Source organism: Chiloscyllium plagiosum, unplaced genomic scaffold, assembly GCF_037043375.1.
Source record: "Chiloscyllium plagiosum isolate Xiang-an unplaced genomic scaffold, Cpla_swu_hap1 HiC_scaffold_8, whole genome shotgun sequence".
Lineage (NCBI taxonomy): Eukaryota > Metazoa > Chordata > Chondrichthyes > Orectolobiformes > Hemiscylliidae > Chiloscyllium > Chiloscyllium plagiosum.
Genome location: NW_028270146.1, coordinates 40,973,923 through 41,118,101, shown reverse-complemented (window position 1 = coordinate 41,118,101; position 144,179 = coordinate 40,973,923).

Sequence of the window (144,179 nt, the reverse complement as noted above, 5' to 3'; positions counted from 1 at the left end):
GAAAACATTAATAGAACAGAAACTACTACTGACCTCGCCTTATTTCCCATTACGATCACCACCAGATCATGAGCAAAGATTTATGCCCATTGCTCCCACTTGCTTTGCTTCATGCCCCCCTCCCCCATTCTCCCATTCTCTAACTCTTGGCTTGCCTTGTTGCACTAAACTGTATTCTTCTAGTTGACTTAGGATTAACCCATATGTGTGAGCATTTTCAGCTCAATATTTAGGCTGGCAACTTTGGTGCTTTGTTGAACAGGGGTTTTGAAAATTATAATTTTAACATCAATACTTTCTTTTTGGTTAATTACTTTTCTCCTTTAAGAATACTAAGAGGAAATTTAATAGAGGATTTCAATATCACAAAGGGCCTGGACATGGTAGATGGGGAGATACTGTTCCCACTCATAAGAGGATGGAGAATGAGAGAACAGATTTGCTGTCCTTTGTAAATGAAGCACATGTGATGTGTGAGTGAAGCTTTTGAGCACACCATGGTGTTCAAGTCTGGAATACACCGACTGGTAGTGAACGAAGGCAGGTTCAATTGAGCTCTTGGAGAGGGTGTTAGGTGATTACTCAAATAGAAACAATCCTGAAGGGCACAGGGAAAGGGCAGGAGATCAGGTCCAATTCATAATGGTAATTCCGAGACCCAGTGCAGACATGATGGGCAGAATGTCCCCCTTCTGCACCTTAATCTTTGTGTGATTGTGTGAGTTTCTTTGCATTCTTTCTTAATTCCTTTCATTGCTCATCGCTTCCTCTTACTTGTCATCAGCTGTTTAATTCCTTTTGCTCTGAGAATGTCCGGGCATTCGACTGACCAGGATGAGGGAACAGGATTCTGAACTGGAGACAGAACAGGCAGTTTCTGTTTCTGTAATATTCTAGTTATGGTGGAATATTTAGTTTGAAGAGATGCTCCTTCCAGTTGTTATTGAAAAGCTAACTGCGTAATAATGACAATCAGTTCTGATTTTGTTCACTGAATGTAAAGGTGAAATCATAATGCTGAGGTTTTCTCAAACAAATGTTCAGGATGAATTATTTATACATGATGTTCCAATGTAAAATGGGAGCTTTTGGTTCAACATGTCTTTGACACAATTGCCCACATTTTGGCCCTGATTTGAATGCATTGATACCAATCCTAAATGGTGGCAATCTCGCCAAAATGGTCATATGCTAATCAGCTTCAAATCTTGTGAGGCAGGTCATTTGTATAGATTTGACCACTGGCAGTACAGTGATTGATGGGATAAGAAAATTCCACTCTGGAGAAATTGAAAGAGACGGTCCAAGGGAAGAAGCAGGGTAAGGCACCAACATTCCTACAGACTGTAAAGACACAAAAGGCATTTTAAGTCACGAACAAAAGGTATGGGGAAATGTATTCAAAACACGGAGAGAGGAGCAGCAGCAATTTTAAACAGAGTATGGAGAAGAGAGAGTGCCTCATTCTAAACACAGCACAGAGAATAGAAGAGCAGTAAGTCTAAAAAGGGTTTAGATGTTCATTTAAAATGCAACACCAAGAAGGCTTAGGAAAGGAAAAAGTTTACAGTCATGAGGGAGCAAGCTGATTTGGAATAGCATGAGGAATTTCTGCTCTCTACTAATCTCCAGTTTACAGTAAAAGTATAAATGTAGGGATTAAGTTTAAATTACAGTGAGCAAAGTTAAATTAAGCAAAAATTAAGCTACAGTAAGGTTCAAATTAAGTTAAAGTTAGCAACGTTAAATGAAGACATTTGGCCTATTCCTGCAATGTTTGGTGAGTCACGGATGCATCATGTGACCGCATTCAGAAAGTTGACAAGGTGGAGCTACAGATTTAAGAGCTTTGAGTGGTGGCTGGAATCATTGAGATGCATCCACGAGGCAGAGAACAATGTTGCTAACACACTCATAGAGGTGTCACACCACAATTTGGGGAAAGCAAGTAGGTAGGCAATGCGTGATCCACCAGTCAGTTCAAGAAAAAAAGGTAGGAAGAGCCAGAATCGCTAGATAGAACATAGAACATAGAACAGTACAGCACAGAACAGGCCCTTCAGCCCATGATGTTGTGCTGACCATTGATCCTCACGTGAGGTACGAACCCTCAAATTTCTGTGATCATATGCATGTCCAGCAGTCTCCTAAATATCCCCAAATGACCTCGCTTCCACAACTGCTGCTGGCAACGCATTCCATGCTCTCACAACTCTCTGCGTAAAGAACCCGCCTCTGACATCCCCTCTATACTTTCCGCCAAACAGCTTAAACTATGACCCCTCCTGTTAACAATTTCTGCCCTGGGAAAAAGTCCCTGGCTATCAACTCTATCTATGCCTCTCATTATCTTGTACACCTCAATTAGGTCCCCTCTCTTCCTTCTTTTTTCCAATGAAAAACATCTGAGCTCAGTCAACCTCTCTTCGTAAGATAAGCCCTCCATTCCAGGCAGCATCCTGGTAAACCTCCTCTGAACCCTCTCCAAAGCATCCGCATCTTTCCTATAATAGGGTGACCAGAACTGGACGCAGTATTCCAAGTGCAATCTAACCAAAGTTTTATAGAGCTGCAACAAGATCTCACGGCTCTTAAACCCAATCCCCCTGTTAATGAAAGCCAAAACACCATATGCTTTCTTAACAACCCTGTCCACTTGGGTGGCAATTTTAAGGGATCTATGTACCTTTACATCAAGATTCCGCTGTTCCTCCACACTGCCAAGAATCCTGTCTTTAATCCTGTACTCAGCTTTCAAGTTTGACCTTCCAAAATGCATCACCTCGCATTTATCCAGGTTGAACTCCATCTGCCACCTCTCAGCCCATCTCTGCATCCTGTCAATGTCACACTGCAGCCTACAACAGTCCTCTTTACTGTCAACACCTCCAACCTTTGTGTCATCTGCAAACTTGCTAACCCATCCTTCAATCTCCTCGTCCAAGTCATTAATAAAAATTAGAAAGAGTAGAGGCCTAAGAACAGAGCCCTGTGGAACACCACTCACCACTGACTTCAGGCAGAATACTTTCCTTCCACTACCACTCGCTGTCTTCTGTCGACCAGCCAATTCTGTATCCAGACAGCTAAATTTTCCTGTATCCCATTCCTCCTGACCTTCTGTACGAGCCTACCATGTTTCTCAACTCGCTAGTTGGTTCTCAATACTCTTTACTGACAAGGATGATGGTTCATTGAAAGAGTCCAGCAAGAGTCAAGTCTGTGGCCCCACAGCTGTCCCAGCTGTACATCAGGAAAGGAAGTTGAGTGGGAGTACAATAGAAATTGAGAATAGTTCAGTTAGCAGAGCTGACAGGCTTTTCTGGGACTATTGACATGACTCCAGGTTGATGTGTCCCCTTCTTGGTGTTAGGGTCATTGAAATGGCTGCAGGGAAATATTGTGGGTGTTATTCAACAGCCAAGAGTCATGGTCCACAGATGCTAACAATTAGCATAGGAAGAAGGCGGTGGTCCTGCAATCAGAGTTTAGGTCACTAGACAGAAAATTAGCAAGTAGGACTTCAAAAGTAGGATCTCCAGATCAGACCTGACGCGAATACAAATGTAGTAATATATGACGGATGATTAGAGCTGGGCGTGTGTTCCTAAGAGTGCAGTGCATGACTGCCAACAGCTCGTCAAAAATGACCTGAGCTGTTGGCACAATGTCCAATATGAGTTCCCTTCAGAGCAAGTGGTGAGCTGAATTTGGCAGATACCTACTTTGATTTCCACATTGGGATTTCTTAATATCCAGCTGTTTGGCGAATTCAATACGATGGGTGCTTAAAAATGTGTTGCTGGAAAAGCGCAGCAGGTCAGGCAGCATCAAAGGAGCAGGAGAATCAACGTTTCAGGCTCCTGCTCCTTTGATGCTGCCTGACCTGCTGCGCTTTTCCAGCAACACATTTTTAAGCTCTGATCTCCAGCATCTGCAGTCCTCACTTTCTCCTAGTTCAATACGATGGGTGTCTGGATATTAACGATTTGGTACTAAAAAAGCAATAATTCATCTTAATTGGCTCCTTGCTGCTGCCAAGCAAGAAACCTCTCATGCCACTTGTGAAAAGCAGAAAAGATGCAGCAAGATGCTCCTGATGTTAAGATTTTGCCACAAATCTCATCCGAGCCAACATCACTCAAGCTCTGTAAGGTTCCTCTCTATGATCATGACTAGTAAAACAATGCCAACCTTCAAACTGTGTTCTTGACTTTATTAAAAAAAAGTATAAAGTGTGTAGGGACCAGGTGAAACCCTCTCAAAACTTCTTAAGAAGGTAGCCCAGACCGTAACTTTTCCAGTCATTTTAAACAGCTGTAAAGTGGATATGGTAAAAACAATGACTGCAGATGCTGGAAACTAGATTCTGGATCAGTAGTGCTGGAAGAGCACAGCAGTTCAGGCAGCATCCGAGGAACAGCGAAATCGACGTTTCGGGCAAAAGCCCTTCATCAGGAATAAAGGCAGAGAGCCTGAAGCGTGGAGAGATAAGCTAGAGGAGGGTGGGGGTGGGGAGAAAGTAGCATAGAGCACAATAGGTGAGTGGGGGAGGGGATGAAGGTGATAGGTCAGGGAGGAGAGGGTGGAGTGGATAGGTCGAAAAGGAGATAGGCAGGTAGGACAAGTCTGGACAAGTCATGGGGACAGTGCTGAGCTGGAAGTTTGGAACTAGGGTGAGGTGGGGGAAGAGGAAATGAGGAAACTGTTGAAGTCCACATTGATGCCCTGGGGTGGAAGCGTTCCGAGGCGGAAGATGAGGCATTCTTCCTCCAGGCGTCTGGTGGTGAGGGAGCGGTGGCGAAGGAGGCCCAGGACTTCCATGTCTTAAAGTAGATATGCCAGGAGTGATGCAACTGGTCAAATCACTCAGTTTTAAATAAAGCAGAATTTATTTACAGACTACTGAATAAAACACAAGCAAAAGAAACCAGAATATAAAATAACTTAACCTATCTGAAAACCCCAGCAACTCTATCGCAACTTGATGATGCTGTTCCGATTTCTTGCAACATCCCCATAAACATCCCCTTGGCAAAGAAATCAAACACAGCTTCTTAAAGAAGAGATGTCAGAGCGAGTATCAGCATGAAACCTCTTTCCACTCTCGCTCTTTCTTTGGGTTCCCAGCAAAAACTATACCAAACCAGAAAACCCTGAACTGGGAGAACTGGCTACTCCCTTTTCACTGTATAGTGTTTTTTTAACAAATAAACTCTGAAAGCCTTTTCTAACTGTTGACTTACACAGCATCTGTTAGCCATTATTAAAGTAACCATTGTAGGCATTTCAGCACCTCTGCATTTATGACCTCTTGAAAACAAACCTAGGACAAAATAATCTTGTTAGAGGAGCAGCATCGTCACAAGTGAAACTTCAGCTTAGGATGTTTATAGAACTGGGAAACATTTATGTTTGGTAAGGAATGTACAAGGCTGGCAATGCGTATTGTTGCCTCTTAGCAAATTCTTGAAACCACTTCTAATTGATACAGACTGATGAATATATTTTAAGAAATCAGAAGGAACTCTGCACTTGTGAGGCTTTGTGTCTTCAATTTTGACATTTTGAAAGCAGAATGAATTGGTTGTAAACTGCATTGGAGAAAATGAAATATGTTTATTCAAAGAATGTGGTGTTAGAGAACTACTAAATGTAAACTTTTAAATTAATTTGTGCACTGTAGTCACTTAGCCATCCAATACCAAGAGTTAAAACAAAATTGGAGTGGGAGGGAGGAAACAAATATGAAGGATCACAGTCAAAAAATAGGCTCAAGCTTTGTTTATTTTCAAGTCTTTAAAACCAAACAAACAAAATCACAAACATGAACACTAGCAATTAATTTTGACAAAGTTTAACTTGCCTAATATTTTCAGGAATCGGAATCTTATAAAGTTGATTAAAAGGGATGTTAATGGGCTAGCCACACCATATTTGAGAAATAAGCTCGCAGGTCACAGATCTGAGATAGGCAGCAGCTACAACGTTCCAAATACTTTCTAATTAATCTAGTCAGAGATGTTATGATACACCTCTGGAACAGATGGGAACTGAAGCTAGCTCCTCACTCAGAGGTAGGGACATTACCAATATGCCACAATATCCTCACTATAATGTTCTATTTATTTTGTTTTTATGTCTGGAAGCACGCTTACATATAACTGAATGTTTTCTTTCCCATCACCAAATCAGCCATGATTTTTTTTATGTAACCTATTAACCACCAATTGTAAATCAGCCATGTTTTCCAACTGGTTAATTTACATGCCCATAAAACAACACAGTATTCTATCATTCAGTGTTTGATTATGTAAGTCTGATGACAATTGATGTCAACAGTGCTTGTTTGTTTGAGCCTGGGTGTAGACTCATGGAAATAAGACAGACAGAAACGAGACTCATCCCTTCATTATTGTGAGATGTAGTATTTGCAATAGTGCTGTAGTAATGGTTTTGATATGTCTTTGTGGAAATTTAACTACTGTAAATAGGAAGCCTGAAACAGGACAACCTGACAACTACATAGCAGGAATGATCAACGAGACCAAGGAAATTTCTCAAATGGCTATCTTGAAGGACTTCTTATGGGCCTGAAGAGCAAGAATGAAAGATGTCGAAGGTTACTTCCTTCTTAAAATCAAGTATCCAAGTAGTTACCTCCACCCACACAGAGGGAAAAGCTGTTAAAATGAATATACTAATCATACGGGAGCTCCATTTTGAAATATAAAAGGTGAATCAGACCAGTATATGTCATTTGGAAGTTTGTTTTTTATTCTGGGAAGCATGATCTTTATCACAAAGATTGTTTTCTGAGGTTTCTGACATTCTTTGGCTCTCAAGATAATTTGTGCTCTTGTCGGTTTTCAAACCTTGACTTTCCCTTAGCAGTTTCAGGTAAAGTAATGCTAATAGATATAACAAGCCAGGTATTTTACTGAGCAGTGCTCAGTGCTCTTCTCCAAACCTGCACCCTCACACTCCTAGCAGCAATGCAGAATGTGCTAAAAGTTTGGAAGAAGGGTCACTGGACTTGAGATGTTAACTCTGTTTCTTTCTCTACAAGTGCTGCCAGACATGCTGAGTTTCTCTCACAATTTCTGTTTCTATGCTAAAAGCAATCCTTGATTCTGTTAAAATAAAAAGTTTGTTGCAGATTATAAGATTGTTATGTTTCAGCACTGCTTGTCTGTAATTTGAGGTGAATTGAAGGGATCATGTAACTTGTAAAGTTTGCTTAACAACAGGCCTTACTAGAAATAATGTGAATATGGGAGGTAATGGGCAGCAGCATCTATGTTTATAGTGGTTAGACTGTGTCACAGACAGGTTTATGTTTCCGTTTTACTGTCTGTGATGTGAATATTTGTATGTCAGAGGTAAGTGTTTTCTTCTTACTCTCAGAGTGTGTTGCAATTTGATAAACAAACCAGCAGCAAGCTATTTTTGATTTTTATAATAAATAAGTTATTTATTATCACACAATTTCCCTGGATTTTAAGACACAACATTTCACTAACTTACCTGACACATACAAAGACTAGATAAAGGTTGAGGTTAGAAAAATGTCAGCATTTAAACTATATCAGTCTCTTTCATGTCAAGCTTTTTAGATAAGAGTGATGCTTTAAAGTTGAAGTGAAAGTCTCTGAGAAAGAAGGACTCTCGATAAGTTGTAAGGTTTCTTGCAGTCAAATTTTCAGAAGGCTACTTCTCCAAGTTGGGACACGTTAGGGAGACACCACTTTGCTTCGGGTCTCTCCTATCAACTAATAATTGCTGTTTATTATCTTGACTACTTGAATGACTTGCAGCAGGTTTGATGGCATTTGGTGAAATTCTCTCTGTCTACAAGCAGTTTCTGCTGGTTTCAAAAGTTTACAGGCTAAATTGTCCCCTCCTCATATTCTCTTTTCCACACAAAGGTTAGTGTGTACAGTATATTGGCTCTAATAATGCTGGTTCTAACCATATCATCTTGTCACTTTACAATTTGAGATTCACACAGCTTAGTTTGAATGAGGGAAACCATCATAATACCACAGAAAGTTAATGGAATTCATTCACATTCATCTTGCATGCATTAAGTTTGAATGGTTCCATTTGTCTTTGGTGAAACAGAGAGATGGGCTAGCTGGAGTTCTTTAGTTATTTTATTGATGGTCTATCCTTAAACAAAGTGATGCATGAATTATTCAGAAAGCTGTGAATGCCTATATTTAGATAGCTATTTACTACAGAATCAAAACTGTCTGGACTTCAATGTGCTAAAGGTTACATGATTTACAGCAGCCTTTTCTTAGTCTGTTTGTGTCCAAATTTAAATATATTGACCGCAAATGTGAAAGAAACTGGAACATCATAACATTTAGTTTCCAAAGTTCAAGGAAAATGTTGAGTTGAAAATTATTATATTTTAACTTGTCTGTTTCCTCATAACAGAGTTGGTACATAAAGGACATCTAATGGTCATCCCTAACTGGATACAAGGCCCAAGTGATTCATATTGCCATAGAGATAGAGAGAGAGCCACTAGAGGCTAGAAGTCTCTATGGTTCACCATGCAAGTGAGAGATGCTGCTCAGATTGAAAGGATTATGAGAAGTTGTAAGAAAAATTCCTCAAACTTGCACGAGAGGGAGAATTTTCAAAAAAGCCCATGACTGATAGTTCTGGGGCTTAAAATTACCAGGCTGGGAAAGGAAAAGAATGGATGCAAAGCCTCAGAAGCTAAGAATCATCTTGATCTGTTTCTGGGAAAATTAAGTACCTACCTAAAGACAGTGTAAAGTATAATCGTGGAATATGATTTTCAGTTGTGTTAAAAGTAAATAGGGAAAGTTCTGTTCATGAGCTAAAGTATAAAATACCTGCATACAAAATGTTTAGTCAATGTTGCTTCTAATTTGCTTGTTTATTTTGAGGTCTTAAATTATGAAACCTTGTTAAGTCATCCTTTCAGCTATTAACTGGAACTTCCAATTTTTTTAAAAGTTAATTTTTTCTACTGGGATTGTGACATGTTTAAAAACCGCTGGCATGGAAACAGCTGGTTTTTGTTCAACAACATAGAGTTCTAACCATACAATATTCCAATACATTCTTTCTGGGAGAGAGTAAAAAGGGCTTGAAAGTGAAATCATATTGTTTAGGGAACATAGCAACTAGTTTTGAATGGCATGTTCCCATAAGCAATGAGGTAATGGTCAGATTATCTAATTTTAAGGATGATGGCTGAGAGATTATTTTTCACAAAGAGAGAATATGCCAGGTCTTTTTGGAATAGTGCTATGGGATCTTTTGTTTCCACCTGCGAGTGTGGATCAGGTCATGGTTTAATACCTCATGCACCAGTACCCTTAGTGCTACACTGCAATTCCACTTTAGGCGTTGGGCAGAATTTTCCCATTGCCAGGTAAAGTGATTTTTCAAGTGCGATTCATGGCAACTGCTCAGCCATGGGTCAGAATGATATTTCTCACATAATCTCCTGCTCTTCACCTTGCAAATGACACAACCATGCTTTTAGGTATCTTTCTCAGGGAATTGCACAGTCAGTGAGGCAGAAGTGTTTACCACCGTCAGCACATTCTGGCTTTCATGCCTCGGGTGTCATACTGAAAGTCCACTTGTGTACCACTTCAGATGCTGCAAGCCAGGAACTGGCCCCACGGTCTGTAATGCTGGGCCACTATTTCCAAGGGAAATGAAAGCTCACTACCTATTTGGCAGACATGGACTTTAGATTAGAGATTAGAGATTCCTTACAGTGTGGAAACAGGCCCTTCAACCCAACCAGTCCACACGACCCTCCAAAGAGTAACCCACCCAGTCCCATTTCCCTCTGACTAATGCACCTAACACTACGGGCAATTCAGCATGGCCAATTCACCTGACCTGCACATCTTTGAACTGTGGGAGGAAACGGGAGCACCCGGAGGAAACCCATGCAGAAACGGGGAGAATGTGCAAACTCCACACAGACAGTCGCCCAAGGCTGGAATCAAACCTGGGACCCTGGTGCTGTGAGGCAGCAGTGCTAACCACTGAGCCACGAGCCGTTAATGGATCAGGAGATGAGAGGAGAGCAGTCAGTCCTCTTTGCAGCTGACCACTACAGGGGTCCACACCACCAGACCAAGCCAGCTTGGAGACAGATTGTAGGCCAGTTAAGTGCTTTATCCTGGATGATGCAGAAGATCATTGACCTTCTTCCTGCACTGCACAACGGTAAATGCCACTATCTTCTTTTTGCTAATTCATTCTCACCTTCCATCTCTCACTCTAACACTGATACTGCATATGCCTCTGACAAGACTTATGGAATACAACTCTCACTGTTGCCAATATCATGTTCACTCACTGGCTCTTACCCATCTCATCCTTGCAAAATATCAAGTCTTGCTGATCTCTATGCCTCCTACTCACTTAGTAGGGAACTTCACCATCTCTTCCGCTTGTGTTTCACCACTATCTGCTCTTCCATTCACTTCCAGAGAAGAACATGAATGATCATGTGGGGACACCTCAATGGCTAACTAATCCATTAGATTTCATTGTGCTTTGCTGTGCTGCACTGCTCTCCCATTACCACCAGTTCTAATTCATTCTTCTGAAAGAGTAAATTCCATCTCCTCCACCTTCCCCCATGTCATTGATGCCAATTCCTACAGCAGTTCAAGCAGACCTGGGGGCGGGGGGTGTTAATCTGGATCTGGGGAGAGGACGCTTAACAGATCAGAGTCCTCTCAACCCAAAAGTACCAGGTTACTCATGTCCAACTCCTCTTAGACAGCTGGACCAAGAATAGGCTCCCTCCATTCAAATTCAGGACTGCACTTAAACACAGTGCAAGACAGACAATGGAATAAACTTACTGAGGATACATAGATGACACAGGTGAAACATCTTCATAATACCTTCATGAACAACCTCTCACTTTTGAATGTTTATTCATTTGCACTGTTAAAATGGCAGCTCTAGTCTATGTTTTGCCATTGCACCTGGTTAATTTGCACCCATGTTAGAAATTAGCAGCTTTCTCAGACATCCCAAGGAAGAAAAAAATTATAATGGCCAAGCATCACTCTCACAACCAACCGATTCCTTGAGAGCAGAAAACCTACAGGTCAGGGATCTTTGAACACTGATCTTGATAACTATGTGTTGCACTTTTATGTGGACAACATTGAATCTGAAACTAATATGAGGAGAATATGCTTAGTTCTATCGTGCACATTTCTTGTCACATGTATGACTGAAGATGCAGAATCAATGTAGATATAGATTCCACATATCTCTAGAAGGAATTGCTCATTCACACAACACCTGTTGGACTATATCCTGGTGTTGTGTGATTTTTAACTTTGTACACCCCAGTCCAACACCAGCATCTCCAAATCATTCTACATATCAGGGAGTCCACTGCCATGCAAACTGAGAGATGAACAATGGGCGGCTCATATGTTCAATTCCCTTCACATCCCAATGAACACTGATAAAAGCTGTACCTTTTCTTCATGATCACTGCTGTCCTCCAAGGTGCTCATGCGGTACAGGAAAAAGTGAGGACATCCTGATGAAGGACTTATGCCGGAAACGTCGATTCTCCTGCTCCTCGGATGCTGCCTGACCTGCTGTGCTTTTCCAGCACCACACTGTTGACTCTGCTCATGCAGTACAGCCAACATAGCAGTTAATGCACATTCTAAAATATTCAAGAGTTACCGCTGATGGAAGGATCAAAAGGAGATTGCTTAGGATTCCTCTCAACCTGCTGGCTATCATGAGAAACTTAATGACCAAACACTAAATATTGTCTCTTTATGAAAACCTAAAGAGTTTCCTGACCTTAGTGCTGTGCAATGTTAGTAATGTCTTACTGCCTGCTGTTTTTTTCCCCATCATTCAGAAAGAAAAATAATGTATAGGTACTTGTAAGTGGGATCAGCCAAAAATATCAATCATGTAATCGGATGGATAATGAGACATTTGTTCAGCATATATAACAAGATTCTCTTTAGCCTTTTAGGCTCATTGGTGTATTGTTCTATCTAATCCTCTTTGACATCCAACCAGTTCAATGTTCTGATGTTCATCCTCATCTTTACCCTGAGAACATTGTTATCATTGCCCCATTTTTTTGATTCCAAATGTAAAGGGCACAGAATGCCAGAATGGTGCAGGACCCCCTTTCTGGGCTGTACTGCAAAGATTCCCTTGAGCAGTGCAAGCCTTGAAACCCATGAAACACAGAAGGGGAAAATTCTGCTCTATGTGGTTTAATTTGTAAGTAGCATATAGCATTTAAGGCTATTCGACTATACTTGAGTAAATTGTGTTTCAGTACCAGTAATCCTGGCTGTACCATGGTATAAGGTCAGAAGTCACATAGAGCTATAGAGTCATAGAGATGTACAGCATGGAAACAGATCCTTTGGTCCAACCTGTCCATGCCGACCAGATATGCCAACCCAAACTAGTCCTACCTGCCAGCACCCGGCCCATATCCCTCCAAACCCTTCCTATTCATGTACCCATCCAAATGCCTCTTAAATGTTGCAATTGTACCAGCTTCCACTACTTCATCTGGCAGCTCATTCCATACACGTACCACCCTCTGCATGAAAAAGTTGCCCCTTAGGTCTCTTTTATATCTTTCCCCTCTCACCCTAAACCAATGACCTCCAGTTCTGGACTCCCCAACCCCAGGGAAAAGACTTTGTCTATTTATCCTATCCATGCCCCTCATAATTTTGTAAACCTCTATAAGGTTACCCCTCAGTCTCCGACACTCCAGGAAAAACAGCCCCAGCCTGTTCAGCCTCTCCCTGTAGCTCAGATCCTCCAACCCTGGCAACATCCTTGTAAATCTTTTCTGAACTCTTTCAAGTTTCACAACATCTTTCCAATAGGAAGGAGACCATAATTGCACGCAATATTCCAACAGTGGCCTAACCAATGTCCTGTACAGCCGCAATATGACCTTCCAACTCCTGTACTCAATATTCTGAACAATAAAGGAAAGCATACCAAACGCCTTCTTCACTATCCTATCTACCTGCGACTCCACTTTCAAGGAGCTATAAACCTGCACTCCAAGGTCTCTTTGTTCAGCAACACTACCTAAGACCTTACCATTAACAGTATAAGTCCTGCTAAGATTTGCTTTCCCAAAATGCAGCACCTCGCATTTATCTGAAATAAACTCCATCTGCCACTTCTCAGCCCATTGGCCCATCTGATCAAGATCCTGTTGTAATCTGAGGTAGCCTTCTTCGCTGTCCACTACACCTCCAATTTTGGTGTCATCTGCAAACTTACTAACTGTACCTCTTATGCTCACATCCAAATTATTTATGTAAATGACAAAAAGTAGAGGACCCAGCACCGATCCTTGTGACACTCCACTGGTCATAGGCCTCCAGTTTGAAAAACAACCCTCCATCACCACCCTCTGTCTGCTACCTTTGAGCCAGTTCTGTATCCAAATGACTAGTTCTCCCTGTATTCCATGAGATCTAACCTTGCTAATCAGTCTCCCATGGGGAACCTTGTCGAACGCCTTACTGAAGTCCATATAGATCACATCTACTGCTCTGCCCTCATCAATCTTCTTTGTTACTTCTTCAAAAAACTCAATCAAGTTTGTGAGACATGATTTCCCACGCACAAAGCCATGTTGACTATCCCTAATCAGTCCTTGCCTTTCCAAATACATGTACATCCTGTCCCTCAGGATTCCTTCCAACAACTTGCCCACCATTGAGGTCAGGCTCACCGGTCTATACTTCCCTGGCTTGTCTTTACCGCCCTTCTTAAACAGTGGCACCACGTTTGCTGACCTCCAGTCTTCTGGCACCTCACCTGTGACTATCGATGATACAAATATCTCAGCAAGAGGCCCAGCAATTACTTGCCTAGTTTTCCACACTTCTAGGGTATACCTGATCAGGTCCTGGGGATTTATCCACCTTTATTCGTTTCAAGACATCCAGCACTTCCTTCTCTGTAATATGGACATTTTGCAAGATGTCACCATCTATTTCCATACAGTCTATATCTTCCATATCCTTTTCCACAGTAAATACTGATGCAAAATATTCATTTAGTATCTCCCCCGTTTTCTGAGGTTCCACACAAAGGTCGCCTTGCTGATCTTTGAGGGGCCCTATTCTCTCCCTAGTTATTCTTTTGTCCTTAATATATTTGTAAGAACCCTTTGGATTCTCCTTAATTCTATTTGCCAAAGCTATCTCATGTCCCCTTTTTGCCATCCTGATTTCCCTCTTAAGTATACACCTACTGCCTTTATACTCTTCTAAGAATTCACTCGAACTATCCTATCTACAGCTGACATATGCTTCCTTCTTTTTCTTAACCAAACCCTCAATTTCTTTAGTCATCTAGCATTCCCTATACCTACCAGCCTTCCCTTTCACCCTGACTGGAATATACTTTCTCTGGATTCTTGTTATCTCATTTCAGAAGGCTTCCCATTTTCCAGCCGTCCCTTTACCTGCGAACATCTGCCTCCAATCAGCTTTCAAAAGTTCTTGCCTAATACCATCAAAATTGGCCTTTCTCCAATTTTTCCTTCTTCAGGGCTTATGCCCGAAAAGTCGATTCTCCTGCTCCTTGGATGCTGCCTGACCTGCTGCGCTTTTCCAGTAACACATTTTTCAGCTCTGATCTCCAGCAATTGCAGTCCTCACTTTCTCCTGCCCATCCCGGAGCCATGTTTCTGTAATAGCTATGATATCTCAGTCCCGTGTTCTTAACCATGCCCTGAATTCATCTGCCTTCCTTGTTAGGCCTCTTGCATTGAAATAAATGCAGTTTAATTTATTAGTCCTACCTTGTCCCTGCCTGCCCTGACTGTTTGACTCGCTTCTGTTCTCAACTGTACCAGTCTCAGATTGATCTCTTTTCTCACTATCTCCCTGGGTCCCACGCCCCCCACCTTACGAGTTTAAATCTTCCCAAACAGTTCTAGCAAATTTCCCTCACAGTATACTAGTCCCCTTCCAATTTAGATGCAATCCGTCCTTCTTGTACAGGTCACTTCTACCCCAAAAGAGATTCCAATGATCCAAAAATGTGAATCCCTCTCCCATACACCAGCTCCTCAGCTATGCATTCATTTGTTCTGTCCTCCTATTCCTGCCCTCACTAGCTCGTAGCACTGGGAGTAATCCAGATATTACTACCCTTGAGGACTTCCTTTTTAAATTTCTGCCTAACTCTCTGTAATCTCCTTTCAGAATCTCAACCTTTTCACTTCCAATGTCGTTGGTTCCAATGTGGACAATGACCTCCTGCTGGCCCCTTTCCCCCGTGAGAACATTCTGCACCCTCTCTGAGACATCCTTGATCCTGGCACCAGGGAAGCAACACACCATTCTGCTTTTTCACTGCTGGCCACAGGAACGTCTGTCTGTACCTCGGACTACAGAATCCCGCAACACAATTGACCTCTTGGAAGCCAACGTACCCCTCGTTGCATTAGAGCCAGTCTCAATGCAAGAAACTTGGCTGTTCGTGCTACGTTTCCCTGAGAATCCATCACCCTCTACATTTTCCAAAACAGCATACCTGTTTGAATATGGGTATATCCACAAAAGACTCCTGCACTAGCTGCCTACCTCTCTTAGCCTTCCTGGAGTTAACCCATCTATGTGACTGTATCTGAGACATTCCCCCTTTCCTATAACTGCCATCCATCACATGCTGTAGCTGTTGCAAATTTCTCATCGCTTCTATCTGTCTCTCCAACTGATCCATTTGATCTGATAAGATTCGCATCCAACAGCATTTATGGCAGATATAATCCGCAGTAACCCTTAAACTTTCTTTAAACTCCCATCTCTGACAAGAAATACATATCACTGCAAAGGCCATTTTTGCTCCTTCACAATCTACAGACCCAGAAAATATCACCGTCTTATTCCTCTACAAAACACTGCATCAGGTTAAATTGATAGTTATGGCTTATATTTTAAGTTTAATCAATCTCCAAAAACATATAATCAAGAAAGAACCCACTGTACTCACTAATGCAGCCTTTCTCTTGGACAGACTTAAAACAACAATTAACTTATCTGATTCTGTGTTGTGAACTTCACCCAAACCATTTCCTCCAAGATTAGTTGTAAAAGTCACTGTTTGTTAATTTTTCCAGATGCACTCTGATGTCCAGCAATACATGTATTCAAACAGCAAAGGCAGTAACTGTGCAGGCTCTTTCTCTCTCTCTCTCCTGCATTGTCCTCACCATATGCTTCCTTTGTCAGTTCTTCTCCCTTTTAAACTATTGTTGTTTTGACTTTTTTTCCCCAAAGTTCCAAAACAATGCAACAGCATATAAAACAGTAATTGCTGCTCCTGGAATTTGAGGAAATCACCTCCAGCACCTAAAATACCTCAAAAAAAAGGAGCAGCTGTTCCAGCCAGAAATTTTTCCCGTCTTCTATCATGTAGTCCAACAGGTTTATTTGAAATCAGAAGCTTTTGGAATGCTGCCTCTTAGTCAGCTGAAGTGAGGAAAAGCATACAGGCACAGAATTTATAGGCAGAGAGATCAAAATATCATAGGAATGGTGTGAGTGGAGTGTCGACAGGTTGATTAATAATATCTGCAGGTGATCAAAATTGTCAAACAGTGTGAGTAAAGTGTCAATAGTATAGTAAGTGAAGTGGATGACCTATAATCCAATTAATTGAGGCAGAGAGATAATTACAAGAAATTAAAAATAGAGTGGCGCTAGAGACAAACCAAATAACATAGTAGGTATATGAGTCACATGCCGAGGGTTTAACTAAAGTACCAAGTAATCCAAAACTGTACAAATTAATTAAAGTAGGGAAATTGTAACAAGTTATCAAGGTGATGGTGTCAAAACCGAACAGTAAGGAAGATTTTACAAATACAGAACAGTATGGTGGGGTTCCTTCGCCTCTGCCGCATCTGCTCCCAGGAGGACCAATTCCAATACCGAACAACTCAGATGGCGTCCTTCTTCATAAACCGCAATTTCCCCTCAGACGTGATCGACAATGCCCTCCACCGCATCTTCTCCACTTCCCGCTCCTCCTCCTTGAACCCCGCCCCTCCAATCACCACCAGGACAGAACCCCACTGATCCTCACCTACCACCCCGCCAACCTCTAGATACATCGCATCATCCTTCGTCATTTCCGCCACCTCCAAACAGACCCCACCACCAAGGATATATTTCCCTCCCCTCCCCTATCAGCATTCCGGAAAGACCATTCCCTCCGCGACTCCCTCGTCAGGTCCACACCCCCCACCAACCCAACCTCCACTCCCGGCACATTCCCCTGCAACCGCAAGAAATGCAAAACTTGCGCCCACACCTCCCCTCTCACTTCCCTCCAAGGCCCCATCACAAATTCACCTGCACCTCCACACACATCATTTACTGCATCCGCTGCACCCAATGTGGCCTCCTCTATATTGGGGAGACAGGCCGCTTACGTGCGGAATGTTTCAGAGAACACTTCTGGGACACCCGAACCAACCAACCCAACCGCCCCACTGCTGAACACTTTAACTCCCCCTCCCACTCCGCCAAGGACATGCAGGTCCTTGGCCTCCTCTATCACCAAACCATGGCAACATGACGCCTGGAGGAAGAGCGCCTCATCTTCCGCTTAGGAACCCTCCAACCACAAGGGATGAATGCAGATTTCTCCACCTTCCTCACTTCCCCTCCCCCCACCTTTTCTCAGTCCCAACCCTCAGACTCAGCACCGCCTTCCTAACCTGCAATCTTCTTCCCGACCTCTCCGCCCCCAACCCCTATCTGGCCTATCACCCTCACCCTAACCTCCTTCCACCTATTGCATTCCCAAGCCCCTCCCCCAAGTCCCTCCTCCCTATCTTTTATCTTAGCCTGCTTGGCACACCTTCCTCGTTCCTGAAGAAGAGATTAAGCCCAAAATGTCGATTCTCCTGCTCCTTTGATGCTGCCTGACCTGCTGCGCTTTTCCAGCAACACATTTTTCAGTTCTGATCTCCAACATCTGCAGTCCTCACTTTTTCTAACATGTAGTGTGACTTGAACCCAAGATCACGGTTGAGACTATCTTCATGGGTATGGAACTTGGCTGTCAGTTTCTGCTCTGCGATTCTGCATTGTTTTATATCTTGAAGGCCACCTTGGAGGATGCTTACCTGAAGATAGGCAGTTGAAAGTCCCTGACCGCTGAAGTGTTCCTCGACTCAGAGGGAACATTCCTGTCTGGTGGTTGTAGCGCTATATCCATTCATCTGTTGTCATAGCATCTGCATGGTCTTGCCAATGTACCATGCCTCAGGGCATCTTTGCCTGTAGCGTATGAGGTCAACAACATTGGCCAAGTCACATGAGTATCTGCACTGTATGTGTTCCATCGTATTACATACAGTATTTATTTGGTTATATTATCCAACAAGTGACCAGCCTAATCCACTATGCAGTAACAGTAGTGAGTGCAATTTTCATTTCAAAATTTGAATTGGAAGAGCGGCAGAGAATACAATGAGATCAGTAGTTGTCAATAGCATCTGACGATATTTTTATTAAATAGGTCCTTGAGAGTTTGTTGTGAATGTGCCAATGACCATACTCTTACATTGGTGGAAAGAATGCCAGCAAAACCTTATCCTCTGTTCCTCAAGGAAGTCGATCAACCTAACTGAAGAGAACTCCCCTGAGGTTTTACATGATAGAATTTGTGAACTCTTCCACACAGTTCCTGCTCAGTCAAATCTGCTTTAAGTGTACCCTGCTATAAGAATTTTAGATACTAATCCTTCGTATTATCGCTGGGCTGTGGCTGTCTATACATATCTTCTTCCAACTGCTCCAACATTTCTTGATGCCTTGCATTCCTAGTTTGCCCTTATTCTCGTGGAAATCTTTCTCATTCTCTTCAGTACTGTAATACTTTTTATTTTGATTTATTCAGTACAGGTTACTGAATACATCTCTTTACCTTGATCATTTCTATTGATGTCAGAGTAACATTATCAATTATGTCATCATCATTTGCATCTTCCAATTTACTACAAAATCCCAACAAGAATTTAGAGGATTATTTGAACATACAACAGTTACAACACAAATCCAATTCCTGGTTCCGTCTCCGACAGCTGTATCCTGATCACTCAGAGCCCAGCAATTTCAGGATGTTCAAGGGCAGAAATCTCCACTCTCTAGGAAAGACGTTTATTGATCAAGGTGACTTCTAACACTTCTTTCTTGTGTTTTGGAAAACAAACAATTGATTTGACTGAAGAACTTACCTGTGCTGTGAGTCCAGTAATGTTCTGGTAAAAGACTGGCAGTTTAGCCACATTTCTTATATGTTGAAGATCAACAAGGGCAGCATGGAAACTAAGTAGATCAGTAGGCTGTATAAGAATGTATTTTTTTTTAATTGTCTTTGAAATATTTGATTGTTTCAATAGTTTCCTTCATGTATTTTGCAGATAATGTGCAAAGTCAGGGTGAGGGATTTTCTCCCTGTTGCTGATTTGTTCAAACAATCCATTACCAAGTTAAGGATTCCAGTATGTTTCCTGTCACTGACATTAATCAGAAAATGCTGTAATTCTCAGACTGTGTTGTTTGATGAGACATCAAGACAGAGATGGCTTAGTTTCAAGTTCAAACTTCATGACCCGATTTCTTTTGATCTGGGTGAATAGATATAGGCAAAACAGAATTGTCTGATGAGATTTTTTTGGGCCAATGCTTCACCTAATACTTTAACAGCAAGATAGATGGTAGATGGGTCTGCTAAAACTGTTAAGCCTTTACATTTACTTTCTTAATTTTTGGAAATACAATGAAGATTATTGTAAACTATAATGATAGGTGATAATCAGTTCTTGACCCAATTCAACCTCTGTTTCAAATAAATATTAGTGTTTATAATTAAGTTGAGCTGCTAACTAACTTACTCTTTCCTGATGATTATATTCACAAAGTGTTGAAACTACAATTGGAAATTGCTGGACTAAATGTTATTCATAACGTACATAAATGACTGGATCAATATCTCAATGTCAAAATTTGCCAATAATACCAAAATAAGGTGGGGAAATAATGGAATAACTGTAGGGAATATAGTCAAAGTTTAGAAAGAATTCAACATAATAAATGAAAACATTAGAAAATCTGCTGATTGGACAGTTAAGTGGCAAACTTTAACGTAGATGAATTTGAGGTAACATATTTTAGTCGGATAAACAGAAGCATCACCTTCCCCTTTGAAACTGAGAGAGTGAATGGAATAGTATAGCAAAGAGATCAAGGATTGAAGGTGAACAAAGTAATAAGAGTAGCATTTCAGGTCAACAAAGTAATTTTATATGCTTAAAAAGCACTTAGATTTATTTTGAATTCTTTGAAACTTACATCACAGATAGACAAGGTGGTTAAGAAGACAGTTAGCACACTTTCCTTCATGGTTCAGACCTTTAGAAGAGGAGTTGAGAAGTCATTTTAAGGTTATACAGGGCATTGGTGAGGCCTCTTCTGGGATATTGGGTGCAGTTCTGGCAACCCTGTTATCCAAAGGACATTATTAAACTGGAGAGGGTTCAGAAAAGATTTACCAGGATGTTGCTGGGAACAGAGTGTTTGAGGTATAAAAATAGAGTGAAAAGGCTGTGATTTTTTTTACTGGAACATAGGAGTTTGAGGGGTGACGTTATTGAGGTTAATAAAAAAATGAGGAACATAGATAAGGTGAATGACAAGGGTTTTTTTCCCCCCAAGGGTGGCCAAGTTCAAAATTTAGAGAGCATATTTTTAAGGTGAGAGGAGAAAGATTGAAAAAGGACATGAGGGGCAACTTTTTTTTTTACAGAGAGAATGGTTCATGTGTGGAATGAACTGACTGAGAAAGTGATGGATGCAGGTACAGTTTACAATATTTAAAAGACATTGGGATAAGTTCATGAATAGGAAAGGTTTGGAAGGATATAAGGGCATCCGAGGAGCAGGAAAATTGACATTTCGGGCAAAAGCCCTTCATCAGGAATAGAGCTCTTGCCCGAAACATAGATTTTCCTGCTCCTCAGATGCTGCCTGACCTGCTGTGCTTTTCCAGCACCACTCTGATCTAAACTCTGGTTTCCAGCATCTGCAGTCCTCACTTTTGCCATGGAAGGATATGGGCCAAACACTGGCAGTGGGACTGATTTAGTAAGAGAACATGGTCGGTGGGGGCTGGTCAAACTGAAGGGTCTAACTCCATGCTGCATGACTCTGACTCTAAAAGTATTGAATTCAAACGTAGTTCATAGTGTATTTAGTTTATCACAACCAAATGTGGAGGGTAACTGCTTTTTGCCATTTTCAACTCCTTATTTGACTGCCACAAGATTTTGAAGTGGAATGTTGGATTTGCAATTCAGTATGTACTTAACTGGGTGAAGTTTGTAAGAATTAAGCCAGACAAGTTTCATGAGTTAATCAAGCAAGGAGTTATTTTTATTGCTAATATCCACAAAGATAAAAAAAGGAAATGACTAGAATTTAAAAAGAAAATCAAATTTCTGAGCAACTTACACAGGCCACTTGCGCAGCACTTTCTAAACCCTTGACCTCTACTACCCAGGGCAAGGTGAACAAAACAACAAAGAAAGTTTACAGCCCAGGAACAGGCCCTTCGGCCCGCCAAGCCTGAGCCAATCCAAATCTACTGTCTAAATCTGTCGGTCAATTTCTAAGCATTTGTATCCCTCTGCTCCCCACCTACTCATACATCTGTCCAGACGCATCTTAAATGAATCTATTGTGCCTGCCTCTACCACCTCTGCTGGCAACACAATCCAAATGCCCACCACCCTCTGTGTGAAGCACTTACCGTGTTTATCCCCCTTTAAACTTTCCACCTCTCACCTTGAAAGTGGTTATTGAATCCTTCACCCTGGGAAAAAGCTTGTCTCTGTCCACCCTGTCTATACCCTTCATGATTTTGTAAACCTCAATCAGTTCCCCCCTCAATCTCCTTTTTTCTAGTGAAAATAAACCTAACCTACTCAACCTCTCTTCATAGCCAGCACCTTCCATACCAGGCAACATCCTTGTAAACCTTCTCTGTACCCTCTCCAAAGTGTTCACATCCTTTTGGTAATGTGGTGACCAGAACTGTACACAGTATTCTAAATGCGGCCGAACCCATATCTTGTACAATGTTGCCAGCTCTTATACTCAATACCCCGTCCAATGAAGGCAAGCATACTATATGCCTTCTTGACCACTCTATCCACCTGTGCAGCAATCTTCAGGGTACAATGGACCTGCACTCCCAGATCTCTGCCCATTAACTTTTCTCAAGGCTCTTTCATTCATTGTATAATTCGCTCTATAATTAGACTTGCCTAAATACATCACCTCGCATTTGTCTGGATTGAAAGCCATCTGCTACTTTTCCGCCCAACTCTCCAGTCTATCTATATCCTCCTGTATTCGTTGACAGTCCTTTATGCTTTCTGCTATTCCACCAATCTCTGTGTCATCTGCAAACTTGCTGATCATACCAACAGTGATCATTTATTTCTAGATCATTTATGTATATCACAAACAACAGTGGCCCCAATACTGACCCCTGTGGAACACCACTGGTCACCTTTTTCCATTTCGAGAAACTCCCTTCAACTACTACTCTCTGTCTCCTGTTGCTCAACCAGTTCTTTATCCACCCAACTAGAACACCCTGCACACTATGTGACTTCACTTTCTCCATTAGTCTACAATGAGGAACCTTATCAAATGCCTTACTAAAGTCCACGTATATGGACAGCAGATGTATGAGGGCAGCAGATGTCTGAAAACTCCAGCACCTGCCTGTTCCTTCCTAAGCCTCTCAACATCTCAACTTGAAACCATATCACTGCTCTTTTTCTGTGACAATGCTGCCCCTTTAACAAGGTTATGCAGTCTTCTTTTTTTTTTCTCAGAGAAGTTGTAAATGACACAGACTCTGAAAAGTCTGGAGATTGAAGGGTTTTAGGACCAATTTGATAATATCTAACAGATACTGCTTCAGGCAGAAGTCTTTCAAGTTTAACAAAATCACATGTACAATGAAAGAGGTGTGGCCAGTTCTCCCAGCTTGGCTTTTCTCTGGTTTGGATTTTTTTTTAGCCATAGTGGTAAAGCTACTGGATCCAGAAGCAAGTCAGGCTGGTACTCTCTCTCTCTCTCTCTGACTTCTACCCTGTGAGACCCTGTGTTTGATTTTATCTTTTGTGCCAAGAAAGTGTTTATGGGGATTGTTGTAAGTATTGGAACATTAAGTTGGGATGATCTGTTGGATTTTCAGAGAGGTTAAGTTATTCGGTTTTCTGTTATCTGTTGTCTATGTTTCATTCTATGATCTTGTAAATAAATTCTGTTTTGTTTAAGACTAAGTGGTTTAACCAGCTGATTCTCTCCTGGAATATCCACTTTACAGCTGCTTAAAACAACTAGCAAAGTTAGGATCTAGCCTACCTTCGAGATGTTTTGAGGCGGTCTGGCCTAACCCATAACAGCCCAAATCCTAGGACTCCATTCCTAACAGCACTACATTTTAATGAACCTCTCCTAACCCTTTTTCACCCTAAAAACTATTGGCATATTTTTTCTATTCCTTTCTCATTTTTGTGCTCACCTAGTTTGTCCTATAAATACAACTGTTCCTTGGTAGCACATTTCATATTCTTGCCACCCTTTGGATACAGAATTTAAAGCATGTAGGAAGTCATTGCTGCTACAAAATTCTTTAGTCCCATTAGGATGTATCAGAGGAGTTAAAACCATTTTTACAGTCACTATTGCCACTTTACCAATGGTGGTCATAGTGTAAGCACAAGCAACAGAAGTCGAAATGGTGACCTTGATTGATGTTGTAATTTAGTGGATGTTCTTTGCACGTAATTAAATAAAAACAGTGGCTCGAATATTGTTTCTCTATTGGTAAACACCTTATATAACTCTATTAGATGACAATATTTACAATATATACATTGTATATTCATTCAATATGCTGAATTGCATATAGAATGAAAATGAAGTGCAAATGAATAATTACTTATATGTTGTAAATATATGCATGTTACAAATCAACTTTGGGATTCTTGAAATATTTTCTTCAAATCCCGAGGAAGAATGCTTCTCTTCAGTGCGAAATTCTGCTTTCAATTTGAAAATTTAAATCAATAGTATGGGAATTCTATATAAAGAGTAAAAAGCATATTTTATTTTATTGTATTTTCAAACAAATACTAGTTTTGAAGAAGATGGTTATCTCAGGAATTGAATTTAACATGTGCACTTGACATTTTCCAAGGTACAATTCACAAAACCAAAATAAAGTTCAGTTTCTGTACCTAAAAGTTTTTAGATGCTATTAGTAATTGCTGCTGCAATATATCTTTGCAGTTTCCTGAGGTTTAAGCACAGTACTGTTAAACCTGGAGTCTACCTTGAAACAACTGAGCGTAACTTTGCCAGATTACATGTGACAATCGCTGCAAATTCAACATGAACCATAATCATTCTTGTAACACCAAAGCAATGCCTCTTGTTCCTGAAAGAATGGGAACTCATCACCACGATATTTAGCCAGCATGGGAAATCACAAATGTAGATGGTATATAAATTGAAGTAAAATGCATTAGTTGTAAACAAAAATCTGATAATAAAAATCCCATTTATCATTTTGAAACCTTTTTCCTCAATGACAGAGCTTCAGATTCTAAGGATTAATATATTAGATGCATTTCTGATGAATAATCAACTCTCACATCTGCCCTTATACATTTTCTGATGTCAAGTTTAACTTTTTTCTTATATTCACCTTTTAAATGTGTAAGGAGCTGAAATGTCTGTGTGCTATTTTTAACTCATCTCAAATTGTTTCAATCATTTTCAAACATATTTTACTATTTCACTTTGCCAGTAGGAAATGGTGTTCTCACCTCATCTTGGGTGAGAACTGTGTTAAATTAACTCACACAAGAACCGTTATAAATGCATTGACCAGTGCAATAATAAAAGGCTTGGAGGGGTTTCAGACGCTGTGATGTTACCCATGACCCATGACCTCCAGGATGTTACAGGAATATTAATTTTTTTTCATCAGCATGTCTTAAAAACTCAAGACGTAGAAGCCAAGTTTAAACCTTGACAATTTGTAAACAGCTGAGCTGGAACAGACAGTATTCATGCAGCCAAGCCATGGACAATCAACTTCCCATTGAAACCAGACAGAAGATAGCGAGTGTAGATTTGATATTAGATTCTTGTGATTGAGTTTAATTAAAGTACAATAGTAGAATCTGATTAACGTCATTTTTCCTTGATAAAGTGTTCAATAAAGTTGTTTTGGGGCCTTCCCCTGACTCTTGTCGCTTTGTCTATCTCTCCACATAATACAGCAGAATTAAAAAGGATTACTCAAACTGGTCAAGGTAGTCAGTGTACATTTAGCGACCTTTCACTTTACAATACTAGTGTCACCACTGAAACTCTTCCAAGCATTCTCTCGTCAGCTATGGTACAAGCTACAACTCAGATAAGTTTATCATTCCACATGTAACAAAAAAAATGTAGTGTCGCTTTTCATTTTGAATGATCATAACTTGCTTGTTTTAAGAACTCCCTTCAATAATATAAAATTAAATGATCTTGGGTTTCTACAAATCCAGAAGAACTTCTGATGCTAAGTAAGCACGAAGGGCAAAACTTTATCGGTCAATTGGTCTAATCAGGGCTCGCACCAAATTCATGAAATAAATTTTCTTTACATAATGAAACGCATTGCTGTTGTCCATAGATGTTAGAAGAAGTTACCAATGTAATGGCATGATACTTAAAAAGATAAATTGCTCATTTAGAATAATTAATTGTGGGGACAAAGTAATCTTGTCATAAAATTGTATTGAATTAATAATTCTGTCAAATAACAGTAATGAATGGACCTGGAACACAATACCATTCTATTAAAGTGGAGGTTCTGGTTGTCAGTTTTAAGGACGACGTAATTGTTAGTGGGGTTATGTATCTGAATCTATTCAGTCATATTTTACTATTTGGTATCTTAGAAGTTTGTGATAATCTGAAAAGGATAACGATGCAGCGGAGAGTTCGAATTCCAGTTTCTTTGGGATTATCAGGCAGCACCTTTCATTTTCAAATCATCGATATATCAAAGCATCATTATTAGCAACTTCTTTTCTGACAGAATCTGTCACCCACAAAGCAATTAATATTAACATCAGGATCGTATCGGCTATATGAGTTGCAATAATAAGCAAGATGCATCATATGGTAATATCTTTCTTCAATGCTTTCTCATTCGTGAATACAATGGTCACATTCAAACATTTAATGGGGGGGGGGTGGTCAGGAATTATCAAAACAGTCAGATAGCGATAAATTGGGATGAATTGACAAATATCTTATTGATAACTGTGGAATTTTTTCCATTTAAAGAGAAAAATTAGAATAACAAAGTGTATAAACTACATAATAAATACATCAAACGGTATTTGCAAAGTTAGGTTAATGATTGAGAGGGTCAGAGAGCTTGACAGTTGTCCAGAATGAATCATAGTAAATCAGCAACCCATTTTATACCTGCTTAATTTTCTTTGGGAGAGAGAAAATAGTTGAGATGTTAAAGCAGCAGTTGATTTGCTATGTTGTATAGCATCCAAAAAAAGGTTTCACCCTTATTGAATCCAATAATTACAATTTATAAATAGAAATAATAAATATCCACTTTTCTGAATGAGTAAGACTATAAGACACAAAAGCAAAAGTAGTCCTTTCAGTCCATCAAGTCTGCTCTATCCTTCAATTTGATAATCCTCAACTTCATTTCCTTACCTTTTTCCCATAATCCTCGATTCCCTTTCTGATTAAAAATTGGTCTATCTCAGCCTTAAATATATGTAATGAGCCAAATACAGCAAGACCTGAACAAAATCCAGGATTAGGCTGACCAATGGCAAGTAACATTCATGTGACACAAGTGCCCAGCAACGATAATCTCTAACAAGAGAGAATCTTACAATTAATTGCTTCTTTACATTCATTGGCATTACCAGTGCTGAAGGATCCTTAGACAGCACCTTAAAAATCCACAACCCCTTCCATTTGAAGGACAAAGGCAGATTATGTACAGGAGTATCACCACCACCTGCAAGTTCCCTTCCAAAACATTCCCACCTGATTTGGAAATATATAACCATTCCTTCGGTGTCAGTCTGTCTGAATCTTGGAATTGTGGAGTTACCTCCAGGTTATAGACTATAGCTGTTGAAGAACCACTACTTCTGAACAGCAACTCGGGATGAGCAAGGAAAGCTGATCCAACCATGTGTAAATAAAGCAAAAACTATTCACATCTTGGGAGTTATCTTTGGTCACAAATAAAACTGGACTAGCCATGTCAATACTGCGGTTACAAGTGGAATTTCAGAGACGAGGAATCTTGCAGTGAGTAACTCAGCTCCTGACTCCCTAAAGCTTATCTATCATCTATAAATCATAAATCAGGAGTGTGATGGAATATTCCCCACCTGCCTAAATGAGTGCAGGGCAACAACAGCATCCAGGACAAAGCAGCCCACCTGATCAACGTGCAGAACTTTCACTCCTTCCATCATCGACCATCAGCAGCAGGAGTGTATACTGTCTATAAAATACACTTGAGAAAATCACCAAGGCATCTTGCACAAAACTTCCAAACCCATGTTCCCTACTATCCAGAAGGACATAGGCAGTAGATATACTGGAATACCATCACCTGCAAATTCCCCTTAAAGCCCCATGAAGGAATTTTTAAAAGGCCATGTTTGATAACATTAAAAATCATACAACACCAGGTTATAGTCCAACAGGTTTATTTGGAAGCATTAGCTTTCGGAGCGCTGCTCTTTCATCAGGTGGTTGTGGAGATTAAGACAATGCTTGATGAGTTTATAGCCAAAGGAGTCCAGTGTCATGGAGATGTGATGCAGTAAACAATCTTAGATTAAAACTTTCATCTTTTATAATGGGTTGTGCTGGTTTCTGCTCTTTGATAAGTAAATCCCAGAACTTCTTTCAAATTACATTCTCAAGATAGTGCAGCTTTTTAAACAATAAGTATGAAGTCTGTCAGTGCCCCAATGCTATGTCGGACTTACAAACCCTCTGTATAATTCTACAGAGTTTTATATGGATTCATGCAGCAAAATAAAACGTAATTCTGCAAAAACAAATTCACTCCATAAGCTTATATGTGTGCATATGTAGAGGTGACAGATTGAGTGTGCATGTGGGTGTGTGCAGGTCATAGAATGTGAGTGTGTGAGTGTGAATGTGAGTGCAGGTCATAGAGAGAGAGAGCGAGAGTGTGTGTGTGTGAGAGAGAGAGATGGGGTATGTATGAGAGGGTGCATGTGTCGATATGAGTGCTGGGGATGTATGTGTGCATATGAGAGAGAGCTTGTGTATGAGGGAGCGTCTGTGTGGGAGTGAGTATGTAGGAGTGTGTGTGGTGCAGTGGGGTCATCTGTAGTATGACATGAACCCAAGGTTCCAGTTAAGGCCATTCCCAAGAGTACTGAACTTTGCTATCAGCTTATGATTAGATTAGATTACCTACAGTGTGGAAACAGGTCCTTTCGCCCAACAAGTCCACACCGACCCTTGGAACAGCAACCCTCCCAGAACCATTCCCCTACATTTACCCCTGCACCAAACACTACGGGCAATTTAGCATGGCCAATTCACCTGACCTGCACATCTTTTGGATTGTGTAAGGAAACCGGAGCACCCGGAGGAAACCCATGCAGACACTGGGAGAACGTGCAAACTCCACACAGACAGTTGCCTGAGGGGGGAATTGAACTCGAGTCCCTGGCGCTGTGAGGCAGCAATGCTAACCACTGAACCACCATGCCGCCCTTATGCTCAGCCACCGTGTGTTGCTGCTTGTCCTGAAGTCCATTGTCCCACCATGTACGCGGCAGGTACTAATGTGATTCGGCCAATGTTGCCTATCTCATACGCTGCAGGCAAGAATGCCCTGAGGCATGGTACATTGGTGAGACCGAGCAGAGTCTACAGCAAAGGAAAATCACCAGTCAGGAGAGTTCCTCCCCAGTCGGGGAACACTTCAGCGGTCTGGGACATTCAGCCTCGAACCTTTGGGTGACCAACCTCCAAGGTGGACTTTGAGACAAGCAACAACGAAAAGTGGCCGAACAAAAGCTGATAGCCAAGTTCGATACCCATGGAGATGGTTTCAACCGGGACCTTGGGTTCATGTCACAATACAGGTGACCCCACTACACTACGCGCTCTCTCTCTCTGTGACACACACACACACACACACACACACACACACACACACACACACACACACACACACACAGTCTGTCGCTCCTACATACACACATATATAAGCTTATGGGGTGAATTGTTTTTGCAAAATTACATTTTATTTTGCTACATGAAACTCCATAGAACTATACATAGGGTTTGTCAGTCCAACATAGCATTGGGGCACAAACAGACTTCATACCTATTGTTTAAAAAGCTGCACTATCTCAAGAATGTAATTTAAAAGAAGTTTTGGGTTTTATATAACAAAGAACAGAAACCAGCATAACCCATTATAAAAGATGAAAGTTTTAATCTAAGATTGTTTACTATATCACATCTCCATGACACTGGACTCCCTTGACTATAATTTCTGAGAGCATGATCTTAACCTCCACAACGACCTGATGAAGGAGCAGCGCTCCGAAAGCTAGTGCTTCCAAATAAACCTGTTGGACTCTAACCTGGTGTTGTGCGAGTTTCAACTATCGACACCTCCAAGTTATGTTTGATAACAAATACGTTGTATTTCAAATATTTCTATCTCACTGTACAATTACCTCATATGTTAAGTTTTTTATAAATGGAAAATGCCATCAAAAAAGTGTAAAATATGCAATGCGATCAAACGTCTTGCCTTAAGATTCCAAGGTGCCCCGTTTATATATACCTACTCAGCAAGCTACTGAAGTGTTAAACATGCTCTTGTCTGGGTTGGCACGAGTGCAAAAAAAAGCAGAGAATGAAATGTGTGTGGTTTCCAGGCAACAGCAGAATTGGTTGGTGGTTGTTCTATAATATGGTGGAAAATGGTTTATGGGGCTATATTTATTTCTCTATAAATTCCAGTTTTCCTGGAGGGAACCTTTCTCCCTTTGATGACAACAGAATTGCATGCTTTGACTGTATCTGCACTGAGGATTTATACTTGTACCCATTTTATCCTGGAATCAATTGTATACAAATTTGACTATTCTAAAAACTTGCAAAAACCTCAAATGTGGAAAAACATATATGGAAAAGAAACTGAAAATGAAAGTATATATTTTTGGAAAGCTGCAGGTTTTATTGAAATCCCTTAAAGGTTATCTGTCAGCATTGCAAACTGACATGTTAATCTATGATGAGGTGTAGCTATTTTCATAAGCTAAAAGATTGGTTGACAACTATTAGACATATCAGAAGTACAGTAAAGTGTGTAGCTGTGTTTTAACAATATATATAACACAATATAAGTAGTGGCAATAAAAATAGAAAGTGCAGAACAAGCTCAGCAGGTTTGTGGCATCTGTGGAGAATGAAACAGAATTAACATTTCAAGTCCACTATGATTCTTCTTTGGAGTAGCTGGATCTTGACAACATTTGAAAATTTAAACAGAATGATTACTTTTCATGCTTTGATGTTATCTATAAAATTCATTGCTCTGAACGCGAAATAATGTTTGATATGAACAACCTTCTATCAAATTTCCCACTGTTATTGAATCTGTGAGGTGACAAATATTTTATTTTTATCAAGTATATGCTAATTAATCTGATAATATAACAGTGTTTTACAAGATTTAAATCAACGTAAGGCAGCATTGTTTATTACTTTGGCTATAACTCGTGATACTACAACTATAGGGGACAAACTACTTTCTTTGGATTAGTAAAGAAATCTGTGTTATTTAATGACATATTCTGTATGCTCGTAACACTTTAATTGATTTATCCCTAATAACTCTGCAGTCCTTACATACATTATGGACTCAAACTATAGCCTTAAAGGAAAAGTTAATTCACCTCACTACTAGAGTAGAGAGTGTGCTGTTCTGGAACCCATATTATAGAAGGGATGCAATTGCACTGGTGAGGATGCAAAGGAGATTTATCAGAATGTTGGAGTTTTCAATAGGAAGAGAGATTAAACAGACTGTGGGGTGTTTTCCTGAGAGCAGAGGGGAGACTGAGGGGCACATGATTGAGATGTATAAAAGTATGAGGGGCATAGATAGGGTCAACAGGAAAAAATGAAGAGGGGCATGGATAGGGTGAATAGCCAAGGTCTTTTTCCCAGGGTGGAGTCCAAAACAAGAGGACATTGGTTTGAGGTGACAGTTTAAAAGGGTCCTAAGGGGTAATTTATTCACGCAGAGGGTGACGCGTGTATGGAATAAGTTACCAGAGAAAGGGTGGAGGCTGATACAATTGAAACATTTAAAAGGCATCTGGATGGGTATATGAAAAGGAAGGGTTTAGAGGTGTATGGGCCAATTCTGACAAATGAGACTGGATTTATTAGGATATCTGGTCGACACGGATGAGTTGGACCAAAGGGTCTGTTTCCATGCTGAGGCATCGGGTTTATGGTAAGGGGGAGAAGGAGGTGTGAAGAAAATCTGGAACCCACTACCTGTAATGTTGGTAGAGGCAGAAACCTTCATAATGTTTAAGAAGTATTTAGGTGTACATTGTGATGCCAAGGCATACAAGGCTATGGGCCAAGTGCTAAAAAATGGGATTAGAATAGTTAGGTGATGTTTTTGTCTGGTACACACTCAGTGGGTGGAAAGACATTTATCTGTGCTGGAGACCTCAATGACTCTGCAACTTTGTATGGCTTTGTGACTCTACACAGTAGCAAATCACTACCACTCTTCATGAATATATAATTCACCGCTGTCAAACTTACAACATATTCCAATGTGTAGTAAAAACTAATTAAGCAGCAAAACATATATATTGTGCAACATTTTTCAAAACTTGACAAGAACGTAAAAGCAGTGCTTAATCAATAAAAAGTTGCTGTTTTATTCATCTTAAAATATCCAGCTTTGTCCTAGTAGCTGCTGTGCATCCATTTCTCAGCACATTATCCATACAACTTAGCATGATTTCACACAAGACAGAATCCTCTCTGAAACTAAACTGTAACAAAATCAACATCAAATATACTGAGGAATGAAATGCCTAATGAAAATGTGTTAAGAACTCTGTTACTCATTAAGTAAGAATATACATCAGATTGCCAGTAAGTTTTAGTTTACGATGAATGAGACTTTCTTATTTGTTTCCAAACAGTTTTTTTCCAAATTTTGCATTTCTTAAAAAAGCTGGTAAAAGGGTAATGTACAAAGACTGTGATATGACCACGTGTGACTGAACTAGGATGTCCAATGCTGACATTGAAGTTGAGCCTCAGTGTGATCTAATTCCCAGAATGATCCAAGACAAGATAAATGGAATTTGATCTTTCTTCAGCGATTTCAATTTTCTGACTGGTCTCTCAAGGTAAAATGCCTATTTAAGATCTCAATGGTTTCTCATTGACAACTCTCATAGGGGCACATTGCACACTGTTGTAACCCTCAGCTGCTGCCTTTACAACCCTTGGGAGGGTCGTTATCTGATGGAAGCAAATGTCAGCTTTGTCCTCACATTCTTTGGCTTTTGTTCACCGAAGAGCTGAAGCGGGAAGTAATTTTTAAGGTAAAATGCTTCACCCCAATTTTAATCATGGCCTACGTGCTTTTTTATACGGATAAACATCTCAACTCTCTCGAAATGTGCATCAGTCACTTGGTAGATACATGGTAGATACAACATCTTTGTCTGATATTGAAGAATTCTCTTGTGAGTACTTGGAATTATAGGTTCAACAGTGCATTGAGTGTGGTTGTGACTTACACAGCATCAAGCAGAATTGTGAATGGAAATTATCTTGGTTTCAAGTTTTCTTATAGCAGTGGACACATATAAGGTATTGCTTCTTTGGTACAATGCTGAATGCTAACACAAAGTTCTATGTGGGAGCTAGAACTGTCAGGGGAGGTGGAAAATAACCTGAAGGGAGCATTCTCCTTAATTAATGCCTCATTTTCTTTTTCTCTGATACTTAATCAGTTCTTCAGTGATTACGGGAATGTGTAAAATATACTGTTTGACATCCTACAACATGACTGTTGAATTGTGCAATGTCTTTTCAGGGCTTTAATTAATTTCTCATCTGCAATAGCAAGTTTTTTTTAGTAAATATGTAAATATTTTGGTAGGGTGTGCATCCAGTTATATTCTTGATCTGGTTCACTAATGTCCTTTAAGGAAGGAAACTGCCATCCTTACCTGGAATGGCCAACATGTGACTCCAGACTCCCAATTGCCCTCTGGGCATTAGGGATGGGCAGTAATTGCTGACCTAGCCAGCAATGTCCACATCCTATGAATGAGTTTTTTTTTAAAATCACATGTGATGAAGTCATAACGACATCTTTGTTTTTGTTTACTGATGGGACATGGACATCACTGGCTGGCCAGCATTTTATTGTCTATCCCTAATTGCCCTTGAGAAGGTGGTGGTGAGCTGCCACATTGAAACGGTGCAGTCCACATGCTGTAAATTGACCCACAATGCTTTTAGACATTTAATCCAGATTAAAGGTGTCTTAAAGGTGCCCAGTTTGTAATCTATGCCACAACATAACAGCCATAGTTTGTTTTCCCACCACCAAAACTCTTCAGAGGCTGTGTCCATCTTGAGGCACCCTCACAGTTTCCCACTGACAGTGGCAGCAATCATCTCTACCAGTGTGCCTGATAGCTGCCCAGAGTGTTGGGCACTCTGGATGGTCATGCTACCTACAGAGCCTGCCTCATGCCTTTAACTTTGCTTTTTAACTGGCTGTTTCTTCAAACTTTTTTGCAGGCAGGTAGTCAGAGTTCATTAACCATTAGGTTAGCCTGTGGAATAGGGGCCATCTCACATTTAAAACCTAAGATCATAAGGCTCAATTTTGGATGTCATCAACTGACAGTAAATTAATTGTTATTCCATAAACTAAGCCAACAGCCAATAGTACAATTTCCATGGACCAAATTATTACCTTCAGTCTTTGCATTTAATAAGATGGGAGTATATTTTATGGTCAATTCTAAGTTGTTAATTAGCAGAAAAGAAATACCATTCTGTTAGTAAAAAAATTATTATTCTCTCAAAATATAGGTTGGCATCCAAGTCTGCTGCTCTTAACTTGAAGAACTACATCAAAGAAAATTCATTATGAATAACTTGCATTACTTTCAAAATCCACAGAAATAAATAACTTATACTAGAATTAGTCTGCAACAATCAGATCTAGAGGGACCTCTGTCCCAAGTTAAAGACGAGGAGAATTTTCAGTAAGTGGAAGAGGTGTCATCAGAGAATTGATCTGGTCCTACTGATGGGTGTGAATATTGTAGCTGTTTCCACATGTGGTTCTGATGCCTTGCAAAAATGGGGGAGGGCCTGCAATTTGGTAGGCAAACAAATTGATTTGCAAACTTTCCTTTAAATAAGCCGGCACTTCTGAGGAGGTTGAGTTGGTGAAAACAGGGAGGTCCTCTGGCCATTTTTTGAGGAGCAGACCGCATTGTAATGGAGAGTCAGTCATGGAGGCAGGTGTTGTGGGAGCAGGCTCTGGAATCTCCTCATCCATTAACACACAGTGACCATTATGATGTTAGTACTCCAAGGAGGTTTTATTAGTGAGCACTGGAGCAGTTGGCTTGGGTACATTTAAGTGACCTTGCTGTCCCATTGACATTGAAAAGAGTGTTGGTTTTGTGAGCCAGGAGGCTATGGTAGACCAACTGGAAGCAATGAAGGCTCTTCCTTCAAAGGGGAATTAGCTACTTTGAAATGGAGATGAGCAGATGTAGATTCATGCCCAAGAGGGATTTAGAACTGAGGAACAAGGAGTCAGAACCTGAAGACAATAAAGACGATAACCTGACAACTGAGTGAAACGAAGAAAAAGTAGCATCCTCAAAATGTCAGGCCTGAGGAGGCTACACTTACCCAACAAATAATTTCTGTCCTAATGCTGAAGATCACCTCAGGCCTATTGGATCTTTTGGGGAATGCACCTAATCAGTAGACCCTTAAAATTGGAGGTGCCTGATGAAGGAGCTGCGCTCCGAAAGCTAATGCTTCCAATTAAACCTGTTAGACTATAACCTGGTGTTGTGTGATTTTTAACTTAGTAGTCCTGAACTTCGTCACCTCTGGGTCATTTAAAGGATGAGCTGCTGACAGAGGTGATATTTGCATAGCCTTTCAAGGACTGTATCAAAGATCAAAGCACAGACCAGGCCTAGAGCAACTAGGCAGCTCTTACCACAAAGGCATCCCATCCTGGAAAACACTTGGCTCTTTATTCATCTGACTAAGAAGTGCATCCACCTTGCACACAGTACAGTCTGCCTTTGCTCCCTTCATGAAAAGGCACAAATCAACACCAGCACATATTTACAAAAGGAGCATACTTTAAATTACTGCCGTGTCTTCCTTCTTTCAACTTGCTTTTATCAGAGACTAGAAATTCACAGGTCTCAGTTCAAGCTGTATCATATCCATTCAGTTACATTAAAATAACTTTACTCAAAAGCAAAACATCATTCAAGTGAATCCCCAAGTGAAATTCCCTGTGCTCTCCTTTACATGACAGTTTAGAATGATACAGTTCTTGATGGAGGACAAGATATGAAATAACATATTTCCCTGAGGAAGAGGAGTGTCCAATAAGATTATCATTTAGGTTGCCCACTGTCTCAATTGAGAAGTTCCTACACTCAGAACCCTGAGGCATGATTGTGTACATGTGAACTCTTGCATCCTGTGCTTATGACTCCAAAGTGTCAAGAAACTCCAACATATGGGCTCACCTCTCCAGCTACTAATCCAGGAATATCTAACTGTGTGTTACACTGGAGGACTGAACATCCCTGTCTATATAAATATGACCATATCTAGCCTCCATTCTTTCCAGGGGGTCTGCTAACTGTTGATGTTGGCTCCCACACCTCCTTCTGCTCCCACCCAAAGTAATAGTCATTCTGCCATTCCATAAACTGCAAGAGCCCACTTATGTTTATGTAACTATGTTGGCAGATGGTGAGGTTAACTGACAGTGCACCCTCACATACTTCCTGTTCCTCTGCAGATAATCATGAAAGTGTTCCCCTTGGCCTGTCATAGTTCCATCTCTTCCTCTGGGAGAGAGAGGAAAGTGGCCATGCTCAATAACTGTCGCCAGTTGCTGCTGTTCCTGTAAACTCCAAAGAACTAAGGCTTTGGTGTAAAATAAATGAAGGAGGAGCTAACTCCATCCCCATCTTCAAGGGATGAACAGATCTTTTCATCCTTTGTTGCACAGGCTCCCATCTCCCACATGAAAATTACTAAGATGGCCAATCCTGAGGGAGGAAGTCTTAGGCTACAGGAAGATAAAGATGAATTGGTCAGATGGGCAGATCAGTGGTAGATGGAATTTAAGTGTGAGGTGATGCACTTTGGAAGAATTAACAAGACAAGGGAGTACTCAGTGAATGGCAAGACATGAGGAAGCTCAGAGAAACAAAGGGATCTTGGGCTGCTTGCCACAGATGTCTGAAGGTGGTATGAAAGGTGAATTGGTTGGTTAAAAGGCATGAGAGACACTTGCTTTTATCAGTCATAGTATATGTTATAAGAGTGGGGATGTTATATTGGAGCTGTAAGAACTTTGGTTAGCCTACAGCTGGTGTACTGTGCATTGTTCTAGACACAGTACTTTAGGAAGGATGGGATTGGATTGCACTGGAGAGGGTGCAGAAGAGGTCCTCATGATGTTGCCTGGGATGGAGCACTTTCGCTGTAAAGGCAGACTGGATAAGCTCTGGTGGCTTTCTTCAGAGCAGAGAAAGCAAATGGGATCTGATTGAGGAGTTTAAGATTGTGAGGAACACAAACAGGATGGATAGAAAGCAACTGATCCCCTTAGTTGAAGAGTCAATGGTGAGTGGGTATAATTTCAAGGTGAAAATCAGGAGGTTAGAGGGGATTTCTGGAGAAATGTTTTTTCACCCAGAAGGTGGTAGCAATTTAGAATGCATTGCCTGGGATGGCAGTTGAGACGAAAAACCTCAGAATACTTGAAAAGTATTTGGATAAGCACTTGGAATTTCACAAGAGTGAAGGTTACAGTCTGAGAGCTGGAAAATGGGATTAGTATAAATATCTCAGCGCAGACTTGATGGGCCAAAGGGCCTCGCCTGCATGGTATAACTCAATGAATCATGCACTGTCACCCTGGTCAAATCAGGAGTTGCTTCCTCAACAAGTGCTAGAATGGCTGGAAGTGGCAATCAAGCCCTGCAGCAAACCCATCCTCAGTGTTATCCATTCATTTTTCTTGCAAGGTGATAAGTCAGAGAGTTAGGACTATAGTGTTCTCCTTCACTGCTTCCAGCCACACTAACACATGGGATGTTACTGAATCCAGTGTTGCCTTTTGCTAATGTCTGATTTTGCCGACAGCTCTGCAGTGCTCCTGCACACCGATGTTTGAAATTCTGTCAGACTGTGTGCCCTTAGGCTGCTCACCTCATGGATCTAACTGTGTCTGCTTTTCTGGACTCCTTCCGTCTTGATACAATTCATAAAGGTGAATAAAGCATTTGTGGTACTAAATCCACGTCCCCCCAAGTATGTCATAGGCACTTCCTTCGCGACATTGATGACCGCATTGGTGCCACCTCGTGCTCCCGTGAGGAGGTTGAGCAATTCAGCAACTTCACCAACACATTCCACCCTGACCTTAAATTTACCTGGACTATCTCTGACACCTCCCTCCCCTTCCTGGACCTCTCCATCTCCATTAATGACGACCGACTTGACACTGACATTTTTTACAAACCCACCGACTCCCACAGCTACCTGGATTACACCTCTTCCCACCCTAACTCCTGCAAAAATGCCATCCCGTATTCCCAATTCCTCCGCCTCCGCCGTATGTGCTCCCAGGAGGACCAGTTCCACCACAGAACATACCAGATGGCCTCCTTCTTTAGAGACCACAATTACCCTTCCCACGTGGTTAAAGATGCCCTCCAACGCATCTCATCCACATCCCACACCTCCACCCTCAGACCCCACACCTCCAACCGTAACAAGGACAGAACGCCCCTGGTGCTCACCTTCCACCCTACCAACCTTCGCATAAACCAAATCATCCGCCGACATTTCCGCCACCTCCAAAAAGACCCCACCACCAAGGATATATTTCCCTCCCCACCCCTTTCCGCCTTCCGCAAAGACAGTTCCCTCCGTGACTACCTGGTCAGGTCCATGCCCCCCTACAACCCACCCTCCCATCCTGGCACCATCCCCTGCCACCGCAGGAACTGTAAAACCTGCGCCCACAGCTCCTCCCTCCCCTCTATCCAAGGCCCTAAAGGAGCCTTCCACATCCATCAAAGTTTTGACCGCACATCCACTAATATCATTTATTGTATCCGTTGCTCCCGATGCGGTCTCCTCTACATTGGGGAGACTGGGCGCCTCCTAGCAGAGCGCTTTAGGGAACATCTCCGGGACACCCGCACCAATCAACCACGCTGCCCCGTGGCCCAACATTTCAACTCCCCCTCCCACTCTGCCGAGGAGATGGAGGTCCTGGGCCTCCTTCACCGACGCTCCCTCACCACCAGATGCCTGGAGGAAGAACACCTCATCTTCCGCCTCGGAACATTTCAACCCCAGGGCATCAATGTGGACTTCAACAGTTTCCTCATTTCCCCTTCCCCCACCTCACCCTAGTTCCAAACTTCCACCTCAGCACTGTCCCCATTACTTGTCCGGACTTGTCCTACCTGCCTAGCTCCTTTTCCACCTATCCACTCCACCCTCTACTCCCTGACCTATCACCTTCATCCCCTCCCCCACTCACCTATTGTACTCTATGCTACTTTCTACCCACCCCCACCCTCCTCTAGCTTATCTCTCCACGCTTCAGGCTCTCTGCCTTTATTCCTGATGAAGGGCATTTGCCCAAAACGTCAATTTCGCTGCTCCTTGGATGCTGCCTGAACTGCTGTGCTCTTCCAGCACCACTAATCCAGAATCTGGTGTCCACCATCTGCAGTCATTATTTTTACCTAACACTGCCATCCCCAGAAAGGCCTCTTTGGTCTGCTTGGCTGGCCTCTGCCACTCTCCAGGAATAGATGGCCTTCTGCACTGACACTGCCTCCAAGTGAACCTCAAGGAAGGCCGTCTGTGCTATGGGGCTGCCTTGGAATAGTTGTCTGGTCTTCTGCTCTGCCACTGATCTTTTCCATACACTTCCCATTACACTGGCAACTGCAGTAATGATTGACGGGTCACCCATTGCCAACAGGGTGCCACCCGATTCTTAAGTGACTTCAGGTACACCCACTGACCACTGAACAGCCTGTTTGTTGACTGTTGCTTATGGGTCAGGCACTGAAACAACTTGGGGTTAGAACCCAAAATTGTTCCCACCCTATGGGTTTTGATCCCAGAAAAGAATTGGGACTCTGAATGTTTTTAATAGATGGGATATTCACTACAATACTTGAGATAAATTAAATACAAAGCTGATACATTTAATATTGTCAATTAAAGACAAAAACAATTGAGACCCACACGAGCTGGTCAATCCTTAATGACCCTGCCTTGCTAGCATCCAATGTTGCTTCAAGAACATTCTAATATCTTTAATTTCAAGATAATGTTTTCAGTTAAATTCAGGTGGCCCCTCTGAAGCATACCAGCGAATATTTCATTTGTTTCTTTGCCATATGTTCTGTTTCCTTGCCCAAGCTAACATTCAGCATCTACCAGCACTTAAGAAGGACTGTAATATTTGAACTTTCAGCTTTATTTCTTTATTTTCTACTTTAAACTAAGAAGGTCTGCAATGTGTAACTTCCAACCTTATTATGTATGATTTATGCTATATTAGAATTATTGCAATATTTAACTTTTGACTTTGTTCTTTCTTCCTACCTTGGTTTTAAGATTCTGTACCTAGGTACTTGTACCAAAGATGGTACTTGTGTGGTGACAATATACACATTTCACTGTACCTCTGTATCTTGTACTTGAGTACATGTGATAATAAAATCCAAATCAAATATCTGTAACAGTAGCTCATTTAAGTTATGATAACACAAATGCCTCCTTTATTTGGAATATGTAAGTTTCAATCATTAAGAGCTTAAATACACATGGTGGTTTATATCTAAAAACCTCTCCTGACCTGGAGACTGAAGTGGAGGCACGAAAAACACATTGAGCGTTCAACAGAAAGTGGATGCTGTGGCACCCAAGCAAATGTAAAAGATTGTTGACTGTTCAAATCTATATCATAGAATCAAAAATTTAAGATTACGCTGAAAGTATTAAAGGCAAACATTGCAAAACCCTGGTGTAATATTCTGCTGAAAATAATGTGACCAAATAACAGTTTAATTATCTCTAAAAGGTCTTAGCTTCATAAATGTTAATGAATATTTACAAAGGATAAAAATCTTGTATATAAATGATATGTTTTTACAACATAAAGCTTGTTCATAATTCATTACAAAGCAACATGGTTATGGTGAGTTGATCCACCTCCTCGAAGCAGTTTTATTTAATATAGCACACAAATAAAGCAATTACCTGTTTTTGTAATAAGGAGGGAAAATTCATCTCTCAGGTATTGCTGAGATTCAACTTACAGGTTGCAAACTGTCGTGCTGAATCTGGATCTGAAGTGTGCTAGGTATCCTGTTGTCTCAGCTTATTGTTATTCCGACAGTCACCTGAAAAAGACGTTAAACTTTTTAAATATGCAAATTTAAATCCAAAATTCAAGGTGAAGCAAATGGAGCAGATGCTTTGCCTTAATAAAAATGGAAAGAACTGCAGATGCTATAAATCAGAAACAAAAATAGAGATTGCAGGGAATCCTCAGCAGATCTGGCAGCATCTGTGGAGAGAAATCAGACTTATCATTTTGGATCGAGTCACCCTTCCTCAGAACGGAGGAAATTTTTGTTTATGCTTTACTTGTGCCAAGTCTTGAGTGGCATTGCTAAAGGTCCTAGGTGGCAGTCTCAGGAATTACCTGCAAAATGTTCAGTTTTTGATTTGCTAGGTGTGGGAGAAGCAGATGTAGTCTGCCTGGGCTGAAGGGAAAACTTCAGCCCACTGCTGTTTCACTTAAAAACCAGCAATCTACAAGAAGCTAAAGTTACCTTCAGCAATGTTAAATGAAAGCTATTTCGAAACTCAGTTTAATCAATTTTGAGAATGATTTTGCAATCTAAGCTAATGAGGGAAAGTAGTTACTAATTGTCACATTCAAAGGTTTCCTTATAGGTTACCATAACCCATGGAAATATTTATATGGATTTAGCAAAACTTATTGATCTTTACAAATGCACAAAGTCTTATATTAAGGATGGGATAGTAAAACTGATGAGACCTAATGGAGAACTCTTAATCTGTACACTAGCCATTGGAGCATATTATCATGTGAGCTTTCCAAATCAAGCAATTGGCACTGGAGCAACAAATAGTTTTATTTACAGAAGACTATTAAGATGAATGAATAGTAAAAAGTAAATGACTATGAAGCATATACTTCCCATACATTCAAATGGACTATATTGGAGTATGTACGTGTCATAAACAGTCCATTTTGGAGGAATCAGACAATTCATGCAAGTAAAGTAGATGCTGGGAATGTGAGAAAAATGCAAACAAATGCTGGAGAAACTCAGCCTGTCAAGTTGCATCTGTGGAAAGACAAACAGAGTTAACATTTTGAGTTCTGATATGACTTCTTCAGAACATCTCACTTCATAGGTTGGATAACTACAGCTGATCCTCAACATTTACCCAGTACCTGCTGTGTAGCAGTTAGTGCATGACACTGAATCATAGAATCCCTACAGTATGGAAGGGCCTTTTGGCCCTTTGGTCCACATTGAATCTCCAAAGGACATCACACCCAGGCCCACTCCTGATCCTATCCCCACAACCTTGCATTTCCCATGACTAATCCAACTAGTCTGCACATCCCTGATGTTGTGACATGGGGTAAACCCCTCTGCTATTTTAAACCAGTCACGCATAAAAGATTCACTTTGTGCTGTAATCTGTCAAAATTCAAGAGGCAAAAAACTATCCCAGAGGTCACTATTTAAAATAAAAATTAACAACTTTATTCTTTAAGTCCAACAGGGAATATTAAAACCAACAATTATTTACAACTCCTTTCTCTTAAACCTATCTTTTACCTCCCAGTCTATAATACTAGTCCAATAAAAGAAATCCCAATTAAGATTTACAAAAAAAAACATGTTTCAAAACCAGTCAGCTTTGGCAATTCTCCTCTGTAGATTTTCCTCTGTAGATTCTCTTCAGGTCGGCCTCAATGTTCTGCTGTGCAGACTCCCCACAGACAGGTACATTTCAGAGAACTCTTCAGCTAGCAGTCTACATTTGTTGGTCTTTGGCAGTTCTCCCCCTAACTGTTCAAAATGTCCACTTTTATAACTAAAAACATCAGATCGTTTCATTGGTTTTAATATTATCCAAATACTAAATTCAAATTTGATTGGATTTTGGTATCTTGGGGCATAATTTAAACTGTTTGGCCAAATTTGAATTTGTTTTGTTTCATGACAACCTAGTTGCTCCTATTTGTTTTGACCAAGTGTTACATTATTACCTTGTTCAGAACTCTCTGTGCTTTGTCAGTCCTTGCTAGCTTTTCAACTCTATTAAAGGTACAGTACACCTCTACACCTTCAAAACACCTGCATAGTTTGGCAATTTATCATGGCCAATCTGTGGAAAGACAAACACAGATTGACTGTGGAAGGAAACCAGAACACCCAGAGGTAATTGTGTTGGTTCATAGACCAATACAGATGCCATGCAGGCTGATATTAGGGAGAATATCTATGTACAAAAATCTCTTCTGAGGTGTAAATATAATTTAGAAGAGGAAATTTAATTTCATACTAGCTCTGAAAGTATGCAGAACAACTGCAAAGTTCATTAGCAAGTCCACAGAAGGTGCTACAGTCAACTGCATCTCCAGTCATCTTGATTTATCAAGCCATCAGGACTGGATGTGTCTGGCCAAGCTCAATCCACTTCCACTATCGTCACCTCAGCCAGAGATGTTTCTTATGGGTATACCTTAATGATTCTTGAATATGTAACCCATTATATCCTAAAATACATCCCTGTAATATTTGCCCACCCAGTCCAGTACATTGTAACTGAGATAAAAGCAGAAGAAAATGATGTCTAATTTGTTTCTTAGAACATGCAAACTCCACATGATAAGGAAAACAGGTTGAACCTTACCACTTTTTGCTTAAGTTTTCTGGAGGGATTCTCAATGAAAGGCCAGCAAGGTTTCTCACTGTATCTTATCAAATGCACCTCATTAACTATTAACACAGCTTCTTCCCAAAATTCACAAACAGAACCATTGTTTCTGCCTGCTCCTGCACCACCGAACTCATTTCTTCCTACCTCGACTCCCCTTGTCCAGTCTCTTCCCACTTAGCTCTGTGATTCCTCTGATGCTTTACATTAGTGCAAATTTTTCAGTTTGTGGGTTCAAACTGCCTCCTCTTTAGCATGGATGTGCAGTCCCTTTACGCAGCCATCCCCCATCAGGTTGGTCTCAGGGCTCTCCACTTCTTCTTGGAGTAAATGCTTGAACATCCCATCCACCACCATCCTCCTCTGACTGGCCGAGCTCATCCTCACTCTGAACAAATTCACTTTTAACTCCTCTCACCTTCTTCAGGTCAAAGGGGTGATCATGCGTACCCACATGGGCCTCAGTTATGCGGGTCTTTGCGGGTTACATGGAACATTCTTTGTTCCAGTCTTATTCCTGCTTCCTGTAAAAAAAAATTCTATTCTCCCAGTTCCAAGAGGACTAGAATGTAACAGGGATGTAATTCTGAAGCTCTAAAAGGCGCTGGGGAGACCAAATTTGAATCTTACGAACAATTTTGGGCCTCATATCTCAGGAAGGATGTACTGGCTCTGGAGCAGATCCACAGGAGGTTCACAAGAATGATACCAGGAATGAAAAGCTTAACTTATGAAGAATGTTTGAGGACTCTAGGTCTATATTCATTGGAGTTTAGAAGGATGAGGGGGATCTAGTTGAACCATAGAATACTGAATGCTCTGGACAGAATGGATGTTGGGAAGATGTTTCCATTGGCAGGAGAGACTAGGACCCGAGGACACAGCCTTACAGTAAAGGGAAGATCCTTTAGAACGGAGATAAGGAGAAACCTCTTCAGCCAGAGAGTGGGGAATCAATGGAATTAAATTGCCACAGAAGGCTGTGGAGGCCAGGTCATTGAGTATATTTAAGGCTGAGATAGACCGGTTCTTGATTGTCATGGGAATCAAAGGTTACAGGGAGGAAGCAGGAGATTGAAGTTGAGAAACTTATCAGCCATGATTGAATGGCGGAGCAGACTCGATGGGTCAAAAGGCCTAATTTCTGCTCCAATGTCTCATGGATTTATGGTCTTCCTCTGTCTCTGTCACATCTGTTCTAATGATGCCAATTTCAACAAGGGGGCCCTCCAAAATTTCACCTTCTTCCACAATTGAGGATTCCCCAGTACCATAATTGACAGGGCATTCAGCCGGGTCTGACCCATCTCCCGCACTTCCACCCTCACCCCCTCACTCCCCTCCCACAACAGCAGTAGGGTTCCCCTTGGCCTCACCTTCTATCCCACCAGCATCCACATCCAGAAGATCATCAGCCGCTGCTTCCGCCACCTCCAGCGAGATGCCACCACCAGACACATATTCCCCTCTCCTCCCTTGTCAGCCTTCCAAGAGGACCATTCTTTCCAGAATACCTGATTCATTCCTCCTTCACTTCCAACAATGACCCCCACAGCCTCACAATACTTTTCCCTAAAATAGCAGAAGGTATAACACATGCCCATTTAGCTCTCTCCCCAGTATCCAAGGGCCCAAACATACCTTACAGGTGAAGCAGCACTTTATCTGCACTTCATACAATCTAGTCTACTGCATTCATTGCTCACAATGTGGTCTCCTCTACACTGGAGAAACAAAGCGTAGACTGGATGACCACTTTGCAGAACATCAATGTTCTGCCCGCAAAAAAGACCCTGAGCTTCCAGTTGCCTGTCATTTCAACATACCACCTTGTTCCCTGGTCAATGTCCCTATCTCAGGCTTGCTGCAGTGCTCCAGCGATGCTCAGTGAAACGGGGGGAACAGCATCTCATTTTCCACTTGGGTACTCTGAAGCCTCCTGGACTCAATAATGAGTTCAACAATTTTAAGGCTTGAGGCATCTTCTCACCTGTCCTTATCCCAAAAACACACATGAAGCCTTGTTATCATCTGTCAATAAGTGTGGTGCTAGAAAAGCACAGCAAGGTCAGGCATCATCCGAGAAGCAGGAGAATCAAAGTTTCGGGCATAAGACCTTCCTCAGGAATGTCGGAGAGGGCTGGGAGATAAATAGGAGGGTGAGGGTGGAGATGGGGTGGGAGAATGAGGGAGCTGGAAAGGTGATAGGTAGATGCAGGTGGGGGTGATGGTAATGGATTGGATGGGAGGGTGGAGCAAATAGGTGGGAAGGAACTTGGACAGATAGGACAGTTCAAGAGGGCAATGCCGAGTTGGAGGATTGGATCTGGGATGAGGTGGGAGGAGGGGACATGAGAGAACTGATGAAGTTACATTGATGCCTTGTGGTTGGAGGGTTATCATCTGGCCTGCTATTACACGCAATCCATTGTTAGTCATTAATAGACCCTACAAGTAGCTATTCATTCTCCAGGCTGATAGTTATCCACTCCTTTGTCTTCTCTGTCTTTGAGCTCTATCTCCACCTATCATTTACTCCTTTCTCCTTTCACTCACCCTAGCCCCTGCATAAAAATAAACCCTTTCCCAGCTACCATCAGTTCTGTGAAGAAGGGTCACTGGACCTTCAATGTTAACTCTGATTTCTCTCCACTACTGCTACCAGACCTGCTGAGATTTTCCAGCAAATTTGTTTTTGTGTCAGTGAAACCCTATCTGTCTTGTCTCCCTAATATAGCTGCCATCTGCAAGAAGAGCTTCCTCCTCCCCAGTGTCTTCAGCCCTCACCACAGAACATTGCTCCTGCTCCCCTGGTGGTTTATCACATTATTCATTGTTTTCCCCAGAAACATTGTCACAGCTTGTGTTGTTTAGATGGCTGCAAGATTCCACCAACTTGGTCTTGCTCCAAGCACAGACTTACTTAGTTTGGCAGGGAGCTATTGTAATACCTTTGATATCGCTACTTTAATTGTAATCCACCTGAGAAGTGCAGAAACTGGCATCTACAGGGCAAAAACCATCTGAGTAATGATACTGAAGTAGCTAAAAATCAACATTTCTACAACATGTTAATGATTTACTAGAAACACAAAAGAAAGCACTGAATTGTGACAGGAGAAAAATGCAACTTAATTGGGAAAACTGGTATGTACACTACTGAGATTTCACTCTAGGAGAGCAAAAGGAATCTGCAACAGAAGCTCTGAGTTCTAAGAAACATGGTAGGCCAAACGAGGCAGAGAGCTTCAATGACCAATATGACCTGAGGAATGTCTGTAGCCCTTAAGTCTGTACATGGTCCTCCTTCAAACTGTAACTCACTTGCTCTCAATATTTATAAGAAATCTCAGCTCATGGTTATTAAAGAGCACTGGGCTAAACTTTATGATTGTGCTAAACCATGAATGGGCTAGATCTAGACAAGTGTCCAGACTCATCCAAATGTGAAAATGTAAACAATAATCTCTCTGTCATGGAGGTTGACAAAGACATCAGATCACCATCCTCAAGGATAGCTCTTGATTTAAACAGGACTCCAAGAGGAAATTTAAAAATCTGGGGGACTCCAGTAATCTGACAAACTCTTACAATTATACCACAGAATGAGGTTAAAAATCACATAACACCTGGTTATAGTCCAACAGGTTTATTTGATAGAAAAAGATTTGTTATAAATTCTGTCTCTTATGGTCTTGCTCCACAACCACTTTATGAAGGAGCAGTGCTCCGAAAGCTAGTGCTTCCAAATAAACCTGTTGGACTATAACCTGGTGTTGTGTGATTTTTAACTTTGTCCATTCCTGTCCAACACCTGCTCCTCCACATCATGGCTACCATAAAATGAGACCTTTCATTTGGATTTCAAGAATACCATGATTGTTCACTTGTACAAAGGAAAAAGACAAATATCTGTGAGTAATAATAGAGGAATCTTGCTGCCTGATTGAGCTGATAAAATGCAAGGCAAAATTCAGCTTAATAGATTGTTAAGCCACTTAGTAGAACGTACAATGCCAGAAAATCAAAGAGGCTTGTGGAAAGGGACAGGCATAAGCGACATAATCTTCACCCTTCAGCAACAATGAGAGAAATGCTGTGAAAAACAGTTAGGGCTCTAGTGCCTTTGTTGACCCAATGAAGGCCTATGGCACAGTAAATAAAAAGCCTCGTGGACTGTCTTAACCAAACTTAAATGTCATATAGAGCTGCTAATCTGATAAAGCAGCTCCATGGGAAAATGACAGCCAAAGTCACTGACAGTAGTGAATGTACTGACCCCTTTGATATAACCAGTGATGTGGAGCACATAACCAATGTACTCGTCAATAAATTCTTTGCTGTCCTTTCTGGTGTATTTGATGGAAATGTTGATGGAATCTGCATCCAATTCAGAACAGACGGTAAATCTGAGATGACTGTAATCATCAACCAGGATATCAAAGATGATGATACAGTGATGATTGTCCCCTCATATCACTTTGTGGTCTTCAAGGATCATGACTTTTTTGTTAAAAGCAGCTGATAATATTAGTTAACCATTAGCTTAAGGAGGTTAGAGATACCCCACCAACCTCCACTGTCAAATTCTGACTACAGTATACCCCACCGACTATAACAATCAATGACAGAACCCCAAAGGCTAGGGATACCTTCACCTATCTTGAAACACAATATCCAGAAATGTCTGTATTGGCCAAAAATTGCTACAACAACGTCAGCATTTGTTTGTAAGAGACTAAGGAGGAAACAGGCTATACGTGCAGTTAAAGCCATGGTAATATCTATCACCCTATTTGCCTGTGAGAGATGGACTTCCCATTCCAGATATATTAAGCAGTTGGAGAAAGTGAGGACTGTAGATGCTGGAGATCAGAGCTGAAAATGTGTTGCTAGAAAAGGGCAGCAGGTCAGGCATTCTTGGATGCTGCCTGACCTGCTGCGCTTTTCCAGCAACATATTTTCAGCATATTAAGCAGTTGGTCAGGTTCCATTTGGACTTCATGGAATTTAAATGGAAGGTTAAAGAGTCCAATTCTGAGGGACATCAAGGAGCAGTAATGTCTCAGAAGGAATGAACAAACATGTATGACTAATAATAAAACCCCAGTGGTGGTCATATATTCACAATTAAACTTGGATGCCACCTGTAACGTGGACTGAGAATGAGGTTCAAGACTTGAAAATGAATGTCAGGAGATATGTGATGTTTGCTACAGACTAGGCGAAAAATGTAAACGGAATGTAGTACCTCGGGAGCAATCTCAAACAGTAGCATGGTTTCCTTCAAACAGCAAGGCATACAGGCAACAAAGGACAAAAGCCAAGCTCGGCAATTCCAGCCAAATCAGTCAATTCACCCCTGGCTGTGTGGTGGACGTGCAAACCGTCACAATATAATAACAGATACAGGTCACACTGCCATCTTGAACAACAAAAGAAAACAGACAATCACTACAACATTCAAAATAGAGCAATTTATTTGTTTTTATCTATTTTACTCTTTAAGTGCTAACACTTATTTGTTATAACTGTAACCTAGTTCTGTTTCGTTTGTTAGGCAGCAATGAACACTTTTTAAACGCATGCTGCCAGCTCTGAAATTCACACACTGGCTGTCTTCCAAATGAATATTGGCTTTTATTATAATTCTGTGAGACAAAGCTCTTGAGTGCCCAGGACTCAGCCAATTAATGACCCGATAAGCCTCTCAGTAACTCACAGAAATAGCAGGCAACTTCAGCACTCCACATTTGCATTCTAACTTTTAAACTCATTCTGGTGACTCATTGCTGACCTTGCAAAAGAAAAGGCAGGAACTCAGTACATTGTTCAGAACTACATCAGGAGAATATTTAACAATAATAAATGTACACAATTGTGAAAATGGCAAAATAAAATTCACTAAATGCAATGACTAATTCAAAATGAAAGCTTAAACTTAACATTCTCTTCAGCATTATCCATTCACGCCTGTGAATAATCCTTAATCCAGTTTGAAAAATTTCCTTTGAGAAATCCCTGTGAAATCTTCAAATTTGGCTCAAGTAGCAAACGGGTGATATTGAATCAGGTTTTTAAGCAAGTTGAACCGAATGACTAACAGGCAGCTGATCTGAGGTGAACTTTACCATTGTGCCCACTTGAATCCTACCCTCTCTCTGGTGCCATCTACTTTCATACTGTTTTTAGCAATGGAATATACAGGTTGAAAACAATTTAGTATAGACAAAAATGCACAGTTTTTACAAATTGCTTTGAATGAAAGTAACTAAGGAAATGGACATTGAACCATGAGACTGCAGAGATAGACAGATCAAGGTAATGAAAGGCTGTGTGTCAGTGGTGAAAGGAATGAAATTTTTACACAGACTAACAAGATCAAGAGAAATTACTTGCTGTAGGATTCCTTACCTCTGACCTGCTCCTGCAGCTACAGTATTGGTAAGGCTATTCCAGTTCATTTTCTGGTCAGTTGAAACACAAAGACATTTGTAATGGGGGAATTCAGTGACAGTGGTATCATTGAATGTTAAGTTAAATTCGCTTTTGTTGGAAATAGTGCCATTTCCTCGCAAAAGCATAGCATGAACATTATTTTCTACTCATCAGTCCAAGACTGAATACTGCCCAGATCTTGGATCATTTGAACATGAACTGTTTCAGTATCTGAGGACTCGCAAACGGTGCTGATCATTGTACAAGCATCAGCATCCCCTGGCATGTCTTTCTGCACTCTCCATTGCTACTTGCTAATCCATATGAGTTCAGATTTAATCTTGAGGCCTTTGTGGATAATTCCTACTTCACCATGTACCAATGCTTTTTCACCTCTGCTGGGCTGATATGATAGGACATGCCTAAGGATGGTTGTAGTGTTGTCAGGGGCATTATGTGTAAAGTATGAGTCTATGAGTATGACAGATTATGTTGTCACTTCACTAAACTATGAGACAACGCTCCCAATCTTGGCACTAGCTCCCAAATGTTAGTAAGCAGAATTTTGCAGATTCAGTAAAGGCTGTGTTTGCACTTTAATGGGCCACTCTCTTATCAGACACAAATTTTTGGTGGTGGTTTAACCTGACGGTCACCTTATAAGGAGAGAGGTTGAGAGGGAGAGTCCTTCATAGTAGCCTCAGCCAGTATAGGAATTGAACTAATGCCACTGGCATCACTCTACATCACAAACCAGCCATCCAGCAACTGAGCTCACCTCATTCTGAATAATGCTCACTGTACTCAAAACAACTGTGGTTCCTCTCCTCAGATGCTACAAGGTGTCTGATTTCTCCAGAAATTTCTGTTTTGGTTTTTCCAGAGAATAATTTCTCTCTGGAATCTGCTAACATGTGCTCACTTACATCAGAACAGACTTTGGCTGACCATGTATTGAGTAGATTATTAACCCTCTTCTCCATAATTTTATTTATATCTATCCAGTAGTTGCCAAGGAATCCCTGCAATGGCTTCTCTTCACACTCCCAAACCAATAGCTTTAGTGTTCCCAAGGATTCATTCTTGTCCCCTTTTCTATTTCATATTTAAATCTCAGTGACATCATCCAAAAATATAGCATCAGTTATGTATTGACCACACCCAGCACAGCCTCCCTGCTACCTCTCCTCAAGCTTTCTTGAACACTCTTCTGTCTCAAGGGTTTCTGGCTAATATCCAACATGAAGAGAAACATCCACCAGTGCAATATTGGAAAAATAGAAGATATTGCGATTGGTCCTTGTCACAGAGTCTGTTCCATTGTCACTGAATTCAATCCCTCAAATTGACAACAACCAAGGCTGAATCCAAACTGCTCATATTCTAGGCATCATATTTAACCTAATGATGAGCTTTCTCTCATACATTTGTACCATTACTAAGGCTGCCTATGTTTACCTCTGCATTTATGCATGAATTCAACCTTCATTCAAATATCTTCTATTGAAACATTTATCCAAGCCTTTGTTATCTCTAGAGCTGTTAACTCCAATGTAATTTCTTCAAGTCTTCCATGTTCTATCCATTATCAAGTTAAATAATTGAAAACTCTCCTATCCATTATCTAAACTTACTCTTTCACCAATCATTTTTGTACTCACTTACCTATATTAGCTCCCAGTTAAATAGCACCTGAACTACAAATTCTGAACCATGTTTGCAAATAGTTTCAGGGCCTTGCCACTCCAGCATTCTGTAATCTTCTTCAGTGTTACAACATCGACATCACTGCTATGTAAAGTCTGGCCTGATGAGCATTCCCAGTTTTAATCACTTTACTGTTGAGTAAAGGATTCACACCTACTTTGTAAATAAGAAAAGATACATCAGTGATGATATAATATGTCACATTATGATGAAATGACAATGAAGAAAGAAGCACGAGTAAGATTGCCAGCTCCAACTGAATCTATTCCTGGAGGTTTCAATACATGACTTGCCCCCAAGCTCCAACCATTGGTTAACCAATACATCCAACCTTAGGATTCACTAACTCCCTACATCAACTGGAATTTTTTTTTTAAAAATACATAATTGAACAATGCTTAACTGTCAGCCAAACAGCTTTTTTCTCTTGTTTTCAATATTTTTATTTCTGGTGAAGTGTGCTGGAGATTCCCAGCCCATCCTGAAGTTTGGATCATGTGTTAAGACTAAATTGATCTATTTGGTATAATGTGAATAAATATTATTTTGAAATAATCTTAGATTTGAACAACCTCTCTTTAATAATGTGATACACCTGACCTCTCTACATCAACAGTATGTTTTTTTGTGCAATATTGTATTCATCACAAGAATTTTTTTTGAAGTGAGCTTAAGATGATAAAGGTCACATAGCTATGGCAGGCTAGCAAGGACATTTGTGCAGGATTGCATTTGTGCAGGATTGCATTTGTGCAGGATTGCATTTGCATCCAAGCATTCACATTTTTATACAAAAATGGGCAAAAAACACATGCGTTATCATATATATATATATATATACACACACACACACACTTGATTTATCCAAGTTACAATATATATTGATGACTATTCTCATGCCTTGACAGTTCATTATTCCCATCAGATTATGCATATATATTGTACATGTAGTCCATGTTGGTCTCTTACTTGTAATGCATGCGTATTGTTGTCATTGACAATTTATCTTAATGTTGTTGCTTCCCTACAGAATGTCATCCTTGTGTTATTTGTTATTGTTATGGTGTTTCCTATTATTCCCTTTCTATGATGGATTGCTGTGGATTCTTGGTCTAATGGTTGATGCGTGGTCTTTGCTGATGATGCATTCGCCTTTTCCAGATCAGACATCTGCCGACCAGTAACTGTTTCTCCATTTGGGCAGATGTGCTTGAGATTATAATGGTAAAGCTGGTCATTCACTGTCAGTGCTTACAATCAAGGTGACAACCGCTCCGTGCAGGTCCCAAATTACCACTTTGTCTTGCTTTTGTTAAGAATATTAAAGGTTTGTACCTTGACCGATTCCCTCATGCCCAACACTGGCAATGGGGTTTAGCAGTCTTATCAAAATTAAATTTAGCTTTTCACAGTTCTATCACTTGGCTTTAGCACACACTTTTGCGACCACTTCTGGCTTCAGAAGTTTCTTTAAGAGTGGAAGTCGTTTGTAGGCAGTATGACATTAGTCTTTGTTCTGGATGGAGCTTTGCTCGCTGAGCTGAAAGGTTAGTTTCCAGACGTTTCGTCACCATACTAGGTAACGTCTTCAGTGAGCTGCCGGATGAAGCACTGGTGGCCCAGCCCACTTTCTACTCATATGTTTGAGTTTCCTTGGGTCGGTGATGTCATTTCCTGTGATGATACAATTTCCTATGGTGATGTCATTTCCTGTTCATTTTCCTGTTCATATACAGACAACAAGCAAAACTAGTGTAATTTACAAAATATCTTGCAAGAACTGTAACAAACACAACATTGGAGAAACAGGCATAAAACTACCCACCAGGATACATGAACATCAACTAGCCACAAAAAGACATGACCCACTCTCACTAGTATCCTTGCATATGGATGAGGAAGGAGAAGACTTCGACTGGGACAACACATTCATCCTAGGACCAGCCGAGCAGAGACATGCATGAGAATTCCTAGAAGCATGGCATTCCAACTGGAGCTCTATCAACAAACACATTGACATGGATCCCATTTTACACCCACTCAGAAAAAGAACGGATATGACATCACAATAGGAAATGATATCACCATGGGAAATGACATCACTAACCTAAGGAAACCCAAACATAGAAATAGAAAGTGGGCTACACTACCAGTGCTTCATTTGGAAGCTCACTGAAGAAGTTAACTAGTATGGTGATGAAACATCTGAAAATGAGCCTTCTAGCTCAGCGAGCAAACCTGCATCCAGAACCTCAACCTGAGCTACAAATCTTCTCAAAACTCATTGGTCTTTGTGTGGGACTTTCAATTAATTTAGTAAGTGTTCTCCTTCATTCACAGATGACCTTGTATACATCTGTGCTGGATTCACTCAATTTCTTTATGATTCCTTTGGCAATGTTCACTGCCATGTCAGGCTTGCCATTAGACTGGGGATAGTGTGGGTGGAATTGAATCTTTTAGTTGTTTATGAAATGAATGCATTCTTCATTCATGAATGAAGGACCATAATTGCTTATCACAATGTCAGAAAAGCCACAATGGCTGAAGTGTGCATTTAGGCATTCAACAATGTAAGTAGTTGTCGAGGTAGTTGTCAAAGTCAGCTGGTCCACCTCCAATAGTCAGAAAAGTAATCTAGTGGGACAAGACAATCAGCTCCTGCAAGTATAAAGAGATCTATTAACAGCTTCATCTCTCTGGAATGCCAAATGTCATCGTTGGTTCTCTAACTGACTTAGCTTGATACTCATTATAAGCACTGCACTGGGTGACATGGTCCTTGATTTCACAGGCGATGTGGTCCTTGATTTCATGTTCATGTTTGGCCAATAGAGCACTATTCCATAATTCTCCCATGTAGTACCTTGGAATTTTTCATTACACAAAAGGCATGACATAATTGTGGTTTGTTGCATTTGTAAGATTTTTCTAAAGGACATTGTTTGGGAAATTTTTAATTCATATGTCATAGGTATGGACAGAACCCATTAAAATCATTTTGGTAAAATCATAAAATGACTAAAATTTTAGCTTTCCTTGTAAATATCTTCATGACAGTATTATTAACAGCATGGTATAGTTCCATTAACTTATTTCAACACTCACAATACATAACCAATGATTGGCAAATTTAATACATATCATTATTAACAATCATGAAATTCTATCAACTAATGCATTTGCATATGTTGCAGTTCCTAAGATTTTTTTGAAAGCATTTTGATTAAGTATTGTTTTAGACTGTGTGCTCTATTCTTTTTAGGTGACTATTCTGCGATTAGAATTTTTTAATATAAAGTTGTCATCAGTGGCTTATTATGTACTCTAACACTGAGCTCGAGAATTTGCTAAACTCCATTAGTTGGCTCAACAACTACAATGCCAATTTGAAATTTATTTCTTCGTGCTTCATGACTGAATATACTTGGCTACCACCTGTTGCCCATCTGTAACTGCCCAGGAGAACGTGACAGTGAGACATCTTCTTGAACTGCTCCAATCCATGTGGTGGTCAGTGCGCTCAGAGATCTGTTAAGAAGGGTGTTCTAAGATATTGACCAAGGTGTCAATGAAGGAATGGTGATATATTTTGGGTTCGGGCAGAGGGCACAGAGAGCGGAAGATGCAGATCCTGTTGGGAAGGTAAGAGTTTCTACAAAGGGACCCACTTTCACGCGCCAGTGGCCTTTTTGAGTTCAGGCAACAGGAACAGAGTAGAAGAAGCAGAGCCTGCTGGGAAGGTAAGTGATTCTTTTCTAATTGAGTGCAATCTAAACCCGAGACCCTACACCATGGGCCTCTTCTAACCTTAATAAGAGTCTGTAGACTCGGTAAGTTTTTCAGGTTCTCTTATTTTTTTTCTCTTCCTATGTGGGCTTTCAGATTATCAGGGTATGGCTGTTAGGGCAGTAGCATGTTCCTCCTGTAGAATGTGGCAGGTGAGAGACACAACACATATCTCTACAGGCCACATCTGCAGGAAGAGCACCCAACCCAAACTCCTCAAAAACCAAGTTAGGGAACTGGAGCTGGAGCTGGCTGAACTACAGATCATCCAGGAGGCAGAAGGGGATATTGAGAGGATGTAGAGGGAGGTGGTCACTCCTCAGGCCTAGAATAAGGACGACTGGGTTACTGTCAGGGGGAGGAAAGGGAACGGACGGTCAGAGCAGGGATCCCCTGTGGCTGTTTCCATCAGCAATAAGTATACCAGTTTGGATACTGCTTGTGGGGACATCCTACCAGGGAAAAGCCATAGTTGGAAATGTGTTGCTGGAAAAGCGCAGCAGGTCAGGCAGCATCCAGGGAACAGGAGAATCGACGTTTCGGGCATAAGCCCTTCTTCAGGAAAAGCCATAGTTGTCAGGTCTCTGGCACTGAGGCTTAGAAGGGAAAGGGGGGGGGGGAAAATAGAAAAGCGCTAGCGGCAGGAGACTCAATACACAGAATGACAGAAGATTGTGGTCAGGAACGGAACTTCTGGAAGGTAGGTATGTTGCCTCCCTGGTGCCAGGGTCTGGGTAGTTGCCAATCGGGTTCACAAGATTCTGAAGGGAAAGGGTGAGCAGCCAGAAATCGTGGTACATATTGCCACCACTGATATAGCCAGGAAAGGGATTGAGGATCTGAAAAGTGACTACAGAAAGTTAGGATGGAAGCTGAAGAGTAGGACGAGTAGAGTAGTGATCTCAGGTTTGCTACTGGTGCCATGAGACAGGCAGCAAGTGCAGAAGGGAGGGCTTTAGATACTTAAACCTTTGGGATGCCTTCTGGGGAAGGTGGGACCTGTACATGAAGGATGGGTTGCACCTGAACTGGAGGGGCACAAATGTCCTGGGTGGGAGATTTGCTCGTGTGGTTTGGGAGGGTTTAAATTAGTTTGGCAGTGGGGTGGGAACCAGAGCTACACATCTGAGGCAGAGGAGGTAGTTGTAGATGAGGCAGAGACAGGATGTAGTGAATCTATCAGGAAGGTTTCTCACGCAATGAACAAAGGGATCGGTTAAAGTATGTCTGCTTTAATGCAAGGAGTGTCAGAAAGAAGAGTGACGAACTTAGAGCATGGACCAGTATTTGGGACTATGATGTTGTGGCCATAACGGAGATATGGATTTCACGGGGCAGGAATGGTTTCTAGATGTTCCAGGGTTTAGAACATTTAAAAAGAACAGGGTGGGGGGGGGGTAAAAAAAGTGGGGTGCGGTAGCATTGCTAATTAGAGAGTGCATCACAGCTACAGAAATGAAGGTTGTCGAGGAAGATTTGTCTACTGATTCAGTATGGGTGGAAGTTAGGAACAGCAAAGGAGCAGTTACCTCATCGGGTATCTTCTACAGACTCCTAATAGCAGTAGGGAGATCAAAGAACTCATAGGCTGGCAGATTTGGGAATGGTGCAGATATAGCAGGGTTGTTGTTAGGAGTGACTTCAACTTTCCCAATATTGATTGGAACCTCCTCAGTGCAGATGGTTTGGAGGGACCCATTTTTGTCTGGTATGTTCAGGAGGATTTCCTTACTCAGTATGTAGACAGGATGACAAGGGGAGAGGCCATTTTGAATTTGGTGCTTGGCAATGAGCCAGGTTAGGTGTCAGATCTCACGGTGGAAGAACACGTTGGTGACAGTCACCACAACTGCCTCACATTTACCATAGTCATGGAGAGGGAAACGAGCAGTTACCATGGGAAAATATTTAATTGGGGAATCGGAAGTTATGACGCTATCAGACAGGAGTTGGGAAGTAATTGTTGCCCAGAAAGGGCGCAACAGACATGTGGAGATTGTTTAAGTTGTTGCAAGTTATGCACAAATTTGTTCCTCTGAGACAGACAAGACGGGGTAAGATTAAAGAGCCTTGGATGACGAGAACAGAGGAGCTTATCAAAAAGGAAGAAGGCAGCGTACGTAAAGTGGAGGAAGCAAGGGTCTAGCACAGCTTTAGAGGATTACAGGCTTATTAAGAAGGAGCTCAAAAATGGACTGAGGAGAGCCAGGAGGGGGCACAAGAAAGGCTTGGCAGGAAGAATTATGGAGAACCCAAAGCCACTTTACTGACAAGTGAAGAATAAGAGAATAATAAGGAAGGAGATAGGGCCGGTCAAGGATAGCATACGGAACTTGTGCATGGAGTCTGAGCAGATGTGGAAGCCCTAAATGAGTTTTTTGCTTCAGTTTGTACTAAGGAAAGGGGTCTTGTGTGAATGAGAACTTTGAGGAGCCAAGAAACAGGCTTGAACAGATCGAGATTGAGGAAGTTAATGTGCAGGAAGTTTTGGCAAACATTAAGATTAAGATTGATAAATCCCCAGGGCCAGACCAGATTTATCCTCAATTGCTCCAGCAAGTGAAAAAGAAGGTTATTAAGTTGCGAGCAAGATCTTTGCTTCCTCACTCTCCACGGGAGTCGTACCGGAAGATTGGACGGAGGCGAATGTTGTTCCTCTTTTCAACCAGGAGAATAAGGAAATCCCTGGCAAGAACACACCAGTCAGTCTAATGTCTGTTGTCAGCAAGGTTTGGGAAAAAATTCTGAGGGATAAGATTTGTGACTATTTGGAAAAGCATAGCATGATTAAAGGCAGTCAGCATGGCTTTGTGAGGGCAGGTCATGCCTCACAAATCTTATTGAGTTCTTTGAGGAGGTAATGAGACAGGTTGACAAAGGTCAAGCAGTGGATGTGGTGTACATGGGCTTCAGTAAGGCATTTGATAAGCCTCCCCATAGTAGGCTCATTCACAAAGTCAGGAGGTATGGGATACATGGAGATTTGGCTCTCTGGATTCTGAATTGGTTGGCTGACAGAAGGCAGAGAGTGGTTGTAGTTGGAAAGTATTCTACCTGGAGGTCAGTGGTGAGTGGCATCCTGCAGGGCTCTGTTCTTCAGCCTCTGCTCTTTGTAGTTTTTATAAATGACTTGGATGAGGAGATTGAGGGGTTGTTTAGTAAGTTTGCCAATGACACAAAGGTTGGAGATGCATTTGATAGTATTGAGGGCTATTGCAGGCTGCAGTGCGACATCAACAGAGCTGGGCTGAGAAATAGCAGATGGAGTTCAACCTGGATAAATGGGAAGTGATGCGTTTTGGAAAGTCAAACTTGAATGTTGAATATAGGATTAAAGACAGGATTCTTGGCAGTGTGGAGGAACAGTAGGATTTTGGTGTTTAAGTGCATATATCCCTCAAAGTTGTCACCCAAGTGGGTAGGGTTGTTGAGAAAACATATGGTGTTTTAGCTTTCATTAACAGGGGAAATCGAGTTTAAGAGCTGCGAGGTTTTGCTACAGCTCTACAAAACCCTGTTGAGACCACATTTGGAATATTGTGTCCAGTTCTGGTCACCTTATTTTAGGAAAGATGTGGAGACGTTGGAGAGGGCACAAAGGAGGCTTACCAGGATGCTGCCTGAACTGGAGGGCTTGTTTTACGAGGAGAGGTTGACTGAGCTCAGACTTTTCTCTCTGGAGGAGGAAGAAGAGGTATACAAGGTAATGAGATGCATAGATAGAGTTGATAGCCAAAGTCTTTTCCCCAGGGCAGGATTGACAGCCACAAGGAGTCATAATTTTGAGGAAGGTATAGAGGAGACTTCAGAAGTAGGTTCTTTATGCAGAGAGTTGTGAGAGCATGGAATGCATTGCCAGTGGTAGTGGTGGAAGCAGAGTCATTAGGGACATTTCAGCAACTGCTGGATATGAACATGGACAGCAATGAATTGAAGGGAGGGGAGTGTAGGTTTGGTTATTTTATTTTACATTAAGATTAATTCTCAGCACAACATTGTGAGCCAGAGGGCCTGTACTGCGCTGTACTTTTCTATGGTCTATGTTCTATCCAAGTCAGGTTGGATAGAGCTTGGACCCTATCCTTTCCAGCGTGAAAGAGATGGCCAACTCCATGATGGCACATGTTATGCTCACACTGATTTTATTTCAGCAAAAACAGAAGGCATACCACAGAAGCTCATGCTAAGGTTGTATAAGCTCAGCTGGAGGCCATGCAGACTCAGACTATGCTCTTAAATGGAAACCAATGTTCAAAAGGACTTGAAGCAAATTGCAGTAATAGAATTGTCAGATGGTTACTTTTCCTGGCACAAACTCAATGGGCTGAAGGGCCCTTTTCTGTGTTGTAGACCCTAAAACTCTTTCAATTTTCCTTCCAAAAGATTATTAGAATTGGAAAGGTAGCACCCCAGAGATAACATTCGATAGTGCATAAACATATTGCTTTCTCTCAGAGAGATGACATTCATTACCCCATTGCTTCTAAGTCAGCAGTAGCCCGGCCAGTGTAGGCTGCCTCTGTTCATGCGCAGTTGCTTCCCACTGAAACCAAGGCTAGTAGGCCCAGATTTGCTCAAAACTATCCACAAAACTTTTCCCCTGTAAAATGTCAGCAACCAGGTGATGGTTATTGTGGCAGCCCTATGTTGCGCTAGAATATGCAAAGGGACCATTAGACAGGCACTAAAAAAATTCAGAAGGGTGAATAGTTCATTCTTCCATGTGTAATTAGATATGTCAGTTGATAAAAATGCAGAGATGAAATTTTATTAATGCTTTTTATGACCACATTTTATGGCCAGAAAGATACTGTGATGCAACTGAACACTGCTTCTGCAAAGCACAAAAATAATTCCTACTTAGAGTCTTAAACACTGAACTTGGCTGTTCACCTTCATGGACCTGGCTACCAATCTGAACCTACACAGTCATTTGAAAACTTACCTGGCCATAGGAATATGTTGGGAGCTGATAAAATTGTACAACATTCTATCAAGACTATTTAGATCACACCTAGAATATATAGAACATAGAACAATACAGCACAGAACAGGCCCTTCGGCCCACGATGTTGTGCCGAACATTTGTCCTAGCTTAAGCACCCATCCATGTACCTATCCAATTGCCGCTTAAAGGTCACCAAAGATACTGTGGAAAGTTTTGGTCCCCTTATCTAAAGAATGATGTGGAGGTGCCAGTGTTGGACTGGGGTGGACAAAGTTAAAAATCACAACACCAGGCTATAGTCAACATGTTTATTTGAACGTACAAGCTTTCAGAATGCTGCTGGTTCAGGTATACTGGTATTGGAGAGAAGGTTCACTCGGTCAATCCCAGGCATGGAGACATTTTCTCATGTGGAGCAGTTTAATAGTTTGAGTCTGTACTCATTGGATTTAAGAAGAATGAGAAATGACTTTATTGAAATATACAAGATTCTAAGGGGAAGGGAGATGCTGAAAGGTTGTGTCCCCTTGTGGGAGAGTCTAGGACCAAAGGGCAAAACCTCAAAGTAAAGGATTGCCCCTTTAAGGCAGAGATGAGGAAGAATTTCTTCTATCAAAGGAATTCTTTACTGTAAAGGGCTGTAAAGGCTGGGTCATTAAATATATTCAAGGCTGAGGTAGACATTGTTAGTCAGAAAGGAAATCAAGAGTTAAGGGGAAAAGTAGCAAAATGGAGTTGAGGATCGTCAGCTTAGCCAAGATCTCAGTGAACTGCATCATCAGTGGGCCAAATGGCCTACATCTGCTCCTATGTCTCATGATTCCAACACAAATCCTCTATTTTTCTTTGCCCTTATTTGTAGAATAACAAAGATTAGAATCTAAATTGTCAGAGTACTTGACTTTCTGAACAGACAAAATGGAAAAGGAGGGTGTAATCCTGATAATAAAGGATTGGATGAATGCAGTAATCATAGAATAGAATCATATAAATCCCTACAGAGGACACCATATCTATAGAGTCTGTATCTAGCCTCCAAAAAGCTTGCCACCGGAGACTCCTATCCTATCCCCGTATCCACATTTACCATGACTAATCCAACTGGCCTGCACACTTTTGGACAGTGGTTGGAAAACGAAGCACCCACAGACACAGAATGTGCAAACTCCACACAGACAGTCCCCAAGAGTGGAACTGAACCTGGGTTAACACCAGCAGTGTTAGCTCATGTGTCACTGTGCTGTACAATAGGGAGAAAGAATCTTAGCACATAAAATTAACATTGAATCAGTTCAAAAAGAGCATAAAAAAAGGGGGGGGGGGTGGGGGAAGTATTGATGGATGTAAATTATATATATTCTAACAGGAATAATGGTGTAATTAATAAATATGAATCAGAAAATTAAACTATATTCACTTTAAGAACTAAACAAGTTAGGTTTTCATTCATCAGTTTAATAGGATAAAGGTGATCTTATTGAAGCACACAACATTGAGGGGATAGGACAGCTGTTGAAAAGTTATATCCACTGGTGGGCAAATCTCAAGCTAGAAAACGTAGTTCAGAATAAAAAGAAACTCATTTAAAACTGAAATGGGAAGGAATTTCTTCTCCCAGAGGGCAGTGAATGTCTGGAATCCCCCAACCCAAGAAGTGGTGATGGCTAGATCACTGCAAGTATTGAAAGAGAGGTTAGACAGATTTGAGATTTACTATAGATTTGAGGAGCTAGCATAAAAGTGGAGTGAGGCCTATAACCACAATCTTATAGAATAGGACAGCAAGCTTGTGTGGCTGAATGGCCTACTCCTGCTCCTAATTCTTATGTTCTTACATTCTCATGTAATAAGGGTGGTGCTGCAATCATGGGGAAAAATAGCCAGGCAAACCGAACTTACATTCATGGAACCTATACTCGATAGTTTTGCAAGTCATTAATTTGTGAACAGGTTATTGAGAATAGGCTGAGAGATCAGTTGGTTAATAACCTTGTAGTAAAGTGATTGAGGATGATCAGCCATGATCATAATGAATGGTGGTGCTGACTCAAAGGGCAGAATGACCTATTCCTGCACCTATTGTCTAAAGAGGTTGAGGGAAGAGAGATCACAATGTTATAGAATTTTACATTGAGATTGAGATTAATTTATTTACTTTTACAACTGTTCATTTAAATCTGAATAAAGCAAATTCCCCTGGTATGGGGAGTAAATATTGAAAGGCACAATTTGTTCTGCTACGACACGTGTTGTTAGCATGAGCTCGCTGTAATGCAATTAACAAATTGGGGACACTGTTTCTAAGACGCAAACTTTTAAAACATATGTTAGCTGTAACACAATTACAACAGCGCCATTCTAAGCACTATTTTAAAAGTGTGACTTTTTTTTAAATAAGGCAATCATCGCGTTATAGAAGAACTAGCTGTAGATTGGAAACTGCATTAAAAATGTCAGTAAACAAGCATTGGAGATTAGTTACCAAATTATTTCCTAATTTTTGGCAAATTTATTCACTTAAGGAATAAAAGTCCAACGGGAAACATCATCCAAACATGACTAACAACTGGAGACAGATAGCATTAGTTCAAAGGAAGAGGACAAAATGAGTGAGTAAGCCTGAAAATTCAGAGTATTTTAGAATTCAGCAAGGATGGCCAGGAAATTGATAAAGGAAGAAAAAAAAAAAAGAATATAGCAGTAAACTAGCAAGAGACAGAAAAAGGAATTGAAAATGTTTATGGTTTTGTTGAAATGTGCAAGTTAACTTAGGTAAACATGTACTCATTTGCTATTGGGAAATGGATTTATGGGATAGAGCAATTATCAACAAATAGCAGATTTGATATGTTCACAATTGCAATTCTCTTGAACCCCATGTGTTACATGTGTGACATTTCACAAATAAACTTGACTTTTTAAATTAATCATCTAGTGTATTTAATCAACAGTTTTAAAATTTAGAGAGCCATAGAGATGTACAGCATGGAAATAGACCCTTTGGTCCAACCCGTCCATGCCGACCAAATATCCCAACCCAATCTAGTCCCACCTGCCAGCACCCGGCCTATATCCCTCCAAACCCTTCCTATTCATATACCCATCCAGATGCCTCTTAAATGTTGCAATTGTACCGGCCTCCACCACTTCCTCTGGCAGCTCATTCCATACATGTACCACCCTCTTCGTGAAAAAGTTGCCCCTTAAGTCTCTTTTATATCTTTCCGCTGTCACCCTAAACCCATGCCCTCTAGTTCTGGACTCCCCGACCCAGGGAAAAGACTTTGCCTATTTACCCTATCCATGCCCTTCATAATTTTGTAATGATCTTATTATGGGCTGATTCAATTAATTGCTTAGCCTAGACCCACCAGTCTCACTGTGCTGCGGCATCACTTTGCAGTTTTTCTCCTGCGTTGCTTTTAGCTATACATGTTCAGTTAAAGGATGCATTGTAGAACAGAGGGACCCAGGGGTTCAGGTACAGAATACTTCAAAGTTGGCATCACATATAGACAGGGTGGTTAAAATGATGTTTGGCACGCTTGCCTTCATTGCTCAGACCTTTGGCTATAGGAGTTGGCACATCATGTAAAGGTTATTCAGGAGGTCTCTTCTGGAATACTGTCTCTTCTGGTCTCCCAGTTATAGGAAGGATATTATTAAGCTGGAGAGGGTTCAGAAGAGATTTATCAGGATGTTGCTAGGAATGGAGGCTTTGAGTTATAAAGAAAGGCTGGATCACCTGGGATTTTGTTTCACTGGAGCATGTGAGGTGGAGAGCCAACATTATAGAAAAAAAATAGACAAATGTACACAAAAAAAAACTTATACAAACTTACACCTGGATCCCATTTACGACCTCTTAAGAAAAAGAGCAGGACATGACATCACCACAGGAAATGACATCAACCACCCAAGGAAACCTAAACAAATAAAAAGCAGGCCATTGCACAAGTGCTTCACCAGAGGCTCATTGATGATGTTACCTAGTATGGTGACGAAACATCTGAAAACAAATCTTCCAGGTCAGTGAGCTAACTTACATCCATTAACTCTGCTTGTTTTCCACAAAAACGTCCTGATTTGTGACTTACTAAGTACCATAGAATATTCTATTTCTTTTGACAGATTTCCAATTCATGTCGTGATTTATTTCGGTTTTAAATTTGTAATTGCCCCTTCAGGAAAGCAACACTCAAGCCACTGCTAACTAAGTCAATGACCCATATTTTTCGTTTACTTTCAAAACAGAGTTGACTGGTAGTAATCTCATTAAAGATTGCCCACTTACCAGTTTGTGATTTTTTCAGCCAGTCTTCCAAGTTTGGCCTGTCCTAGAATCTTCCATAAATTGGAATCCGACTAGAAATTCATTCAGGGCAAGATCAGCAATGGAGGCCAAGACACAGCCATCTTTTGGCAATAGCTACCAAATTCCAGTAAGTAAAATGTTTGAAAGGTCCCCAAGACATTTGACAGCTGCTAAAAGGAGGTAAGGCTGTACGTAAGACTGGAAGAGCAGAGCTAATAATGATGTTAAACACAGTCATGTTATATAACATGAAACACGTACATGTCGTTCTGCTATCACACAGTTTGTTAACACAAATTCACTGTAACGCAATTGACAAGTTGGGGATGCTTTTTCTAAAATGCGTGTTGACTGTAATGCGAATACATCAACACTTTAACCACTGTATCTAAAGTGCAAATTTTCTATAACACAGGGTTGCACAAGAACACAACCATTGTGTTATGGAAGAACTGACTGTGTTCACTTTAGACTGAAATTATTTGCTGTGACACTACAAGTGTGGTTCAGGGTGTTATAAAGTTATCAAGCACCAATAACAAAAATATATAAAGGGTTACATCGGTAGAGAGAAAATATTCAGCTGTGGAGAAGCCAGCCCAAATTTTCTGCCTACATGCTCCTGCTGTTCTGTCTGCTTTCCTCTCAAAGCTGAAAATCTAACCCCAAAATTGATTTGCTACAAAGGTGGAAAGTGTGCTACGTTGCATTATCAATCATCTGGCACAGTGAAGGTTTACTGAGAGTTAATGCTAACTGGACAAGCAGACAGATTGCAACATGGTTTTTGATTTCAGATGAAGAACAGGACAAAGTGAAACACAGAAGTATAAGGGCTCTGAAGGGAGTACACATTGTGCAAATGAGATGTTAAAGGTCAAAGATGTCAAACATAGCATCACATCTTTGTTAGTACTTCAGGGGAATTGAGCTTGAGTGGGGAATCAATTCTTGAATTGTGCCACATGCTAAATATGACTCAAGGCTCAAACTTGCTCAACCTATGTCTGTACAGGCCACAGGTATCTGTATTTTTTTGAAGTGACTGAGTGTTTTTTTTTACATTCACTAATAAAGAAATGTGGATGCTCAGAAACAAAACAGAAATTGTTGCAAAGTTTCAGCAGCATCTATGGAGAGAAAGCAGAGTGAACATTTTGGGGTCCAGTGACCCTTCATCATAAGCAGCCCGAGTTGCCTGCTCAGTTCCTCCAGCAAATTCTGTTGGTGACTACGTTCAAGAGCCTGCTCACTAATTATTTGATTTAATCCAGAATACCAAGCCGTAACTATATTCGGCTGATGTACACTTTGCTTTGGAGGGCGGGGAAGCACATAAATTGTCCCAGTATACCAATTCAGGACACACAGAACACATTCCAAAGCTTTGCTGCAATTATAAGGATTAACATTACCCAATTGTTTGCAGTCCTTTTTTTTTTAATTAGAGCTTATTGGTTGAAGCTCCACTCTACTTGGCTGAACACGAAACAGACTGATATTTCAGTGTTAAGCTGTTTGAATGTGACTGCTATCTCTGAAGAAGGGCCACTGGAGCTGAAACATTCACTCTGCTTTCTCCCCAGAGATGCTGCCAGTCCTGTTGAGTTTCTCTCGCAATCTGTTTTGTTCCAGACTTCCAGCTATTGCAGTTCTTGGTTTTATCCTGTTGCAATCAATGGTGACATTTTGATGTGTAGTCATTGTAAGAAGCATGACAGGCAATCACATTGCAAGCTCTTAGAAACAGCAAGAAGGTTACGCTCAGATAAATGTTGGCCAGGATACCATAGACAAACCATCCATTCTGGTTCAAGGTTATGTTGTACATTCACCTGAGAGACTATACCTTAAATTAACATCTCATTCAAAACATGAATACAACCAGGATATGAAGCCATGTAAAGTTGAAAGAGTTCAACATATTTGGCATTGCTACAACTTAACACGTTCAGTGGGAAATTGCAGGAGAGTATCTATTCTACCCAGTTTGATTTTTATGTCAGCTATGTTTTTTCTTCCAATGGTTGTCGTTGGGTAGTCACAAATGTAGATAGATCTTAAATTCTGTGAAAGGGATGTTTTTATTTTGCCACTTATTAGGCCATCTGACAACACTATCCAGAAATCAAAAATGGGTGTTAGTATTTGGAAGTTCTTCATCAAAGGAGACTTATGTTCAGTCTGTCACAACACTTTGCCTGCAAATGGCTTACAGCATAGAGTCACAAAGAGTTGTCATTGTTATGAGAAATGACATCACGATTCGGCAGACCTTACTTCAAAAGTTGATTTGTATCTTCTTTCAAAAAAAAATCAGTGCACATGTTGAAACCTCATGTCTCTTGAAAAGATAATACATTGATTCAGTCGTTAGAGGAATTCTGCACTGGCAGAATGCACAAGGTGGACAGCGACAGACTCTTCCACTTTTAAACTCTTATTTGCTAAATGCTGAAGACTCAAACAATGAGGTTGCCAAGTTACTGCTAACAGTTAATGAGCCAATCATCTGTACTAGAAGGTAAAGGACACTTCCTAGAATGCCTTTAAATTCAAACTATTCATCATTCACCAATTGCTTGAAAAGAAACTACAGGCACTTGTTCATCAGCTATTTGAAACAATAGTGACTTGATTAACAAGTAGCAATAGGAAAAGGCTGTTTTGAGCATAAGTGAAACAGGAAAGCATGCATGGATAATACTTGTACAGCATTTGGGAAGAAAATGATATCTGGTCATCACATGGTGGGGAGGGTATTTTGGGCTCAGAGGGCGTACATCATAGGCTTAAAAGAATGAAGCCTGAACTTCAGGAGTTCATCTATGAGGAGAAGTTATACAAATTAGACATGTTTAGAAGGCTCAGGGGTGATCCAATCAAAGTCTTCAAAACCTTAACAGGAAAAGAGAGGGGAGATAAAAAATATTTTTTCTGGTTGGGAATTCTAGATCGAGGAAAGCTAGGATAAAAATTAGAGCCAGACACTTTGGGAGAGAAGTTAGGAAGTATGTCTAAACACAAAGGGTGGTAAAGGTTTGGAATTCTTTTCCACAATGACATAGATCAGTTCTTAGTTTTAAATCTGAGAGAATTAAATCTTTGTTAAGCAAAGGCATTAAGGGATGTCAGCCAAAGGCAGATATATGGAGTTAGGCCGCAGATCAGCCATGATCTCATTGAATAGCAGAACAGGTTTGAGGGGATGAATGGCCTATGCCTGTTCCTATGAACCCTTCTGCTTGCAGAAGCAAAGGAATGTGTCACAGATGGAGGCCATTTCAGCTCATCAGGTCAGAAAGATCTCTTTAAAAAAAACAGTTGGTGTCAACAAGAGTTGATCTGCTGTCTAAAGGTTTCAGGACACAGAGCAACCTTCTGATGATGTCTCAGAGCTGCTCATCACTGGGTATAAATACCACAGCATAGACCAATTTAAAACATACTAAGAAAAGCTTCAGACCGTATGAAAACTTTGCACTCTGGAAAATACCTTGAGAGCATGTGGAGATGAACACACAAAGAAGATAGGTTAGATCAGATTAAACTAACAACTAGAAGTCAAAGATTGGTATATCTATGATTATTTATTACACATTAATACTCAATGTTACAAATTGCTAAAAAGATATATTTTGTCAAAGCTTTTTAGCTTACACTCATCAGGACAACTTTCAAGAATAACAATTCAAAAGGAAAAGCCAACAGTTATACACAATTGATGGATACATTGTCCATGGCAATGACAGTCTACCAATGACAGTCCACTTGCCAACAGTCAGCACTTTCCTGTCATGCAGTACAATTGTTGGATTTCACCTTGAATTGATATTCTTACAAATAATCCTTGTAAGTTCAAGTCAAGTCAAAAAACTTTGATAAAATGTGTCAGCAATCCTCAAGTTCTGTACTATCAAATAACTAAATCATCTTACTTTGCACTGTGAGCCTGAACACAGTGCTTGACTATGCCTTTTACTTGACTAGTTTTTCTCAAACAAATTTATAGCATGGCATCAGAATCACAAGAATGAAGCCCCCTATTCCTTCATTTACCAATACCTTCACATACTACATTTCATCTTGTCGTTGTCCATTTATTTGACCAAGTCTTGAACACAAGACTCAAGGCTGAAACTTCAATGAAATATTAAGGCAATGGTGTTCAGCCCAGATACTGTATTTCAGATCCCCGACTGCCAACTCAACTGGCTGTAAACAAATCCTGTAGCGATGTCCCAAAGAAGAGGAGAGGAATTATCCCTAGATCACCAGCTAATATTTCTCAATCAACATTATAAGAACAGATCTTTTGGCCATTAAGACATCGCCATCTGTGGGACTGTGGCATAAGTTACCTGCTATACTTCCTACATTATAAATGGACTACATTTCATAGTGTACTTATTTAACTGTAAAGAGCCCTTGAACCATAGAAATGGTACAGCACATCTTGTCCATCCCACCCCAAAGAAACCCAGATGCCATTTCTATTCCAATCTTCCTGAACATGGCCCATAGCCCTGCAGCTTACAGTACTTAAAGTGCAGATCCAGAAACCTTTTCAAAGAGTTTTGAGTCTCTGCCTCCACCACTAACCCAGGCAGCAAATTCCAGACACCTACCACCCTCTAAAAATGCTTTCCCTCATTACCCCTCTAATCCTTCTGCCACCTAGCTAGAATCTGTGACCTCTGGTTTTTGAGCTCGGTCTACTCTCTCTATCCCTCACAATTTTGTATGCCTCAATCATGTCACCTCTCACCCTTCTCTGTTCCAAGGAAAACAACCCCATCATCTCCAATCTCTCCTCAGACAATTCTCCAGCCCTGTCAACATTCTAATAAATCTTCTCTGCACTCTCTCCAGAGCAGTTACATCCTTCCTGTAATGTGTGACCAGAACTGCACACAATACTCCAATTGTAGCCTCACCAGTGTCTTATACAATTTCATCATATCACTGAGTTTGTATTCCATACCACAAATGGAGAGCATTCCATATGTCTTCTTTCCAACCTTATCTACCATACTGTTACCTTTCGTGACCTGTGTACTTGCACACCAAGATCTCTCATTTCAACTACCCCTCAGAATATTCCCATTTATTGTGTATTCCCTTTTATTGTTTGACCTCCCTAAATGCATTACCTCAGACCAATGTGAGCTGAACTCCATCTGCCAGTTTCCAGCCCATTCCACCAACCTATCTATATCATTTTGGAGCTTACAGCTATTCTCTACACAAGCCACTATACGGCCAATTTTTGTGTCATCTGCATTTTTCCAACTGTGTCCCCCACCCACAGACAAGCCCAAATTGTGAATGTATAAAACAAAAAGCAGGGATACCAACACCAAAGTCTATAGAACATCACTTGAAACAGCTTTCTATTTGCAAGGGCAGCCATTGACCATTACCCTTTGTTTTCTGTTACTAAAGCTAACTTTGGATCCACTGTGACACATTACTCTGCATCCATTTTACTTTTTTGCAAAACTAGTTTGCCATGTGGGATCTTGTCAAATGCCCTACGAAAATCCATGTAGACAATATTCACTACACTACTCTTGTTGATCCTCCATGTCACGTCCTCAAAAGAATTAAATCAAACTTGTCAGGCATGACTTTCCCTTAAAGCCATGCAGACTAGCCCTGACAAGTCCATGTCTTTCTGAGTGACAGTTTTCTAATCTCTCAGGATTGATGCTGACAATTTGCCCAGCACCAAAATATTACTAACTGGCTTATAATAGCTCTGCATTTCCTTTGCACCCTTTTTAAAACAATCCTGAACCACATTTCCATTCTTCTAGTACTTCACCTGTGTGCAACGAATTTTGGAAAATAATCCTGAGTGTGTCTGCTACATCCTCCCTGTTCTCCTTCGACATCCTTGGGAACAATTTATCTAGCCCCGGTGATTTATCCACTTTCAATGATTCCAACTCCTCTAACACTTCCTCTCTCGTTATAGTTATTTTGCCCAATATTTCACACTGCTCCTCTTGGATTACTATCTCAACATCTTCTCTTTTCTATGTGAATTGTGGAAACAATTGGGCGGCACGGTGGCTCAGTGGTTAGCACTGCTGCCTCACAGCGCCAGGGACCTGAGTTCAATTGGGCAACTGTCTGCATGGAGCTTGCACATTAGCCCAGTGTCTGCATGGGTTTCCTCCCACAGTCCAAAGATGTGCTGGTCAGGTGAATTGGCCATGCTAAATTGCCTGTAGTGTTAGGTGCATTAATCAGGGGTAAATGTAGGGGAATGGGTCTGGGTGGGTTGCTCTTTGGAGGGTCAGTGTGGACTTGTTGAGCCAAAGGACCTGTTTCCACACTGTAGGGAATCTAATCAAAACAAAAAAGTTACTTAAAATTCTTCCCATATCCTCTGCATCTTCATACAATTTCCTTTCCTTATCTCTGACGGGTCCCATTTTTCCCTTAAATTTCTTTTTAGTCTTTATATACTGGCAAAAAACAACTTTGGGTTCTCCTTTATCACGTTTGCTAATATTTTTTCAATCCCTCTCAGATTTTCTTTTCTCTTCACTTGAGCCAATTTAGGATATACAGTGGTTGTGAAAAGAGTAATATCATTCATTTTCAATAACCCAGTCAGAAAGTGATTTTAGAGCTTGCCTCTTCACTTGTTCTTGCAGATTTTCCTCATTTTTTCCTCTTTCCTGACCCTCAGCATCTTAATGTATGGCTGATGGCAAGGCTTGTACTTTCCTGATAGTGAGGTTGTGCAGTAAATGAACATGGCTCTCTGTGCCTGTTCTGTTGAATGCTACAGAGCAACTCCACTGTGGTCCAGGTAATGCAGATAATATTACACTCCATCCACTATGTTCCATAGGTTTCAAGTGGGAAACTCATTAGAGACAATCAGGTGTATCCAGATGCTAAAACCTCCCAGCCCAATGTTGCCAATGGAAGAATGGTTTGCTCTCAGCCACTCAAACTGGTTAGATAAAACCTTTTAAGTGGCATAAGATGTCTCTGAAGTCAATTTGGTCAGTTATATTTCACATAGATAATTGTAGAAAAAAAAACTGTTTGTTTCGATGTCAAAGGACAAAGGTCTGCAAATGGAATTAATGCATAGATCAATCTAGATCTAATTGATATTGGAACAGCCTTGAAGGACTTATGGTCTTATGTTTCATCAACCTTCAAAAATTGACTAAGGCAACAGGCGCCAATATCAAAATAGATAATAATGCAACATGAGATAAAATGATTATCAATTAGATACACCTCTATAAGTCCTGTCTTAATATATTATATTGTTTCAACACCAAGCAAATCTTGTTCCTAAAATGTTAATTCAACATAAAATTCAGAATGTTCAAGGCTATTTTATAAATGTCCACTTTTCTAAAAATAAGGTACCAAGCTTTTACTTTGCTATTGAATTGACGGATAAATTAGTAATTTTAACAGCTTAGACTAATCTAAAATTTAATTGGAAGCTATTGTCTGATCCTCACTGGATCTATTCTCAACAAATCTATTTTGACAGCAATCTGAGTTCGCAAATACTTTCCAGCCATCTGATTTTCAATTTATGAAACAAGAAACTAGTTGTAAAAAAAAAGGACTGAAAGCATTTTAAAGTTCAACTCTTTTTGTCATCAAGTGGTATACGATTTTAACTCAAACTGGACCAAAGGTACAGATAAGTAAAAACAAGGACTGCAGATGCTGGGAACCAGAGTCTAGATTAGAGTGGTGCTGGAAAAGCAGAGCAGGTCAGGCAGGATCCAAAGAGCAGGAAAATCAATGTTTCGGGCAAAAGCCCTTCATCAGGAATAGAGGCAGAGAGCCTGAAGGGTGGAGAGGCTGGGGAGAAAGTAGCATAGAGTACAATAGGTGAATGGGGGTGGGATGGAGGTGATAGGTCAGAGAGGAGGGTGGAGTGGATAGGTGGAAAGAAAGATAGGCAGGTAGGACAGGTATGGGGATGGTGCTAAGCTGGAAGGTTGGAACTGGGGTGAGGTGGGGAGAGGAAGGGGAAAATGAGGAAAGTGGTGAAGTCCACATTGACGTCCTGGGGTTGAAGTGTTCCGAGACAGAAGGTGAGGCGTTCTTCCTCCAGGCGTCAGGTGGTGAGGGAGCGGCGGTGAAGGAGGTCCAGGACCTCCATGTCCTCGGCAGAGTGGGAGGGGGAGTTGAAATGTTAGGCCACAGGGCGGTGGGGTTGATTGGTGCAGGTGTCCCAGAGATGTTCCCTAAAGCCTATCTTCCTTTCCACTCCACCCTCCTCTCTGACCTATCACCTCCATCCCCACCCCCATTCACCTATTGTACTCTATGCTTTCTCCCCACCCCCACCCTCCTCTCAATTATCTCTCCACTCTGCAAGCACCCTGCCTCTATTCCTGATGAAGAGCTTTTGCCCGAAACATCGATTTTCCTGCTCCTCAGATGTCTCCTGACCTGCTGTGCTTTTTCTGCACCACTAATTTAGACAAAGGTACAGCTATTCCATATGTTTTCACATATTGCTTTTGCAGCCAGTTCTTGAGTTAAAACAATTAAGGAAGATTAAAAGTTCAAGTTCACATTCATTTTAAAACTGGACTTACTCTTCATGAATTGGATAAAAAAAGTTCGCCTGTTGAAGTGCTTTTGTCCGAAACGTCGATTCTCCTACTCCTCAGATGCTGCCTGACCAGCTGTGCTTTTCCACCACCACAATCTCGAGTCTGATCCCAGCATCTGCAGTCCTCACTTTCGCCTAAGAACTATCTAGAACAAATACAGACTGATTCTATGAAATGTTTTCCTTGTGATGCTCTGAGTTATAATGTACATGTGAGCAATTCAGTTTAAGCTACTAAAGTATAATTAATATACTGACATGATTCACAGTTGCTTTCATAATCTTAATTTTCACCATTGCTTTTGTTAAACCAATCATAGGAAATTAAGAGACAGAGACACAAACAAAGAGAATGAACACAGATGTGCAAAAGCAAAAATTGCCCACAAGACCAAAACTAATGTTGATGATTTTTGACAGATATTAGAATCATCATTAGTGCTAAAACTGGCTGGAAGAGTACAGTCACCACTAACATATTTCATTAACTAGCCATGTTTCACTTGAAATATTGCAAATTAAATTTTACTGGTTGACATGCAAGATTGGCTACAATTGCAAGTGATTAAATTCTGTGCGTTGAAAGTGATGCTATAATGTTTTGATTAACTATGTAACATTAAAATACCAACGATGATTATTTTTCATGAATTATTTTTAGTTTTTAGTTTTCTAATGCAAGCATAAACCTTAACAAGTCATGATCAGACTATACAAGCACGAAGCACACAATTTCTTTTATGATTTGGAGATGCCGGTTAAAAATCACACAACACCAGGTTATAGTCCAACAGGTTTAATTGGAAGCACACTAGCTTTCGAAGCAACGCTCCTTCATCAGGTGATTGTGGAGGGCTCGATCGTAACAGAATTTATAGCAAAAATTTACAGTGTGATGTAACTGAAATTATACATTGAAAAATTGATTGTCTGTTAAGCCTTTCATCTGTTAGAATACAGCGAGTTTCACTTCTTTCATGTGTAAATCACAAAACCTATTTTTTTTTTTTTTTTTTTTAAAAAGTTGCATTCTCGGGTTAGCTGTTAACAATGGTGATAGCTAGACAATATGTTGAAGGTGTTAGCCCCCTGCGTTCTCTGTCTATGCCATGATGTTTAGATTGATTCTAATCTAAAAAGTGAGATAACAGTTTTACATAAATTCATGCAATTTTTTGAGCTCAGAGTTCTACATGAATGCATGCAGTTTTTGAGCAAAGTACAATGTAACTCTGCAAGTATAAATTCACCCCACAAAGAGTGTGTGTGTGTCTGGGGTGGGGGTTGAGAGAGAGAGAAAGGGTGTGTGTGTCGGTGTGTGTGTCGGTGTGTGTGTCGGTGTGTGTGTCGGTGTGTGTGTCGGTGTGTGTGTCGGTGTGTGTGTCGGTGTGTGTGTCGGTGTGTGTGTCGGTGTGTGTGTCGGTGTGTGTGTCGGTGTGTGTGTCGGTGTGTGTGTCGGTGTGTGTGTGTGTGGTGCAATGGTGATCACCTGTAACGTGACATGAACCCAAGGTCCTGGTTGAGGCCCTCCCTATGGCTACCGAACTTAGCTATCAGCCTCTGCTCGGCCACTTTTCTCTGCTGCCTGTCCCGAAGTCCACCTTAGAGGATGGTCACCCGAAGGTCCGAGGCTGAATGTCCTGGACCACTGAAGTGTTCCTCAACTGGGAAGGAACCCTCCTGTCTGTTGATTGTTGTGCGATGCCCATTCATCCATTGTCGTAGCCTTTGCTCGGTTTCCCCAATGTACCTTGCCTCCAGGCATCCTTGCCTGCAACGTATAAGATAGACAACGTTGGCTGAGTCACATGAGTACCTGCCATGTACAAGGTGGGAGGTGTTCCCACACGTAATAATGGTATTTATGTCCACTCTGACACATCTTGCAGTGTCCATCATGACAGGGTTGTATGGAGTTGTCCTGAGAGCCGGGCAGTTTGCTATGAACAATGATCTGTTTGAGGTTTGGCGGTTGTTTAAAGGCAAGTAGTGGAGGTGTGGGGAAGGTCTTGGTGAGGTGCTCATCCTCATTGATAATGTGTTGCAAGTCACGAAGAACATGGCGTAATTTTTCAGCTCCTGGGAAGTACTGAACAACGAAGGGTACCCACTCTGCCGAGGACATGGCGGTCCTGGGCCTCCTTCACTGCTGCTCCTTCACCACCAGACGCCTGGAGGAAGAACGCCTCATCTTCCGGCCCGGAACACTTCAACCCCAGGGCATCAATATGGACTACAACAGCTTCCTCATTTCCCCTTCCCCCACCTCACCCTAGTTTCAAACTTCCAGCCCACACTGTCCGGACTTGTCCTACCTGCCTAGCTCCTTTTCCACCTATCCACTCCACCCTCTCCTCCCTGACCTATCACCTTCATCTCCTCCCCCACTCACCTATTGTACTCTATGCTACTTTCTCCCCACCCCCACCCTCTAGCTTATCTCTCCATGCTTCAGGCTCTCTGCCTTTATTCCTGATGAAGGGCTTTTGCCCGAAACGTCGATTTTGCTGCTCGTCGGATGCTGCCTGAATTGCTATGCTCTTCCAGCACCACTGATCCAAAATCTGGTTTCCAGCATCTGCAGTCATTATTTTTACCACGAAGGGTACCCTGTCAGTTGCAGCACGTGTCTGTCTCCTGAGGAGGTCATTACGGTGCCTTGCTGTGGCATGTCGGAACTGGCGGTTGATGAGTTGAGCATCGTACCCCATTCATGAGGGCATCCTTGAGTACTTCCAGGTGTCCATCACGTTCCTCCTCATCTGAACAGCTTCTGTATGCGTAGGGCTTGTCCATAGGGAATGGCTGTTTTAATATGTTTTGGGTGGAAGCTGGAGAAGTGTAGTATTGTTAGGTTGTCTGTGGGTTTGCGGTAGACTGTGGTGCTGAGGTGTCCATCCTTGCTGGATATGCATGTGGCCAAGAATGAGACAGACCGTTGAGTAGTCCATGGTGAATTTGATGGTGGAATGAAACTTGATGTCACTGTGTAGTTTTATCCTCACCATGAGTCCAGAGGAAGAAAATGTTGTCAATGTATCTGGTGTATAATGTTGGATGGAGATCCTGCATAGAGAAGGAGTCTTGTTCGAACCTGTGCATAAAAATATTGGCATATTGGGGTGCAAACATGGCTGTTCCATGTTTCTGGATGAAGAACTGGTTGTCAAAGGTGAAGACGTTGTGATCGAGGATAAAGCGGATGAGTTGTAGGATGGTGTTTGGAGATTGGCAGTTGTTGGTGTTGAGTACTGAAGTACAGATGATGGTGTAGAGTGCGGAAATGTCCATTGTGACGAGGAATGTTCCGGTTTGACTGATCCGTGGGTGCTGAGTTTTTGTAAGAAATCAATAGTGTCGAGATAGAAGCTGGAGATCCCCTGTACACTAGGTTTCAAGATGCCTTCCACATAGCCGCAGAGATTCTCACATAGGGTCCCATTGCCCGACACGATGGGACGTCCCAGTGTGTCGGCTTTGTGTACCTTTAGAATCAATCTAAACATCATGGCATAGACAGAGAACACAGGGGGCCAACACCTTCAACATATTGTCTCGCTATTACCATTGTTAACAGCTAACCCGAGAATGCAACTTTTAAAAAGGTTGCATGATTTACACATGAAAGAAGTGAAACTATCACTGTAATCTAACAGGTGAAAGGCTTAACAGACAATCAATTTTTCAATGTATAACTTCAGTTACATCACACTGTAAATGTTTGCTATAAATTCTGTTACGATCGAGCCCTCCACTATCACCTGATGAAGGAGCGTCGCTCCAAAAGCTAGTGTGCTTCCAATTAAACCTGTTGGACTATAACCTGGTGTTGTGTGATTTTTAACTAAATTTCTTTTAGTCTGGTTTTTCTTCAGTTCCTGGATCCAGTTAGAGAGGTTACGAGGTCTCCAGGGAGCAGCGGAGCATCTCCAGATACGTGAGTTGATGGTTTAAATTTCTTTCGTTCTGGTTTTCCTTCAGTTCCTGGACGCAATCGGAGGGGTCACAAGATCACATATTTCGGTGGTTGCTTTACCTGAAACACTACTCGGGTAAGTGGCCCCCACCCATCCTTCTCCTCCAACCCAAAAAAAATTGTGCGCTGGTTGGTAAAGTGACAAGTTTTTTTTCGTGTTTCATTTGTTTTTTTCCATCAGTCTATTTGGGAATTTAGAATAGCAAGAATGGAGCTTAATGAATGTTCCTCCTGCAGGACGTGGGAGGAAAGGATCACTTTTAGTGTCCCTGCTGACTCCATTTGTGAGAAATGCACCCAACTCCAGCTCCTCAAAAAGTGTGATAGGGAACTGGAGCTGGATGAACTTCAGATCATTCAGGAGGCAGAGGGGGTTATTGAGAAAGTTACAGAGAGGTAGTTACTCCACAGCCACATGAATAAGGTAGATGGGTTACTGTCAGGGTTAGGAAAGGGAACCGGCATGCAGTGCAGGGATCTCCGGTGGTAGTTCCCCTCAACAATAAGTAGATCGATTTGGATACTGTTGGGGTGGGGAGGGACTTACCAGGGTATGCAATGGGGAACAGGTCTCTGGCGCAGAGTCTGTCCCTGGTGCTCAGAGGGGAAGGGGGAAAAGGAGCAGTCACTGGGGACTCCAGAGTTAGGGGGACAGATAGAAGTTTTTGTGGGAATGAGAGAGACTTATGGTTGGTAGTTGCCTCCCCGGTGCCAGGATTCGTGATGTCTGATCATGTTTTCCAGATCCTTGAGGGGGAGGGGAGCAGCTCCAAGTCATGGTCCACATAGGCACCAATGACACAGGTAGGAAGACAGGTGGGGATCTAAGGCAGAAATTCAGGGAGCTAGAGGGGAAAGTTAGAGCTAGAACCAACAGGATTGTTATCTCTGATTTGTTGCCCGTGCCATGTGCTAGTTAAGCGAGGAAAAGGGAGAGCGTGGAGCTGAATACGTGGCTGCAGGGATGGTGCAGAGGGAGTGTTTTGGATTCTTGGATAATTGAAGCTCTTTCTGGGGAAAGTGGGACCCCTACAAACAGGATGGTCTTCACCTGAACCAGAGTGGTACCAATATCCTGGGAGGAGGAATTTGCTAATGCTTTTCAGGGAGGTTTAAACTAATACAGCAGGGGATGGGAACTTGAATTGTAGTTCCAGTGCACAGGAAGCTGAGTGTAGTGAGGTCAGGGATAGGATTACAAGGTCGCAAGCAGGCACCAGCAATCAGGATGTTGGTTTGAAATGTGTGTACTTCAATGCCAGGAGCATCCAGAATAAGGTGGGTGAACTTGCAGCATGGGTTGGTACCTGGGATTTCAATGTTGTGGCAATTTCAGAGACATGGCTGGAGGAGGGATGGGAATGGTTGTTGCAGATTCTGGAATTTAAATGTTTCAGCAAGAGCAGAGAAGATGGTAAAAGAGGTGGGCGTGTGGCATTGTTAATCAAGGGTAGCATTACAGCTGTGAGATAACCTTTGAGGACTCATCCATTGAGGTAGTTTGGGCTGAGGTTAGAAACAGGAAAGGAGAGGTCACCCTGTTGGGAGTTTTCTATGGGCCTCTGAATCATTCCAGGGATGTAGAGGAAAGGATAGCAAAGATGATTCTCAATAGGAGCAAGAGTAACAGTGTAGGTTATGGGAGACTTTAACTTCCCCAACATTGACTCATAATACTATAGTTCAAGTAATTTAGAAGGGTCAGTTTTTGTTCAGTATAACAGGAGGGTTATCTGACACATTATGTAGATAGGCCAACAAGGGGCGATGCCATATTGGATTTGGTACTAGGGAATGAACCTGGCCAGGTGTTAGATTTGGAGGTTGATGAGTACTTTGGCATTAGTGACCATAATTCAGTTATGTTTACGATAGCAATGGGCAGGGATAGGTATATACTGCAGGGACAAAGTATAATGGGGGGAAAAGGCAATTATGATGTGATTAGGCAAGATTTAGGATGTATAGAATGGGGAAGGAAACTGCAGGGGATGGACATCCTTGAATAAGCTCCACATTTCAAGAAACAGCTATCACCTTGATAAGTATATGCCTATCAGGCATGGAGGTAGTTGTCGAGAGAGGGACCCATTGTTTATTGAAGGAGTTAATGCTGACAAAGATTGAAGCCAAAGGCTCTCAATCTCCTCCCTGGCTTCCCAGAGAATCGGAGGATGAATCCATCCAGCCACAGGGTCTTACCTATTTTCAGATTTTTCAAAATTGCTAAAACCTCCTGTTTGTCAACCTCAATCCCATCTAATCTTGTAGCCTGTATCTGTATTCTCACTCACATTACTTTTCATCAGTATTCACATTGGAAAATTAAGCATTTCCCCTATATCCTCAGATTCCACACACAACTTTCCACCACCATCTTTGAATGGCCCTAATCTTACTCTAGTCACTGGGATTGAAGGTGATTTAGCAGTTTGGATTAGAAATTGGCTAGCTTAAAGATGTCAGAGGGTGTTGGTTTACGGGAAATGTTCATCCTGGAGCTTAGTTACCAGTGGAATGCCACAAGGATCTGGTTTTGAGGCCACTGCGGTTTGTCATTTTTATAAATTATCTCGTTGTAGGTGTAGAAGAATGGGTTAGTAAATTTGCAGATGACATGAAGGTAGGAAGGTTTGTGAACCGTGCTGAAGGATATTGTGGGTTACAAAGGGACATCGGGAAGATGCAGAGCTGGGCTGAGAAGTGTCAAATAGACTTTAATGCGGAAAAGTGAGAGGTAGTTCACTTCGGAAGTAGTGACAGGTGCATAAATCCCTGAAAGCTGCCACCCAGGTTGATAGGGTTATTAAGAAGGCATGTGTGTGTTGGCATTTATTGGTAGGGGAATTGAGTTTTGGAGCCACAAGGTCATGCTTCAGCTGTACAAGACTCTGGTAAGGCCATTCCTGGAGCATTGTGTGCAGTTCTGGTCACTGCCTTCTAGGAAGGATGTGGAAGTTTTGGAAAGCGTTCAAAGGGATTTACTAGGATGTTGCCTGGTATGGAGGAGGAAAGGGCTCAAGGAAAGGCTAAGGGAACTGAAGCTGTTTTCGTTGGAGAGAAGAAGGTTAAGACGTGACTTACTCAAAACAAATAAGAGTTAGATAGGGTGGACACAGCCTTGTTCGTCAGATGGTGAAGGCTAACAGGAGGAGACAGCTTTAAATTGAGGGGTGATAGATTTAGGACAGATTGGGTAGTCTTTTTTTACTCAGGGTATTAGGGGTGTGAAATAGCCTGCCTGCAACAGTAGTAGACTCGCTGACGTTAAGGGCATTTAAATGGGCATCGGACATACATATGGATAATAATGGAATGGTGTAGGTTAGATGGACATCAGATTAATTTCACAGGTCAGTGCAACATCGAGAACCAAAGGGCCTGTACTTTGCTGTAACGTCCTATGTTCTATGCAAAGCTTTAGGAATGTATGAATCCCTGCTTGTTATAGCTGGACTGTAAAATGTAAACCTAGTTACAATAGGTGTAAGAAGACTAATTTAAAAGTGGTGCTGTGTTTTCATTTTCATGACAGCATGAGTGTTAGCTAATCCCTGGAGCCCAACAGGAGGCAGTTCCAGCAACTGAAGTGAAGGTGCCATAATGGCCGAACTTGGTTCAAAGACTCCTTAGGGGTTACTTTCAAGGAAGAACTGTCGTTGGAAGTGGTGTGGTTCTCTGCTTTGGTGATGCTTCTCCATGAAGCCCAGGTACTGGAAGAGATGGCTGATTGGAAGAAGAGGCCAGCAAGCCCAGGACTGGAGATCACAGGGACATTGGTCATTGAGAAACCACACAGACATAGCATTAGTGCTGCACGTATTTCAATGACCTTTTGACATTTAGCAAGACAAGTGTTATACCAAGTTTGTAACAGAATCATAAACAGTGTCAATGAAATATAAATCCATGTTGATAACCGAGGTATGACCATGCACTAGGGTTCTGGATTAGTGGTGCTGGAAGAGCACAGCAGTTCAGGCAGTATCCAAAGAAACCGACGTTTCAGGCAAAAGCCCTTCATCAGGAATAAAGGCAGTGAGCCTGAAGCATGGAGAGATAAGCTAGAGGAGGGTGGGAGTGGGGAGAAAGTAGCATAGAGTACAATGGGTAAGTGGGGGAGGGGATGAAGGTGATAGGTCAGGGAGGAGAGGGTGGAGTGGATAGGTGGAAAAGGAGATAGGCAGGTAAGACAAGTCCGGACAAGTCATGGGGACAGTGTGGGCTGGAAGTTTGGAACTAGGGTGAGGTGGGGGAAAGGGAAAATGAGGAAACCGTTGAAGTCCACATTGATGCCCTGGGGTTGAAGTGTTCCAAGGCGGAAGATGGGCGTTCTTCCTCCAGGCGTCTGGTGGTGAGGGAGCGGCGGTGAAGGAGGCCCAGGACCGCCATGTCCTCGGCAGAGTGGGAGGGGGAGTTGAAATGTTAGGCCACGGGGTGGTGTGGTTGATTGGTGCGGGTGTCTCGGAGATGTTCCCTAAAGCGCTCTGGTAGGAGGCATCCAGTCTCCCCAATGTAGAGGAGACCGCATCGGGAGCAACGGATACAATAAATAATATTAGTGGATGTGCAAGTAAAACTTTGATGGATGTGGAAGGCTCCTTTGGGGCCTTGGATAGAGGTGAGGGAGGAGGTGTGGGCGCAGGTTTTACAGTTCCTGCGGTGGCAGGGGAAAGTGCCAGGATGGGAGGGTGGGTTGTAGGGGGGGGGCGTGGACTTGACCAGGTAGTCACGGAGGGAACGGTCTTTGCGGAAGGCGGAAAGGGGTGGGGAGGGAAATATGTCCCTGTTGGTGGGGTCTGTTGGGAGGTGGCGGAAATGGTGACGGATGATTTGGTTTATGCAAAGGTTGGTAGGGTGGAAGGTGAGCACCAGGGGCGTTCTGTCCTTGTTACGATTGGAGGAGTGGGGTCTGAGGGCGGAGGTGCGGGATGTAGATGAGATGCGTTGGAGGGCATCTTTAACCACGTGGGAAGGGAAATTGTGGTCTCTAAAGAAGGAGGCCATCTGGTGTATTCTGTGGTGGAACTGGTCCTCCTGGGAGCAGATCCAGCAGAGGCGGAGGAATTGGGAATACGGGATGGCATTTTTGCAAGAGGTAGGGTGGGAAGAGGTGTAATCCAGGTAGCTGTGGGAGTCAGTGGGTTTGTAAAAAAATGTCAGTGTCAAGTCGGTCGTCATTAATGGAGATGGAGGTCCAGGAAGGGGAGGGAGATGTCAGAGATGGTTCAGGTAAATTTAAGGTCAGGGTGGAATGTGTTGGTGAAGTTGATGAATTACTCAACCTCCTCGCGGGAGCATGAGGTGGCGCCAATGCAGTCATCAATGTAGCGGAGGTAGAGGTGGGGAGTGGTGCCGGTGTAATTACGGAAGATCAACTGCTCTACGTAGCCAACAAAGAGACAGGCATAGCTGGGGCCCATACGTGTGCCCATGGCTACCCCTTTGGTCTGGAGGAAGTGGGAGGATTCAAAGGAGAAATTGTTAAGGGTGAGGACCAGTTCGGCCAAACGAATGAGAGTGTCGGTGGAAGGGTACTGTTGGGGATGTCTGGAGAGGAAAAAATGGAGGGCTTGGAGGCCCTGGTCATGGCGGATGGAGGTGTAGAGGGATTGGATATCAATGGTGAAGATGAGGCATTGGGGGCCAGGGAAACAGAAGTCTTGGAGGAGGTGGAGGGCGTGGGTGGTGTCTCGAACGTATGTGGGGAATTCCTGGACTAGGGGGGATAGGACAGTGTCGAGGTAGGTAGAGAGGAGTTCAGTGGGGCAGGAGCATGCTGAGACAATGGGTCGGCCAGGGTGGTCAGGCTTGTGGATCTTGGGAAGGAGGTAGAACCGGGCAGTGCAGGGTTCCCGGACTATGAAGTTGGAAACTGTGGGTGGGAGATCTCCTGAGGTGATGAGGTTCTGTATGGGGTGGGAGATGATGGTTTGGTGATGGGGGGTGGGGTCATGGTCGAGGGGGCAGTAGGAAGAGGTGTCCTTGAGTTGACGTTTGGCTTCAGTGGTGTAGAGGTCAGTGCGCCAGACTACCACTGTGCCCCCTTTATCCGCTGGCTTAATGGTGAGGTTGGGATTGGAGCAGAGGGATTGGAGGGCTGTGCATTGTGAGGGTGAGAGGTTGAGTAGGGAAGGGAGGTAGACAGGTTGAGGCGGTTAATGACACATTTGTAGACTCACAAAGGAGGCCCTAGCCCAGTCAGGGATGTGTGCTGCATTACAAATACAAAATGGCACTCACAGCTAGAGCCTCCCAGTGACAATGCTAGATCTTGAACTGGAACAGGGAAATGTGACTGGACCTTTAGAGAGCAGTGGTATTTCTGTACTTTGAAGAAAGACGTTTGTAAATGCCAGAAGGCCGAGATGAGCTGCAGGAAGATTGCCTTTGCTAACTGTATTGATCATCAAAAGAGATGGGGGCACTGCAGGTGAGAGGAGTTTCATCATGTTAGCCTGCAGCTAAGGGTGACGTGGGGGCAGAGTGTTACTTCATGCAAGTATCCATGAACAGTTCTGATGTGTCTGTGACTAGTTGTGAACAGAGGGAGCTCCAAGAAGAACGGTGAAGCAGAGAGAGTTGGTCACAATGTCAATATCAATCTTCTTTCTTGAAGGTGATGTCACAAATGAGGTGAAGAAGAGTTCCAAGCAACTGTTTGGGACTACATCAGCAGAACGTCACATTCCAGTGCACTGTGCATGGTTGTGGGTATTTGCATGTGAGTGGGTATTAGTTCATAGTCAGAAAGGGTAGCATTAGCTGGTCAGTATGGCATAAAAGGTACAGTCAATAAAGGCAGACTAATATTTCTGGCTATTCTCAGTTAGAGAACTGAGAAACAGCCCATTAGTGCTCAACTTGACATAGGTGGTGAGACTGAAATGATCAGCAGACACGAGAAGAGTGAACTGCTTGGAAATTGGTCATTTATGGACAATGGGGGGAGTCCATCCAAGGCATGAGCAGCATCAACTGTCTCTGGTTTGAGACAATTGCCATTTCCATGGAGAGACTGACATATTGGAGAGTTACATGAGCAGGAAACATTCTGGATGGCTGTTCAAAACTAGAAAGATTTGGGAATGTAAAAGTCAGTGAGTTAATAAAAGTTGAGTGAGGGGCTTGTCAGTCCATTTGGGGGAAGGAGAAATAATGAACTGTCAAGAAATGAAGTGAAAGGAAACTCAATGTGAAAGCCGAGAACTGAGTCTGTGACTAGTCACAAAATGGCACTTAAAACATTAAAATTTTAAATATATAGTTAAAATCAATGCTAATTTAAATTAACTTAACTTTATTTAAAAACAAAATTAAAAAGTTATTAATTTTGTCAACTGGAGAATCCCAAGAGTCCATAAAAATCCTTAAAAGCTCAAGAGTCAAAGATAAAACAAGGTTTGCAATGTTCTGAGCAAGAGATTTAAATCTCTCTATCCCGAGGTCTTTCATTAATTCATTGTTCTTTCCAAACCATTTTCCTTGAGATCCCATCACAAAACCATAAAAAGGATATTTTAGTTCCTTTTGAAAGGTCCATTATTTACTTTTCCAGATGTTTATATTGATCTTTCTTTCCTTCCCAGGCTTGTTTGAGCGAGTTAATTTGTTAATCCGTTCTGATCACCCCATCATCCACGATAACCTGATTTTCCTTTTTAAAAATTAAGTCCGATATCCATAATTTCCCGGTATTATCTTTAATACATGGTTCCACGTATATTATCCATCCTTTTATCTTGATAAACTTTGTTAGCTCGTCCCTTACTCTATTGTATCTTTTTATCCTCATTTTTAACATAGGGCCACCATCCTGCGATATGCGCAATGTTTCAGAATTATTACATCTCCGACAACTCCTGATATTAAAAGGCCTTCCATACACTAGCGACGCCCATGTTGGATAAAAATTCGTTCGTAATAAAATTGGATTTATTACTTTGGACATCTTCATGTGTTGTATTTTCATCAACCAGTTATTAGAGATATCATCATTCTTAAAATAATGGGTACCAGCCCCTTGACAGGGCAAGGCCATCCATTGCTGAAGTTCCATGGATCTCCAGTTAGCATAGTTCTTATTGCTAAATTCTTCTACTCTCTCGTTCTCTTCCTCAATAATATCAGATTCTCCCAACTGTCGATTTCTATTTGGATTCCAGATATTTTCTAATACTTTGAATTTACTGAGCTTGTGCATTTTCGTAGCTATATACCACCCTCGAATGAAAATGAGGCATGTAAGATTTCATCCTCGGATTTGTATAGCATCTCGTATTTCCTCAAAATCGCAACTGGAATAAATGTTGACAGTCTGTTCAACGCAAGGCTGCCATCCTGGGACTTTGTATATAATAGCCATCCGAGATGTAATATTTCTTTAATTGCATTTTTAATTATGTTATCAAGTTTATTAAGATAGTTTAATGATACCTCTGATAAAATTAGATAATATCATCTAGGGATAAAATAAATTTTTAAAAGTTCCAATTTCTGAACAGGTTTTAAAAGGGATCTTTTAAGATTTTCAATCTATATACCTAGTTGGTTTTCCCAATCTGATTGGCGTACACCAATCCATGGGTCTATCTTTGCTCCTAAATATTTATCAGTACTTCCTGGATCTATGAATTGCATGTTTCCCTTATTAAATTTCCAATTTGCCTTGTCATTATATATAAAAACGTTTTGTTTTTATAAGTAAAGTAGAACCCTTTGGTTTTTCTTATATTGACCTCCATCCCCGTATTACTACAAAATTTCTCAACTAGTTTTAAATTGTATGCCATTCCATCGTAGGATTGGCTAATTAAAGCTATACCATCAGCAAATGCTAGAGTTGCACAATGATTGCTCTCTTTATCTTGACCTAAAAATAATCCTCTTTTTCCTTCTTCAATAGTGGTTATAAGGGGGTCCATAACTATATTAAAAAGAATTGGTGATAACGCATCACCTTGTTTAACCCCTCTTAAAATTTTAATCTTATCAGTTTTACAATTAAAACCTTTAATCTGAGTAAAATTATTTTCATACAAATTTGTAATTAATTTAATAAATGTTGGGGGAGCTGAATTCTTCAAAGGGCATTTATTATTAATTTATGTCCTACAATATCAAAGGCTTTCGCCAGGTCTAAGAGTACCACTGCTAGATCAATTTTATTCTTCTTAGCTGCATTCATGATATTCTCCAGGATTTTAATGTTTTCTTCACACCCTGCCACACCTGCCATAAAACCTTTTTGCCTTTTATTTAAATTTATAACTACTTAATCTATTGGCTATAATTTTTGTAAACAGCCTAAGCATAATTGGACCTATTGTGATTGGTCTCCAGTTATTGATATCTTTTAATCCATCCTCATCACTTACTTTGGGAATCAACACGGTTCTACTTATTTTAACTTTATCCGGGATTTTACCTGTTTTTACCCAAATGGTAAATATTTTAGGAATTCTCATATTATCTTTGTTAAATATTCTAATTATTTCTTTCAGCGTCATCCAATCTGGTCCCGCCACAGTTTTAACATCCATCGCCTTCACGGCCTGATTTATGTCTACCGTTATAGGACTAGTCAGTATGTCGCATATTGATCCCTCAATCTGACCTCTGTATTTAGCAAAGCCTCTTTAGATTACTTTTATCGTTAGAGTTAGATAATCTCTAAAATATTCCTCTAATTCCTTTCTGAGCAGGCATTCACACTTAGCCAGAGCCCCCATCAAGGTTCTAGCTAAATATTGCCTTTTATTTTTATATAAAACCTGGACTTCTTTGAACTTTCTTTTTTGACTGTATCTTCTCTTCGCGTTATTTACCTTCTTACTACATTCTTGTCCACTAACCTTCTGCTCAGTAACTACTTGTTTCTTATTATTCTCATTATTATTCTCTAATTTACAAACTATCATATCCATGATGCTATCGTAGTCCTTCATTATACGTTTACTCTTACTTATTTTATCCTCTATTATCTCTACTAATTCTGTTAGTGACCTATTAATATTATTACCTTGGCGATTACGCTCACCAGTTCCTATCTCCTCTATTACTGTATCTATATCCAGATTACTACTCTCACTTTTATTACTACAAAGGACCACTTCCTGACTTATGCCCATAAATAAACATAGTAAGAGTCACGATAAAGTTAACAATCTCCTTTTATCGGAAATCTGTTTTGCTATTTTAGTTTCCAATTTTTCCGCAATAAGTTTTATTGATATTTTTACAACCTCAATTCCAATTCTAATTGTTGTAACATTTTAATTTCAGAATTAGACCATATACCTCTTTTACCTTTCTCTCCTTTATCCGAGAGATCTTTATTTTCTTTATTCTCTTTTTTCCTCTTAAAGTTTCTCAAATTGGGATGCACGTGCCTTTCGTGTTGTAAATTTTAATAATAATAATAATAATAATAATAATAATAATCTTCCCAGCCACATTTAATTCTTATCGTTTTAATCCCTTTACATAATTTTAGATGTTTCCTAAACATTCCCATAGTATTATAAATTGTTACAAAATTTACACAAAATTGTCTAACAGGTATTCTATCATCTCCTCCAATTTTTCTTCTTCATTAATAACCAGATGAATAATCCTACTCTCACTCCTCTCCTTGTTGCTCTCTAGTTCTCCAATTTGACTAAAATCAAATTAGAAATTGTCCGGCTGTTAAACGAACCAGGACTCTAGAGGGGCCTTCTCTAAGTCCTTCCATTCGAATTTGGTCCTGATTACTCTGGACTTTCTTATTGGCTTCCTCGTGCCTACCAGAGGGCAGCCATGCCGGAGTAACTCTTAGGGTCTCTTCCATTTGTGTTGAAATGGATTGTCTAGTCCATGTTTGGCTAACACTTAGCACACAGTGCCGCCAATAACAACCGTGCGGGGCGGTTATTTTCCCGGTCTCCCACCCAACCGGAAAATTTTGGAGTTAGACATAATCGCCCCTTCCAAAACTAGGTTTCTATCATCGACCAAGTGGTCACCAGCCGTCTCGTATCTTTTCTCTGGTCGTATTGGCCGACCTGATCGGAGTAATGCTCTTACAACAGAAGGAAATAGTAAAACGGTCAGTGGCATACAGCATTGGTTAAAACAAAAGGTAAAACCAAAGGTAAAATTAGTGATAAAGCTAATGATAAAACCATGCTAATATAACCTCTACACAAGTAAAACCACACCTGTTTGGAGCTTCCTCTTACAGGTAGTTTCCGGGAGGAACCACGTGGAGGTTCGACCAACTTTGCAATTGATAAAATACGTAGAAACGATTACAAAGGTGACTACACAGGCACCGGTCAGAGACCAACAACCATTAAAATCTGTAGTCACATCCCCATGTACCCTAGTGTTGAACGCCCCACCTTGGGGGGAGAAAAGACCTTTGCTAGTCACCTTGTCTATACCCCTTATGATTTTATAAACCTCTATAAAGGTCACTCCTTAACCTCATACTCCAGTGAAAGATGTTCTAGCCTATCCAGCCTATTTTTATAACTCAAACCCTCCATTCCTGGCAACATCCTGCTAAGTCTTTCCTGAACCTTCTGCAGTTTAATAATATCCTTCCTATAACAGGACAACCAGAACTGCACAAAGTACTCCAGAAGAGGCCTCACCAATATCCTGTGTGACCTCAACATGACAAGACAACTCCTATACTCAAGACTCTGAGCAATGAAGGCAAGCATGCTAAATGCCTTCTTAACCATCCTATCTACCTGTGATACAAATTTTAAGGAATTATGTGCTTGAACCATTAGATCTCTGTTCTACAACACTACCCAGGTCCCTACCATTTAGTTGTACAAGTCCTGCCCTTGTTTATTTTATAAAAACACAAAATCTCACATTTATCCAAAGTAAACTCCTGCCATTCCTCAGTCCATTGACTCAATTGATCAAGATGTCTTCTTTCTTAGATGGCCTTCTTCACAGACCACAATACCACCAACCTCAGTGTCATATGCAAACTTAGTAACCAAATTCTAATCCAAAACATTTATGCAAATGAGAAACAAAAGAGTACTCAGCACTGATCCCTGTGGAACACTGCAGATCACAGGCCTCCAGTCTGACAAACAACCCTCCACCAGCATCCTCTGTTGCTTATTATCTAGCCAATTTTATATCCAATTGGCGAGGTCACCCTGAATCCCATGTGATCTAATTTTACTAATTAGTCTATTATGTGGAACCTTGTCAAAGGCTTCACTAAAGTCCAAGTAAATAACTGCTACCACTCTGCCCTCGTCAATCCTTTTGTCTACTTCCTCAAAAAACTCAATTAAGTTTGTGAGACACAATTTCCCTTGCATAAAACCATGCCACCACTAAACTAATCCCCACCTATCCTTAATCATTCCTTGCCTCTCCAAATGCATGTAAATTCTACCTTTTAGAATCCCCTCCAATGATTTACCCACCACCAAATGTTAGACTCACAGGTCAATATTTCCCAGCCTTCTCCTTAGAACATTTCTTAAATAAAGGTGCAACATTAGCCACCCTCCTGTCCTCCAGCACCTCACCATGGTTATAGATGACATAAATATTTCTGCTAAGGGGCTGTAATTTCCTTCCTAATGTCCCACAACATCTTGGGATGCACTTGATCAGCTCCCGGAGACATCCACCTTTATGTTTTCTAAGACCTCCAGCACATCCTGTTCTGTAATGTGACCTGTTTTCTAAACATCAGTATTTATTTCCCAGGGTTCTCAAGCCTCCATTTATTTTCCACAATAAAAACTGACACAAAATATTCATTGAATATCTCTCCCAGCTCTTGAGTTTCAACACGAACAGGACCACATTGATGTCTGAGAGGCCCAATCTCTCTCTAGTTGCTCTTGTGCTCTTATTGTACTCATGGAATCTCTTGGGATTATCCTTAACTTTACCTGTCAAGACTATTTCAAATCCCCTCTTTGCCTTCCTGATTTCCCTCTTAAGAATGCCCCTACACTCTTTATAATTTTCAAGAAATTAATTTGATCCCAGTTGTCTATATCTAATATGTGATTATTTATTATTCTTGACTAGAACCTCAATACCTTTATCCATCCATTGTTCCCAAAATCTACCAGCCTTACCTTTCACTATAACAAGAACATAATGCCTCTGAACTCTCATGATCACACTTTCAAAAACCTACCACTTGTCAGTCATTTTTTTTTACCCGCAAACAGTCTATTCCAATCAACTTTTGAAAGTTATTATCTCATACCATTAAAATTTGCCTTACTTCAATTAAGAGCTTTAACTTTTATGAAAGGCTTATCCTCTTCCATAACTATTTTTAAAATTATTGAGAATTATGAATAGAATTTTCTACAACACTGGTTCAGTTGTTCAGTAGGAGTCCTGAATCATTTTAATTCCTAACCTTCATTTCAATACACTAGGGTCTGCAGAGTCTAGCCAAATCAACTATCAGTAACCTGGTGACAAACAAACCCTTGGCAAATGTAAGTTCAGGGTTTGACGGGGGATGGGCATTGATGTGAAGGGTTTTGTGCCTCCAGATATGATCACATTGATTCTTGATCATTCTTATTGTTGAAGATTGCAGGACACTAAGAAAATTATTAGCAGCAAAGCAGGTGGGATTTCGGGTTTCTTAAAAGAGTTATTGAGTGCAACATAGCAGAGAACGGCGGGTGCTGGGCGGAAGTGATGTCAGAGCGCAAAGCTGGTCGGGAAGGTAAGTGATTGTTATTTAAGAACTCACCTCGACACCAACGGTCTTTTTGCAGCAGAGAATGGTGGGAGCTGGGCGGAAGTGAAGTCGGAGCGCAAAGCTGGTCGGGAAGGTAAGTGATTGTTATTTGAGTGAGTGTGAGGAGTCAGACATCGCACAGAGCTGTGGTGATAGGGGACTCCATAGTGAGAGGAACTGACCGGGGTTTTTGTGGCAGCAGGCGGGACTTAAGGATGGTGTGTTGCCTTCCTGGTGCCAGGGTGAAAGACATCACAGACAGAGTGCAGGAAATCCTCAAGGACGAGGGTGAAGAGCCAGAGGTGGTGGTACATGTCGGCACAAATGATGTCGGGAAGAAGAGGAGGAACATACTACAGCGGGACTTCGGAGAACTAGGAAGAAGGCTGAAAAGCAGAACCCTCTTGGGAGTTATCTACAGGCCCCCAAACAGTAGTCTGGATGTCGGAGGTAAGTTGAATCAGGAGCTGAAACTGGCCTGTCGCAAAGATGTTACTACAGTTGTTATGGGGGATTTCAACATGCAGGTAGACTGGGAGAATCAGGATAGTATTGGACCTCAAGAAAGAGACTTTATGGAGTGCCTCCGAGATGGATTCTTAGAACAGCCGGTGCCGGAGCCTACTAGGGAGAAGGCAATTCTGGATCTGGTATTGTGCAATGAACCAGAATTGATCAGGGACCTCGAAGTGAAGGAGCCATTGGGAAGTAGTGACCATAACACAATAAGCTTCAATATGCAATTTGAGAGGGAGAGAATACAATCGAAAGTGACAATATTTCTGTTGAATAAAGGGAACTATGGAGCTATGAGGGAGGAGCTGGCCAAAGTTCAATGGTGCAATACCTTAGCAGGGATGACAGTGGAGGAACAATGGCAGATATTTCTGTGTATAATGCAGAAGATGCAGGATCAGTTCATTCCAAAAAGGAAGAAAGATCCTAAGGGGAGGCAGGGGTGGCCGTGGCTGATGAGGGAAGTTAAGAAACATATAAAGTTAAAAGAGAAAAAGTATAACATAGCAAAGATAAGTGGGAAAACGAAGGACTGGGAAGCTTTTAAAGAACAACAGAAGATTACTAAGAAGGAAATACACAGAGAAAAAATGAGGTATGAAGGTAAACTGGCCAAAAATATAAAGGAGGATAGTAAAAGCATTTTTAGGTATGTGAAAGGCAAAAAAATTGATTAAAACTAAAATTGGGCCCTTGAAGACAGAAATAGGGGAATATATTACGGGGAACAAAGAAATGGCAGAAAAATTGAATTGGTTCTTCAGATCTGTGTTCACTGGGGAAGACACAAGCAATCTCCCTGAGGTAACAGTGGCTGAAGGACCTGATCTTAAGGGAATTTATATTTGCCAGGAATTGGTGTTGGAGCGACTGTTAGGTTTGAAGGTTGATAAGTCCCTGGGGCCTGATGGTCTACATCCCAGGGTACTGAAGGAGGTGGCTCGAGAAATCATGGATGCGTTGGTGATTATTTTCCAGAGCTCGATAGATTCGGGATCAGTTCCTGCGGATTGGAGGGTGGCTAATGTTATACCACTTTTTAAGAAAGGTGGGAGAGAGAAAGCAGGAAATTATAGACCAGTTAGTCTGACCTCAGTGGTGGGAAAGATGCTGGAGTCAATTATAAAGGATGAAATTACGACACATCTGGACAGTAGTAACAGGATAGGTTAGAGTCAGCATGGATTTATGAAGGGGAAATCATGCTTGACTAATCTTCTGGAATTTTTTGAGGATGGACCTGGATCCTGGATGAGGGAGATCCAGTAGATGTAGTGTACCTGGACTTTCAGAAAGCTTTTGATAAAGTCCCACATAGGAGGTTAGTGAGCAAAATTAGGGCGCATGGTATTGGGGGCAAAGTACTAAATTGGATTGAAAGTTGGTTGGCTGACAGGAAACAAAGAGTAGTGATAAATGGCTCCATTTCGGAATGGCAGGCAGTGACCAGTGGGGTACCGCAGGGATCAGTGCTGGGACTGCAGCTTTTTACAATATATATTAATGATATAAAAGATGGTATTAGTAATAACATTAGCAAATTTGCTGATGATACTAAGCTGGGTGGCAGGGTGAAATGCGAGGAGGATGTTAGAAGATTACAGGGTGACCTGGACAGGTTAGGTGAATGGTCAGATGCATGGCAGATGCAGTTTAATGTGGATAAATGTATGGTTATCCACTTTGGTGGCAAGAACAGGAAGGCAGATTACTACCTAATTGGAATCAATTTAGGTAAAGTGGCAGTACAAAGAGATCTGTACACCAGTCAATGAAGGTAAGCATGCAGGTACAGCAGGTAGTGAAGAAGGCTCATAGCATGCTGGTCTTCATAACAAGAGGGATTGAGTATAGAAGCAAAGAGGTTCTTCTGCAGCTGTACAAGGCTCTGGTGAGACCACACCGGGAGTATTGTGTGCAGTTCTGGTCTCCAAATTTGAGGAAAGACATTCTGGCTATTGAGGGAGTGCAGCGTAGGTTCACGAGGTCAATTCCTGGAATGGCGGGACTACCTTACGCTGAAAGACTGGAGTGACTGGCCTTGTATACCCTTGAGTTTAGAAGATTGAGAGGGGATCTGATTGAGACATATAAGATTATTAAAGGATTGGACACTCTGGAGGCAGAAAACATGTTTCCGCTGATGGGTGAGTGCCGAACCAGAGGACACAGCTTAAAAATACAGGGTAGACCATTTAGGACAGAGATGAGGGGAAACTTCTTCACCCAGAGAGTGGTGGCTGTGTGGAATGCTCAGCCCCAGAGAGCAGTGGAGGCCCAGTCTCTGGATTCATTTAAGAAAGAGTTGGATAGAGCTCTCAAGGATAGTGGAATCAAGAGTTATGGAGATAAGACAGGAACAGGATACTGATTAAGGATGATCAGCCATGATCATATTGAATGGTGGTACTGGCTCGAAGGGCAGAATGGCCTACTCCTGCACCTATTGTCTATTGTCTGTTGTCTATTGTCTAACACAAGGACATTGCTGAATCTATATAAAGCTTTGGTTAGGAAAGAAACTGAAGGTGAAAGCCTGGTGATATTATCACTCGACTATTAATATAGACGCTCAAGCAATATTGTGGATACCTGGGTTAAAATCGGAATTTGAATTCAGTGAAAATATGGAATTAAGAGTCAAGTAATGATCATGAGGCTCTTGCTGATTGACATGAAAAACATATCTGGTTCACTAATGCCCTTTAGGAAGGGAAACTGCTGTCCTTACCTGGTCTGGCCTACATGTGACTCCAGACCCCAGCACAATTAGGACAATGAATGTAGGCTAGCCAGTGATGTCTACCAGTAGTGAATGGATTTTTAAAAAAAAGTTCTGGTCATCATGTTTTAGGTGTAATGTGAGAATCTTTGAAAGGGTGCAAATGCAATTTACAAAATTGGTTCTAGGAATGATGAATTTCATTCCCAATTTTAGACTGAAGCAGCTAAGATTGTTCAACATGGCGAAAAGGAGATTGAGAGGAGCTTTAATAGAAATGAAGAAGGATGTGACAGAGTTAGGCAAGGGAGACTATAAAAATGGTGTTCCCTTTTGCATTCTGAAGAGTCATCCCACATTTGAACTGTTCACTGTGTATCCTGTCCATAAATGTTGCTAGATCTGCTGAGTTTCTCCAACACTCTGTTTTTATATCATATATTATTGATTCCATTAGGGGGCTAAGTGACACAGATTTAGGCAAGAAATCAAGGGCAAGATGTGAGGAAGAATTTTTAATGCGATAAATGGTTATCCCTTGGAACTTGCTGGTACAAGGTTGACAAAGGGAGAGAAGATGAATAATTTCAAACAGAAGTTGTCTGGATACATATTATCAAGAGATTATTGGAAGCACTGGATACTGCAAAGGCTACTGGGCCTGACATGATTCTGGGAACAGGACTGAAGACTTGTGCTCCAGAATTTGCCGCTGTACTAGTCAAGCTGTTCCATTACAGTTAAAATATTGACATCCCCCTGACAAACAAGATGGAAGAAGTCCAATCTGGTCAATTACCATCCCATCAGTCTACTCACAATCATCAGTAAAGTGATGGATGGTGTCATCAGCAGTGCTATCAAACAGATCCTGCTTAGCAATAACCTGCTCAATGATGCCTAGTTTGGGTTCTGCCAGGGCCACTCAGCTCCTGACTTCATTACAGCCTTGCTTCAAACATGGACAAAACAGCTGAATTTTAGATATGAGGTGAGAGAGTCACAGCCCTTAATATTAAGGACATATTTGGCTGAGTGTGGCATCAAGGAGCCCTAGCAAAACTGGAATCAGGGGCAATCTCTCTGTTGGTTGGAGTCATTCCTGGTACATACGAAGACGGGTAGAAAAGTGTGGTGCTGGAAAAGCACAGCAGGTCAGGCAGCATCCGAGGAGGAGGAGAGTCAATGTTTTGGGCATAAGCCCTTCATTAGAAATGTCACTTTTTGACTCTGACTCTCCAGCATCTACAGTCCTTATTTTCTCTCACATAGGAAGATGGTCATAGTTGTTTGATATCAGACATCTCAGTTCCAGGATATCTCTGCAGGAGTTCCTCAGGCCAGTGTCCATCTCAACCATCTCCAGTTGCTTCATCAATGACCTTTGTTCCATCATAAAGTCAGAAATGGAGATGTTTGCCGATGATTGCATTTGCGACTCCTCAGATACTGAAGCAGTCCATGTTCATATGCAACAGTCTTGGGCTGAGAAGTGGCAAGTAACATTCACACCACACCATGCCAGACCATGATAATCTAGCCATCGCCCTTGCCTTTCAATGTCACTATCAACATCCTGGGAGTTACCATTGACCAAGCACTGAACTGCACCAGCCACATAAACCCAGCGGCTATAAGAGCAGGTCAGAGGCTAGGGATAGTGTGTTGAATAACTTACCTCCTGAATCTCTAAAGCCCGGCCTGTCCACCATCCATGAGGTACTTGTCAGGAGTGTGACGGAATACTGTATATTTGCCTGGCACCTCCAACCATACTCAAGAAACTTGATATCATCCAAGACAAAGTAACCCACTTGATTGGCACCACATCCACAAGCATCAACTTACTCCACCACCAATGCTCAGCAGCAGCAGTGCTTACTATTTACAAGAAGCACTGCAAAAACTCACCAAAGATCCTCAGAGAATATCTTCCAATCCTACAACCACTTCCATCTAGAAGGACAATGGCAATACGTATATGGGAAAACTGCAACCTGCAAGTTCCCTTCCAAGTCACTCACTATCCTGACTTGGAAATATATCACCATTCCTTCACTGTCATTGCATCAAAATCCTGGAATTCCGTCCATAACAGCATTGTAGGTCTATCTACAGCAGCTCAGGAAGGTAGCTCTACACCACCTTCTCAAAGCCAACTAGGGACCAGCAATAAATGCTAGCCAGCCAGGATAGCCCCGTCCCCTGAGTGAGTAAAAAAAGTGAAACAAGATGGAGTGGGGAAATGGGAATGTTTACAGAAAGACAGCACGGACTTGAGGGAGGTCAAGCTGATTTTCCCTTTTTGCATCTGATTTGAAGGTCAGACAGCTGGTGGCTTGCTATATATTGGAACAGCTTCCTTGCATCACTATTGTCTGACTCCGGTAGGTCATTGCAACACATCGTTTACTAAGGCCAAAATACATATTGTATGTGAGGTGGTACATTTTCTCTCTCTTTGGTACAGACTGTTCCTTCTCTCTTTTCAGAGTCCAGCACATGACTGCTGATGTTACATTATCATATACATCACTACGTACATGAGTAGTCTCTTTCAGCAATGTAGTGACTCTTTGCTCTATGTGATTGCTTTATAGGGTTTCTCCACTTCCAACAATTTTGCCCAAAGCATTAACATTCACTTCATAAAATCTCATATTGGTTACAAATGTGCAATATCCCCTTCTGAATGAACCTCAGTCTTTGGTTGTCAAGTCTGCAAAATAAACCTAATCATCTATTCTTTATTAAGTCTTTTCTTTCACTGATCTTGTGGTTACTGCCTTTGTCTGTCTTCTTCCTTTTTAAAGTGTCCTTGTTTTGAGCCTTTTTTCCTCCCAAAGTTCCAAAACAATGCAATTGCATATAAAACATTAAATGCTGCTCCTGAAATTTGAGGAAATCACCTGCAATACCTAAATACCTCAAAAAAGGAGCGGCTCTTACAGCCACAATTTTTTCTCATCCTCCATCTTGGATTCTGAATGTTGTGAAACTTGAAAGGGTTCAGAAAAGATTTACAAGGATGTTGCCAGGGTTGGAGAGTTTGAGCTATCGGGAGAAGCTGAATAATCTGTGACTGTTTTCCCTGGAGTGTCAGAGGCTGAGGGGCGACCTTATAGAGGTTTATAAAATCATGAGGGGCACGGATAGGGTAAATAGACAAGGTCTTTTCCCTGGGGTGTGGATGTCCAGATCTAGAGGGCATAGGTTAGAATGACAGCGGAAAAATTTAAAAGAGACCTAAGGGTCAACCTTTTCACGCAGAGGGTAGTGCGTGTAGGGATTGAGCTGCCAGAGGAAATGGTGGAGGCTGGTACAATTAAATTTAAAAGGCATCTGGATGCGTATATAAATAGGAAGGGTTTACAGGGAAATGGGCCAAATGCTAGCAAATAGGACTCGATTAGGTTAGGATATCTGGTTGGCATGTACAAGTTGGAATGGAGGGTCTGTTTCTGTGTTGTACATCTCTATGACTCTAAGTCTGTTTACGTCATTTGACATGAAAAACATAAGAATATAAGATGTAGGAGCAGACGTAAGCCATTCTGCTCACTGAGTCTGCTCTACTATTCAATGAGTTCATGGTTGATCTGCTAATCTTCAATTCCACTTTCCTGCCTGGTCCTCGTAACCTTTGATTATCTTCCTGATTAAAATCCTTCTCAGCCTTTAATATACTTAAATGCTAACACACTTTAATATAATCAGCCTCTATAGCTCTTTGCAATAAAAAAAATCCACAGATGATTGCCCCAGTTGAGGCCATCATGAACCTTTCCATTCAACCTTTATGATGAATAGCAGGTTCTTAGTAAAGTGAGCAGTCAGCATTCGCATCACACAGAAATTGCAGTTTACTATACGCCATTCAGTGGGACATGGTGAACTCCAAGAGGGACCCCTGACATATGAAGCTTATTCTGATGAACACAGCACAAGCTGTGCCATGTAAAGACAAAGAAGATTAATGGTTCTCTATAATTATTGATTACTTGTTCCCCATCCACAGCCGCCCCCCACTACCCAAAAAAGACAGCATTGCATATAAGAGCATGTTGGTGAATATTTACAGATCAAGGTAAAAGGAAATTATCTCTAATCTCTTGTAGCAGACAATGAGATCTTGGATTGTCTTTGTGAATTGTGGCCCACTGGTGAGACTTTAAACATCACTTATGATCACTTCTGCTTCACAGAGATGACTGTGATCTCCTTGTAATGACCAATGACATGGTCAAGATTGCACATGTCCAGCATTTGTATCATACGCAGTTGCACACTGTGTGCATTTTACATGGAAGGCATTACAATTACAGATGTCTTCAGCCTTTATTATGGTCTAACGACTGATCCCTGTGCATGTCCCTTACTGACTTAGCATGATTTCTTGGACTGGTTGCAGTCAGACATGCAGGATTGACCATTCTGACCACTTTGACAGGCTGTCTATGGTGATACAGAACTCCTAGCCCTGACCACCCCAAGCAGCTGAATGACCATGTCCAAGCCAATAGACTCTGATGCTTCACTGGATGTAGGTTTGCTCGCTGAGCTGGAAGATTCACTTTCAGATGTTTCGCCACCATAGATAATGTCATCAGTGAGCCTCCAGTGAAGTCGATGCTGCACTGGGCTGACTGTGGCAGGAAATTCTCATTTATGACTTGATCAAAGACAATGGAAAACTTTGTTTTAACTGGCACCTTATGAACCAGCACTCTCGATAAATTGCCAAATATTATATGCCAGAAGTTTACTGTATTATGGCAATCATTGTGATGTCCAAGTAGTTCATTGAGGGTGCAAGTGAGGAGGGTCTCTGCTGGTAAGTTATATTTAAGGCAAAGTTGCGTATTATTTTAGTGATTTATGCTGTAAATGAAGGATAACAGTGATGTGGATACCCTGGCATTACATTTCCATTACTTAATGTATGTTTTTACATTGATCAACTATTGCACTCTTGGTTCCATAGGTGCAGGTAATAATATAGTTTGATGTAGTTCCTTAAACTTTGAATTATGACCATTTGGCTAAAGCACAACACAACATAGTATATTTGCTATCCAGCTACTGGCATGTACTGTAGGTGTGACATTGATGTAGCACAGTGCCATATATCAATATGTCTATCCTCTTTACTGATCACTGTTGAATACTATGCCAAGCTGCCTGGCTTTGTGTATGTGCCAAATAGCAAGGCCAGTCAGATGCACTGTGTGCCTTTAAATTCTGAATGAGGCCACAAAGTGCACAAATGTAGTGTAAAGAAGAGATGCTGTGAGCATCCAAGTAGGTACAAAGAGTGAGCACGAAGATGGCAAACAAAGAGCCATGAAATAAATCTTGTTGGTCCCTATCACTGCACACAATCTTCCAGCATTACATTGCCAGATGTCAACATGCACCAAAGTGTAGCATTGAAGTTCAGAACTGTATGTTAAGTGGTTTAGAGATGTGCCATGATGACATGGTGAGGCTGGTATGAGAACAATGCTAACCTCTGTGGATGGGGGAGTTGCAGGTGACACCTGTCCATTGAGTGTAACTGAGCTGCTGGCATGTGCTTACCAGGATGGAGTCTGAGAGAGTTGATAAAGTGTGGAGCTGGAAAAAGCACAGCAGGTCAAGCAGCATCAGGAGAACAAGACAGTTGATGTTTCAGCTTGGGACCTTTCATCAGGACTGATGACTGTCCTGCTCCTTTTCCAGGTACACACTTTATCAACTGTGGCTTTCCAGCATCTGCAGTCCTCACTATCTCCAGGTTGGAGTGCGAGAGAAGCAAGTAGTGAGTATTGGACCTGCCATGTACCTGCTCTCATTTTCATGTCGTATCCAGTTTCTCTCCAGTGCATAAGACAACAGGAAACTACATTTAAATAAAATAAGATTTGGTACTAATAAGATGTTAATAAATGCAAAGAGTTATCTTGCTACTCACTGATGAAATTCTTGTCTCATCATTTGAACTTTGGGTGTAAAATCAAACCTTTTCTTCATGTCAATAATCTCATTTTTACAAACCTACATATGTTTTACCAGGTGACTCCCCATTGTCCACATTGTCATTCAGGGAGCAGAAAAAATTCAACTAAGAGAAAGTGAGGACCACAGATGCTGGGTCAGAGTCAAAAATGTGGTGCTGTAAAAGCACAGCAGGTCAGCCAGCATCAGAGGAGCAGGAGAATCGACGTTTCAGGCATAAACCCTTCATCAGGATTCCAAAACGTCGGTTTTCCTACTCCTCGGATGCTGGCTGACCTGTTGTGCTTTTACAGCGCCACACTCACAGCAGGGAAAGTTCAGCCAAGGTCTCTATCTGCAGATGACAACAGATTGCAGAGGACATTTCAAATGATAAGGAGACATTTGCAGTGCTGTGAAGAAACAGCAGAGAACTGGTACTAAGTGGAAAACTCAATCAAAGGGGCACAATGCACAGATTGACTTCCTTGTCTGTGCTTCTATTTTCCAAGGTAAGTCTATGTACAAGAAGCAACAAAGCACAAGGTACTATTAGAAATGCAATTGCACATTGATTAGTAACAAAGTAATCACCTATATGTAAAATTGTCACAACATAGATTTTACAATACAATAGAAGTTATGACAATTATCACTGAAAAATCAAACCAATAATTTAGCTTTCATTTAGAAGAAAGAATCTGCTTGATAATTTACTCAACAATAGGTTCATTCTTCTTTCAAAAGTATTTCAACAGGGAATTTCAGTGTGAAGAGCCAATGTAAAAACAAGTTAAAAATGTACCACAATGCACTGACCTTGGGTTGGAATCCATACTAATTTTATTGTATATCCTTGTTATTCAAACTTAAATAGTCAATACCTGCAAGGAGTAAGATGAAGTAAAATGTTTGATTATGATTAGTGTTCCAGAGCTTACCTTGCTATTTCCTTGAGCTGAATAATTATTTTTAAATAGAGTGGTTTGCAATATTTTGATCTGGCAAGTAAAGTGTGGGAAAAGCACTGAAGTAAAACTGTAAGGATGAGGACAATTTCATGAAGCTAGATCACTCTCAGGAATAGTTTTTCTCAGCTGCAATGAGGGATACCATTAAAGAAAATTAGAATATTATTCCTTTAACATTAAAGCCATCAGGGACACCAAGAGACAACACCAGATTAAACTAGAGTCACAGACTAACCACAGGATCACACTTTGACTGTGGAAAGGATATAATGGGATACAAAGCGAAGTTGAGTAGAATCACTGACAACAATGCATCCCTCCCCGATAAGCTCAATGCATTTTATGCTCATTTTGAACTGAAGGTCAGTGAAATGATGTCACCCACCCTGTGTGCACCTGTGTGCACCTGTACTTACAGTCACCACCGTAGACATTAGATCAGCCTTCTTGAGGGCGAACCCAAGGAAAGCAACTGGCCCCGATGGAGTCCCTGGCTGTTCCCTCAGATTCTGCACGGACCAGCTAGCGGGAGTATTTGCAAACATCTTTAACCTCTCCTTACTCTGATGTGAGGTTCCCACCTATTTCAATAAGACCACTATCATCCTGAAGTCAAAGAAAACTCAGGAACATGCCTGAATGCTACTGTCCAATGGCTCTGACATCTCTCATTATGAAGTGCTTCAAGAGGTTAGTAGTGGCACATATCAACTCCAGCCTCCAAGATTGCGTTTATCTGCTTCTATTCGCTTAACATCATAATAGGTCATGGCAGAACTATTTCCCTGGCCCTACACTCATCTCTGGAACATCTGGATAACAAGGACACCTTTGTCAGACACCTATTTATTGACTTTAACTCGACCTTCAACACCATAATTCCAACCAAACACATTTCCAAACTCTAAGCCTGGGGCTCTGCTCCACACTCTGCAACTGGATCCTTGACTTGCTGATCCACAGAACACAATCAGTAAAGATAGGCAACCCAACAATCCACAGTAATCCTCAACACCAATGCCCTGCAAGACTTTGTACTCAGTCCTCTAATATACTCCTCAGACACTCACAACTGTGTGGCCAAACTCAGCGCTAATTCCCTTTATAAATTTGCTGATGATATTATCATAGTGGCAAACAATGATGAGACAGAGTAAAGGAAAGGGATGGACAGCTTACCAACATGGTGTAAAAACAACAATCCTTCCCTCAATGTCAGCAAAATGAAGGAGCTGGTTATTGACTTCAGGAAGCAAAGTGGAGGACATGACTCTGTCCATATCAATGGTGTTGAGATGAAGGTGGTCGAGAGCTTCAAATGCCTAAGAATAAATGTCACCAATGATCTATCCTAGTCCATCCACATCAATACCTCCATCAGGAAAGAACATCAATACTTCTAAAGAAATTCCGCAGATCCACAATGACTTTTACCAATTTTTACAGAGGTACCACAGAAAGTGTCCAATCTGGATCCATCACAGCTTGGTATGGCAACTGCTCTGCCAAGACCACAAGAAATTACAGAGTTGTAAACGCATTCCAGTCCATCATAAAAAGTAGCCTTCCTTCCATTGATTCAGTCTACACTTCCTGTTTCATTGGAAAGCAGCTAACATAATCTTCCACCCTGGATATACTCTATTCCACCTTCTTCCATTAGGCAAATGATAAAAAAATTTGAAGACATGTACCAAGAGATTTAAGGACAGCTTCTTGCCCATCCCCAATGCTCATTCCTGATGAAGGGCTCCTGCCCAAAATGTTGATTTTCCTGCTCCTCGGATACTGCCTGACCTGCTGTGCTTTTCCAGCACCACTCTAATCTTGACTCTAATCTCCAGCATCTGCAGTCCTCATTTTAACCTTGTCTCTTATATTAGAGTTGATCTTTCTCTGCACCTTCTCTGTAGTATAATACAAAATTCTACATTCTGTTCTTTTAACCTGATGTACTTATGTAAGATATGATTCATCTGGTTAACATGCAACACAATATTTTTCACTGTACCTCAGTACATGTGACAATAACAAAGCAAATCAAATTTTTAGATTTGTGAAAACGGATCCATCTGGACTTCAATGTGCGCGCATTCATTTTCCCCTGATAGGTGTCTTTGCACCAACAGATCATAAGACCATAAGACCATAAGACATAGGAGCGGAAGTAAGGCCATTCGGCCCATCGTGTCCACTCCACCATTCAATCATGGCTGATGGGCATTTCAACTCCACTTACCCGCATTCTCCCCGTAGCCCTTAATTCCTTGTGACATCAAGAATTTATCAATTTCTGCCTTGAAGACATTTAGCGTCCCAGCCTCCACTGCACTCTGCGGCAATGAATTCCACAGGCCCACCACTCTCTGGCTGAAGAAATGTCTCTGCATTTCTGTTCTGAATTTACCCCCTCTAATTCTAAGGCTGTGTCCACGGGTCCTAGTCTCCTCGCCTAACGGAAACAATTTCCTAGCGTCCACCCTCTCCAAGCCATGTATTATCTTGTAAGTTTCTATTAGATCTCCCCTTAATCTTCTAAGCTCCAATGAATACAATCCCAGGATCCTCAGCCATTCCTTAGATGTTAGACCTACCATTCCAGGGATCATCCGTGTGAATCTCCGCTGGACACGCTCCAGTGCCAGTACGTCCTTCCTGAGGTGTGGGGACCAAAACTGGACACAGTACTCCAAATGGGGCCTAACCAGAGCTTTATAAAGTCTCAGTAGCACAACACTGCTTTTATATTCCAACCCTCTTGAGATAATTGACAACATTGCATTCGCTTTCTTAATCACGGACTCAACCTGCATGTTTACCTTTAGAGAATCCTCAACTAGCACTCCCAGATCCCTCTGTACTTTGGCTTTACGAATTTTCTTACCGTTTAGAAAGTAGTCCATGTTTGTATTCTTTTTTCCAAAGTGCAAGACCTCACATTTGCTCACATTTGATCATCTATTGACATTGGTAATCTAGTGGTAATATAGCATACAGATTTGTTATAGAGATGCATCTGATTCATGGAACTACTCATAATAACGGTTATATGCAAGATCCAACTAGGATTGGTAACAGGGCTAGGAACTATCACAAGTTGAATGATCATTGACACCTTTTCATTAGGACAACTATTTTGGAATTCAGGTCTTTGGAATTTGAAATTTTCTTACATTCCATAGGTAACTGGTATGTTCACTATTAAAACATAAGAATGAGAACACCTTGTACTGTGGTAGTAATTCTGTCAAGGTTTGAAACATCTCCATCCAGTCCAGAGTAGTAAGTAATTGCTGGAGAAAAGGAATTGATAGGAAAAGGAGAAAAGAGTACAACCATTAACCAGTCATTCAGTTTACTAATGATCTTTTTTAATTAATGAGTCGAGATATTAAAAGCCATCTGGATGTGTAGGTTGACCCCCAATGCACTTAAGGAAGAAATTTCATAATTTTGACCCAATTTTGACTAGGTTACAGCTGGGATGGCACGGTGGCTCATTGGTTAGCACTGGTGCCTTACAGTGCCAGAAACCTGGGTTTGATTCCTGCCTCAGGTGACTGTCTGTATGGAGTTTGCACATTCTCCCTGTGTCTGCAGTGGAGGTTCCTCCAGGTGCTTTAGTTTTCTCACATAATCCAAATATGTGCACATTAGGGTAGATTGGCCATGCTAATTTGCCCATAGTGTTAGGTGCATTAGTCAGGAGTAAATATAGGTAAGGGGAATGGGTCTGGGTGGGTTACTCTTTGGAGGGTTGATGTGGACTTGTTGGGCCAAATGGCCTGTTTCCATTCTGTAGGGAATGTAATCCAATCTCGAATTCATTCATTAGCACAGAACACCAGACAAATATTCAAAAGCATTAAAAGGTACGGCCACATGGAAATGTTAAAGTGTTGCCATCTCGTTACTAGCCACAATATAATATTAGGAAATTCAAACAAGCTTAGCAGAGGGATCATTGAACAGTAGAAGTCAAATTCAAGCTTGTTTTTCATAACACCACTATTGGAAGATAGGCATTCTATAGAAGTTAAGAACAACATAAAATGTGAGCAAAATTATGAAAAATTGATCTCAGAGATGATAAGACAGAGGTAATTGTGGATATCAGAACCCACAAAATGCCTGACAATTGTAAAGCCAACATCAGATGAAATGGTTAAGATCGTGGAGCCCAAGCCATTATTACATGATGTCACCATTGTCTCTCTTGAAATAATTTTAATGTTTCAGGATTGACAGCTGTAATAATTGTCAAAGTGCATACAGTGGGACTAAGAATCATAAGTTTAGATTTGCACCAACAGTAAGGAGAAGCCAGAAAATGATGTTTGGAAAAGGGAAAATCTAATTGGAGATATCAGTGAGTTATTCTGTAGTGTCAGTTATTCCCTAAACCGAGGGTGTATGTTTGTCATTAATAACTATGCCTCCTGGATGGCACAGGAAATTCTTGGGAAGTGTGGTTTGGGGCTAATATATAAGGAGAAGGATTTTTAAGGGCCTTGAATCAAACTGTTATTTGAATGATAGACACCACTGAGTCGCAGGAAGTCCCAGCTCAGCAGTGCTTTATGTCAAAGGAAATTTAATATATTGTGATGATGCTTTTCCTTTAATGAGGTTAGGATTTCCTTTTTTTTCCAGGAGGTCATAAAAACACAGGTTCCAAAAATTCTGGGCTTGGACGGGTTTCAGGGCCAATTTGATTATAGCTAACAGATACTACCTCAGGCGAAAAGCTTTCAAGTTTAAAAAGAAACACTTGTACAGTGAAAGGGGAGTGGCCAGTTCTGCCAGCTCAGCACTTCTCTGGTTTGATTTAATTTTTGGAGTTTGGCTATTCACTGAACGCAGTCATGCAGTTTTAAAGCTGCTGGACAAAAGAAGTAGGTTAATGCTGATCCTCTTCTCTGTCTGATATCTCTCCCGTAAGACCCTGTGTTTGATTTTACTTTTTTGTGCCAAGAGGTGTTTATGGGCATTGTAGCAAATATTTGGAACAGCATCTTTAATTTGGGATGATCTGTTGGATTTTCAGGGAGGTTAAATTATTCAGTATCGTGTTCTCTTTTATTTTGTGTTTCATTCAGTAATCTTGTATAAATAAATTCTGTTTTGTTTAAAACTATGTGGCTTGACCAACTGCATCCCTCCTGGAATATCTGTGTTGCACCTGCTTAAAACAACTAGCAAAGTTAGGGCTGGGTTACTTTCTTGAAATGTTTTGAGGGGGTCTGGCCTGGTCCATAACAATATCCCATGGATAAATTTGATGTATGTGGGTAATGCAAGATTCTGCACTTGGGTTTCTGACTCCTCTACAATGGGAAACTTCCACTTACTTGGAACGACAGTGGGACACCTTACTTGTGCATGTTGGGATCACACACTTTTCCTGCCCCTGGCAAAATGATTCAAATAGCCAAGTTATGGTCTACTCAGACAGCTCAGAGATATGGACCAACTTCAAAGGGACTCATGGTGAAAGAGAAAACGCAAAGTAATTTAGAAACTCAAAGCGCCAAGAGATTAACCAAGTTGGCAATGGCATTGCCCACTGAAGAACATATGATAGCTTAGCAGGTGATCTTTAGGTTAGGGAGCACAGCAGTTTTTGGGAGTTACCATATGCCCAACAATTTATCTGTGTTGTTGTCAGAGGATGATATTACTAAGATCTTGACTCTCTGTGGTACAGGAGTATGTGCAGGTAGGTAGAATCATAGAGTCATAGAGATGTACAGCATGGAAACAGGCCCATCGGTCCAACCCATCCATGCCGACCAGATATCCCAACCCAATCTAGTCCCACCTGCCAGCACCCGGCCCATATCCCTCCAAACCCTTCCTATTCATATACCCATCCAAATGCCTCTTAAATGTTGCAATTGTATCAGCCTCCACCACTTCGTCTGGCAGCTCATTCCATATATGAAACCACCTCAAATGGGAGAAAAAAGAACCACGGAGACCCATACAGTGTAACATTTATGATAATATTTAGGATTCCTTTCAACATCTAGATGTTGGACCAACAGAAGAAATGGCAGGAATTATCAGCAGACATTGTGGTCTAATTGGGCTCTGCTGATGCCCATAAGGAGGAATTAGAAGGGGAACATAAAATATTCAGAACAGGTCAATAAGTAAAGTAGCCATTGTCCCTGCAGGCCGTAGGGTTACTCTCTCATTAGAAAGAGATGACTGGTGATGGTTTAACTTAAGGATGCCCACACGTCAGACAAGGGACAGGTAGAAGAGGTGGGATGCTCATGGTGACCTCAGCTGGTATGTGGAAATTGAATCCACACTGTTGATGTCACTGTACGACAAACCAGCCACCCAGCTAACTGAGCTAACCAACCAGTTCAATACAACTGCTAGAACTGGTTCAGACCAATATGTTATCATCGTCTAGCTGATACAAAGGGACTTGAGAGATACTACCAGGATGTACCTTACAGCAACTAATGAATGTATGTGAACAGGATCACGATAGGATGGTTTAATAACTATTATTAAATTGGATAACAGGCATCTATAATTTCTGTGGTTGGATAGCTGCAACTAACCTAGATGCGTTGTATCAGAATAACAGTGGCTGTGTAATTTACCAGTGGAATTCGTATGCTATCTTTGGATGTGTATTATTCATTTTACATATACTTGAATAAGCCATTGAACAAAGAAACTTTAGCCTCGTCTGATTACTGTGCGTGAGGAGCCTGACTAAATTCCCACAAAGTGTCTTGATATTAGGCAGCCTTGATATTAGGAAGCCTTTATCAGAGGAAAGCTCTGATGTGAAGGGTTAGGCTCAGAGTCAGTATCCATTGTAGGAGTCAGCAGACATCATTAGTCAATGTCCCAGATTATGGAATATGGTGGAGGTGATCACCATTGCTACTATTAACTGTATTGTCCCTGTCTATTAGCTTCAGTGTGAGCTATGGTCCAGCTTCCATTTACTTCTATCAGAGGATAAGAGTATAGCTGGCAAAGTCAGCATTTATTACCCATTCCTTTTCCCCTTGAGAAGGATGTGGTGAGCTGCCTTCTTAAACTGCTGCAGTCATGTAGTGTAGCTTCACACACAATACCTTGAGAATTCCTGGATTTGACACATCATCAGTGAAGAAACAGCAATAAAGCTCCATAACAGGACAATGTTTGACTTGGAGGAGAACTTGCAAATGGTGGTGATGATGTATCTTCTGTCATTGTCCTTTTCAATAGTAGAGGCTATTGGTTTGGAGATGCTGTCAAAGGAGTCAAAATGAGTTGTAACAATGTACCTTATACACAGTAAACACTGCTGCTATTGTGCTTTGGAGGTGGGTATACGGCTGAAGATAGTAAAGTGTTGATCGAGCAAGTAACTTTGTCCAAGTTTGAGTGTCATTGCAGCTGCACTCTGTCACAAAGCTGACCCCTTTTTTCTAAAAGCTGTTCCTTTTCTCAAGGGTACTGCGACCTTGATTTTTTTCAGAGGAGTCGTAAACGGGCCGGGCTCCAATTAGACTGGTTTGTTATAGAGATGAAAACAATTTTGAGAAGCTTTTTGTTTATATATAAACAGATGAGACTTCAGGCCAAAATGGTCGTGTTTTAGAAGTGACGGATATAATGAAAGAGGAGTGGTCAGCTCTCTAGCTGAGCAGTTCACTCCAGAACTAGTTAGGAGTTCAACAGTGAGCTGTGTGAAAATTCTCTCTCTCTCTCGCTTTCTGCCCTTCTAACTTCAACCTGTAAGCATCTGTTCCTTTTTTTCACTGTGTTTTCAGGGGGTTTGCTCATTGGGATTGTTGTGTATATTCAGAACATCATAATTAAGTTTAGTTTGGATAGACTGAGTTCTGTAGGAGTTCTTTATTCAGTTCTTTGTGTTTCATTGTTTAATTTTGTGAATAATTTTTTGTCTGTTTTAAAACCTGGTAGTCAACCTTGCTAACTTAACCTGCTAACCGGGTAATTTTCATTGTACACTTACCGAAACAAATTGCAAAGTTTGGTCTGGGCTGCCTGCTTAAGAATGTTTTGAGTGGTCTTGCCTAGTCCAGAACAACTCATCCAGATAAGTGAGGATTATTTCTTCACATCCTTTGTGCTTTGTAGATAATGAAATGCATTGTAAAGTCAGGAGATGAGTCACTCACTGCCTGGAATTCCCAGTCTGTGGCCTGATCTTGTAGACACATTATTTATATCTTAGCTATATCAACAAATTAGAGATTCACCAATCTTCCAAGCACAAAGGAAATAGATTGGGGGTGAAACCTCCACACCGCCTGAATTTTGTAAAAATAATTTTATAGTTGGTTGCCCTCAGAATGTTGATGGGTGTTAATGGCACTCCTGTCTTTAAGTCACAAGGTCTTGCATTCAAGTCCCATTTCAGAGCTTGAGCACAACAGTCAACATTGGTGCTCCAGTGCAGGAGTGAGGAATGCTGCATTGGTAGCGGTGCTGTCATTTAGCACAGGTGTTAAACAGAGGTCCCATCTGCCTGCTTGGCTAAATGTAAAAGAATTCTGAAAAAGAGCAGGAGAGTTATTCCCAGTGTCCTACACAGGATTTAGACACCCTGACTACATCATTGCATTGCTGCTTGTGAGAGTTAATGTTGTGTAAATTGGCTGTCGCATTTCCTACAGCTGTGACCATAAAGTGTGTCATTGGCTGTAACGTGTTTTGAGATGCTCCATGGTCATGCAATACACTGTAGAAGTACAAATATATCCTTATGCTAGCTACATCTTTCTTGTTACTAAATCAGCAAGAGTCATATTCCCAACACATACCTAGACATTTAACCAACAACTTTTACACTAGTCAGATATTTATTATCATTAGCTCCAGTTCCAACTGGACTAGAATTAGAGATAGATACAAATCTTGGTTATAATAAAAAACTGAAGCTATGATCCCAGTCTTCAAGTTATGATGTTAGTCTTTAGTTTTAGGTCAGCGCACAATGATTAGTGCAGAAGCAATTTTTGAAGACGAGCTGACAGTCTTCCAAAGAAGGTCTCTGAGTGAATAGAAAAATTGAGTAGATGTATAATGGGTAGCTGAACTGATCCTGCCAGTTTAATGTCCCTGTCATTGCTGAGTGTTCTGCCTAATGTGGCTGAAGTTAGCCTTTCATAGATGGAAGATGCCTTTCAATTTTGACCAAGTTTGAACCAAGTGTAAGCATTTATATTTCTATGCTTCCAGAACATTTACATCCCAGTCTTTGTAACACTGCATCATGATCGATATCTGCATTTTCATGAAGGGCTTATGCCCGAAACATCGATTTCCCTGCTCCTCGGATGCTGCCTGACCTGCTGTGCTTTTCCAGCACCACACTCTTGACCCCCATTTTCCAAAGATGTATGCACTGAAATATATTCTGTAGCATTTACTTACTTTTAGTAATTGTTGCATGATCAGTACTCACTCTGCTCACCATATTCTATGTGGGTGTCTGCAATCAACATAGGGAAGGTTTGCTTTCTTGGAGTAGGGATCTACAGAGCCAACATGATTTGAGTGGAAGAGGCAAACCTTAGTCTGATAATTAAAAGCTGGAGTTCAAAACTAGGAGGCATACTTTTAAGGTGAGAGGAGAAAGATTTCAAAATGACATGAAGGACAACTTTTTTGTACAGAGAGTGGTACGTGTATGGAATGAACTGCTAGAGAAAGTAATAGATGTAGGTACAGTTACAATGTTTAAATGACATTTAGATAAGTTCATGACTAGGAAAGGTTTAGAGAGATATTGGCAATGCACAGGCAAGTGAGACTAGTTTAGCTTAGGAAAATGGTCAGCAGAGGCTGGTTAGACTGAAGGATCTGTTTCTGTACTAAACTACTGGATAACTCTATAACTCTAAATGATATAGTTTATTGTATGTTAGAAACTAAGTACAAGTTACACTGATCTGATAGATGTTGTTCCAGAGACCCTGAGGAAGAGCAGCATGGTTGGTCTTCCACTTTTGAGATACTAAGCTGCTCTCTCACCAAGTTTGTACAATATCATCATAGCGGGTCTGTCCTCAGAATTAACTTATTTAGATCCTTACTCCTTATACAACTGTTAATTTTATACATTTATGCTTATAAATGCATCTACCACTACCTGATCTTGCCCTAGGTGTCGGACTTTCACAAAATTCAGATGGTCTCGAGAGCTAAGCCAATGCCTCCTCATTTGTTGTGTGTCAGGTGAATAGTCCACCAAACAGCCTATAAAGGTACACTTTTATCATGAGTAGTATTTTTTATGTTTTTCTACAAAAGTACCAAAGGAATTTATACTGACACCTCAGCAATGGCGAATCACTCTTGCCATCATAATTCAAAACCTATCATTTGACATATGTGTTTAACATATGGTATATTACTTCCCATATTTCTAATTTTGTGTTCCAAAGACTATCTGCTGGTAGATCTTGCTCAAGAACATTGCTCCATATGGGGTATGGAGACAGAAGTTGAGCATCACGTAATTTGAACAATTTCAATTATGGAGTGGGTAAGAGTTTTGCATGGATGGTTTCACCAGCTTGTGGGTTTTCACTACTTTCAGGTACTTGGGACAGTGATGCTTTTAAGAATTTGAATCCAGGGAGGGGTGTTTTGTGTAATGTTCCAGTTATGATACACTTCATTACATTCAATCGAGTGTCAACAAGATGTGTGTGACATATGCAGCAAGTGCACAATTCTCTTCTCGGGCAAGTGTTACAGTCCAGAGTATTGTATTAGCAGTGCTCCATATAAATCCAGATTATTTCTGGTTTTAACATTTACTGTTGTTTTCTTCAGGGGTTCCCAGAAAGATAGTGTTCTATCTAGAGTCACTTGCACAAAATGTTTGTTGAATCCTGCATTTGTTCCTGATTATCCATGTAAATATGCAATTCAGTTTTGGCGCTGGCATTGTGGAACACACTGCATATGCTTTTATGAGACACCATATACTGTGGTAGTCCATGACTTTGTGATACCTTCGTGAAGGGTCTTGTCCAGGCACAGGTGGATGGTGCTTGACTGTCATGAAAGATGTCATCAGCAGATTTACTACAAGCTTATTCCCATGCCCAGGATAGATTGATTTCAGCCCCCTTTTTATGTTTCAAATAATCACAGAGGTCAAAATCCAGTCATTAACACATTCATGCCTTTAGCATCTTCAACTCAGGAGATAGCTAATTCTATCAATTGGATTGTACCAGAAACTACGCATACAAATGAAATGAAAAATGTAAACACTTCACAATGATTTGAGATGTTAATGGATGGTTTTGATGAATGTACTAGTGACAGGATTACATTCTGCTTTCAGATTATCAGAGACGCTTGCTCAGCATGAATGGCCTGTTTGGAAAAATCAAAAGTGAAATCACATTGCAATCTTACTTGCTGTTTGCATCAATAGAATTTTTTTTTCTGATGATATTAATACTACTCTTGATTTCCTTCTCCAAAGCTAGAAGATATCCATCTTCAGCGGATAATAAGGGATAAAGATAGTTGTGTCTAAATTGGGGGAAGGGCGATTCCAATATTATTAGACAGGATCTGGTGAACATAAACTGGGAGCAGCTACTTGCAAATAAATCTACATTTGGAAAGTGGGAGTCTTTTAAAATTAGAATCAAGAGTGTGGTGCTGGAAAAGCACAGCAGGTCAGGCAGCATCCAAGGAGCAGGAAAATCGACATATCGGGCAAAGGCCCTTCATAATTCCTGATGAACAACTTTTGCCTGAAAAGTCAATTCTCCTACTCCTCGGGTGCTTCCTGGCCTGCTGTGCTTTTCCTGCACCACACTCTTGACTCTAATCTCCAGTATCTGCAGTACTCACTTTCGCCTAGTCTTTTAAAAGCATTACACTGAGAATTCAGGGCCAGAGTGCAAAAAGTGAAGGGCAAAGGCAGCAAGTCCAGAGAACCCGGGATGTCAAAGGATACCAAGACTTTGATGAAGAAAAAGAAAGATACATCAGGGAGGTCCTTCTGGAGTGTAGAGCGTATAGCAGGGGACTTAAAAAGGAAATTAGGAGGGCAAAGAGGGAACACAAAATATATTGGACAGATCAGATCAAGGAAAACCTCAAGGCTTTTTTATAAGTATATTAATAGTAAGAGGATTACCAGGGAGAGGGTTGGGCCTCTCTATAACTCTAAATTAGGTATTAGAGACAAAAAAGCAACTTCTGCATGGAACCATAGGATATGGGTGAGGTCTTAAATTAATATTTTTCATCTGTACTCACAAAGGAGAAAGACATTGTAGCTGGAGATTTCAGTTGGGATGGTGACCTTCTAGAGCATGTTAATATTAATACAGAGGAAGGCTCAGATGTTTTATCAAGCAGGCAGATGCATAACTCCTTAGGGCCTGATGAGATGTATCCCAGGCTGCTAAGGAAGGCAACAGATGAGATTGCTGGGGTCCTGGGGATATTTAATACTTTGCTGGTTAAAGAGAAGTGCCAGATAAATGGAGGATAGTTAATATAGTACTTTTGTTCAAGAAGGATAGCAGGGATAGGCCATATAATTACAAAGCAGTTAGTCTGATCTCAGGGTAGGAAAATTATTGGAAAAAAGTTCTGAAGGATGGGATTAACCAACACTTGAAAAGGCAGGGATTGATCAGGGATAGTCAGCAAGGATTTGTTAGATGGAGATCCTGGATAACTAATTCAACTGAGCTTTTTTAAAAAGGTGACTAAATATATTTACTCCAAGCCCAAATAAGATGTGTCCCAGGCTACTAAGGGAGGCAAGGGAGGAGAAGTGGCCGTACTGAATCTTGTTATTGGGGACAAAGCCTCTCCCACAGAAAACAATGCTGACTATCCCTATTAAGTTCATACTTTTCCAAATGCAAGTAGATCCTGTTGCTAATAATCTTGTCCAATAATTTATCTACCACTAATGTAAGGTCCACCAGCCTATAATTTTCTGGGTTATCCCCGTTGCTCTTCTTGAACAAAAGAACAACACTGGCTATTCTCCAAGCTTCTGGGACTTGGCCTGTGGCTAAAGAGAATGCAAAGATCTCTGTCAAGGTCCAAGCAATCACTCCCTGATCAGGCCCTGAGATTTATTTACCTTAATGTTTTTTCAGATACCCAACACTTCTCCCTTCTTAATATCAAGATACTCTAGAATATGAACACATCGCTCTCTAATCTTACTATCATCCATGTCTTTCTCCTTGATGAAAACTTATTAGGACCTCACTACTTCTTCTGGCTCTGTGGATACATTTCATCCTTTGTCCTTGAAAAGACTGACCCTTTTCCTAGCTACCCTCTTTCATCTAATATTCATATGAAATGCCGTTTTAATTTTGTTTTCCTGCTACCTTTATAATCCTCAGGGGTCTTGTGTGATTTCAGTTTTTGAAACTTACATAAACTTACCTTTTCGTTTTGACTAAACTTCCAACATCTCTTGTCATCCAGGGTTCCTGAATCTTGCCATTCTCACCTTTCAGCTTCACAGGAAAATGTTAGTCCTGCACTCAGATCAACTGGCCTTTAAAATGTCAGATGTGGATTTACCCTCAAACAGACCCAATCTAATTTCTCCAGTCCTGGCCTAATAGTGTAAGTATTAGCCTTCCGCCATTTTAGCACTTGTATCCAAAGATTAGTGTTATCCTTATCCATGGGCAAAAGTGAAGACTGCAGATGCCGGAGATTAGAGTCGAGAGTGTGGTGCTGGAAAAGCACAGCAGGTCAGGCAGCATCCGAGGAGCAGGAACATCGACGTTTTGGGCAAAAGCCCTTCATCAGGAATGCCCTTATCCTTATCTATAACTATCTTAAAACTTATGAAATGATGATCACTGTTCCGAAAATGCTCCCCCACTGAAACTTTGATCACTTGGCCAGGCTCAATCCCTAGTACAAGGTCCTAGTAGAATTATTTAGATCTGGCTTCAAGAAGCCCTCCTGGATGCACCTAATAAATTCATGGCTTCTCAACCCATTCTCCTGCCTTTCCCCATAGCCCTTGGTCCCTTTACTAATCAAGAAGCTATCCATCTCTATCTTAAAAACACACAATAATTTGGCGTCTGGCTGAAGAAATTCATCCTCATCACAAAGATCCTTGTGGAACTCCACCAGTCACCGGCTACCATCCTGAAAATGACCCTTTTATCCTCGCTCTTTGCCTTCTGCCAGTCAGCCAGTCCTCTATCTATGCCAGTATCTTGTGCCTAACACCATCAGTTCTTATCTTATTTAGCAGCCTGCTGTGTAGCACCTTGTCAAAAGCCTTCTGAAAATTGAAATAGATCATGTTCGCTAGCTCTCTTTTAGCTAAATTTGCTCATTACTTCCTCAAAGAATTTAACAGGTTTATCAGATATGACCACTCTTTGGTGCAGCTTTGCTGACTCAGCCATATTTTACATGCACTTCCAAGTACTCCACAATTTCATCCTTAATAATGGACTTTAAATTTTTACCAATGATCATGGGATGTCTAAGTAGCCTATAATAACCTGCCCTCTGCTTCCCTGCCTTCTTAAACAAGTGTGTTACATTAGACACTTTCTAGTCCTCCTGCACCCTTCCTGATGTCAGTGATTCTGGAAAGATCACCACCACTGCCACTACAGTCTCTGGAATACAGTCCATCTCATTCAGGTGATTTATCCAACTTGACACCTTTCAGTTCCCCAATACCTTCCTCCTTCATGATGGCTACTACACTCACCTCTGCCCCTGACTCTCCTGAAGTTCTAGTATGCTGCTGGCGTCTTTTACCATGAAGACTGATTCAAAGGACCTCTTCACTTGGTCTGCCATTTCTTTGTTCCCCATTACTTGGTGAACATTATTTACCCAGCCTCAGACAAATGTCTGTGTGGAGTTTGCACATTCTCCCTGTGTCTGCGTGAATTTCCGCAAGATGCTCCAGTTTCCTTCCACGGTCCAAAGATGCGCAAGTTAGATGGATTAGACATGGAAATGCAGGGTTATAGGGATTGGGTAGTGGGATGGTTCTGAGAGGGATGCTCTTCAGAAAGTCGGTGTGGAGTTAATGGGCCAAATTGTTTCCACACTCTAGGGATTCTATGATTCTGTGATTATTACTTCCTCAGCTTCATTTTCCAGCGGTCCAATGTCTACTCTTGTGTCTCTCTTACCTTTTAGAATCTAAGAAAATCGTCTTTTATATGACTAACCAGCTTACTCTTATATTTCATCTTCCATACCCTGCCCCCATTGCTTTTCTCATTGTCGTCCACAGGTTTTTAAAGGTTTCACAAGCCTCTGGTTTCCCACTAATCTTTACTGCATCATACACTTTTTCTTTTGCTTTAATGCTGTCCCTGATTTCCCTTGTCAGCCATGGTCGCCTCGTCCTTCCCTAAGTATGTATATTCTTCCTTGAGACGAATTTCTACTGTGCCTCCTGAATTACCCCCAGAAACTCCTGTCATTGCTGTTCCACCATTTTCCTTGCTACGGTCCTCTTGCAATCAATCCTGGTCAGTTCCTCCCTCACGCCTTTATTCTTACCTTTACTCAGTTGTATTGAATTGAATTGAATTGAATTTATTGTTGCGTGTATGAGTCCATTCAGTATTCTAGCAACAGTAGGATAGAAATGATTACTAAACCGACTGGTGCATGTGTTCAAGCTTCTGTACCTTCTCTCCGATGGTAGAAGTTGTAGAAAAGCATTGCCAGGGTGGGATGGATCTTTGAGAATGCTGGTGGCCTTTTGTTGACAGCGGGCCCAGTAGATGGATTCTACAGATTGGAGGTTGGCCTTTGTGATTGTCTGGCTGAGTTCACCACTCTCTGTAACTGTCTCCGATTTTGAATGGTACAGTTACCATACCAGGTAGTGATGCATCCAGACAGAATGTTCTCGATGGCACACCTATAAAAGTTGGCAAGTGTATTCGCTGTCACGCCAAATTTCCTCAGCTGCCTGATGGAGAAGAGACATTGTTTGGCCTTTGTAACCAGTGTATCCACATGAAGAGTCCAAGAAAACTTGTTCTGGATGACCATTCCCAGGAGCTTGACACTCTCCACTCGTTCCACCTCTGTGCTGTTAATGTGTAGGGGGCATGAGTAAATTCACTGAAAGTCACTAATGAGTTCCTTGGTCTTGCTGGCATTGACAGCTAGGTTGTCGTCAGTTCACCATTTTTCCAGGTCTTCCCCTCCCATCTGTAGTCTGTTTTATTGCCACCTGAAATTCTATGGTGGTGTCATCAGCAAACTTGTAAATGGCATTAGTCTGGTATTTGCTGTAACATCTGATTCCATCTTCTCTCTCTCTTTCAAACTGCAGAATTATTTCTATCATATTATGGTCACCCGCTCAGGGTTCCCTCACCTTAAGCTCCCTAATCAAGTCTGCCTCATAACACATCACCAAATCCAGAATTACCTATTGCCTAGCAGGATCTACTGCTAAATACACCAAAAAACATCCTCTAGACATTCCACAAAATCCTTTCCTTGAGATCGACAAATGATCTGATTTCCCCAGCCTACCTGTTTCTTGAAATTTCTCTATCGTTGTTGACATCATGTCTTTTTTTATCTCTTATCTATTTTCTTCTCCACATCCTGGCCACTGCTAGGAAGGCTGTAGACAACTCCTATTAGGATCTTGTCTCTTTTACAGTTCCTTAACTTTCCCCACACAGATACTATGCCTTCTGACTCAATTTCAATTCTTGTTATCAATGTAATTTAATTTCTCATCAACAAGACAACCCCACTCCAACTGCCTTTGGCCTGTCCTTTTGATAGGATGTGTAACCTCGGATATTTAGATCCCAGCCCTGATCTCCTTGCAACTCTGCCCCCTTAAACTTCTTTCATAGTTTTCCACACAACCAAATCGTCTGACCCCTTTAGTTGGAAGCGCTATCCACAGCCGTCATTATGTGATTTGTCAGGACTTTGGTCCCAGAATGAATCAGCTGGAGCCCGTCCCATTGGAATCGTTCCCTCCTTCCCAGTTCCGATGGCAATACCCCATGAATTTGAGCCCATTTCTGCCACACCAAGTTTTAATCTTGTTGATGCTGTGCTATTTGGTCAGATAGTAATCTGAAGATTAGTAACTTTTTAGTTCTGCTTTTTAATTTAGGCCCTGGAACCAAAGCTTTGAAGAAGGAGAGCTGATCTCATTGAAACTTACAAAATGTTTAAAGGAATAGACAGTGTATATGCAGGATATTATTTCTCCTGGTTGAGGAGTCTGGAACTAACGATCACAATTTAAAAATAAGAGGGATGTCATTGATGACCAAGGTGAGAATTTTTTCTTTAATCAGAAGATTGAGATGCTTTGGATTTCTCTCTAGCCGAGGGCTGGGGAAGCTCAGTCTTTGAGTTTGTTTAATGTAGAGATCAATAAAATTATGATTACTGTGCAGTACAGAGTAATGGTGGAGGCAAAAGGCATTGAAGTGTTTGATCAACCATGAATGGTGGAGCTGACTGGCCTACTCCTCTCCCAATGATCCTACATTCCTATTAGACAGGCTGAACAAAGGCAGAGTACCATTTCAAGACTTTCACCATGCAAGCTCCAGAACATAAAGCAAGCTACAGAAGCAACGATGGAAACATTGGAAAAGGCGCCAACTTCCATAGAGTCATAAGATGTACAGCAGGGAAACAGAACTTTCGGTCCAACCCGTCCATGCCGAACACATTTCCCAACCCAATCTAGTCCCACCTGCCTGTAGCTGGCCCATATCCCTCCAAGCCCTTCCTGTTCATATACCCATCCAACTGCCTTTTAAATGTTGCAATTGTACCAGCCTCCACCAATTCCTCTGGCAGCTCATTCCGTACATGAACTATTCTCTGTGTGAAAAAGTTGCCCCGAGGTCTCTTTTATATCTTTCCCCTCTCACCCAAAACTATGCCATCTAGTTCTGAATTCCCCCACACCAGGGAAAAGACTTTGCCTATTTATCTTATCCATGCCCCTCATAATTTTGTAAACCTCTATAAGGTCACCTCTCAGCCTCTGACGCTTCAGCGAAAACAGCCCCAACCTGTTCAGCCTCTCCCTATAGCTCAAATCCTCCAACCCTGGCAACATCCTTGTAAATCTTTTCTGAACACTTTCAAGTTTCACAACATCTTTCTGATAGGAAAGAGACCAGAATTGCACGCAATATTCCAACAGTGGCCTAACTAATGTCCTGTACAGCCGCAACATGACCTCCCAACTCCTGTACTCAATACTCTGACCAATAAAGGAAAGCATACCAAATGCCTTCTTCACTATCCTATCTACCTGTGACTCCACTTACAAGGAGCTATGAATCTGCACTCCAAGGTCTTTTTGTTCAGCAACACTCCCTTGGACCTTACCATTAAGTGTATTAGTCCTGCTAAGATTTGCTTTCCCAAAATGCAGCACCTCGCATTTATCTGAATTAAACTCCATCTCCCACTTCGCAGCCCATTGGCCCATCTGATCAAGATCCTGTTTAATCAAAGGTAACCTCCTTCACTGTCCACTACACCTCCAATTTTGGTGTCATCTGCAAACTTACTAACTATACCTCTTCTGCTCACATCCAAATAATTTATATAAATGACAAAAAGTAGTGGACCCAGCATCAACTCTTGTGACACTCCACTGGTCACAGGCCTCAGTCTGAAAAACAAGCCTCCACCACCACCCTCTGTCTTCCACATTTTGAGCCAGTTCAGCTTTCCAGATGCCTAGTTCTCCCTGTAATCCATGGGATCTAACTTTGCTAATCAGTCTCCCATTGGGAACCTTGTCGAACGCCTTACTGAAGTCCATGTAGATCACATCTACCGCTCTGCCCTCATCAATCCTCTTTGCTACTTCTTCATAAAAACTCAATTAAGATTGTGAGACATGATTTCCCACGCACAAAGATATGTTGACTATCCCTAATCAGTCCTTGCCTTTCCAAATACGTGTACATCCTGTCCCTCAGGATTCCCTCCAACAACTTGCCCACCACCTCAATCATTACCTGCCCCACTATTTAGCACTCCTCTCATCCAACTTTCTCGTCTTATAAGGTCCTCACAATGGCAGGAAGAATACTCACGCAAACCATGAAAAAAAATCAGAATGCTCATTTTAAAATGGCTTAAGTAAGCCTGTGTTTATAAGGTGTAAAGCTTGTGTTTATAAAGCACAAGACAAAAGTCTTTTAAAGCATGTCCCACACAGGAGATTACTTTCCCTGGGGAAATCATGAAAAATGAAAAACAATACTGGAGGACTAACTTTGAAGTCAATTAACATCATACAAATTTTAAATTAGACACAGGTGCAAGGAGTTATGGCCCTTTCCTATAAGCTTAAAAAAGATTAAGTGTACAAAAATTACCCTGCAGCGTTCATCTGTCAAAACTTCAAGATCCAGGGCAAATCAGGCTCACAGTTAAAGGTCAGCCTCAGTTGGCATTAAGATTAAATTTAAAAAAGTGAAATTCTAGAAATAATGGGCTGAATTTTACGTATTTTTGATTGTCAATTTTGTCAAGTTTCATGAAGGCTTTTTCTCCAGGAGACTTAGTGAGTATCTCATGGTATCTTATCAAACCCACCTCAATCATTACCTGCCCCACCATTTAGCACCTCTCTCATCCAACCTTCACATATTCAACAATTAAACGTACCTGGAGCAACTCACTATTGCTAGGATATCTGGGAATGGACCAGCATCCTTGGTGCAGGCACCATTTTTAAAAAGCCACTGAGCCCCTAACAAGCACTGCTAATCCAGAGCTGCCCTGCATTGTTCCTGACATTTGCCCCAGGCATGACAGAGAAGGAAAGAATGACATCCTGGTGGATGGGGTGGTGCAAAGGTGGGACATCCCCTTCAAATTTACATCAACTCAACAAACTTGGACAGAGCACACAATGTGAAACACACTCGATGCTGGCTGTAGATGAGAGTCTAGCTAAACTCACAGAGTATTCACTGAGCTGGATGCCAAAAGCAAATTATGGAAACATCGACTAGATTAATCTAAACTTTTCAATATCTCCATAACACCCTTTTTGAACATTATTGTTTCAAGTAACTACCTTTTGCAATCGCATCTACATCATCAGGTTTACAAAGAACCATACCCAAGTGAGACAAGTTATGGAATGCCATATGGATGACATTCCAATCTATGGCCCCAGTAAAGAACGAGAATGAGGAATCTTGAAAATAATACAAGATGCTAGGTTAACATGTAATCACAGGTGTGAATTTTCAAAACTTCCGATATCAATTTGGGACCATGTTATTACGGCAGCCAAGACCGTGGTGGACCTGGAGCAGATGACAGTCACTGGGGAATTTACTGAATATGCATAAGGAAAATATTAGGGTTCTGTTGACACTTTATCAAGGATACCCACCAACTACCCAGTCAATGATTAGAATTCTGTCCAAGAAGTTAAAGCCTTTACAGTGTTACCAGTCGATATTTACTAACAACAAGAAGAAAGTTGTAATAATTTGGAGAGGCTTGATTGCGTGATGAAGAATATAGACAAATTCACATACACTGCCTTGCTGTCAGAGTACGTCCCCAGTGATCCTGTCCTAGGCAACATCACCACATCAACATCATTGATCACCTCTTGGATTATGATGGGAGGTTTGTTTTCCATCAAGCTCTCCATCGGACATCCTACACAAAATCTAATTAAGGACATCAGAGTATTTCCAAGTGTTGGACAAGGACATAGCAATCTGGATAGTGACCATGTATCTCATGCTTGTTCAAGTAAATGACCTCAAATTATGCCCTGTCTACTATTCAAGGCCAGGAGCAAAAAGAACAAAAAAGTGGTTGCGAAACCATTGGAGAAAACAATGAAGGAAAATATTCATCTCCATTTAGAGAAACAATATTTGACTGTGGATAGTCAGCATGGCTTTATCAGAGGGAGATCATGCCTAAAAATCCAGTGGAATCTTTTGAAGTGATGACCCAGTGTTTGGATGAGGATTGTGCAATTGATGTGATTTACATGGGTTTCAGCAAGGCCTTTGACAAGATTTCACGTGAGAATGAAGGTAAAGGCACATGGGATTCATGGTAACTTGGCAAGATGTATCTAAAACTGGCTGAGTGGTAGGAAACAGAGGGTGCTGTTAGAAGGTTGTTTGTGTGATTAGATGCTGGTGTGCAGTGGCACTCCAGCATTGGGTCCCTTATTGTTTGTGATATTTGCAAATGATATAGAGGAAAATGTGGGAGAGATGATAGCTTGTAGATGACACAAAGATTAGCTAGGTGCTTCACAGTGAGGAGTAAGGTACTAGTTTATAGGAGGATATGAAATGATTATTCAGATGGGCAAATCAGTGGCAGATGGAATTTAACCCTGAATAATGAAAGGTGATACACTTTGGAAGAAGGAACAAGACAAGGCAGTACTCAATGAATGGCAAGACACTAGGAAGCTCATGAGAACAGAGGGACCATGGGATGCATGTCCACAGATCCCTGAAGGTTGCAGGACAGTTTAATAAGATCATTAAGAAGGCATATGGGACACTTGCCCTTATCAATCATGGAAAAGATGAGATGAGCAGGAGGTCATGTCTGAGCAGTACTGAACTCTGGTTAGGTTACAGCTGGAGTAGAATGTGCAGGTCTGATCACCACACTAAAAGAATGATGTGATTGCACTGGAGGGGGTGCAGACTAGATTCACCAGGATGTTGCCTGGGATGGATCATTTCAGCTTTGAAAAGAGGTGGTGTAGGCTAGAGTTGATTTCTGTAGAGCAGAGAGTCTGAGAGGGGCACAGACAGGCCAAATAGAAAACAACCTTTCCCCTTAAAAAAGGATCAATAACAAAAGTGCATAATTTCAAAGTGAAAGGCACAAGGTTTGAGTGGATTTGAGGAAAACCTTTCTCATCCAAAGAGTGTTTGGAATCTGGAAGACACTGCCTATGTGGGTAGTTGATGCAGGAAATCTCTGTAAAAAGTACTTGGACTTTCAAGGCTATAACATTCAACGTTTTGGGCATTGTGCAGTAAAGTGGAGCTAGTGTAATTAGGAGTACATATCTGGCTGTATAGATTTGATGGGTTGAAGTGCATTTTCTGTACTGTATGATTGTATGATTCCAACCCTTTCTACCATCCTCTTTCCCAGCCAGGTCATGAGAATGTCTTAGCATTGATCTGTTTGGATTCAAGGTGACAGTCTTTCTGATCCTGATGGATTATTATTACAATTGAATTGGAGTCCCAATGCTCAATCAGCTTGCCTCTGATGTCATTGAAGAGGATATTTTCCATACTTGGAATCCCAAATGGATTCAGGGATGCAGGGATGGTGCAGGAGGGAGGGTTTTTGATTCCTGCATAATTGGGGCTCTTTTTGGGGTAGCTGGGACCTCTACAAACAGGATGGTCTTCACCTAAACCAGAGGGGTACCAATATCCTTGGGGGGAAATTTGCTAATGATCTGTGCCCCTCTCAGCAGGGGGTGGGAAATGAAATTGTAGTTCATGTATATGGGTGGTTGAATTGACAATCAGCAACAGGAAGACCAAAGTTATGGGTCAGGATAAAAAGTGCCCAACTTACTTCAGCATTGACAACTCCATTCTAGTGGTTGTCAACAGTATCATATACCTTTGATCAGAAGTTTTTAATTTCTTCGAAATCAGCACCAGGATTAGCATCACATCAACCAGGTTAGGCGAATTGGCCACGCTAAATTGCCCGTAGTGTTAGATGCAGGGGTAAATGTAGGGGAATGGGTATGGGTGGGTGCGCTTCGGCGGGTCGGTGTGGACTTGTTGGGCTGAAGGGCCTGTTTCCACTGTAAGTAATCTAATCTAATCTAATCTAACCATCATGTCCACATTGTGGTATGAGTTTGGACAAACAGCAAACTAACTGAAGATACAGAGCTCAGTATGGTCTATGCTTGTGTTGTCAGCATCTGCTTTACTGCAGCGAATCAGGGACAACATCTACAAGCCAAGAAAAACAGATGAATGGTTTCACTTCCTTCAGATGAATTCTGCTTTAGATTAATTGTGAGCATCTTCTGGCAGGACCGGAGTGCTGAATATGGTGGCGTGGTGGTAGTCTGGAGAATGGACCTCTATGTCGCAGAGGCCAAACGCCAACTCTCCGACACCACATCCTACCTCTCGCTTGCCCACGACCCAACTGAAACCCATCATGTCAAAATCACTCACACTGTCCATGCCCTCATTGCCTCCAGCTATCTCCCCTCCACTGTCTCCAGCCTCAATCCTGCAGCCCCGCACTGCCCGGTTCTACCTGCTCCCCAAGATCCATAAGCCCATCTACCCCAGCTGACCCATCGTCTCAGCATGCTCCTGCCCCTCCGAACCCATCTTATCCTACATTGACTCAGTCCTCTCCCCCTTGGTTCAGGCACTTCCCACCTATATCTGCAACACCAACCATACCCTCCAACTCTTCACTAACTTGTAGTTCCTGGCCCCCAGCGTTTTCTCTTCACTATGGATGTACATCCTTAAACACTGCATTGGCATAGCCAGACTGAACTGGAGCAGTTCATTGACTCCGCCCACAATTTCCACCCCGCCCTCAAATTCATTGGTCCATCTCAGACACCTCCCTCCCCTTTCTTGACCTCTCCATTTCCAACTCCAGTGACAGTCTCCAGATGGATGGTTACTATAAACCCACAGACTCTCACAACTACCTGCACTATACCTCCTCCCACCCAGTATCCTGCAAGAACTCCATTGCATTTTCCCAATTTCTCTGCCTCTGCCACGTCTGCTCAGATGAGGAGACATTCTACTCCCAACCATCCCAGATGTCTACCAATTTCGAACAATGAGCTTTTTCTCCCTCTGTCATCCAGACAGCCCTCCACAGCACCACCTCCATTCCCCGCTCCACTGCTCTAAACTCCTCCCCCCAAACTCAATAAAGACAGAGTTCCCCTTGTCCTCACCTACAACCCATCATCCTTAAACACTTCAGCCAACTTCAACTAGATCCCACCAACAAGAACATCTTCCCCTCCCCACTCCTCTCTGCCTTCCTCAAGGATCATTCCCTTCGACTGTCCTTGGTTTGCACCACTCTCCCCGCCAACTCCCCCATATCCCCAGATACCTTCCCTTGTAACTGGAAAAGATGCAAAACCTGCTGGTACACCACCCCCCTCACCGCTATCCCAGGTCCCAGACAGTCCTTCCAGGTGAGACAGAGGTTCCCCTGCCTCTCTTCCAATCTAGTTTATTGTATCCAGTGTTCCTGATTCTCCACATCAGGGAGATGAAACATAAACTCAGCCGGGACTGAGTTTATGTACATCCTTAAACACATCCGAGCAGACCTCCCAGTCACCGCCCATTTTTAATTCCCCTTCCCACTCCCTTTCTGATATGACCATCCTTGGCCTACACCATTGCCACAATGAACCCAACTGCACATTGGAGGAAAAACACCTCATCTTCCGCTTGGTCAGACTATAGCCCGGAGGACTGAACATTGAGTTGTCCGGTTTCAACTAACCTCCCTTCCCTTCCCTGACTCCCTTCTCAGCTCCTTTGTGGGCGGTACGGTGGCACAGTGGTTAGCACTGCTGCCTCACAGCGCCAGAGACCCGGGTTCAATTCCCGCCTCAGGCGACTGACTGTGTGGAGTTTGCACGTTCTCCCCGTGTCTGCGTGGGTTTCGTCCGGGTGCTCCGATTTCCTCCCACAGTCCAAAGATGTGCAGGTCAGGTGAATTGGCCATGCTAAATTGCCCCTAGTGTTAGGTAAGGGGTAACTATAGGGGTATGGGTGGGTTGCGCTTCGGTGGGTCAGTGTGGACTTGTTGGGCCGAAGGGCCTGTTTCCACATTGTAATGTAATCTAAAAAAAATCTAATCACCCCCTTCCTTCCACTCCTCCTGACCACCTACTGGATTAATTCCTTCCATTGACCAACCAGGTCATGCCCTCTGCCTATCTTCCCCCAACCCTACTTCACCACCCTGCCCCCGCCACCCTCTTTATCTGCAGCTCCTCCTACACCCACCCCCAGTCCTGAAGAAGGGTTACACCCAACATGTTGACTTCTCTACCTCCTGATGTTGCTTGGCTTGCTGTGCTCTTCCAGCCTCCTGCCTGTCTACTTTGGATTCCAGCATCTGTAGTTTTCTTGGCTCTAACCGAATATGAAGGTGTAGCAGCAAACAGGGATCCCCAACATAATGACTCTATCGGGTCAGCCACAATTTCATTGTCTGTGTCACGTGAGCACGATGGGTGATGGCTGCATTCTCAAAGACTTGCTTCATGGTGAGCTTGCTACCAGCATAAGACCAAAGTGTTGCACTTCTCCAATGCAATTAGACATCAGCAAGAGAGTCCTCCGTTTAATTGCCAACAGAGTCAGTGTATGGGAAGCCTTTGCTGCTTAGCAAAGCACCTGAACACAAAATGTCAGGAAGGGCATGGAAGAAGCTGATCATTGGTTTTCTGTTCATTAGCCTGTTCTCTGTCCACTCTAACATATCACCCTCAGCATCATGAGCTATCTTTTTTAGAAAGTGTTTATGTGGCTTTTCATCCAATGTCTTTTAGAAATCCAAATGCACATTTACTGTTTTTTCTTTATGATTCTATATTACATTCTCAAAGAATATTAATAAGATTGGCAAACATGATTTCTCTTCCACAAACTATATTTATTCTGGCTGATTTTCTAAATGTCTTAATTGCTACTGTCCAGCATTTTCTCGGTGAGATGCTATGCTAATTGCATCCATTTCTGCTTTTTTTTTAAACCTTTCTGCCAATTTCCTCTCATATCCATTTTGGTAGGAATAATAATAAAAAGGACTATTATTTAAGTGGTAAAAAATTGCAACATGCTGCTGTTCAGAGGGACCTGGGTGACGTTGTGTATGAACATTACGACATGGGGTAAACCCCCTCTGTTAATTTTAAACCAGCAACACAGAAACGATTTATCCCATGCAGTAATCTGTGAAAATTTGGAGGCCAAGAACTATTTAGAGTAAAAATTAACAACTTTATTTCTTAAAGTATAACAGAGAATAATTAACTAACAACTATTTAGAACTCCTTCCTCTAACTTATCTTTTACATTCCCTTCTATAACACTGGTCCGATAAGAAACCTGATTAAGATTTACCAAAAAATTCAAATTTCAAAACCAATCGAATCTTCTCTTTGTGGGTTTGCTCTCCAAGTCCATGATGATTTTTTTTTTCTCTGTGCAAACTCTTTCACGAGACAGGTCCCTCTCAGAGAGTTCTGACTAGTAGAGAAAGTGAGGGCTGCAGATGCTGGAGATCAGAGCTGAAAATGTGTTGCTGGAAAAGCGCAGCAGGTCAGGCAGCATCCAAGGAACAGGAGAATCGACGTTTCAGGCATAAACCCTTCTTCAGGAAGGGCTTATGCCCGAAATGTCGATTCTCCGGTTCCCTGGATGCTGCCTGACCTGCTGCGCCTTTCCAGCAACACATTTTCAGTTCTGACTAGTAGCCTACATCTATTGGTCTTTCGGCAGTTCTCTCCCAACTATTCAATTTTTTCTCGGTCTTATAGGCACAAAACATTAGATTGTGTCATTGGCTTTTAATATTGTCAATATTATCAATTCAAACTTGTTTGGAGTTTTTTTTTGATTGTCCTAATTCAAATTTGTTTTTTGACTCCAGGCAACCAGCTACCCTGGCTGCTGGGCCACATGTTACATCCTATCTTATTTAAAACACTTGGTGCTGTCAGGTAGTTCTACTAGCTTTTAACTCTCTAAAGTACAATGCACCCACATCTTCAATACAATGAATCACAGAAGGTTGGTCTGCATGTGCAACAGATAATTAGGAAGGCAAATGGAATTTTTTCCTTCATTACTAAAGGTATTGAGTTTAAAAACAGAGAGGTTATGTTGCAGCCTAATAGGGTGCTGGTGAGGCCACACCTGGAGTACTGTGTACAGTTTTGAGAAGGCATGTACTGATACGAGAATTGGTGCAGAGGACATTCACTGGGTTGATTCCAGATTTGAGGGGGTTGGCTTAAGAGGACAGACTGAGTAGACTGGAATTATATTCATTGGAATTTCGAAGAATGAGGGGAATCGTATAGGAACAGTCAAAATTATGAAGGGAATAGATCAGATAGAAGGAGAGAGGATGTTTCCACTGGCGGGTGAAACTAGGACAAGAGGGCATAGCCTTAAAATTAGGAGGAGCAGATTTAGGACTGAATTGAGAAGGAACTTCTTCACCCAGAGTGTTGTGAATCCATGGAATCCCCTGTCCAGTGTAGTAGTTGAGGCTTCCTTATTGAATGTTTTTAAAGCTAAGATAGGTAATCAGCCATGATCTTATTGAATGACAGAGTGAGCTCGAAGTGCCAGATGGCCTATTCCTGCTCCTAGTTCATATGGTCTTATCCTAATCCTTCCTGTTTTTGTCATATTTTACTCACGTCTTAAGGTTTCCCATCATCTGGCCTTCCACTAATCTTCACAGTACTGAAAACCTTTATTTCAATTTGATATGAATCTTCCCTCTCTTAGATAGCTGTGGATGGTGCAACCATTCCTTTCTCAATAGAATCTGTGTTGATAGTTATGAATTATCTCCTTAAATGTCTGCCAATACTTCTGTATTGTCTAATCTTTTAGCCTTGTGTTTTCCAATCCTCTTAGCCAAACCTGGCTTCATAACTTTTATAATTATGTGAAGTTTAAGACGGAAAGTTTTAGATCCATATTACTCACTGTCAAACTGAATGCGAAAGTTAATTGTATTAATTGTGCAGTTGTTCAGAGGATCTTTTACTATGAATACGTTTTGTCCTGAATTTATCTTCCGAGCTGTCTTTGCAAATTTGATTCATTCAAACAAGATGAAGATTGAAATTGAGCGCTATTTTCGCAGTGCCTTTTTACAAACCCTATTGTTTCTTGATGCAGTTGATTATTCAGGGTCCTGATTTGGCAATCTTTTAACCAGATTTCTACAATGGTTCTCAAATCATACACGTGATTGCTTAAGACATTTGTTTACAAGAACACAATTAAAACTGTTTGTTAATCTGGAACTTTTTTTTCACTATTTATCAGTTCTTGGAATTTATATGCTGAAAAGGAAAATAAAGATTGTTTTCAATATTAAGAGAAATGTTTTGTATCCATCCTTCCTTGCCCCTACAAAAGAAAATGAGGGCAAATATCAGCCATGCTCAGTGTTCAGCAAGGAAACACAGAACTGAAAGAGTTATTGAAATGAAAGCTGAACTAACTGCATGGAAAGCGGAGGTCTCTGCATCACGATTTGAATTAAGTAGTCTGTGTTTTTATTTCAAGTGATTATGAAGAATATTGTCACACCGTGGTTAGTTATCATGTATTCAATCTTGCTTAGATCAATAAAGCCTCACAGGTGAAAGTGCCACCTTAAAGTGGGATTGCCATCATTCGAAATTGTTGAAGTGAATGAGAGTAATTGCTGACAGGTCAGAGCGCTGATGCATTAAGTGTGAACAAATGATCAGAGAGAATAGAAATTGCTGAACAGGACTGAACATTATGCAAATAGAGGCAATATATGCATAATTTCTGCAGGAGTCAAATAGTGTGGGCATCATTTTCCAAATGGCACAGAATAGTATAATTTAAGCACAGCAACCTCAGTGCTATTCTGCCTTTGCCCCAAACACAATTATATTATTTCCAACAGATTTGCATGTTTTCTTTTGCCAATGATGTATACGTGTCAACTCCATCCCTTAAATAAAATGTGTGCACTATCACCATGTTCATTCTTACCCTGCTGGTAGGTCTAAGGTAACCTTTTCCCATCTGTACTGACCAATTTAATAAATCTTCACCTCTCTGTTTAAATAAAATCACAGCAATTCAGATAAGTAACTGAGGACTACAAAAACTAGTAATATTGACAATGAGGAAGAGACAATGCAGAATTGATTTTGTTTAAGTTTTTGAGATGATAAAGAGCATGAGTAATTGTCAGTTCAAGCATTGTGCATTTAATAATGTACAGCTTCCTCAAATTGTGTTGATTTCATTTTGCCTCTCCCACCTAGACTGTTGGATGTCAAGCTATCTAAAGACAAGAGTTTTACCATGAACACGACAACAATCAATGATAGGTTTGTGGTCATGTTGCTGAGATGAGTTTTATATTCCATTCTTGTTAATTGAATTTAAATTCAATCAGCTGCTGAGGTGAGATTATGAATCCAAGTTCACACAACATTAGCCCATTGAGAGTGTTAATCCAGTGATATTACTGTTACACTACCATAGCATAACATGATGCAGGGAACGCAGGATGACGAGAAAAATTGAGTTTCTGGTCAAGACAAAGAATGAAGCATATGTCACATATACACAGCAAGAATCAAGCAAATCCCGAAAAGAGTGTAAGGCAGTATAAGTACACTTAAGAGGGAAATCAGGAGGGCAAGAAGGGGACATGAGATAGCTTTGGCAGATAGGGTTAAGGAGAATCCAAAGGGTTTTTACAAATACAGTAAGGATAAAAGAGTGATTAGGGAGAGAATAGGGCTCCTCATAAATCTGCAAGCCTGTCTACGTGTGTAATCACAGAAGATGGGGGAGATACTAAACAAGTGTTTGTGTCAGTGTTTACTGTGGAGAAGAACATGCAAGATAAACAATTGGGGGAAATAAAGTGACAACTTGAAAAATGTCAATATCACAAAGGTGGTGGTGCTGGACGTCTTAAAATGCGCAAAGATGAATGAATCCCTCGGAACTGATCAGGTGTACCTGAGAAGTCTGTGGGAAATGAGGGAAGTGATTACAGGGCCCCTTGCTGAGATATTTGGATCATCGATAGTCACAGCTGAGGTACCGGAAGACTGGAGGTTGGCTAACGTGGTGCCACTATTTAAGAAAGGTGGTAAGGAAAAGCCAGGGAACTATAGACCAGGGAGCCTGACATCGGTGGTGGGCAAGTTGTTGGAGGGAATTCTGAAAACCAGGATTTACATGCATTTTTGAAAAGGCAAGGACGGATTTGGGATAGTCAACATGGCTTTGTACATGAGAAATCATGTCTTACTAAATTGATTGAGTTTTTTTTAAAAAAGTAATAAAGAGGATTGATGAGGACAGAGCAGTGGACATGATCTATATGGACTTCAGTAAGACAAGGTTCCTCATGGGAGATTGGTTAGCAAGGTTAGATCACATGGAATATGGGAGAACTAGATATTTGGATACAGAACTGGCTCAAAGGTAGAAGACAGAGGGTGTGAGTGGAGGGTTGCTTTCAAGACAGGAGGCCTGTGACCAGTAGTATGCCACAAGGATCGGTGCTGGGCCCACTGCTTTTCATCAATTATATTTGGATTTGGAATGATTCACAAAAATGATTTGGATGTGAACATAGGAAGTATGATTAATAAGTTGGCAGATGATATCAACATTTGAGGTTGCCATTGACAGAGTACAATGGGATCTTGATCAGATGGGCCAATAGGCTGAGGAGTGGCAGATGGAGTTTAGTTTACAGAAATGTGAGGTGCCGCATTTTGGAAAAGTAAATCAGGGCAGGACTTATACACTTAATGGTAAGGTCCTAGGGAGTGTTGCTGAACAAAGAGACCTTGGAGTGCAGATTCATAGGTCCTTGAAAGTGGAGTTGCAGTTAGATAGGATAGTGAAGAAGGCGTTTGGTATACTTACCTTTATTTGGTCAGACCATCGAGTGTAGGAGTTAGGAGGTCATGTTCGGCCACTTTTGGAGTATTGCGTACAATTCTGGTCTCCCTCCTATAGGAAAAGATTTAGATTAGATTAGATTAGATTACATTACAGTGTGGAAACAGGCCCTTCGGCCCAACAAGTCCATACCGATCCGCCGAAGCGCAACCCACCCATTCCCCTACATTTACCCCTTACCTAACACTACGGGCAATTTAGCATGGCCAATTCACCGTACCTGCACATCTTTGGACTGTGGGAGGAAACCGGAGCACCCGGAGGAAACCCACGCAGACACGGGGAGAACGTGCAAACTCCACACAGTCAGTCGCCTGAGGCGGGAATTGAACCCAGGTCTCTGGCGCTGTGAGGCAGCAGTGCTAACCACTATGCCACCGTGCCGCCCATTTACAAGAATGTTGCCAAGATTGGAGAGTTTGAGCAATAGAAAGAGGCTGAATAGGCTGGGGCTGTTTTACCTGGAGCGTCAGAGGCTGAGGAGTGACTTTATAGAGGTTAATAATATCATTTAGGCATAGATGTGGTGAATAGTGAAGGTCTTTTCCCCAAGATGGGCAGAGTCAAAACTACAGTGCTTGGGTTTAAGGTGAGAAGGGAGAGATTTAAAAGGGACCAAAGAGGCAGCATTTTCATGCTGAGAGTGGTGTATGTAGGAAATGAGCTGCCAGAAGAAGTGGTGGAGGCTGGTACAATTACAACATTTAAAAGGCATTTGGATGGATATATGAATAGGAAGCATTTAGGGGATATGGGCTGAATGCTGGCAAATAGTTCTAGATTAATTGCAGATATCTGGTCAGCATGGACGAGTTGGACTGACAGGGTTGTTTCCATGCTGTACATCTCTGTGATTCTGCGAACATAAGCAGATGCAGACTTTCCAAGTGGGGAGGAGAAGGTGCAGTGTGATCTGTAGCTTGTGATGTTGTATGTAGAATATAGTATTTAAAAGGAGAATATTGGGAAGCAGGAAGTGAAAAGGAGGACACTGCTAACACAACGGGTAATGGAAGATGAAGCAAAGCTGCTTGGCTCTTGTATCATTGGGCTGATCTAGCTTCTGTTACCACAAAGCTTATGACGTTATCTTCTTGCTATCAGCTGACCGAGGGATGGTCTTCTCCTCTGACTTGCTTCACCAGTAGCTCCAAAGCTCACTCACCTGTCGCGTAGTCAGTAACACTTCTGCAAACATTGAAAATAGACAGGAAGAGGCCTTTCCGATTCATATACAGTTTCCAATTAGATTTGCATTCGGAGTCATTCTGACGGCCACTGCATTTAGCTTAGCTTTGTTTCCCTTATCTCAGCAATTCTGCACTTAATGATTATGTTTCCTGACATTACGCACTGTAATTAATCAGATTTGCGCTTGCACCACATCACCTAGTAGTGGAGTCAGTATTCAATCTAGCTTTTTTTTAAGCAAATATGGCATAAATCTACTTCTGGGTTCACCTAACCATCATAATGTTCTCATTTGGTTTTTTGGTCCATTTAACATAAAGCAATGGAGTTGGAAAAGTTTATCGACAAATACAACACTTCTTTTTTGGATGGTGTCTTTCATTCTAATGTTGATTCAAGAAGAGTATAGGAGTTGGGAGGTCATGTTGCAGCTGTACGGGACATTGGTTAGGCCACTGTTGGAATATTGCATGCAATTCTGGTCTCCTTCCTATTGGAAGGATGTTGTGAAACTTGAAAAGGTACAGAAAAGATTTACAAGGATGTTGCCAGGGTTGGAGGATTTGAGCTAAAGGGAGAGGCTGAACAGGCTGGGGCTGTTTTCCCTGGAGTGTCAGAGACTGAGAGTGACCTTATAGAGGTTTATAAAATCATGGGGACATGGATAGGATAAATAGACAAAGTATTTTCCCTGGGATGAGGGAGTCCATAACTAAAGGGCATAGGTTTAGGGTGAGAGGGGAAAGATATAAAAGAGACCTAAGGGACAAATTTTTCACGCAGAAGGTGGTGCACATATGGAATGAGCTGCCAGAGGAAGTGGTGGAGGCTGGTACAATTGCAACATTTAAAAGGTATCTGGATGGGTATACGAATAGGAAGTGTTTGGAAGGATATTGGCCAAGTGCTGGCAAGTGAAACTAGATTAGGTTGGGATTTCTGGTCAGCATGGATGAGTTGGACTGATGGGTCTGTTTCCCTCCTATACATCTCTATGATTCTATAACTCTAAGATAATTTGTTTGTTTCAATTGCTGGCGCAGATAGCTATTTTCATCTGTGACATTTAGGAGGAAGTGATTATGGGATTAACTGGCCTTGGCATGTCACACAGAAGACCCTTTAGATATCATCACAGTTGCAGATATAGTTAACCCTAAACTGCTCTTACTTCATCATTCCCCCATTCAACCCTACCGTCGCCCTGTACTGTCAATCATCAACTTGGTTAGTAAAATGAAATAGACCAACAGAGGACTCGTCTAGAGGTGACTTTGCTTTTGGCTGTTCTCTGATAAAGTGCAATTAACTGATGTGAGTTGGTATATATATAGAGTTGAAGAGGTTTGGATAGTCAGGAGAAATGAGGTTGTATCAAAATTTAATATTCAAATAAGAGAATTCATTACATTTACACAAGGACAAGCAATAGAGATTAGTAATAATTAGCAAAAACAAAACAGGGCTACTTGTGAGGCATGAGGTTTGAAGATTCATGTAAGGTTCAGCTTAGAAAAAGTCTCTGTCACAGGATATTGTTGTCTTGCCAACCCTCCAGAACTGTTCCACGTCTCTGGAAATTGTCGTGAACAATGTGGATGAAAAATCAGAGAGCATCCAAACAATTTGGGAGGTTTCTATTTCCATTTTCTTGAGCACTTTCACCTATTCAGTATGAAAGTATTAGAGATATGAATAAAGTTTGTTCGATATATTTAGGATATCAGGTTGGCAAAGACAAGTTGGACCAAAGGTTCAGTTTCTGTGCTGTACATCTCTATGACTGACAACCAAACATCATCAAATCAGCGAATGAGAAGTTGGTTCATCCTCCAATTGTTGAAACTTTATTGCTGGAACAGCACAGCAGGTCAGGCAGCATCCAGGGAACAGGAGATTCGACGTTTCGGGCACAGGCCCTTCTTCAGGAATGAGCAGAGAGTGTTCAGCAGGAGAAGATAAAAGGTAGGGAGGAGGGACTTGGAGGAGGGGCGTTGGAAATGTGATAGGTGGAAAGAGGTCAAGGTGAGGGTGATAGGTCGGAGTAGGATGGAGGCGGAGAGGTCAAGAAGAAGACTGCAGGTCAGGAAGGCGGTGCCGGGCTGGAGGGATTCGGCTGAGACAAGGTGGGGGGAGGGGGGATGAAGAAACTGGTGAAGTCCAAGTTCATCCCCTGTGGTTGGAGGGTTCCCAGTCGGAAGATAAGACGCTCCTCCTCCGACCGTCGCGTTGTTGTGGTTTGGCGGTGGATGAGTCCAATGACCTGCATATCCTCGGTGGAGTGGGAGGGGGAGTTGAAATGCTGTGCTACAGGGTGGTTGGGTTGGTTCGTCCGGGTGGCCCAGAGGTGCTCTCTGAATCGCTCCGCAAGTAGGCGGCCTGTCTCCCCAATATAGAGGAGGCCACACCGGCTGCAGCGGATGCAGTAGATGATGTGGGTGGAGGTGCAGGTGAATCTGTGGCGGATATGGAAGTTTCCTTTGGGGCCTTGGAGAGAAGTGAGGGGGGAGGTGTGGGCGCAAGTGTTGCACCTCCTGCGGTTGCAAGGAAAGGTGCCGGGAGTGGAGGTTGGGTCGGTGGGGAGTGTGGATCTGACAAGGGAGTCGCGGAGGGAGTGGTCTCTACGGAAAGCTGATAGGGGAGGGGAGGGAAATATATCCTTGGTGCTGGGGTCTGTTTGGAGGTGGCGGAAGTGACGGCGGATGATGCGCTGTACATGGAGATTGGTGGGGTGGTAGGTGAGGACCAGTGGGGTTCTGTCCTGGTGGTGGTTGGAGGGGCGGGGCTCAAGGGCGGAGGAGCGCGAAGTGGAGGAGATGCGGTGGAGGGCACCGTCGACCACGTCGGGGGGGAAATTGCGGTCCTTGAAGAAGGAGGCCATCTGTGTTGTACGTATTTTGAACTGGTCCTCCTGGGAGCAGATGCGGCGGAGACGAAGGAATTGGGAGAATGGGATGGCGTTTTTACAGGGGGCAGGATGGGAGGAGGTGTAGTCCAGGTAGCTGTGGGAGTCGGTTGGTTTGTAGTAGATGTCCGTGTTGATTCGGTCGCCTGAGATAGAAACAGAAAGGTCTAGGAAGGGGAGGGAGGAGTCCGAGACTGTCCAGGTGAATTTGAGGTCAGGGTGGAAGGTGTTAGTGTAGTGGATGAACTGTTCAACCTCCTCGTGGGAGCACGAGGTAGCGCCGATACAGTCATCAATGTAGCGAAGGAAAAGATGGGGGGTGGGGCCGGTGTAGTTGCGGAAGATGGATTGTTCCACATACCCTACGAAGAGGCAGGCATAGCTGGGGCCCATGCGGGTGCCCATGGCTACTCCTTTTGTTTGGAGAAAGTGGGAGGATTGGAAAGAAAAGTTGTTCAGGGTGAGGACCAGTTCGGTCAGTCGAAGGAGGGTGTCGGTGGAAGGGTACTGGGTGGTACGACGGGAAAGGAAGAAGCGGAGTGCTTTGAGTCCTTCGTGATGGGGGATGGAGGTGTAAAGGGACTGGATGTCCATGGTGAAGATGAGGCGACTGGGAACCCTCCAACCACAGGGGATGAACTTGGACTTCACCAGTTTCTTCATCCCTCCTCCCCCCACCTTGTCTCAGCCGAATCCCTCCAGCCCGGCACCGCCTTCCTGACCTGCAGTCTTCTTCTTGACCTCTCCGCCTCCATCCTACTCCGACCTATCACCCTCACCTTGACCTCTTTCCACCTATCACATTTCCAACGCCCCTCCTCCAAGTCCCTCCTCCCTACCTTTTATCTTCTCCTGCTGAACACTCTCTGCTCATTCCTGAAGAAGGGCCTGTGCCCGAAACGTCGAATCTCCTGTTCCCTGGATGCTGCCTGACCTGCTGTGCTGTTCCAGCAATAAAGTTTCAACTTTGATCTCCAGCATCTGCAGACCTCACTTTCATCCTCCAATTGGTCTGAGAGGGGAAGGACTGCAAGCATGCACGTGTCAGGTCAACATTGGTGGAAAGAAAGGAGTTGGGACGATTAGAGACATCAAGTCTGAGAACACACTCTAATATCACCAGGATCAGAAAATTGACAAAGAATAAGTTGGAAACAAGGTGAAGATCTGTTGTCATCCAAGATGACTGGGAATGGTTGAAAGAAAAATCAATTTCAGGCAAAACAAGGACATGATTCTATTTATAGTCTGGGATTTGGAGCAAGGCTGACTTGCTGAAAGCATTAGGGAAATTAATTGTGCTTCACAGCACTACATTGCCATCACTACATTGATTTATGCTACTCTCAGCATTAAAAGGTAGTAAAACTTCAGTAACAGCATTAATTGCCACAGTTAGACTGGTATGTTGGAAAAAGCAGTCGCTGTGAATATTTATTATTGACTTTCACCATACTAACCTGTCCAGACTCATAAGTATGATATGATAAATGATCTCATTTGTGACTTTGGGTAAGGTTGAACACTTAATATTCCATGTTATGCAAATAATTGCTTCAAATAGGATACTGAAAAAAACTTTGTATCTAAGTCACTACTGCATCAGAAGATTAAGGTACAGAAAAGATACAGAACTAATTTTCATAAATATGTTGAAAGCACATATGAGATGGAAATCAGGGAAGGACAAACTTGATACATGAATGCTGCATATCTGTTTTTACAGTGGGAAGAGGCTAAATATCAACCATACAAATGGATATAAAAATTAATCACAAAAACACTTAACATTAAAACAGAAATAGACTATATGACGATCCAGATCCATTCAGTACAGTCATAGCTGGTCTTCTCCCTCAACTTCACAATCCCACCAACTCACCAAAAAAATCTTGATTGCATGAGCGATCCAATCACAGTCTTCAATATACTCAACAATGGAGCATCTATATTCCACTATGTAGAGAATTTCTAAGATTCACAATTGTTTGGCAGAAGAGGTTTCTCATTATCTCAGTCCTGAATGATTAACCACTTATTCTGATGGTCTGAGTTCTTTTCTTCTTCAAGTACATGAATAATTATCCTTCACCCATCATTAACAAATACTGAACCTATGTTGGTGGCAGCCTGAGTGTCCATTATGTGCCACAACAATTTCGACTCCATGTAGCAATTAAGTTCTGACCATTGTGAATTCTGTGCAAATAGTGTCCACCAAAGAGAGGCTAAGAGAGCTAGCAGCACATGTTGCCATCTCGTTATTGACCCTGACTGGATGTGAAAGCTTTTCCAAATCTAAATTAATCTTTTGTCACATTTAGGATTACGACTTAAGGTTATGCATTATTCTCACCTTCATAGAGCACACTGTGTCACTTAATTAAGTTTGACTTGAAACAAATACTGCCCGAATTCAAGTAAAATCATCAACTTTGCGTAGGTCTCACCTCAGATCTTCTCTGAAGATCACTTCAGGGCACGTGCTTCTCAAATATGTTCACACAGGCTTCTCACAAAGACTCTTTGTTCTGCTAACTGTTATCTCAAAAATATGTTCAGTTTCCAGAAAGTTGTCTGGCATTCAGCCAATGAATTGATCAAAGCTTGATCAGACTGTTTGATTCCAGTCAATGGAACTTTACTAGATAAAAAATTCCCAAATGTTAAAGAGCCACATTTCATGCTCAATATAAAGTACAAAGTTAAAAATCACACAACACCAGGTTATAGTCCAACAGATTTATTTGGAAGCACTAGCTTTGGGAGCACTGCTCCTTCATCAGGTAGTTCTGACAACTTTACTTGAATCCAGGCAGTATTTGATTCAAACCAAACTTAAGTTAATGACACAGTGTGTTTGACAACTACCTAATGAAGGAGCAGCACTCTGAAAGCTAGTGCTTCCAAATAAACCTGTTGGACTATAACCTGGTGTTTTGTGATTTTTAACTTTGTACACCCCAGTCCAATGCTGGCACCTCCACATCAATATAAGGTGATATGGCATCAGTCTGTCGAGAGGCTCTGTGTCACTTGCCTTACTTGGTCAGCACCAGAAACAGCAGTTTTAACTAAGGTTAGAGTTTAAAGTAGTTTGACGTAAATTCCCAGCATGCTTGATTGTTAACTCTTAACCATATTGTAAACATTTCCTGTGCTAGCTACCTAACCACACATTTCCAAATTTCTGCAGTTAGCAGAGCACCCTCTTAGTTTAGGTTGGGAGTCATGTCTTTAAGGCAATAGCCTTTTAGGTATGGCACCAGCCTAGCATGACCTGGGAAATACCTCCTGCCAATGTTGTCTCATTGGCAGGCTAACATGGCTCTCACTCATTAATTGAACAGCCCTAACAATACTGTAGTTGTTGTTTTTCCTCAGCCTGCATGGCTATGCAGTGTCAGGACTTCATCCCCGACAGTAAGCTGGTATTTTTTGTAGGTGTTCATTTCAGTATCACATCTCCTCCTGTCAAATCACAACTTTCATGATTTATTTACCTCTATCAAATTAAGAAAATTTCATTAACCATTCTATTAGTCAGTTATGCTACCACATTAATATTGTGAATAAATTTAGTGAAGAGAATCATTTAGGATTTTTTTCGTGATCATTCTGCTGCATCGCTTCCGCCTAATATGCTTTTCAAACTGTGAAATATTAATGTTTTATATCTACTCATTATAAAAGAAATTTATAAGTTCCATTTGCATGTAATAAATTCAACCAATTAAATCTGAAAAAGTGTTCTCAGTAGGTAATATTTGCATTGTATGCATTGCCTGACCACCTTTTGCTAGAACCTGCACCTAGAAATAATTTCATATAGTTTAAATTTTGCTTGTGCCAGGATTGAACTAGTGTGTTGAAGCATTGAGTCATAGATTTTCAATGCAGAGGAAGAACCTTTCTTTCACATTTAAACCTGTAACACGCAGGATTAGCCAGTTGGCCAAGTGCAGTCTACATAACGTTCCAGTAAGCAGCAACCTTTTAGGTCAAGTTGTTGTCTATTGGCCAAAATTATACGCCAAAGCACATACATCCCGTAGTTTTTAATTTGACTATTCCAACAAATCCTGGCTGGTTTTCCACATATGTCACTTTGCAAACTTGAGGTCATCCGAAGTGTTGGAGCTTGTCTCTGAACTCTTAGCAAGTCCCATTCCACTGCCATCCCTGTGCTCACTGACCCAGACTGGCTTCCCATCAAATAAGTTCTTAATTTCAGAACTTTCAAACTTCTTTTCAAATTCTTCCATCTCCTCATCCCTTGCTATATTTATCATCCCATCGAGCCCAGCCCCAGCCCTACAAGATATCAGTGCTTATCTGATTCAGCCCTTTGTAGCAACCCCAATTTTAATTTCTCCACCTTTGATAAACATGACTTCAGTTTCTGAAAACCTAAACACTGACATTCCCTCATTACACCTCTCAGTCTGGCCACATTACTTCTATCTTCCAAGACATTCTTTAAAACCTATTTCCTTTACCAAACCTTTAGTTATTTGACCTAATACCTCATTTTGTGACTAGGTGGTATATTTTGTTTTATAATGCTTTTGTAAAGTGCCTTGGCTTTTTTGTGACATTAAAGGTGCTATGTAAATATAAGATGCTGTTGTTGAACAAGATTCACAACATCAGATAACTCATCCAATTGCTTATGTTATAAAAATACGACAAATTATCCTGTTGGCAGAGGGAAGTGTTAGGTATTAGATTTTGCCAAAACAAAAATTAGCGGAAAATCAACTTCTATGTGGAGATGAAGAACGGAAGAATCTGATGATGCCAATTTTGTGGAAAAGATCAAACAAGTGATAGGATGAGATGCATTTAGCAAAATTACAATAATTGCTGTTCTTTCTGGTGGATATTACCTTCAATGGATCAAGGACACCCATCAAAGAGTTGTGATAAATGATTCTTTTACAGACTAGAGGAAAATATACAATGCTATAATGACAAACGGATATTTTGACGTATGTTAATAATATAAATGCGAGAATTCATGGCACAATTTCAAAGTCTGAGGATGATAGAATCCTTGGAAGTTTGATAAACAGTGTGGAAGATCGGAACCAACCTCTGGAGAATTGGTGAAACTGGTGGACACTGTAGGTGCAAATAAATGAAGTGAGGGAGTTTGAAAGCAAGAATGATGAAGAGGCAACGTAACCTAAATAGAACAATTTTACTGGTGATCCAGGTTGTTCTTAAACATAAATCTTTGAAACTGGTTGAGAAAGCTGTTAAGAACACGAATGGGATACTAGGCTTTCTCAAGTATAAAAGCTAAGAAACAATATAAAACATTACAAATCAATTTGTATCTTCTTTGAACATTACATTTTAGGAAATGTGGCCAGGTAGAAAAGGGTGCAGAAGACTACATTTATCAAATTCTTACCAAGAATGGGTGAGACATAGTTATGTTGAGAGTCAAAAGTACATGGAATTTCCTGTGGTATTTTCCCAGGTGACCATCCTTCACACCTTGTGGCATTTGCTACCTTGACTAGGGTATGAAGTACGAGGTATAAAGACAGTATTTATTTATTTTTCTGTATTTTTGATTGTGAACTGAAATTAGAAAAGGAATAATTTAAAAATCAAGGGTTGTTGAAGAATTGTCATACTTTATAAAAGCACATAACTGGTCACTCATTGCAAGTGCTATTTCATAGCTGCATGTTCGATCAGTAGTGGAAGCCAAGTTACAGACAAAATGGAGTAGGGGAGCCATGTAAGAATGAAGCCTCGGCTGGCAACATGTAGTTGATTAGTCGGTGGACTAGTGACCAATTATCTTCTGTATTCCTACAACTATGTGATTGTCTCCCAGGTAGCTTGTGGGTGTGAATATTTGGGAGAAACCATCAGATCTCACAGGGGAAGGAGCTGTCTCTTTTCTCTACAGTTAAAACAATAACCTTGAAGAAACATCGCTAGACTCGAAACGATAACTCTGTTTTTCTCTCCGCATATTCTGCCAGACCTGCAGGATTTCTTCTGCACTTTAGTTTTTTTTTGGGTTCAATCTCTAGCACCTGCAGTTTCCTTTTTTAATTTAAGGCTGAAGAAAGCCAGTGTGTTTTTCCCTAATCAATTGTTGTGTGATGGTTTTTAGCCAGTAAGCTAGAGACTTTATAAATGTGAACCTTGTACTTCCTGCAAGCAAGTGAAATTATTTGGAGAAGGAGAATTAAGGAACAAGACATCCTAACAAGGAGTATCTCAGCAAGCCCTGTGAACACGGTTCATTGAACTGCCACCCTAGTCTTCCCATCTATCTATCACATGAAGGGCTTTCTTTCTGTCTATGTCTGTCTGTACATGTGTATATGTGTAGAGGTGGGGGTCGGGGCAGCTTAGAAGATGGTTAGAGTATTAACCAATAGAGTTGTATGTCAATAGTTTAAAATTGTTTACTTATAGTTATAATCCATTTAGTTGTAATAAATAGTCTGTCATGTTAAGTACCAAAACCTGGTCCATGATTTCTGATGACATGTGATGTTGATCAGGTGAGCCAGTGGACCAAGGAATGGCAGACGGAGTTTAATTTAGCTAAATATGAGGTGTTTCATTTTGGTAAGGTAAACCACTGCAGGAATTATATAATTAATTGGAAGGCCCTGTGAATGGGAGAACCAAGAGACCCAGGGATACAGTGAATAGTTCCTTGAAAGTGGAGTTGTAGATAGACAGGGTAGTGAAGAAGGCCTTCATTGGTCAGTGCATTGAGTATAGGAGTTGAGAGGTCATGTTGCAGCTGTATAGGACATTGTTTATGCCACTTTTGGAAGACTGCATTCAATTTTGGTCTCCCTGCTATAGGAAACATTTTGTTAAACTTAAAATGGTTCAGAAAAGATTTACAAGGATGTTGCTGGGATTGGCGGGTTTGAGCCAAAGAGAGATGCTTAATAGGCTGGAGCTATTTTCCCTGGGAGGCTGAGGGATAATCTTATAGATGTTTATAACATCATGAGGGGCATGCGTAGGGTGAATAGCCAAGATCTTTTTCCCAAGGTAAGGGTGTCCAAAACTAGATTGAATAGGTTTAAGAGAGGTGAAAGATTTAAATCGTCATGCAGAGGTTGGCAAGTGTTGAAATGAGCTGCCAGAGGTGGGTACAATTACAACATTTAAAAGGTGTCTGGATGGGTACATGAAAAAGAAAGGTTTAGAGGGAAAAGGGCCAAATGCTGGCAAATGGGTTGAGATCAATTTAGGAAATTTGGTCAGCATGGACTAGTTGGACTGAAGGGTCTGTTTCTGAGCTGTATAACTCTATTACTATGTCTTTGAGAGCTGTATAATTTGTAGAATTCTGTATATTTTTAAATTTTATAAAATCTTTAACTGTTGCGAAGACATAGAGAATAGCAGGACTTGAATTGAAGAAGGGTTGCACCGAAACCGAAATGTTAACTCTGTTTCTCTCTTCACAGATGTTGCCAAACCTGCTGGGTTTGTCCAGTATTCCCTGTGTTTGTGTAAGTGAGTCCATGTAATGAACAAAGATAAGAATCTGGATATTGTACCAGCCTCAGCAGTGGAGTAAGCCTGTGCATCTACATAATGTTCAACATATTTCTTGGATGAAAGTAGCAACAAACGCATTCACAGTGCATAGGGAGAAAAATGTCCTCATGACAGATTACTCCTCTAAAACTGACCATGTGACACAATGACCACTAATTTTGAGACTATTTCAAGAAACAGGCAGTCTCTGGGTTGCAAACAGGTTCCATTGTGGAATCGGTTCACATGTCTTTTTGTATGTGAGTCAGACAGGGCAAGAGAGAGCAGCTGCTCCTACATGTAGAAATTGTTCATATGTGGGATCTTTAAAATTACACCTTTGTAATAGGATCACATTCATTAGTATGAATATTTTTAAGTCAGAAGTTTGTAAATCAGTGACCAAGCCAAAAAATGTGGCGCTGGAAAATCATAGCCAGTCAGGCAGCATCCG